General features: G+C 32.2%; 15 protein-coding genes, 2 non-coding genes and 1 pseudogene across 21 annotated transcripts in view; 8 read left to right on the forward strand and 10 right to left on the reverse strand.

Annotated features, from left to right (window-relative positions):
* Positions 1-7,190: 7,190 nt before the first annotated feature.
* On the forward strand, positions 7,191-9,048 carry LOC124938444 (SUPPRESSOR OF GAMMA RESPONSE 1). Its single transcript, XM_047478886.1, has 5 exons — positions 7,191-7,304; positions 7,677-7,812; positions 7,891-8,077; positions 8,175-8,794; positions 8,874-9,048. Exons 1-5 carry the CDS (start codon positions 7,297-7,299, stop codon positions 8,928-8,930), a joined length of 1,008 nt encoding a protein of 335 aa, XP_047334842.1. The 5' UTR covers positions 7,191-7,296; the 3' UTR covers positions 8,931-9,048.
* LOC124938443 lies at positions 9,044-10,707 on the reverse strand. The gene is made up of 2 exons (XM_047478885.1): positions 10,405-10,707; positions 9,044-10,291 (listed from the first exon to the last, which is right to left on the reverse strand). The coding sequence occupies exons 1-2, from the start codon at positions 10,465-10,467 to the stop codon at positions 9,197-9,199; spliced, it is 1,158 nt and encodes a 385-aa protein (XP_047334841.1). The 5' UTR covers positions 10,468-10,707; the 3' UTR covers positions 9,044-9,196.
* Positions 10,708-20,557: 9,850 nt separating this feature from the next.
* LOC124940479 lies at positions 20,558-21,126 on the forward strand. Its single transcript, XM_047481003.1, has one exon. The coding sequence runs from the start codon at positions 20,658-20,660 to the stop codon at positions 21,024-21,026; it is 369 nt and encodes a 122-aa protein (XP_047336959.1). The 5' UTR covers positions 20,558-20,657; the 3' UTR covers positions 21,027-21,126.
* Positions 21,127-21,877: 751 nt separating this feature from the next.
* On the forward strand, positions 21,878-27,114 carry LOC124937936 (pentatricopeptide repeat-containing protein At4g35850, mitochondrial). Its single transcript, XM_047478273.1, has 13 exons — positions 21,878-22,049; positions 22,133-22,289; positions 22,360-22,522; positions 23,086-23,151; positions 23,240-23,337; positions 23,793-23,910; positions 23,989-24,198; positions 24,457-24,533; positions 24,896-24,989; positions 25,611-25,676; positions 25,775-25,852; positions 25,995-26,096; positions 26,764-27,114. Exons 1-13 carry the CDS (start codon positions 22,019-22,021, stop codon positions 26,854-26,856), a joined length of 1,353 nt encoding a protein of 450 aa, XP_047334229.1. The 5' UTR covers positions 21,878-22,018; the 3' UTR covers positions 26,857-27,114.
* A 322-nt stretch (positions 27,115-27,436) lies between these two features.
* LOC124938411 (ras-related protein RABB1b) lies at positions 27,437-29,261 on the reverse strand. Its single transcript, XM_047478846.1, has 6 exons — positions 29,102-29,261; positions 28,884-29,023; positions 28,498-28,580; positions 27,954-28,158; positions 27,816-27,884; positions 27,437-27,731 (listed from the first exon to the last, which is right to left on the reverse strand). Exons 1-6 carry the CDS (start codon positions 29,145-29,147, stop codon positions 27,639-27,641), a joined length of 636 nt encoding a protein of 211 aa, XP_047334802.1. The 5' UTR covers positions 29,148-29,261; the 3' UTR covers positions 27,437-27,638.
* Positions 29,262-31,049: 1,788 nt separating this feature from the next.
* LOC124940083 lies at positions 31,050-35,363 on the reverse strand. The gene is made up of 9 exons (XM_047480565.1): positions 35,282-35,363; positions 34,589-34,894; positions 34,196-34,396; positions 32,597-32,728; positions 32,085-32,192; positions 31,901-31,990; positions 31,747-31,805; positions 31,505-31,664; positions 31,050-31,410 (listed from the first exon to the last, which is right to left on the reverse strand). The coding sequence occupies exons 2-9, from the start codon at positions 34,865-34,867 to the stop codon at positions 31,324-31,326; spliced, it is 1,116 nt and encodes a 371-aa protein (XP_047336521.1). The 5' UTR covers positions 34,868-34,894; positions 35,282-35,363; the 3' UTR covers positions 31,050-31,323.
* Positions 35,364-41,816: 6,453 nt separating this feature from the next.
* On the forward strand, positions 41,817-45,300 carry LOC124940216 (protein SIEVE ELEMENT OCCLUSION B-like). Of its 3 annotated transcripts, none has more exons than XM_047480706.1 (7): positions 41,817-42,532; positions 42,644-42,742; positions 42,823-43,277; positions 43,365-43,477; positions 43,545-43,687; positions 43,765-44,238; positions 44,315-45,300. In XM_047480706.1, exons 1-7 carry the CDS (start codon positions 41,894-41,896, stop codon positions 45,035-45,037), a joined length of 2,646 nt encoding a protein of 881 aa, XP_047336662.1. In that variant the 5' UTR covers positions 41,817-41,893; the 3' UTR covers positions 45,038-45,300. The 3 variants fall into 3 exon arrangements, with proteins under 3 accessions (XP_047336662.1, XP_047336663.1, XP_047336664.1); XM_047480707.1 differs by having other exon boundaries at positions 43,368-43,477; XM_047480708.1 differs by having other exon boundaries at positions 42,832-43,277.
* A 1,058-nt stretch (positions 45,301-46,358) lies between these two features.
* LOC124940056 lies at positions 46,359-47,070 on the reverse strand (annotated as a pseudogene).
* A 2,923-nt stretch (positions 47,071-49,993) lies between these two features.
* On the forward strand, positions 49,994-53,304 carry LOC124940459 (protein SIEVE ELEMENT OCCLUSION B-like). Of its 2 annotated transcripts, none has more exons than XM_047480980.1 (7): positions 49,994-50,602; positions 50,712-50,810; positions 50,890-51,344; positions 51,432-51,544; positions 51,656-51,798; positions 51,881-52,354; positions 52,431-53,304. In XM_047480980.1, exons 1-7 carry the CDS (start codon positions 50,060-50,062, stop codon positions 53,154-53,156), a joined length of 2,553 nt encoding a protein of 850 aa, XP_047336936.1. In that variant the 5' UTR covers positions 49,994-50,059; the 3' UTR covers positions 53,157-53,304. The 2 variants fall into 2 exon arrangements, with proteins under 2 accessions (XP_047336936.1, XP_047336937.1); XM_047480981.1 differs by having other exon boundaries at positions 50,899-51,344.
* A 1,404-nt stretch (positions 53,305-54,708) lies between these two features.
* LOC124939623 (pectate lyase-like) lies at positions 54,709-66,113 on the reverse strand. The gene is made up of 7 exons (XM_047480082.1): positions 66,095-66,113; positions 65,813-66,015; positions 65,128-65,191; positions 64,942-65,028; positions 55,697-56,135; positions 55,310-55,621; positions 54,709-55,215 (listed from the first exon to the last, which is right to left on the reverse strand). The coding sequence occupies exons 1-7, from the start codon at positions 66,111-66,113 to the stop codon at positions 54,855-54,857; spliced, it is 1,485 nt and encodes a 494-aa protein (XP_047336038.1). The 3' UTR covers positions 54,709-54,854.
* A 1,774-nt stretch (positions 66,114-67,887) lies between these two features.
* Positions 67,888-68,355, reverse strand: LOC124939624 (BAG family molecular chaperone regulator 4-like). The gene has a single exon (XM_047480083.1). The coding sequence runs from the start codon at positions 68,353-68,355 to the stop codon at positions 67,888-67,890; it is 468 nt and encodes a 155-aa protein (XP_047336039.1).
* A 3,679-nt stretch (positions 68,356-72,034) lies between these two features.
* LOC124939625 (zinc finger CCCH domain-containing protein 13-like) lies at positions 72,035-73,475 on the forward strand. The gene is made up of 3 exons (XM_047480084.1): positions 72,035-72,378; positions 73,012-73,263; positions 73,371-73,475. Exons 1-3 carry the CDS (start codon positions 72,277-72,279, stop codon positions 73,473-73,475), a joined length of 459 nt encoding a protein of 152 aa, XP_047336040.1. The 5' UTR covers positions 72,035-72,276.
* Positions 73,476-74,565: 1,090 nt separating this feature from the next.
* Positions 74,566-81,758, reverse strand: LOC124937906 (AUGMIN subunit 6). 2 transcript variants are annotated; one of them, XR_007099396.1, is made up of 14 exons: positions 81,450-81,758; positions 81,279-81,335; positions 81,073-81,167; positions 79,813-79,963; positions 78,653-78,778; positions 78,405-78,561; positions 78,252-78,312; positions 77,899-78,181; positions 77,295-77,420; positions 76,039-76,176; positions 75,673-75,910; positions 75,101-75,592; positions 74,833-74,973; positions 74,566-74,734 (listed from the first exon to the last, which is right to left on the reverse strand). XR_007099396.1 is itself a non-coding variant. In XM_047478239.1 (13 exons), exons 1-13 carry the CDS (start codon positions 81,663-81,665, stop codon positions 74,936-74,938), a joined length of 2,178 nt encoding a protein of 725 aa, XP_047334195.1. In that variant the 5' UTR covers positions 81,666-81,758; the 3' UTR covers positions 74,566-74,935. The 2 variants fall into 2 exon arrangements, 1 of the variants encoding a protein (XP_047334195.1); XM_047478239.1 differs by having other exon boundaries at positions 74,566-74,973.
* A 43,168-nt stretch (positions 81,759-124,926) lies between these two features.
* On the reverse strand, positions 124,927-125,155 carry LOC124940842. Its single transcript, XR_007099570.1, has one exon. It is a non-coding gene; the product is annotated as a small nucleolar RNA U3 (small nucleolar RNA).
* A 1,024-nt stretch (positions 125,156-126,179) lies between these two features.
* Positions 126,180-126,407, reverse strand: LOC124940843. Its single transcript, XR_007099571.1, has one exon. It is a non-coding gene; the product is annotated as a small nucleolar RNA U3 (small nucleolar RNA).
* Positions 126,408-130,371: 3,964 nt separating this feature from the next.
* Positions 130,372-136,714, forward strand: LOC124937960 (glucose-6-phosphate 1-dehydrogenase, cytoplasmic isoform). Its single transcript, XM_047478301.1, has 16 exons — positions 130,372-130,528; positions 130,824-131,011; positions 131,153-131,238; positions 131,359-131,422; positions 131,511-131,697; positions 132,597-132,754; positions 132,838-132,906; positions 133,378-133,436; positions 133,653-133,689; positions 133,857-133,928; positions 134,298-134,445; positions 134,653-134,748; positions 135,133-135,203; positions 135,812-135,927; positions 136,067-136,112; positions 136,198-136,714. Exons 2-16 carry the CDS (start codon positions 130,838-130,840, stop codon positions 136,363-136,365), a joined length of 1,551 nt encoding a protein of 516 aa, XP_047334257.1. The 5' UTR covers positions 130,372-130,528; positions 130,824-130,837; the 3' UTR covers positions 136,366-136,714.
* Positions 136,715-138,158: 1,444 nt separating this feature from the next.
* LOC124940178 (prohibitin-3, mitochondrial) lies at positions 138,159-139,420 on the forward strand. Its single transcript, XM_047480661.1, has 2 exons — positions 138,159-139,126; positions 139,238-139,420. Exon 1 carries the CDS (start codon positions 138,283-138,285, stop codon positions 139,120-139,122), a length of 840 nt encoding a protein of 279 aa, XP_047336617.1. The 5' UTR covers positions 138,159-138,282; the 3' UTR covers positions 139,123-139,126; positions 139,238-139,420.
* Positions 139,421-140,133: 713 nt separating this feature from the next.
* Positions 140,134-144,179, reverse strand: part of LOC124937461 (transcription factor GTE8-like) — a 5,909-nt gene continuing 1,863 nt past the window's right edge. Inside the window, exons 1-10 of the mRNA XM_047477729.1 lie at positions 144,149-144,179; positions 144,023-144,071; positions 143,823-143,930; positions 142,673-142,725; positions 142,496-142,562; positions 141,609-141,677; positions 141,286-141,404; positions 141,091-141,157; positions 140,780-140,910; positions 140,134-140,693 (exon numbers count right to left, since the gene is read on the reverse strand). The exon at positions 144,149-144,179 is cut by the window's right edge and continues 1,863 nt beyond it. Of these exons, the coding sequence (XP_047333685.1) occupies positions 140,286-140,693; positions 140,780-140,910; positions 141,091-141,157; positions 141,286-141,404; positions 141,609-141,677; positions 142,496-142,562; positions 142,673-142,725; positions 143,823-143,930; positions 144,023-144,071; positions 144,149-144,179 (1,102 nt within the window). The 3' untranslated portion in view covers positions 140,134-140,285. The remainder of the gene's footprint in view (positions 140,694-140,779; positions 140,911-141,090; positions 141,158-141,285; positions 141,405-141,608; positions 141,678-142,495; positions 142,563-142,672; positions 142,726-143,822; positions 143,931-144,022; positions 144,072-144,148) is intronic.

Genomic DNA, 144,179 nt, shown 5'->3' on the forward strand with positions numbered 1-144,179 from the left:
CTTAGGGTTTCTGCAATTACTTTATTTCGGTCATTATGGGGAAAAAGAAGAACATAAGTAATAAATCTAAGAAGTTAGGAATTTTGTGCTGGAAAGAATTAAGGAAGCAACAGTCAAAGAAATTGAAAAAAATTCTGAAAAAGTTATCAAAGAACAGCACGATACCAACACAAGTAATCAATCTGTTCCAACTACTACTAGGAAAATTCTTGTTGAAAATAATGTAGTATTTCAGAGGGATAATGAAGGAGTTTGAAAGATACGCTATAATGAAAGAGCTAATATGTTTGGGCTCAAAAATCAGATTACAAAGCTCTTTATGTATGCCAAAAGGGGAGAAATTGTCATCAATAAGGAGAAAGCACAACAAATTATAATTCAACTCAACATTCACTATCTTCAAAATTGGAATCTACTAAAAAAATAAGAACATGAAAAAATTGTTCAATGATCAGTTGTTACAATGAAGGAGCTGATTAAGACTCCCAAATCTAAGTACTATTAGGAGCAACTCGACATGGAAAACTAATGAAGTCTAGAAGAACAAGAATGCAAAAAAGACAAAAGATCATGCATATAAAGGGAAAATCTACTTGGGCAATACATAGACAAAAGTGGAGGTACTGAATTCTCCATTTGAATTTAAATTGCCTATTGAAGTAAAGGAAAACTGTATAAAGGAATGAAAAAATGTAGTTGTGGGAAACTACATAGGGAAACAGAGTATCCTTCTCAATTACTAAAGATGCACTGTTGAAGCAATGAAAAGAAAAATGGCTGGAGAAGATTTCAGCAAATGTTCATGATTTATATTTCTTTAAATTCAAGAAGGGATATAATCTAGAGGAAATTCTAAAAAATGGGCATATATTTATAGGATCCAGCTGTATGAAGTTGAAAAAATGGTCCAAAAATTTGAACCTATTGAGTAAGCCAAAATAAATTGTACATATATGGTTCAAACTTTGGATTATACTTGCACATATGTACAATTCTGAAGTTCTTAGTTATTTTGCAGGTTTATTGGGTAGATCATTATATATGGATTCAATTACTGAAGGAGGATAGCACCTATCATTTGCTAAAATTAGCATTGAGGTGCATCATAGAAGCACACTACCAAAAAGTATGACATTAGTAGACAGAAAAAGAAAACCTACTGTCATGGAAATCACTTATGAGTGGAGGTCAGACAGATGCTCTTTCTGCAATACCTTCCAACATGAAAACACAAAATGTGATTTGGCTAAGGAAGAAGATAAAAAAATTCATAAAGATCAGAAATTAAAGATGTAGGAAAACAAAACAGATGTGTCTATTTTCAAAGAGCAAAATGTGGTTAAAGAACAGGAAACATAAGATAAAAAAATTATGTACAAGAAGAAGTGGAACATCAACCAAATCATGTTGAAGAAATAGTTGAGGATTCTCAATTAAATCAAGTTGAAGTGGTTGCTGATGAAAACAGAGAGGAAGATACTCAGGCTAATCAAGAAGAAGAAGAGAATTACAAGGTTGATACAGAGAAATCTAAAGTTGCTAAGGAATCCAAAATTGAAGTTGAAGGAAATAAAGGCAATGATCTCAAAATTCAAGTTCAGAACAATAAGGTGGAGAGCCCGGAAATCCTGAACAATAATTCTTTCTATCAAATCAGAACAAGTTCATATAAAGAAAAAGATCTAAATAAGAATATACATTATTCATCAACCTCTTCAGTTCATCCCCTTTTCATTGCAAGAGGAAGGGGAAGAGGAGGGACAAGGGGAAGAGGAAGACAATTTGTTAAAACATCAGGTTGGTATGGAAATAAAAATCATGATTGGGATAATTAGAAATAGTTTGTTTAGGGTCGTTTGATTCTTGTATGTTTGATTATTACTAATCAGGTTTATCCATTTCTTGTATGTTTGATTATTACTAATCAGGTTCTTTAGGGCCGTTTGATTGTAATTTTTTAATCATATCTAAGATTTGTCTAGCTTTGATTCTTGACTCTCCCATTTTTGAGATTTTAATGAAATGGTTTTAACCGTTTTCCCAAAAAAAATATACAACCTAAATTTTTTATCCTCACTTCGTATAACTAACCATCTCATTCCACATTTATCCACACCATAATCAACCTCTCATATTGTGTGACCTTACACAATTTTATTTTGGTCAAATCAACCATCTCATAGCGTTACCTTACTTAATTCGATAAACTAAAACCATCTCATTCCACATTTTTATCCCACTAATATCTCAATCGACCTTTATATTTCGGTCAAACAATTCATCTCCTCACATATTTCACAATAAACAACCCGCAATTTACTGATCCTCACTTCAACTGACCAACCCATCTCATTTCACATTTATCCACCCTAAACTCTATCTCCAATCATCTCCTCACTTTGATAAACCAACGTTTTTATGTCACATATTAACCATCAATATTTTTTAATAGTTTAAAAATTATGCTTAATGAGATTTGAACTATGGTCTTAATTATGTAGCATTAACATTTCAACCACTAAACCACTTAATTGTTGATTTATATTTATAATTTTGTGTATCCATATATAATTTATATGATTAATAATTAAAAATATAATATTTGTATTTTTAAAATTTAATAAATATTTATTATTTTAATATATTTAAATTAAATATTTAATTTAAAAATTTATTAATTTTTTCACTTAGGTTTATTATATATATGAATAATTATTATTATACTATTATTGTTGATTTTTTATTATTGTTTTAAATAAATTCTGAATTATTAATTTTATTTATTTAGATTTATTATTAAAATAAAAAATAAAAAATGTATAAATTTCTTTCATAATTAACTAAACTCTTTTTTCACTATTAAGTTTATTATATATATAAACCAATCACCAATCTTAATCACAGTTTCAAACGTTTCGTATCCTCTAGTAAATCAACCATCAATCACAATCGACCTCTAATCTCGTGACTTCACGATTCTTTGTTACTGACCTCTTATTTCTCAACAAACCACATCTCAATTATACTTTAACAAATCTTTTATCCCTAAGAAAATAAATCATTAATCTCAATTGACATTTAACATCGTGACCTCACACTTTGGTTAAACAAATATTTGATTAATACTTTTTAACCACTTTCAATTGTTACCCGTATATTATCCATCGACAAACCACATTCTAATCACACTTGGTTAAAGGGTTGTACTTGTTTTGTTAGGTTGCATGTTCGAAACATAATATAACATTTTTTATTTTATTTTTAACCGTTTTAAATTTTTGGACAGATCAACCCATAATCCGACCTAAATATTCATTACTCTCATATATATATATCCAAATTAACCACAATTCTCGACCCGACAATCTGGACACTTTGAAATTAAACTTTATTATATATATATATATATATATATATATATTAGTTAGTTAAAAAATTGAACTTATATGATTAAGAATGTCTCACTTTCATCAAATTTGGTTTTAAATTTAAAAATATAAAGTCTTATTAGCCTAGTTGGTTAAATGGTTGTACTTATTTTATTGTGTTGCAAATTCGAAACATACGTACAACATTTTGAATTTCATTTTTATCTGTTTTAAGTTTATGGACGGATCAACCTATAATTCAACCCAAATATTCATTTATCTCATATATATATATATATATATATATATATCCAAATTAATCACAACTCTTTATCCGACAATCCGGACACTTTGAAATTAAATATTAATAAATAAATATATATATATAATTATATATATATATATAATTATATATATATATATAATTATATATATATATATATATATATAATTATATATATTATGTCATATAAATTAAAATTTAATAAGATAATTGATTAACATTTTTTTTATCAAAGATAAAACTTCAAAAGGAATTCTAAATAGTACAATTGAATTGGGTAGAGGAAGCATTATTGACATTATAAAACATGTTTTGTTCTTTTTTTATATATAGAAAGGCTTTTACCTTTTAAATAAACTTTTTTTTTAAAATTTGTAAAACAATCATTTAATTTTATTGCTTTTTTTACAAAAAAAAAAATCTATGTTTAATGCCTTTTCTTAAATATTGTTCTCATAAGACTTTTATTTTTACTCTATTATTTAGTTTAACTGATTAAATTATTATAAAATGACATAATAATCCAATTATTTAATCTAGGTTGATTTTTATTCTTTTTATTTTAATATATTCAATTTATCCAAGTGTGTAAATTACTCATGTAACCTTGAAAAGTGAACCAGAAGAAGATGCTGGCAATTCTCACACGTGGTGTAAATTAAAGAGAGAATAATCCAACGTTTTATCCCATATATAATGACAAAAGTTTGATGTAACCATTAATTAATTATTTGTCACGAATTACTTTGTATTATTGTGAAAATAAAATAAAAAACATTTTCAAAACAACGTATACTAGGCACTCCAAATTATATGTATATAATTGGGTAATTATTATTATTGATACAATAATTGTTTCTTCAGATTCAACCTATCAAATGTTGACAAAATGTTTATATATATATATATATATATATATATATATATATATATATATATATATATAATTATTTTTATCATAATTTTATTTGATATATACAAAAAGAGGTTTAATTCTTTCCTTTCAAAAAAAAAAATGTTTAATTTTACAACTACACTATATTTAGGATAGATCAAGAATTTAGAGTTAGAGTGAACTTGAAAAAAAATTAAAATGACTTAAAAAATAATGAGAAAATTTTGGATAAAACGAGTGAATAAATATAAATTTTATTATTTTTTTTTAATAATTTAATAAATAAATAGTGAATTATATTGACTTTTTTTAATAAATTAGAAGTGATGTCACATTTTTATCGTAAAAAAAAAATCAGAAATGGGCTTCAGCCCACCCGAGCCCTACATAGATCCGTTTGTGACTATATTCTATATCTATCCAATAACAATTTATTTTCTTTCCCATTCCGGAGTACAAAAACCACATACTTAGATTACACACCATATGCGGGCTAAGGCAACTCGATGGAAATAAACCCTAAGCTAAGCCCATTATATCTCATAATGGACTAAAACAACCCCATCAACTCAAGTAGCTTAAGGGGTACTCAAGTAGCTTAAGGGTGTACCGTTATACTTAGTGCTTTCTCCATAGTCACTAAGGGATATTATTACCTATTTGTTCGTTTGACAGGTTTAACACGAAAGAATAAATAAGCTCTACCAAGAATTGCCAAGCATTTGGTACTGAGTTTTCTCTTCCGTTTTTAATAACAAAATGAACCAGAAGTAGGACCAAACTGAGAGTTAGCAGCATAAATAACGATGGATTTGTGAATGAGAAAATAATACTTTAAGAATAATACTAATCATTGATCTCAATAACTATAAGATTTGTTTTTGCATGAATCTTATCTTTTGTCGGGCCAATTTTACATATTTGTCCATATTTCAAGTGAATTATTAGAACATAATATCAACTATGAGTAGCTCAAATAACCAACCTCGATTTCGTGTGATTTATACTCAAAATATCTTGATTGAGTTGGATATATTATAGTGTATCGTTATGTTTAGTTTTCTTCATTAATTAATCATGATACATGTAAATTAACTTCATTATCTGGTCAATTAAAGTCAACAATACCTACAACTATAAATGACACATTCACATAACAATTAGATCTACATTGGAATCATTGTGTCTTTTATAATCATAACTTCATCATGTGAGATTATTTAGAAATAATCAGATTATTTTAAATTATGATCAAGATACATTTTCATTTGCTAAAAATAAAGTTTTAGTGATCTAATTACACAATAATATATTTATAATAAAATCAGAAAAAGCTAACACCATTATATATTTCATTATATAAAGACATACTTAATTGGATGATAGAGCCTAAAAAATCATATCACAATGTTATTAGTTTGAATTTTTATTACTTAATTAGATCATTTATATAAAAAAAACATAGGACATTGATTGTTACATGAAACAAACCCTCAAATGAATTATTTAATATATATAAAGAGCACCAGCTCGATAATTTCATTGGTATCCAATGCTTCTCTGATCATATTTTTATAATATTTTAATTATTTGCAAGTGAAGCTCGTTAATTGGAGTAAATCATTTGTTAATTACGAACCATAATATGGTTATTGATAATTGTTATTATTATTTTGCTATTTTTAGACAATATCAATATCGCGCTTCAATTAAATCTAAATCTGGCTAAGAAGTTTTTAAGTGATAATTTGTCTCTCATATTATATGTTTTTATTTGTACATGATTTTTGTTTTCCCAACATATAAATAATTATATATATATATATATATATATATATATATATATATATATATTAGGTTAATAGGGGAATAATTTGTGAATATTTAATTAATTATTATTTTAACAAAATCTAAACCACTTAAAAAAAAAAACAGTAGTTATCTTGGGGACCAAGTAAGTTTTAAGACACTAGCCCCGAAGTTTACAAATCTCCGAACCTCAAGTTCGGGAGTAGGTCCCATGCCTACATAAATATATGTGCAGTAATTTTAGTGTTTTTGTTGTTGTTTTTAGCTATATATGGCTTGTTTGATGTTGATTATGTAAGTTTATTTTTATTATTATTTAAAAAAAAATAGATTGTTTAAATTTAATTAGTTAAATTATTATAATATCATTTTTATATTTAAATTTTATATAAAAAAATTTAAAAATATTTTATTCATTTAATGATATATATTAGTTTTGAATAAAAAAAATCAAATAAACCCATATCAAAGTAACTCTTACCTGAATTAAATTCAGGTAGGTAGGTGTGCTCATTTGATGAAGTTTGTCTGTTCAAGAAAAACATAAGTGATTTGAATAAGTGCATATTGAGATAAAATTATCCAACATTCGTTTTAAGTTAAATAAATGTTATAAAATGTTATATCATTTGGTTCTTCCAACATTAATAAAAAGGAAATAATACAATTTTGTTTTTTTAAAAAAAGGGTTAAAAGTCATTTGAAACAAGACTTTCCAAGCTTAGTCTCTACGGAAACCAGTCTGTATTGGCCCACACCAAAGCTAAGGCTCGGTAACCGAACCTAACCATAATATATGGTTTCCCGCTGTAAGTGTGGACACTGGACAGGCTGAAGAAGTGTCGGAAACACACTACTCTTTCTACTACTACTACTAGAGCTTCTCTCTCTATCTATTCTTTCATGTCTTGTGAGAATCGTCGTCTCAACCTAACCCTAGAATGTCAAGGTAAACAAGAAGAAGAACAAGAACAAGAAGATGATCGATCATCATGATCATGTCTTTATGTTTGTTTTTATATTAAATCGATCGTTAATTTGAAGAACGTACAAATAAACAACATCCATCAAGAATCCTTTGGACTTTTTCTTGTTTCCTTTCTACTCCACCACCGGTGAAAATATTGAAATCTATTTGGATCAAATGATATATATATATATATATCGATCGGTTCTAACAAATTAATGAAATACCCGGAGGAGGATTTGATTAAATGTCAGACATTTATGTTTGTCTATCTATAATAGGAAATCAAACTTTCCATTTCAGGATTGTCTCTCTGTCTTTGTCTCTGTCTCATTACTACTCTGGTTTTTGCAGGAATTGGATTGTAGATGGGAAAGGAATCGCAAGCAAAGTTAAAAATGCAGGTCTTCCAATGGCTAAACAAATTAAAGATTGTGGAGCTAATCTTGAATGCCCAAACTGTCATTACCTTATCTGCAACACTACTGATGTAAGTAGTCTAGTACTAAACACATTCCCTTTTGTCTTTTGATATTAATAGTACTGAAATCATCATACCCAATCGCAGGTTTGTCATGAATGGCCAGGATTTCCAGCAGGAGTAAAGTTCGACCCATCAGACACAGAACTATTAGACCACTTAGCAGCCAAATGTAGACCAGAAAACTCAACTGCCCATGTCTTCATCGACGAATTCATCTCCACCGTCGAAAGAGAAGAAGGAATCTGCTATTCCCACCCAGAAGATCTTCCCGGTAACATAAAAACTGTTTCTTTTTTCCTCTATTATTACGTACGTGTGAATGTGAATGAATGAATGAATTAATGAATTCATTTTCAAATAATCATTAGGAGTGAAGAAAGATGGAAGCAGCGTTCATTTCTTTCACAGAACAATAAATGCTTACTCAACCGGTCAGAGGAAACGACGTAAAGTCAGCAATGAGGATCAAGCCAGTAATTCGATCGTACGTTGGCATAAGACGGGAAAGACAAAACCCATTTTGGAAAACGGAATACAAAAGGGATGTAAGAAGATTATGGTTCTCTATGGAAGCTGCAAGAAAGGTTTCAAACCTGATAAATGTAATTGGGTTATGCATCAATACCATTTAGGAACTGATGAAGATGAAATTGAAGGCCAATATGTTGTTTCCAAAATTTTCTATCAACAATCCAAAATTCCTCATCAATTGGTTCAAACCGCTGTTGATCCTTCTACCCCCGTTGCAACTGCTCCCAGCCCCCCTAGACCCCGCAAGCCCGATCAAACTGCTCCCATTCCAAAGGAGGAAATTGATGAGAACTCGAGTAATACCAATACTTGTCTAGCAGGAGAGTCTCAAGCAGATGATTCGATATACGATGCATTGATGTTTGATGATAATAGGATTCTCGATCATTTGGCGCTAGATAAGTTTGGAGATTTGGATAATCTACAACTCGAGACCCCTCCCGATTTCCAGCTTGGTGTAAGTCTTAAACTTAAGAGGTTCAAAATGTCTATAGTTTTCAACTTAATCTCATTAATGGTTTGGTTTGTGGTTGCAGGATTTACAATTATTCGGGTCACAGGACAGCATTTTCGGATGGTTGGACAATTTGTAGAACTAGATTTCGAATCTTTGTGGTGTAATTTTTAGCGATAAACTACTCGAATCTCTTTATTTATATGTTAAATGAATTTTTTTGCTGTTCGTAATCTAGAAAAGAATACAAAATTGAGCGCAAAACTCGTTTACCATATTCAAATAATACAAACTTTGAGAATAATCAAACTTACTTGAAACCTGCCCTGTTCTTGAGAATGAATACACATCTAATCTATATAGTAAACTAAACTAACACAATCATATATATATAATGGATCGTGGTTAACCGCTCTCTCGTCTGCAATTACCGGGGAGAAGATATTTATACTGATCGGCATTCTCCAACAAGTAAGCAGGCAAATGAACAGCTGAATAAGAACGAGGAATTGGACCCATCTTTCCGATTATCTCCTTAAACGTGTATTCCTCAGGCAACATATCGTAAAGATCAGCTCCTTTACAGATTATGTCCTGAATCCTATCAGGGTTAAGATAATGACTGAACCTCACTCGATCAGAATGGCTGTAGGCCTTCATCTTGAATACGAAATCGCTTATATGGCGGAAACAGAAGCTGCAATGCCAACCCGAATCCGCCAATAGGATATCTGATTGTCTGAAATGAGCATATCTCGTCTGCCCTTTCTGATACCTATGAACGGATCCCCTCCAGCTTTCGTCGTCCCAAAGAAATTCAAAAGAGTACAAGTAATTCTTCAATTGAAGATGAAGGACTGGAGGGATGTCGTCGCACCATCTCAGCAGGTTTATGGTGTGCGCACTGGGGATTTCGTCTACGTCCGACATTATTAACAGATCATCGTCTTCAATTCCTGCTAATCTCAGAAGCTGTTCTACAGCTAGTCTCTGATAACCTTCTTCAACGAAGGGATTTTCGCCTTTCTTGAATCTACCTCCGATTGTAGCGTAGGTCAATCGAGGTTCTATGAACTCGAACTTATCTCGATGAATAGAGAAATGATAGGGTTTGGGTAAGCCAGTGAAAGTTGCATTGGCTTCTAGAAGGATGAACTGTGTGATGTAAGGGTAAAGTTCTTTCCATCTGATTTTGAGAATATCAATTTCATTATTGAATAGAACTGCATCAAATACTCTTCTTGGATATTCTCGAATACCCCATCCATGGAGTTTACATAGAGATTCCATGGATACATTTGGATTGTAATAATGAGGTATTTTCACGAATGGCTTGGGTGGTTTTTGCCATATGGGACGTAGAAACGAAGTGATTTGACCATGATACATGTATATTGTAATCGTCGTCAATGGCACGATTAAGAACAAGAACACAATCATTTTATATTCGATTCCTCTCATTACGCCGCGGAATCTGGAGAAAGTAAAAATTCCTCGTGCCTGTAAACGAATTAGTAATTGATTTTTAGACCTAAAAAAGACCAATTTCAACTTCTTTTTTTGAATATAAAACCTAAAACTTATAAACGCAATGAAGAAGAAGAAGAACTTACCTTGTCACAAACACTGCTGCAGGAATCGTCTCTCTTCTTTGAGTTTGAGTATTCATCTGCCATTTCTTAAGAATGTGGAATTTGAAAAGACGCCGGCGGCAGGGAGATTGGTCGCCGGAGCTTTAAAAGCTATAAAAAAAACAATAATAATAATGTAAAAGAATGGTTGCTTTTATGAAACCCTTTCTTCTTCTTCTTCAGCGTTATTAAGAAGAGAGAGAAGATGAAAATGGGTGGATTATAGAAGAGGGAGAGAGATAGAAAGGCTTGGAATAATTGGAGAATAATTTTTGTAAACAAATAAGATACCAACTTAACAGATCATGCACACATTTATATATACACTTAATTAACATACAATATAATATAATATATATATATTACCATTTATGATTTAAATGGGCACTATTTATTTGAAGATAGGACGAAGACCATTTCAACTGTCAGAAGAGGACCATGAACTTGTTTGATGGGGTCTTTGTTTTGGGATTTTATATTACACTATTATTAATTTCTTATTTTACTGTTCCATATTAGTATAATTTGATAGTGTTTTTTGAATTAAAGGAGAACTAGCATGACACTCTACAACCATGGTTTCCGCTTAAACATAAAACATTTTCAGATAAAATCGAACTCGTGACATTTTGGTCTCTTAAGCCGACTTTTACCACTGAGTTATTTTAGTGAGGATAGTATAACCCTATAATAATGATATATAATTCAACTTAAGGTTTTTTTTTTAGAACGTTAGGTTTGTTTCTTTTACATATTACATATAATTCTCGCGAGTTAAACACTATCCCACCAACACAATTAACCAAGTGTGCTGCATGACAGGCTAAAACCTGAGTTTGGGATATCCAAAATTTGTTGGAAAAGAGATAACTTAAACTTTATTATGAAAATTGTAACATTTGAGCTTATATTATTATACTTAAATTATTAAATCAATAATTTCGTTAACTAGGACTTTTTTAGAAATTTTTTTTTTAATTTGGAGAGAAAAAGAAAGTAATGATTAGATATGACTTTTAGATTTTTAGAAAGTTGTAATTTTTTTTTAATTTATAAAATAAATCAGATGTAAATAACTTAAATCTAAATTATTCTTATTTTAATTTTATTAAATTTAAATATAAATAAGTATTTTAATAATAAACTAATTAAAACCTTAAATAATTTTTTTTTTATCAAATATAATATTTATGGACAAAATTCCAAAAAGAAAAAACAAGATCAAACAAGTTCTTAAGAATAATCAACTAAACGCTGGCAGTGAACACGTGTCATCCGACCGAGCCTGAACCAACCACGTCTTTTCCACGGTCCAACTTGTGTCAACTTGAATATTTCATCTTAAATAAAGTTGGTAATTTTCCAATTTAAAACTCAAAAGATCATGTTAAATTTATCTTTAAATATATTTATTTTCCATTTTTTACTTGATTAATTATATATTATATTTTATGATATCATACATAATATTTTCGTCCAAGTAGGGAGGAATCATTCTATTTTGGTAGGTTTTAGGAAATAAGATCATTCTTATTTTCAATTATTTTTATGAGAGAATATTTTTAATTACTTTTAAATAATTAAAGTTATTTCAAGAAAAGTGATCTTATAACTTCTGATATTTGGACACAATCAATTATAATGTTATAATTTATTTTTTATATTGTTTCGGTAGAGGATTATTAAAAAAAATCATAATTGGGGTTTGTGAGGTGGAGGATTATTTTAAAAAAATTGTGTTAATTTTGAGAAAAATATTTTTTTTATAATGAATTTAAAAAGTATCAATATATAATGATAATATATTTTTTTTATTTAAATAAAGATATTAGAGTATTTTGGTTAATTAATTCGTGATTAATACAAAAATTAATAGAATGATATAAATTAAATTTGAATTTAAAAAAAAAAAATCAACACATCAAAATCTTAAAAGTAATTATACTTTCAACTTTGAAGGTAAATGTCACAAATATAGTAAAAAACCAAAACTTAAATTATATAGTATAAAAGTATAATATATATATATATATATATATATATATATATATATATATATATATTACTATATATATATATATTACTAATAATATTTTTTTAATATTTTGGTTGAAAACACATTTGAGTTGGAAAAATAAATTATGTTTTTTAATATTTTATTTGAAAATATTAAGATGATATAATATTATACTTTTTTAATTATAAATATTAAAAATATTCATTTAGTTTGAAAAAAAATACATTGTTGTTGTATATATATTAGGCTCTCGATAAAATAATATTCGATAAAGTAATAAATTTTTATAGTCTCGAATCGGGCCGAATAGCTAAAGTAATAATTTCGATAAATTTAATAAGTAATATAATTTTTTGGAGTATATAGATCCCATTTGATATATAAAGTAATAATATACTATTTTTTAATAATTCAGAGTGTTTTAATAAAATATGAGTTCACCGTTGTTTGATTTGTATGAAAATTTATATCCATTTAAATCTCATCTCTCACTTCTTGCAAAATTTTATAAAATTGTGGAGTATTTCTATCATATTGTAGGAAAAAATTACTAAGTTTTATTGTTGCTCTAATTGCTTCTTTGCAAGAAACATGCTCAAAAACACGTCTATCATCATCATTGTCTTCATGTTGATTGTTTTCTCTCTTATTGTTGGCAAGTTCCATTCAACATATCTCATATAAACAGACCCGCTTTCGCCAAAACGCCTAAAGGACTTGATATCATCCCATGATTTAAACCTCTCCACCAAACCAAGAGAGTAATCAAACTCTGGACCATTATCACCATACAATATTTTCAAAAAATATTTTGCATTCTCTTGAATTAAATCTCCTGATATATTTACCCGCTCTTGATGTTGAAGAATCCATTCATACAAAGTCTTTTCTAGATTTGGAAACTTTGCGGATTTGTGTTGTTTGGCATCAGGTTTCGTCAAATCAACCGAGAGATATTTTGATGACCACTTAATTGTATTTGATATTGTCGACTAATCTTGTTATTAAATTTTTAAGAAAACTCATTTTTGTAGCTCTTTTTGAGACAAAGCTGGAATATTCTCGCTTTTATACTCGCGCAATGCTTTACGCATTTCACATGTCACGGTTATATGCTTCACCCCTTTGAGATGTGAAGCCATTAGAGATTAATTTAATAAGAAATAAGAGAGTAATATAAGATTGATTAGAGAATAAAATAGAAGAATAGTAAAAATTGTGTACGGTATGTATGTACTTAAAGATGAATATTTTGAGATGAAAATAATCTTATAACATATGATATTATATTATTTACCGTACATATTAAATGACTTTGAAAATAAAAAATGTTTTATAATTGATTATATTTTAACAACTTATACAATAAATGAACCTGGTATAAAATTTGTATTTTGAAATTCAATAACATTTAATAAAATTATATTTTATTATTATATATGTAAAATAATAAATTACTATTTTATCGATTAAATAATATTTCGATAATATAATATTTTTAGATGGACAACATTATTATTTTATAGATAATCTATTATTATTATTATTATTATTATATATATATATATATATATATATATATATATATATATATATATATATAACACCCTTATACACCACATTTGCATATCTTCTACCTCATTTAAAAAGAAAGAGAAAATATTAAATAAAATATAAGAGAGAAAAATATTTTCTCTTTTTTTCCAAATGAGATAGGTGTTATGCGAATGTGCTGAATAAAAGGTGTTGTATATATCATTACTCTATATATATATATATTAAATTTTCTTCTAATAACTTAAGGATATATAAATATACATTTTTTATTCAATATATGTATAAATACTAAAATGATAAATATATATATATATATATATATATATATATATATATAAATATATATATATATATAGGTTATTTGAGAAGACAAAATATAATTTATCAGATTTTTTTATTTATAAAATATAGACAACATGAATAGTTGGATTTATTTAATAAATGATTGAGTTTCCAAGAGTCAGTCAATGAGTTACTTTTAGAAGTCTTTTTTTTTTTTCTTTTTAATTAGTAGCAATAACTAATTTCAATTATTTATTCGTCAACTCTTAAGATCAACTCATATTTAACCTAACCTACAAAAATCATTTATTTTTATAAATAATTTTAGATGCACGCCCATTTAAATCAAGAAAAAATATAATTCATAAAAACTATTTTGCATCCGATCCGATGCATGTAGTGTATTTTTGAAATAATATTTGAAAAAAGAAAAGAAAAATGAATTTGCAGAAAAATCCAAATCCAAATGGTTGAGTCACACTGACCACTACTTAATTATCATTATATTGTATAAATTGACATTATCAATGTAACGTGACATTATTTTGTTTTTGTGGTAACCAATATTTCGTTAGAAAATTCAAAGTTATCACTTAGTTAAACAAGTAACAAATTTAATATCTAAAATAAGAAAACAAAAGACATTTCAAATTTCAGCATCTCTTGTTTAATTGGGTAAACAATTGAATTTCAAAATTCACATATAATCATTATTGATTAGATCAAGTTAGGCTCAAAGCTCAAGCTAGCTCACCCAAAAATAATAATTTGAAAATAAAAAATAAAATATTTTTTTTAAACTAATAAAAAATTTGTTTAATTTTTCTCCTTTATTTCTTCAAGTCTATCAATAATTTGGTTCAAACCAACCCTAACTTCAAATCTTAGATCCGTTTCGAATTAAATAATTAACGATAATAGTTATGTACAATTATAAAAACCAACTAATTAGAGATATATGTAAATGGTAAATGGTTAATGTACATCTCCATCACATGCATTAATGGATATACCCCACTAGAAGGAGGAAGATTCCTTGAAGCCCCCTTACAAGGCCATAAAATGGTAGAAACGTCACTATACTAATATTGCCCTAGACAAAGATATTGAGGAAAATATTATCCATATATTTCCCATTTTAAGTATTTGCAATAAATTTCTTATCCTTTTCTCTATTGATTTATTTTGACAGAGTTTCAAAATAGCTAAATAATTGAATTTAATCAAATACGACGTTGAAACGGATGGATAAGATGTTAGACTATTCAAACTAATATCTATTTTAATTAAGACGATTGTGATATTTTGCGAATCTTTTAAAATTTAGAAAATTAACAATATAAAAGGTTTGTTCATGAGTAACCCATCAAACTTGTTTGAAAATATTTAAATTATTATAATGAACACTATTTAATTGTAATTTTCCAATGATTTTGATGTTTTTCTTATATCATTAGAAGACTTTTGAGTAATAGATACAATAACTTATAACAACAATATTTGTCATAACTTAAATTTTATTGTTTTTGACGAGTTGTATCATATTTTTTTTTTGCTGTCTTTGCCAACGCATGAAAAACAAAAACAAAAAATGCCCAAGTTTTTTATTCATGAAAGATCATGAATAATGGTTGAGATTGATGCACAAATGTTGGATTATTTAATCAATAATATATATGTTGAGAAACTTTCATCATGTTTGTTAATAAATAATTATTCAATCGATCAGACGACCTTGGATATATTATATTTGCAATATTATTGTTACACGAGATGAGATGGACGAATATTCGTGGCATTATATATAATACAAAAATGATCTTTTATTTCAATGGGCGGGCGGCCATTTACATGAAGTTAGCGTCGAACAAAAACGAAGGGGATGGTACAACGCGTAGACGGTTTGGAACATGGGATGAAGTTAAGGTACGTACGTAGTTTGCAACTTGCAATGGTCAACTATGAATTAATCTTAAAATATTATTTATATTTAATAATAACTACTTTGCCAACTGTTGTTTTTTCCAGACAACTCCAATTAATATTATTAATGTCTCCCAACCATATTTTAAAATATACATATACATTTTAGGATGAGTTTACATTTTCTTATATCGTATCTCAATATAATTAATTACTTGAATAATGAAATTATAATATATAAATTTTAGACTTGTAGATTTTTTCGGCTTCAACTATTTGAATGAGTTATAATATATGTTAACTGTTTATTTATAGATAAATGATTGAGAGAAGAAATTTGCGAGATTAAATTTGAAAGGGGATGATGTGGTGGCACACAATCTCTAATTCGGTGAAAATATAATAAATTTTATCTCCTCGTTCTTTATCATATTTTCAGTCAGTGATGTGATGACACGCATGCCAACAGTAAGTCTACCCAGGACAACCCATTTAATGAAATAAATAAGACATTTTTAGTACTTTTAAACATAAATACATCTAGCCTAATGGTTTGTTGAAATCATAGGATTATTATGGTCATTAGTTTTAACCTCACTAAAAATTTCTTTTTTTAATCTCGTTTTTTTAGGATGGGGCAGTCCAAAACTCGAGGCTCGCACTAGTAACACGTTATTTCTTCCCTCATTCCCTCCCCTGTCACTTCTCTTATTTGTATAAGTAAGGTTAAATAACTTTTGTAATTTATCAATTTAATACTATTGTTTTTAAATTGCTATACTATTCTTATGCAAAAATGATCATAAATAACCTATAACTTAACTACAATTTTATTTGAGTTGGTATATTATATTCTAACTCAAAACTCTTAACAATTCAATAAAAGACAAAATAAGCATAGATAAATCATTTAGTTTATGTTTTTTGTAATTTAAATATTTTCATCGTTTTAAATAAGATATTAAACTAGGAGTTGTAAAAAAAATAAAGCATAATAAATTATATCATCATGATTCATGAGAAGATGTTTATAAGAAATTAAATTATTTTAAATTCAAGTCATAATTTTAATATTTAGAGTAGTTAGAGGGTTAATTTATTTTTTTTGTTAAGTCAATGACTTTGAAAGAACAAGTCAGTCTTACCAATCAAATATATATATAATATAATATGATATAATTTTTTATTTTATTTTTTGAAGTCTAACAATAAAAACTATAAAATTAGCAATGACCCAAAATGTAAAAAAATACATGCAAAATAAATTATAGTTAACTATTTTAAGAAATAACAATGAAAACATTAAATTATAAAATGTTTCATAACAAATAACATAAAAATAAAATAAAATTAAGAAGCTAAAAAATTATTAAAAAAAATCAAGGAATCTTTATTGCTTTTATGAAAGAGTCTTCTATTATTGTCATAATGATACGGTATACTCTGAATAGAGTAAGAGTATTGGACGACCGCGATTACTGAAATTGTTCTAAAAAAATATAACATGTACAGAGATTTATCGGCTAAATCTAACTAAGCTCTCAATTTCACGTAGGGTTATGAATTTTATTGTTAAATCATGGATCTTTGAACTGAATGGGGAAGGAGACCAAGGGATTCTTCATGAGGAAAGAGAAGGTAGATTTAGAAGTGAATCAGAAGCTATTGTTTTATGTTAATTAAGTATTGTTCTTGCATGACCTTAATAGTGGGAGTACTAGAAGAAGAAGAAGCTTGACTAACTGTGTAGAAATTAATTGCAATTGTGTTTCTTTTTCAGCATATATATGAAAGGTAGTCAAGTCACCCATTGAATTCTGTCTTAATTAATTGTATTATTAATTAGTTCATCCTGTTTTGAAATTTTGATGTAACTCTCACGTTAATGACTTTTTTCATTCAACAGTTATGATTACTTAGGTGCTAAACACCTTAGAAAATAAATTGTAACTTCAAGAAGAAAATAAACTATATTATGCTTTGATTTGATTCATTTGAATGTTTCGGAACTATATATTAAGTTTTAATTTAAAATATCTTGTTACTAAGAGAGTCATAATTAATTATAAGTAATATATAAATAACAGTAATTTGAGTGAAAATAAAAGTTACGAGGAAATCCATAATGATAAACAATGTATCTCAGGAATTTATTAGAAATAAGGGTATTTTTTATTAAAAGAAGCATAATGGAATTATCAAAAGATATCTTATATCGAGAGCCACAAATAAATGTTAGAAATGGCTAGTGCAATTATTGAGGAAACTAGTCCGAGGATGATCCAAGTTGATATGATGAAAGTAGCTAAATGTATTGGATGGTTTCAAGCAAAATAGTAGTAATGACATTCGATGTTGTTTTATATAAAATTATTTTCATCACTTGAGTTATTTAGTAAGTTGAAATAATTAACTATGATAAATTAAAAATATCATTTGTTTGAGAATCACTTATCAAATTTAAGTATACAATTGGTCTGGTTAATTCACAAAAATGTCTAATTATTCAGCGGGGTGTAACATTTATAGAGAAATTTATTTGAAGTGAATTTTTTTTGTGAGCAAACTAGATTCATTGCGGTGATGGTTTTTCGATTAGTTTTTGGGACGACATTTAATGTAGTGTCAAAAGTCTAGCTACAACGTATATTGAGTTTGTTTTCATTGATATAGGTATAAATGTCACAATTAATGACATGTTTGATTTGGTTTCATTAGCCGAATTAGATATAGAAGGAGATTAAACATTATGGAGAGTTCGTTTCATTAATAAGTTGTACTTTTGGTATGACGCAAACAAGTGTCCCAGTCTAAACAAGACGTTATGCGTTGACAATACATGAATAATTTCCATGTGGGGCATTGCTACAAGTTGTTCGCTAATTAAGATGAGTTCATATAATTTTGTAAGGAGAAACTTTGGGAGTCAAATGAAGAATCGTTATTCACAGTAAAATTCGTACGAATGATATGTGCATGAAAAAAAATTGTATTATGATTAGTCGTATGTATCACAAGGAGGTTGAATCGACAACTCACTTACTTTTGTATTATCGAGGGTACTTTTGTAATATCTAAAATCTTTTGTGGAGTATCACTAAAATTCATTGGGTGATGTCCGAGTGTTTGTGTAGTTATTAGGAAATTTAGATTGATGCAGCTAATATGGAAGATCTATATAATTTGGTTATCATTCCAATTATTTTTTGGTGAACTATCTGGTTTGAGAGAAATTGTTTAAATTTTCATTAATCGTAGTCGTCCGATTCGTATCATTCATAATGCTATTATTATTGATGTTTTCTGAGATTCATTCCAACAAGCGATAACGTATGTCGGGGAATTCATCGTTCTTCTCGAGAACTTACGAGCTCCATAACCTATTGAGTGACGTTTTTTAATTTTATTTTTTGTTTTATATTTTATATTTTTATTTGTTTTCTCTTAACATATGTTATGTTTTTGTCGTTGATTGTTTAAACAATTTTTATTTTTATTTTTAATATACATGTAATTTAAAAAAAATAAAAAATAAAATCAAATATAGGTTTTATAAACTTCATGTGAAGAACAAAGACGAGTGATTATAAATGTAAAATTTTAAAATAATTTAATTTATGGATTATTAAAAATTTAATTAGTGGTGATTTTAATAATATTTTTTTTAATAAATATTATTATATAATGATAAAACATATTTTTAAAATAAATATAAAATATTTTAATAAATTAAATGATTTTATTTATTAGAATGATAAAAGTATATTTTATTTTTATAAATATATAAAGAGGCTTATAACATTATATATATATATATATATATTTGTAAACTAGTACCCTAAAAATAGCAACTTCTCACCAACTACAAAAACAATTACATTAACTCTATTAATTGTACTTAAGAAAACAAAAATAGAAAATTTAATCGTAAATTAATTAAAGTAAGATTTATGAATATCGAGTTTAGTGAGCCCATCAAGCCCATGTTATGACACCCACACCACATGTGACATGACAGCCCAATGCAATAGATATTAATTTGTTTACCCTTTCTTTCACTAGTCAATCTTTTCTGTTTAGTAATTTATGGTCTTAAACAATATTTTAATTATTTTATTTAAATAAATAATTTATATGAAATAAAATAAGTTGGCGATTATTAAATAAAATAAAAAGCAATGGTTGTGATGGAAAGAGAGATAGTAGAGTGACAGCTGCACTAAACGGGTCCACTATTCTTCACATGAGCCTTAATTATTATTATTATTTATTATAAATATGAATTAATTAATAGCATATCTCCCCAACCAACAGCTTCTGCAAACCTAACCCTCATTTTCGGCAATTACTCCATTTATTATTACTACTACCATCATCCATGATCTTATTATACAGATCCATCAATGGAGAACTACTGATCTCTCTCTACTCAACTCAGGTCAGGTGAACAAGAAGAATGGCGAGCGCGACCTGCATTCCAAGGTTTTCTTATCAGAGGCTGAGATATGAAGAAGAAGACGATGGTGATGAATTAGGAGCGAAGAAGAGAGAAATTGGCGTAGAGAAGAAGGAGAAGAAGAAGAATCGGAGGAAGATGAGGTTGAGGAGATGGAAGAGAAAGATAATTGTTAGGATTAGAATTGGAAGGTTGAAGAGATGGTTGATGCGACGGAAGGCGAGTAAGGTGGTTGCGGCGTCGCTGGCTAAGGTCGCGACGAGATTGAAGGAGAGTCAGTCTCATTTTGGGGATTTATTTGCAGGAAATTACCTCTTTTTGCAGATCAATCCTCCTCCTCCTCCTGTTGTTTATCACCATGCATTTTAAGCTTTTATCAACCCTAATTAACTCAATTAATATATTATTCTCTTTTCTTCTTTTAATACTTAATTATTAGATTAATGTATGAAGAATTATAAGACTGAAAATGATGTCAATTAATATATTATTCTCTTTTCTTCTTTTAATACTTAATTATTAGATTAATGTATGAAGAATTATAAGACTGAAAATGATGGTGTATATTTCATTTAATGATGTAGCTAAATTGTATGAATTGTCATGTCAGTTTTAACTTCTTTTTTTCATATTTTATTTCATTTCACATATTATTTAGTAATTCAACAATTATAAAAAATAACTTATGTTTTTATTATACATTTTAAAAAATAAAAAATAAATAGCCAGGTTTGTTAGAAAAACTTCATTTCTTAGCTTGAATTCCAAATTAAAAAAATAAATGATAATTTTTATTTGAAAATATTTCATCTAATTTAATTGCATATTTTATATCAAATAAAAACAAAATCATTATCACTTTTTATTTTGAACAATTTTTAAAAATAATAGTTTTTAAACCGTCTTAATAAATGACAGATTTTATTTATTTATTTTTTATTTTGAGAGGAAAATAATATATATATATATATTTTTTTTTGTTAGGTTACAAACATATTATTGTGGCACTAACTATATATTTATATCCAAATAATTAGAATCAACATAAAACATTTTAGAAACAACCAATCACAATTCAGTATATGCAAAATGACTTTAATCGATTCTAAATCTAAATTTTATTTATAATTGTTTGACACTTTTAAATTCCATAAATGAATATCATTTTACTTTTAAAAATATTAATAATATTATTATTATTATAGGTCTAAGGTTGTAACCTAAAAGACGAAGCTTGAGAGTTGAGATTCACACCGCCTTAGTCACCGGCCGTCATCTCTCTCGGCCCTCCTTCTTCAAGTTCAATCGGAGATTCTCTGATCTTGAATTTCAGAGAAAAGTAAGAAAGAAAGAAAGAAGTTATGCAAATGAAGTTACTCAAGACTCTATATGGTCAGTTTTCTTCACTCCTCTCTTCTTCCTTTCACATACAACACTGAAATCTTCGACTCATTTCTTTATCATTTCTTCTCCAGGTCGTCATGATTCACTTCTTCGAGCCATCGGTGCTGGTGCTGGTGCTGGTCGCCGCAATTTTGCAGCCGCCTCCACGGAAGAGTACTTGAAGAGGAATTATGCTAAAAATATTTCAGAGTATAACAGTGTCATTGGCTCTATTAGTGCCCAACGAAGGTTTTGCATCTTTCATTCTCCATCTAATTTCGTTTATTGCGAAATTCCTCACTGAATTTGTTGTCCCCAGGCATTACCTGTTGAGGGATGTGTATGATGACTTGGTGCTGGATGGGGTTAAACCTGAGAGAGATACTTTCCATGGATTGATAATTGGAACAATGAGAGGTTCTCGATTGCAGGACGCCATCTTTTTCAGAGACGAAATGAAAGCCATGGGTTTGGTTCTAGATGTAAGTTTCACCATTTTTTTTTTTCTCTTTTTCTCTAACTGTCTGGATTAGCCATTGACATGTAAACCACTATGCAACTGTCTATTTGAACTCGTTATCAATCAATGTTTATACCGAATATCTAGGAATGTGAAGATTTTCCTGGATTGTGATTACTATTTCTTTTGAAAAAGGTCAACTAATGCTTCAAAGTGGATGCAACCGACCTTGTTGTTATTATGACTATGAATCACTTTTACATAGTTTCAGAAAAGACATGAATGCAAATGGATGCTTCCATTGCTGCTTCGCAAAATGTGTCATATATTGCAGATTATGCAAATTTAATTTCCTAATCCAATAATGTGCAATAGTTAATGTAACCATTGATGGTTATCCTAGTAGACCTAACTAACATGTTGATGCTTGAATTCTAGTGTCCTTTAGTTGTATATGTCAATACAAATCAAGTTTTTTCACCTTCTCATGAACCCTGTGTGATTTATTATTTCTGCTAGTGCAATTATTGGAGCAGATGCATATTATATATCTATATCTTCTGATCATAGCCCTAAAACTCATAGGTTTCTTTGTACAACTTTTTGATCTCGACCTGTGGAAAATGCAATAATTCTGAGCTGGCGATTCGGGTATGTATCCTACTATATTAGATAGTCTTGTTGCGTTTCCATTTTTCCACTTGTGAATAGGGCTGTACCTGAAGTTACTGTCTTGAAGATTTTGGAGGAAATGAAGAGATATGAAGTCAAACCTAATGGGCAAACTTATATTTGTCTACTAAGCACATGTGCTGCCTCGGGTCGACTAGATCGTGTGTACGTATGTGCATTTTATCTACATTCATTAAATTTTGGCATTTTTATTGTTTGCTTTCTTTGATTTAGGTGCTAGATGGTTAGGGGTTAAATAGTTGGTTAGGTCATATTTAGGTGTTTTTCATGTCTACTGTTGTTAATTTCTTACATTATTGCACCTATGGTGATATCGTTACTGTATCAAACAGCTGTTTAGGTCTTAAGTGGTACATATTTATATTTTAACATTATCGCACCAATGATGATAATGGTCTTTAGTTAACGAGAGTTCCATTGGATCTCATGGAGTAATCCATGGGCTTCTTACATGTCTCTCATTGTTATTTCATCTTTTCATGCAATGTTGGACAGTTAATAATATGTTCATGTCTCTTTTGGCTTATAACTTAATAATCTTCCTTTATCGTTAGTCTAAGCGTGTCATTTATTGAATACCTTTGCATTTGCTGGTACAGGCGTGCAATTGTTCGGGATATGACAGCAGCTGGACTTGGTTTGAATAAGTTCTGCTATGCAGGCCTCATAACTGCACATAAGAACAATATTCCCACGAATGATGATGCGGCTTCAAAAGTACATATTATTTTTCTAATGATGTTAACTTTGCCAATTTCATGTGAAGTGTAAACTAATCCACTTTCTCATGAACAGATAATTGAACTTGTGGAGCAGTCCAAGGGCTGGTCCTCTGTCGAAGCATCAAAAGACGCTGCTGAAAATCTTATGATGGGCATATCTGAGGAAGAGTTGTACAATCTTCCAACGGCAGAATATGTCTACAAGCGTGGTGGCTTCTTAAATAGGCAGTTAACTGTGTATCATGCTGCTTTTGTTGCTTGTGCGGACCTTAGGAACATAGAGGTTTGATCTTATACTGTTTCGTTCATACTTCATACTTGTGGACAATCTTTTGTTTTTTCCCTTGAAGTATTTATTTTGGCATCATCATCATCGTTGTTTGCTTTCAGATTTTGTAGTCCATTTTAGAATAAATATGCGCCCTGCAAAATCATATTCTAGGCAATGGAAACACTCCTATTTTTAGAATAAATATGATCCCATTGTTGTTTGCTTTCAATTTTTTTTATTTTAAAAGTTCTCATTTAATTTGATTGCCAGGCAATGGAAACACTCCTAGATATGCTTCAGAAGGATGGAAAAGCTCCTGACAACTTTATTCTGATGCAAATTATGAGGTAATGTTTCTAGCTTTGATTATCTTAGTGATGCAATCAAACAAACATATTTGATGTGGATACATATCACTGTAGCCATATGTATATCTCTCCATTATTTCTTATTTTGATAGAGGTAGTTGATGGGGGATGATATATGCATACTGGACTAGAATTCAAAAACACAAATGTTGTCGATGGGATGGGGGGGATATTTCCCGTCCTTGTTGACTTGGAGTGTTTATATTATTTTTGTCTTTCAGCACTTCATACTTTGATCAATTTCTTGTTTCTAGGAGATGATATTAGAGATAACACTCTGACAGCTTCTTGCCAAAAAAACATTATGTAGTGTGAATGAATTTTTAAATAAATGAGTACAGGTGCTATCTTCGGTGTGGAGACCTTGATCGTGGAAAGAAGACTTTTGATGACTACATGAATTCGGGTAAACCAGTTGCGGTGGAGCTATATGTGGTTAGTTCTGATATCTTTACTAATGATGTTTTTGAAGTATAATTATTCCCAAATCTACATTGTGCATGTATTAATAATGTCTTGCCATTTGACAACTAAATTGCTACGTGAAGTTACAATTAGATTCCAATTTCTTAATTAACTGTAATAGAATAATACTTTGTATATTTCTTGCATATCATGTATGAGTAAGGCCTTTGTTTGATGAAGGGTTATTTCGATTTACCCTTATCCCATCATCATTCAAATCATCAATTAAAATGTCATTCACTTTGAATTTTTGTAACATTTTAAATATTAAACACAAAAGATATTTTAGTCATTTAACCCAAATAATCCACTTTTTCAACAAAAAAAAAGTTTCAGTTTATTTTTTTTATAAAGAAAACCTACGTCATATAAGTTAGCTCTAAGATTTAGAATCACGTCATCTTTTCAATTCATGATCATGAAACTAATATTACCGAATATGAACAATTTTTTTTTCTTACCTATTCATTTTCATTTGTTTAGATTTTATACATATTTTCCAAATTTACTTTATACAATTGAAAATGTGTTATCAATATAAAAACTCTATATCAACAACTTGATGGTTTATTATGTACTTCGATGGTATAGTCACTTGCAGAGGGAGCTATGCTGGGCCACACTCCAAATGGAATGAAACTTGCTCTTGAAACTTTGGTATGCTTTTAAGGTTTTTAATGGTTTTATTTATAAATTGTTGTTCTGTTTATGGTTTATAAATGATATATGATTTTATTTTCATGTTCTTTTCAAAGGAAAACATGACTGCCAGGAACTTCTATTTGAGTCCCAAAATGGGAACTGATCTTCTTCTTCTAGCGGCTGGCGAAAAGGTTAAGTTACACATGCACATAGATTTACAGAGTTATCTTTTATCGAGATTTGGATGCTTTTCCGACTGCTCTACTTAAATGGGAACTTTGTTTTATGAGTCTTTTCTATAATCATCCCTGTAAGCATTGTTATTTATTTCAGGATGGTTATTATACCACCGCCAATTATATATGGGACCTGTTGCGATCTCGTAATGCCGTTCCTTCGTTTCCAGCTGTTGAAGCATATTACAAAGGCTTAAAAGTGAGTATCCTGTTCCCTACCTAAATTAGGGCTTGAAGTGTGAATAATATTATGTGATTTTCTATACAGATTTATTTTAATTAATAGAAATAATATTATTTCATAAAATGTGGCCAATATCATTAAAACAATAGAAATGGATATAGAGTAAGACTTAGAAGGAGGGAACATACATTGTTGTAGAGGTTTAAACATCCAATAATATAGAGGACCAAGAGCATTAGATTTTTCAACAATTGTAAATGAAAAAAAAGTTTCAAATACATAAATCAAACTTGACCTAAACACATATTGAATTGGTAACTACTTAGAATGATATTATCTAAATGTTAATTGTATGTTTACTTTTATTAATACATTATATGAAAAAGTGAGATTATTTTCGGTTGATATGTTTTCTACATTCAAATAACTAATATAAGCAAGTAAAGTAACATAAAAATGACCATTTTCACTGACTAATTTGTTTGTACTTTATTTATTTATTTGTTTAAGATCCAATATTAACAAATTGATAACTTTTTACATTTTGAGCCTATTTACCATTCAACCAACAACAGCATTGCGAATGAAGATATGAAAATTATCTAATGTTGTCTCTGTTTATGTGTATCTAATGAAGAGATAAATCCATTTGATTGTTTTGGGATATGAATTGTTTCTCCAGGAACGTGATATACCTGCTGAAGACGAAAGAATAATACATGTTACTAAAACATGGGAGGATTTACGCAGAAGATTTGGTCCAGGACGATTTTAGCTTTCTGAAGACAGATTGCTCAGCCTCAGCTTTAGCCTTATTGATTGACCAATCATGTCTCTTTTGATAAACAGATTTAATTCATCCGGTTCCATGTCACACAATCAAATGTTTTATATTTTTCTACAAAAATAATAGTTTCTAGACACAGTCAAATGTTGACAGACTGTCCTGAGAATTGAGTAGAAGTTGCTCCACTTATTGTGTTTCCTGAGAATGGTATTTTATTTAAACTAAATTGTTTCCAAATAGTGCATAAAATGCTTAGAAATTTATTATATTTATGTTATCGTTGCTTAAGACGTCAAAGATCTTGGATTCGATTTTCAGGACCATTTAATCCGAGATGGGGGTATTCCAAAATTCAGAAATGGCAAACAATAACCAAGAGATGTTTTGTTCTGTTAAAGATACTATATTATAACATTGCACAAGTTAGTGATAGACAACATACATAGAAATACAATCTGGAAAAAAAGAAGAAAGAATATGGAGTGAGATTTCATGGAATCCAAGTTTAATGCAAAGTCATATTTGTCATCAAGATATGAAACAAATTACAATGTTCCCCCAGCTCAAATTATAAACAACCAGTAAGTAGTAGTAGTAGATCAACTAGAAGACATCAAATATTCAGTCAGACAGTTAATCAAGTCACAACAAATATCCCAATCTGTTTTCAAGACAGATTCCACAATTGAACAACTTAATAATAATACACAAGATTATCCACAACAATCAATGGAAAATGTCACCTTCAGTTTTCATATACATCATATTCTTCATCCACAACATCCACCTCCCTGTGTGATCACTCCTTCTCTTGTCCCCGAAGGACCTTGAGGCCTTCCATATCCAACCTTAATCCCAGATGACTGCAATAATTTACCCATAATAATCATCAAGATTCATATCATTCAAACAACTTCAAACGCTCTCAATGATTCATCATTATTTACCTCATTCGACACATCAAATACTCCTTCCTGAATCTTTTGGAGGATCTTCGCAGCAGTTTTTATAAAGGCCTGTGAAAGACACAACATATAATTCGTTAAACCTTCCTTTCAAGTTTCGGTTGGATTTGCATTTCTCACCTCCTCCACATTTTGCGCAGTTCTGGCGGATGCTTCCAAGAATAAGAGACCGTTCTCTTTTGCAAATTGTTCCCCTTCCTCCTTGCTAACAGCCCTTCGATGTGCAAGATCGCTTTTGTTCCCTACTAGCATTATTGTCATGTTGGGGTTCGCATGTTGCCGGGCATCTTCAAGCCAACTTGCAAGATGATTAAACGTCTCTCTCCTGCATTGAAAAGAGAACATTTTATCAAATTTGAGCCTTTTTTTTATGTAATCTACATTTAGTAACAAATTTTTCAAAGGTCTTAGATTCGATTCCCACTAAAAAGCGCTTCAAGTAGAAGTGGGGCTAGCTAAATTCCCAAACTCAATCTAATATCTAATAGCTTGAAAATGTGATTTACAAAAATAAAATCTGAAACACAATCTAAATCTTTTACAACTTTTTCAATCATTTTACACTACTAAAATTTATAACAAAATGCAAACAGAACTAGGTTTCACATTGTTAATTATCGAAAGTGATTATGATTGTTGAACATGTACAAATAAATATACATACCTGGTAATGTCATAAACTAAAAGTGCCCCAGCCGCCCCTCTGTAATATGATCTTGTAATGGATCTAAAAGATTCTTGTCCAGCCTGGTAAATAAATATTAGAGCAGCAAATGTAAGTTAGGTTAAAACTAAGAAAGGAGGACTATTATAATTAACATGAATAATGAAAAATCATCATGTTGATAACTGTGGTAAACTAAAACCTAAATTAGGTTAGGCATATGAAGAACAATCATAAAATTAACAATGATCTCAGGATTAATTGATCAAAAGCATGTTTGATTTGATATGATTTGATTTGAATTGGGTTTGTTTATGATGAAATAAATAAACAGTAGCATGGTGTTAGTTAAGAGTAGAAGGAAATGAAAGAGGTGATTTATTTACAGTATCCCAAATCTGAAGCTTGATAGGTCTTGCATCAATAGTGAGCATACGAGCACCAAATTCGACTCCAATAGTAAGATCGTGGACAGGTTGGAACCTCTTGTCGGTAAATTGCAAGAGAAGACATGATTTTCCGACGCCTGAAATGGAAAGTTTTATTTTTAGTCGTGAGGCAGGTGGTAACAGAAGAAGAAGAAGAAGAAAGAAGTGTAATTAACCTGTATCGCCGATGATTATGTACTTGAAAAGGTAGTCGTAAGACATGCCGGCGACAGCGTCCTCTGTATGTAACGACGGCGACGGAGACGGCGGTAAAATGATTGAAAACGATGAGAGAGAGAATATGGAAGAATGAAGAAGAAGTATGAAGAGATTTAAAAGACGTGATGAAGACCCACGAATATAGATAGAGCCAAGCTTAAGGCTTAGTTTGATTCTATCTTAAGTTTTATATATTATTACTTTATATGCGTCATACTCATCCTCTCTAACCTCTATTTTTTATTTGTTTTCTTTCTCCAAATATTATTAATAATATATGACCCAATTTGAAAATGCCATTTACATAGATAGATATATATATATTTAATTAATATTTTGTTAAGATAAACATATTTATTCATTATATATTAACAAATTTGATAATATTTATCAATCCAAATTTAATTTCACTCAACTTTAAATAATTCTAAACAAATCTATATAATAAAACAAAATAGGTTTACAATAATAATAATAGATTAAACATTATATAAAACTAAGATAATAGGTCTTTAAATTCTAAAATTTGAAAAATGAGGTGAAGATAATAAAGTTGAGTTGTATATTATAAAATATGGTAGGAGAAGTGTCGTTTGACGAAGTGAAAGTAAGTCTCGAGATGAGAGGTTGATTGTGAATTGGTAGATAAATGTGGAATGAGATGTATATTTAGCAAAATGATGATAAAAATGTAGATTTGTATATCATAAAATATGTGAGAAAATGGTTGTTTGACAAAATAAAAGTAAAATTTCAAGATGAGAGGTCGACTGTGATTAATGGATAAATATGGAATGAGATCATTTTTTATTAGTCGAAGTGAAATTAAGTAAAGAAATGAGAGGTCGATTGAAAAAAAAAATGATATTGGTGGTTAAAATATACGAAAAAATTAGTTGTTTGACCGAAGTGAAAGTTGAAGTTACGAGATGAAAAGTTCGATTAACTTGATAGATAAATGTGGAATAAGATAGTTGATCAATCGAAGTGCTTTAAGATCACGAGAGAGCATTGGTGGGATAAAGTGAGGGTAAAAAACAGATTGGTAATGTTTAAAATTTTTATTCAAAGAGAAAGTGTAAGATCACGAGATGAGAAGTCAATTAAAAAAAAATATGTGAGAAAATGAGTTGTTTGACTGAAGTGAATAAAATATAAAATAAGAATGTTATATTATTTATTCTAATATATCATTAGTGATTTATTAAAAATTCTAAACATTAAAATTATTTTGTTTATATTTAATCTGTGTGCATCCAACAAATTTGTAATCTTTTGTTAGTTAAAGTATCATTTTAATAATTTTCCTAAAAGACTAGAGATATAATCTATTTTTATTTTAGACTTGTTTGTTACCAACTAGCAATATCTTGTTTTTTAATTAATAAAAAACAATTTGAATATTGACTATTCAATTCTTCAGGTTCCTTGTTCTACTATATCACCAATAGAAAATCTGATTTAGTTCTATCTTATTATTTACTTCAATATAATATTTAATATTTGAGTATAATATTAGTAAAAAATAAAGTTATTATCACACAACTCTAACCCATGTCTATTTAACTGCTTTCACTTTGACACAACCACCACCACCGTAATTACATAAAAGAAAGGGTTAAAATATAAAGTAAAAAAAAAACTCTGCAAATTATTTTGTTTCAAATACTTTTGTTAATATTCATGTTTTATTATAACTATTGTTATGTCATTATATAATTATAGCTCAAACATAGTCCACTTATATACAACTCAATCATTTATTTATATATAATTTAACACAAAAAAATATTAATGAATAAATTAATTGACTACTTTTTGTCCAAAGCCAGAAGACTCAAGAAACAGTTTCCAAATGGGGGATAATATAATCAAATTAGAAGATGAATAAAAAAACAGGCAAAATTAACAAATATTCTTCGCTTTCTATAATATTTCTTTTGCTAAAAGGCAAGTATGTTACAAAAGAATAAATTTCAAGAATGCATGCATGAAGATAGTAACTAGGGACATACAGTTTTCCAGAAGAAAAAAAAAAGACAAACATGTTTTACATTCTACAAACAAAATTATTATTCACCTTTATGCCTGTGATTTAGATGCTATGAAACCTCAAAAAAAGAATAAAAAAATCCTTTTCATCTGAGTCAATGTTTAATAGAGAGTTAGTTCGAAGCTCTCATCTGGCTGTTGGCTGCAATGAAAGCTTCTTCGCATTTTCCACAGCTTGAACATAGTAATACAATCTCCACAGTGTCGCATCATCCTGTAAAAAACCCACATCCAATATCATATATTAATTAAGGTGTTCTTTTTGAGAATCGAGAATAAGAACTACTTAGTTAGGTTATCGACATTGCCTGTTCCTCCAAATCAACATCGATCTCATCATCAATTTGATATTTTCTGGAAGTTGGCTGCTTTCTGTATTCGATTATTTCCACAACGTGATCCAAATTTCTCGAAGGTAGATTTTGAATGAGATTTCGAAGTTCTTGTTTCTCAGTAATTGTCACTTTTCTGCACATATCAAACCAAATTTAAGAAATATTTTTTTTACCAAAACTTGAACGAACAAATTAGAGAGAACGCATGCACGCACCTGCAACAGGAGAGCACCATATCGAGAAGACCTTCCAGCTTCTTCCCCATGCTCCCAAGCTAGGAAAGAAATGACAATTTGACATAATCAAAATACAATAATGTTCATTTCAAAGTTCACTAAACAAAATAAAACATGTCAAGAATGTGTTTACTGTTTCGGATAGTTCATCAGAATAAAACGACACCGTATCCTCAACTTTTGCCGGATATTTCTCAATTAAATACATCAAATCATCATCAACCTGCATTTTTACTCATAATGTAAGGCGCATCAAGTAAGTCAGCAAATTGGAATATATATATATATATATATTTTTTAATTCTTTTTATTTTTACCTCTCCCAATTCATTGCCAGTCCTCCTTACATCTTGCTCCAACAACAGGTCCTTGCTATTCCCTTCTTTTGTAGCTACTTCCTTCTGCTCACATGTATTACATAATGACTGAAAAAGAATCATAAAACTATCAGAATGGTTTGTTTCATTTGGAAAACCTTCTTGATGAGCCTATTTGGTTTATATTTTTGTCAATACAAAAAATCTAAAATCTTTGATCCATACAAAATTACTGAAGCACAATCAAAAGATTTGGTAACTTTTCATACACTTTTCACCAAATGAAGTTTGGTCTAATTCAATAAGAGGATGTGACTCTACTAGTTTCCAAATAGGCTCAAATTATGTCGGATCATCCATGTGTATCCATCCAAATGGGATCACATTTCGTAAGAGGATGTAATCTAAAACAAATTAAAAATTCATTGGATCCACGTTAGGAAACAAAGGTGTTACCAAATAGGGGCAAACATCAACAGTTAAAGCAAATGTGAATGAGAGCAGTAGCCCACCTTAAGACTCCTCTCCGGATCACTACTCACTTTAGAGGTTACCATAGTGTGGCAACGAGAACATCTCTTCCCCAAATCCTCTGATTTTTCAGTTTCTGAGGAATCCACATTCTTTCCATCACGAACAGAGCCCTGCATACAAATTGTTTTCATTATATTTTAAATTTACTATTGCTTGCCAGAACCATTCATTGTCTGCACAGAAGTCAATAAAATGGAAGATGGAGAAGAGGAACCACCACAAAAGTTATTCAATTCCTCACTGTGGATGATTTCCCTCCCCCCACCCCCCAAAAGATGTTAAAGAAGCCTGAGCGATTTTAAGGGGTGAGTAGTACACTAGTACTTAGGGATTAAATTACTAATGATAAACCTTTAGTGGGTGAACCTAAGTAACACGGATACTCTGAAAAAAAATAAAAATTGGAGTATCCTATACAGATAGGATTCGGCAAAACGGGTATCAGATACGGCAAAATAGGTATCGTTTACTTTGTGTAGGGTTGACCAATCAGATACATTTTGGACACGTTTTGGTGAATTTTTCATAAAAATAAAAATGTTTTAAAATCAAACTGAAATTATTAGAATTTTGAGGGACTAAACTAAAATTACTAAAATAAAACAAATTAACCCCAAGACCTAATACTTCATAATTTCTCTTACCCGTTCCTATTTGCCTTATTTTTTTAACTGCCTTCATCCCCAAATGTCCAAGCTCGACAGCCGCCGCCCAAACTCGACAGCCGCCGGATACGGTATGAATGATGAATATGAGTTTCTATATCTATTTATGTTAATACTAAATTTATTTAAATGTTATACATATATTATTTTATAGTTTTTAATAATTTGCGTATCCTAAACGTATCGTATTCTATATTTTCAGAATTTTCAGTATCGCCGTATCCATATTGTATTGGATAAGATACCCATATCAGCATCCGTGCAACATAGGTGAACACATTAGAGATGGAATTTCATATATAAAGATTAGCTAACAAAGAAGATCCTGGAAGAAGAACAAAGCAATATGTTGTTTTTCATCAAACATTGCACACATCTTCAGCACAAGGTTGGTTATTCAGGGAAGCATTAATTACAGGGTTTTTTTTGGGCAAGGCTGTTGATTTATTTATTTATTTATTAGACTTGCGGCCTGCTAAAGAGGGAAACATTGTAATTCATTGTGTGTTTCAGGATTTGTTTTAGTCAAGTTGATGATTTTCCTTCATTGAGGACAATGGTATTTTTATGGGGGAGAATCAATAGAAGGTTATGGTATTTTTAATGGACTGAAAATTGTAATTGGGTTAGTTATGGACCTAGTCCAAGAAAGTTAAGATGATTAGTAAGATAGATACTATTAGTATAAATAGTAGAAGGTTAGTATTGCAAAGGTGAGGAATAAATGTGGAGTCTCCTTTTGTCATCTACTTCTGGAGTCCTCCTATACATTTTTCTATCTCAATTCGAGTAACTATTTGTATCAGATTCATGAACATCATAATTATTTACAAATTAACTATTCATTTGATTATACTAGATAATCATACTCTGTTTCAAATTTCAAATAATTTGAGGATAATAAGTACTAACCTCTCTACTAACATCACATTTTTTTGCAGTGCCATTGCTAGTTATGCTTACAGAAGAAGACAAAGATGATTGCTTAAGCTTTTTGTTTGGAGAATTCCTTGCATCATCTTGGGAAGCTTCTGCAACAAAGTTACTTGGTATGTCTTTACGAGATTGCATGTGCTTCCTTATCCTGTGTATAGAATGAACAGGGTCTAGCATCTGCAGTAGAAATGTAGAATACAAAGTAAGGGTTGGTAATAAAATCAGCCTGCCAGAAACAAAGAAGTATTTTCTTCAAAAATAGCTGTGACAAACCATTGTATTGACATATCAAAGAGAACTCAGATGCTGATTTATCATAAGAAACATAATATATAGTCTTAACAAAAAAGAGCTCTATGAACAACAAACCTGATCAACCTCTTTTGATAGTCTAAGCACAGTTTGTCTTAGTAATGGCTGCAATCTGGATTTCTTGAAATCGGTAAGCCCATTTCCAAAAGGATTACCAAATAAAGGGTTTGGAGCAGTATTTGAACTATTTGATTCAGAGGGTTGAGGTGCAATGGGAAGTAAGATATCTTTGGATAAAAGTTCTGTTATTTGACTAGTATAGAATGAAACATAATCTGGCCCTTCTTCGTTGTCCTCAGATGATGTGCTCAAATCCTTGGATGTTCCTTGTGACATTATGGAGGAAATCAATCACACGAATTCCTGCAGGTTAAAAATTAAAAATTGATCTAATCAGCGGATAATCTCATCAAACCATGATTCCTAAGTGTTTTTTGAGTTGAGAATCAAAATAAAAGGCTTCTGCTAGTGTCGTTTCTTTCTCGTGTTTCAACATGCAAACATAATCTCACTTAACCTACATTGATATCATCGTCTTTGTCTTTTTCAATTAAACTAAATGAACACACATAATTTATAGCAAACAAAAACTTCAATAGCGCGTTGTTAAAGCTCGGAAGAAGTAAAAAAAAGGGTTGGAATGCGAGTGATCTATCGATCGATCGATCGATTGATGAATTGAAATGGAGATGAACATAAGTAACAGTAATGGTGACAAAGTAACAATTCTAGGGTTTATATTTTTTTTACCTTGTCTCTGCCGCAGCAGCTGAAGTTACAGACAGACCTTTGCAAGTAGGTTTTACCCAATGTCTACAACAGAGAAAATATTATTATTGGGGTTTAGAAATTTCCAGAGACCGACATTAAATTATTTATTACAAATTTTAATAATATAATATATATATATATATATATATATATATATATATATATATATATATATATATATATATATATATATATATATATATATATATATATATATATATATATATATAGCATAAGTAAATGGAACGAAATTAACCCTAAAATAAGACAATTTTTTTTAATTAATACAAAATTATTTTAACCAAACAATTTAATCATCTTCTTAATATTAAAATTAAATTTACACTAACTAAATAAGTTAAAATATCAATAATATTGGATATCACTACTACTATTAAATTAAAACCGTATTAAATATTTCAAGTAAGAGTTTATGTTTAAAAATTAAAAATCACTTCATCAATTTGTACTAAACATGATTATAGAGTAATTTTGTGTGACTTGTATACTTTTATAAATAAAAACTTGAATTTATGTGATCAATCTAGCAAAAATTTAGGTCATTATTAAATAAGAATGAAGTATTCTCTATGATGTAGACATTATTAAGATAAGCTCAACATATATTTGGTTACTTTATTTTAGTTAATATTTAGTAAATAATTAAATATAACTAATCTTGTTTTTACTTAATATAATTATTGATTTACCATTAATGTCAATACACCTTTTAGAGGGGTGACGGTCACGGTGAACTCGTTCTCGTTTAGAGAAATTTCTAACAATCGATTCAATTTTTCGTGGGGTAACTAATGTCTTCAAGAAAATTCTTTCACGTAGTTGTTCTAATCATCGGTCTATCTTGATTGAGCGTACGTAGGTTGGTTACAAAGACTTGTTATCATTTTAGGTTTGATAATAAATAGTTGATTAGACTAGATTTCTTTTCTATGTTGCAAACTTGATGGGAGAATCAAGTGATACTTTATGATATTAGATAAATGTTATAGATGGGCTGAAAAGGTACATGAGTTGTTGAATTATGAGATTAGCTAGATCTCGACATTTGATTAGTGATTTGCTCCTTCTTTGTAAGGAAGAGGGAGTTGGAGCGTTGTTTATGAGAGTGAGACAACTAATTTTGCAAATATTATCCAATTTTATAAGAATTTGTTTCTCGAATCGTTTATCGATAGGCCAAAGTTAGACGACATAAACTTTAGAGCTATTGCCTATTAGTTCTGAGTAGAAAGGTCTTCTTGACACACATTTTACGGTTAAGGTTGTAGGTTGCAATGGTTTCACATTTGTTTTCTTAAAAAAAGCATGGACTTTCCTTAAAAGAGATGTTATGACGGCTAATGAACACTTTTATCGTTTCTCATTTTTTTTGACAAAAGTTGGAACTACATTAATTATTTTCACCCGTAAGACTTCTAGAATTATAGACCTAAAAATTTTTAGGCCTATAAGTTTAGTCAAGTCTTTTTATAAATTTATTTCGAAATATTTTACAAACATGTTGTGTAGTGTTAGATACGATTATATTGGTCAACCAAATGACGTTTATTAAGGCGCGTTAAATCTTTGATGCGGCGTTGAGTGCCAATGAGTGAAGTGGTTGAGCTAATTCTAATGGTGTTTAATGCGCTTTCATAAGACTATATATTAAAAAAATTTATGATTATGTTAACTAAGATTTTCTCTTTGATGTTATGATTAATGTAGAAATATGTGATAAATAGATCCAGAGGATAGAGCTTTACACTCTTACGGTTAAATTTGTTATCATTGTGAATGGTAGTTATCAAGACTTTTTTTGAGAGTTTGAGGGGATTAGGTAAGAAGACCCGTTATCCCATTTTTATTTGTCATTGTCATGGAAACTCTTTCTAAGATGATGATCTTCGTTGAAAATAACAGACTTATCCATGGGGTTGATTGCGGATCGATGAGGGTTTCGTTTTCCATTTCTCACTTGTTTTTTTGTTGATCATACGTTTTGTATGATTTAGGTTACTCGTATAAATTTCAAGCATCTTCGTGATATTTTGTGGTTATTTGATATTTGCTCGGGGCTTCGTATTAATCTTGAAAAATCTGACATCTATTCTCTAATTATGTGTCGGCTAGGATAATATCTCGTTTCACAGGTATTTTGAGTTTTGACATTGGATGTTTTCCGACCACCAGGGACAGATCTATGTAGGGGCTCGGCCCGCCCCGAAAAAATAAATATTTTTTTTACGGTTAAAATTTTACATTACCTCCCAATTTTAAAAAATAATTCAATAGAATTCACTATTTTATTTATTTAATTATTAAAAAAATGGTAAAATTTACCTTTATTTACTCGTTATATACAAAATTTTATCGTTATTTATTTAAGCCCACCATATTTTTTTTAAGCACACCCCACCACCGAATCTTGGGTCCGTCCCTGCCGGCCACGTAGCTTGGTCTTTCACTAGGTGCAAAAGTTAATTCTAAAATCTCTTGGGATCCGATTATCTCTAAGAATGATAGAAAATTCCTTATATGGAAAAGTAAGTTGCTCTCTAATTAGGGTAGTATGATTCTCATCAAGAGCACGTTGTAATCTATGAATAATACTTTATGTCATTATTTGTTAATCCTAAAAGCGTGACACTGAAAATGAAGAGGTTGATGTATAATTTTTATGGGGGTCCTCTAAGTCTTTGTTTTCACATCTTATTAGTTGGGACAAAGTGAAATGCCCAAAGTTGAAGGAGGTTTGAGTTTTCGTGACCTATGTGTTTTTAATAACACTTTATTATCAAAGTGATGTGGTCGTTTTATTACGAAATAGGAAAGTCTCTGGGTTAATATGATTATAAACAAATATGGGTTGGATTGGTCTAATTAGTTCACAAAAATATTCAATTGTCATTTAGGATGTAGCATATATATCAACATATGAAGTGACATATCAATAATGTGAAAAAAGTTACCGTGAACATTCTTTGTTTACCGTGGAAGGTTCACCAATCCAATTTTGGAAGGATGCAAGGTCGACCCTTGATAAGGCAACCTAGACAGTTGCATAGGCCCCCAATTTTTCAAGTATTATTAATTATATATTATATTATTAACTTTTTTTTTCTTTTTTTTTTCTCTTTTCATATTAAATATATATTATACAATATATATATATATATATAACATTTTTATCTCATTTTTTAAGTGTTTCCGATGAACCGGGATGTAATGCAATTGAGGGATTTGAATAATTTTTATGTGGTGCAATTGAGGGATTTGAATAATTTTTATGTGGGACACTATTATTTTCTTTCTTTTATAGAGTTGTTCTAATTGAGTTATGTTGAGTGAAATTATGCGAGTTTTGGGTTCCCACTAAGATATTTTTTTTCGGGTGGAGTTCGATCCACGATAATATTATAACTGAATATATATATGCGCAAGGGCTTATCTTAGTTAGTCAATTTCATTTGTGTTTTAAGTAGGTGGAGACAACCACTCATCTTCTTTTACATTGTAAGGATGTTGCTGGTATTTGAAGTCTTCTTTGGAGCATTACTAGTATTCACTAGGTTATGTCGGGAACCATTGATGCGTGTTGAGACGTGAATTGAGGCGGCTAGGTTTGCGGGTTTGAGACAATGGAACTATATTCCTATTATTTTCTGGTGAATAATTTGGTTTGAGTGAAATCGTAAAATTTTCAACAATCTCAAACGACCGTTAAAGATCATTCACACATCTTGAGCACTCAATAATTTTTAATATATTTGATTGATTTTATCTATAAAAGTGTTATATTTTTGTCGTTGTATTTAAACGATAATATCATTGGAAGATTTTCACACACGTTAATTTTTAATATATTTGATTAATTTTTTTATCTACACAAATGTTATATTTTTTTTTTTTTTTGTGCACGTTCATATATATATATATATTCTTTACAAGATTTTAACAACCTTAATAAATATTTCTATAACATAACATAAATTATAATGAATTAAAAAAATAATAATAATAATTTTTTCAACTAGTCATGCACTCCAAACTTTTGAAATCTTTATTTACATGAATCGATATATACATGACAAGCTAATTAAGCCACAAATTAATTACTAACTATTTATAATCATTTACAGTTATACCAAATTAATGTATATATTTTATATATTTATTAAATAAATAATAATTAAACATTATAATATATAATAGATTAATAATTCAAAATATATTCATTTTTAATATTTTAAAATATTATAAAAATTAATATTTTTATGTTGATCAATTAAATAGTGTAATTACAACTTGAATAATAATTTATTTAAAATAATCCTAAATAATTAATTCACAATTAACCAAAGTTTGTTTACAAATATTAATACGTACATCATCATATTATTTATCAATTAAACTATAAAATATTGCTAGCCTTATTTTTCTTAATAAAGTTTAAATACTAAATATAAAAAAATAGTAACTTAATTCATCCAAAAACAATTTATTTTATGAAAATTAATTTTTAATTTTTTATAAATTACAGAAAATCAAACTAGTCCGAGCCTTAAAGCCACGAACTTGGATTTTCACTTTCCATAAAGTATATACATGCAATTTAATTTCGTCCTCGAACAATCTACTTTTGCCCGATTTGTTAATTTACTTTATTTTTTTGCCAGGTATAATATATATATATATATATATATATATATATATATATATATATATTAAATTGAAATAAATCACCTCAAACAATCCTTATAGTTTTTGTTTTTTTTAAAGGTAACATATTATGGAAATGATGTAACATATAAATTTCACACTGTTCAGTAGGTGTATTGTATGTTATAAGAGGCGATCTATGCAGGGCCACCCTCGGGTGGGATGGAATTTTTTTTAATAATAAATAAATTTTTTTTACAATACAAATCTGAAATTACACCCTAATTTCTTAATTTTCTTAATTTAATATACTATTTTTTTTTATCTAATTTTAAAAAATATATTAAACTTACTTTTATAGACTCTTGTTTTATCCATAATTTTCTCGTTATTTTTAAAATTTCATCCCAATTTGAATTTATGGATCCGTCTCTACACGTCATTAACGACCACACGATGAGATGAATCTCTTCGGACTTAAACAATTTTTTTATTATTGCACGATAATTGCAAAAATTGCATTTATGGTCGAAAAATCTAACAATTACAAAATAATATCTATAATTGAGGGCAATCGAAAACCACAAAATAAAGCGTCAAATATAATGTGGTAGGCTGCATATGAAGGAATATTTAGAGAATAATGTTGAAAGAAAGGAAGATTTGAATGAAATGGTGTGTGGATTCTCGTAGGTTGTGAAGGTGGTCGGTCGGTCGGCCGGTCACTTGTTGGGATGAAGTATACGTTGCTGCTGCTTTAATTTTGATGAATAAAAAAATATATATATCATGCATGAGATTTCTTGTCGCTGCAAACCTTAAAAAGCAGTCACTCATCATTTAAAAGCAAATTCTCCAATAGAGGAATGTTTTACCTTAAAAAGAGGACCACCACCAACACTCATGTTTTTTTTTTCAATCATAAACCATTTAATTAGAGAGTGTTTAGTAAGAATTCAATCTGAAAATTTTAATTTTAACTCCATTGATTGCAATTGATCATCCCAAAAAAATGCTTTGAGATATTGATTATGGGAACATTCACTTGATAAGGGAAATTAAAAGAGCAATGTTTTTTATTGTCTACATGCTACTTATTATATAGGTTTTACACATTTTTTGGGGGAAAAAAGAGACCAGGATGATCCCATCAGAGAGTCCCGTTTTTTTATTTGTAACAGGATAATCATATCGGTGAGAATCTTGATTTCGACTTTTGATCGTTGTCAGAAAAAAAATATTTAAATGAGAATGATTTTATAAGTTAGAACTTAATTATATATGTATTCATAAATTAGATCCAAACTCATTTCCATTTTCAATACTAACTTTCTAAGTATTTTTAAATAGTATTTTTATATGACACGAGTGATCACTTCAAAAAATGTCTTCCTTACCAAAATTAAATTGGGTATCTTTTATTTCCAAAATCAATATTTCTATTATCTTTTGAAGAAAGTTAGGGCTATAACATGAATCATAACCGTTTTTAATATAAAAAAAATGAATATGAGACATTTGATATTGAAAATATTTCCAATTAATGCATTGAACTATTTCTCAAAGTTTACAATATATAGAAATCTCTAAAAAGATGAGAGATGACATGAGCAAATCCAAATCCAAATCGAAAACCAATCATCCAAGGCTAGCTGGAAAGTGAATGGGAATAACGAATAAATAAAGAAAAGTGACCAAGTAGGACCAAACCTGACCGGACAAAATGTAACATTTATAAGACACAAACATAAAACACTAAACAGACAATTAATACTATAGAGAAAAGTATCTCCCATTCTTAACTCCTCTCAACAAGCAAGGAATTCCACCCACTATATAAAACCCCCCATCTATACCATCTTATCTCACACCAACATCAACATTTCTGATCAATACCTTATAAGTGTTCCATTTCATCAAACAATCAACATGTCCGGCGGCGTTGGAAGGATGTCTCTAGCACCCATCGAGCCCGGAACCACCACTCCCACCACTCTCCAGCCACCGCTTTCCCAACCCGCATCCGTAACCGCCCCAACCACCGCCCAAACCCAAACCAATCTCACCACCGGCACCAGGCCAAACCCTCTAATCCCCTCCACCACCACCAACACCACCACTCCGTCTTGGACCAAACCATCTGCCACCACTAATTCATCATGGACCACACCTTCTGCCACCAATAATGCATGGACCACCCCTAGTTCTGCCGCCACTCCGGCATGGACCACTCCTTCCGGTTCTTCAAACATTGTGGTTCCTCAGACTCAGACAAATCAATCTTGGAACACCAACCGCACACAGTTAACTCTTCCTACTTCCACCAACTTTGCGGTTCCTCAGAGTACTGCCACCAACTTCATCGACCCTTCTACAACCGTTCCTTGGCAGACCTCACTTCCACAAAAGTTGGCCGTGATTCCGAGGCCTATCGCAATGTCCGACGAGAATGTAATGGTGAAGGACGTCGAGGAAACTCATTCCCACGACGCCATTTCTATTGAAGTCCGACCTCTTCTTGAGGTTGTCGAGGACATCTTTAGCTTCTCCCATCTCACCAATCAACAGGTACAAATCATAATCATCATTACCTTTGCTAACAAATCCAATTGGTGATGTTAACATTTAACAACGATTGTTTTACCGTCGCTATTACTTAATGCATGTGTCTGATCACAGGGAATCCTAACTGGCAAATCGGAAGTTGAAAGAAACAGGAGAGGATTCAACAACATCCCCGACGAATTGTCGCACACAATAGAACGTATCAGCTGCGAGGTCATTATCGATATCTAGTAACGATATAATTATTTTTTATAAAAAGAAATGGAAATATTTGTAACAACAACATAGTATAGATTGCACAGATTCAATGCGGAAGAGGAGGAGATGGACATGGAGCAGCATTACCTTTGTTCAAGATGTTAGCCATGTACACATGGGACGCGAAGCTGGTGTTAACCCTAGCCGCCTTCGCCCTGAGTTATGGTGAATTCTGGCTTCTTGCTCAGACCTACCTTTCGAATCCATTGGCTAAATCGATGGCCATCTTGAAGAAGGTTCCAATCCTCATAGAACGATCATCGGGCCCTGGCCCTAAGCAACGTTACGATGCTATCGGTAGAGTCATCAAAGCCATGCTTGATGTTACCCGCCTCATTGTCGAGTTTTATGACCTTCCCACCATGTATATCTCCTCTGACCAGCCTTCAAGAGCTGCCGTCATGGCTATGATTCCTACTGCCGCTTATCGTTGTATAAGAGGAGTCATTACATGTGTTGCTCAGATTATCCATCTTTCCTCTAGTCAAGAGTAAGTGTAAATTAATTGAACAATCAAATCGAATTAATTATATATGAAAACTAATATTATGATTTGATATGTTATGATGAGTTTCAGCAGCTACGGTTACTCAAGTATGGGATGGGATCCACTCCACAACGTTGCTCAGAGCATTGAGAGCATACTCAGTTATCTCCAGAAGGAAATGGACGTTTTGCGACGAATAATAGGTGATTAACTCATTTAGGAACCCTTTAGCGACACAGTTATTTTACAACTGTTTATTATTTCTTACAGCTGACAAGTGGGAAGACAAAACATTTGAGGCAATCGTACACATTGTGTATGGAATGGTTCACGTAGACAACATGAAAGTCCTTTCCGCTCTAATTCCGGCAAAGGACCCTGAACCACTCTTGGAAGTCGCTACTAAGAGACCGGTTCGTCTTCTACACTCTTTAGTTTTTATATATCAATAAACTTAAAATAAACTAACTTGATCCATTGATGGATGCAGGCGAGTTTGGAGTATCTGAAGCACAAGAACGTGTTGCTGCTGATCTCGGATCTAGACATGTCGGTTGATGAGCTCTCGGTCCTCGAACAGATCTACCACGACTCAAAACAACACGCTTACGAGGTGGTTTGGATTCCAGTGGTTGACCCGTCTCTCCAAAACAGCGAAACAACCTTACGCAAATTCAATAATCTTCAATCTTCCATGCTTTGGTACTCTTTGCGCCACCCAACAATGATCGATCGTCCCGTCATAAGGTTCCTCAAGGAGATATGGGGATTCCATGTTAAGCCCACTATGGTGGTTCTCGACACTCAGGGGAAAGTTCTAAGCACAAATGCCATCCCCATGATGCTCATTTGGGGTAGCACCGCTTTTCCTTTCACTAGCCAAAAGGAGAAGGAGCTTTGGCGCGGGGAGACATGGAAGCTCGAGCTTTTGATCGATGGAATTGAGCCAACCGTCTTAGAATGGGTAAATATATTTGTTTTCCAGTCTTACAACGAGAATAAGTTTGAGCGTGTTGTTAATAACGCGAATTTATTTGCAGATTAGGGACAAGAAGTACATCTTCCTATACGGAGGAGAGGACATAAAATGGATCCGGGAATTCACTACCGAGGCAAGGAAGGTTTCCGCGGCGACTGGAATCCAAATAGAGATGGTTTATGCAGGTAACAGCCACGGGAGGGAGAAAATGAGGAACGTGATGAACATCATCAACCGTGATAAGCTGAGTCATTGCTGGACCGAGGCTATGGTTTGGTTTTTCTGGACCCGTCTCGAGAGCATGCTCCTTTCCCGTCTCCAGATCGACAAGGAGATATCGTCCGTCGTTCCGAGGACTAGCAACGCCGCAAATTTTATTCCTGGAATGCATGGGGAGTGGGCGTCGGCTGATGATGACTCGATGGTTCAAGAGATTAAGAAGTTGATAAGCTTTGGAAGGGGCGGAGGGTGGGCGGTTTTTGCTCAGGGGTCTCAGGTTCTGTCGCTGACTCATCTGACCACGGTTGTGCACGTGTTGCAGAGGTTTAAGGAATGGGAGATGGATGTGCCGACCAAAGGTTTTCCTACAGCGTTTTGGGGACCGCTTAAGGAGCATCATGATGAGCTGAGGCCTTGTAGCCGTTTGGAGTTTCCGAGTAGCGTTGGGATTGTCCCTGAGGGTATGAAATGCCCCGATTGTCGCCGTCTTATGGAGAAACACATCACTTTCCTCTGCTGCCACGAGGATCCTACCTCGGTCAGCCTCATGGATCAGAAAATCTAAATCGCGATATGGGCGATATCTCCGCGATCTGAATGATATGATATGATGTTATGTTGTATGTTTGATGTGAGTTTGTTGTTTAATTAATTCCATGTGATTCATTATTGAATGGATCATGGAAATTATAATTATCTTTTATGTATGTTTTGGCTTGGCTAGTTTCATATAACTAGCTGGCTAGGTCTAAAAGTTAAGTACTATATATGCATTTAATGCATAATGTTAAGTTATGTTATGAATAAAGTTCTTCTTAATTTTCATAACTTATTGTTTTTATTTATTTGTTTGATAATAATAATAGTTGCATAATCTCCTTAATTAATTGTTTAGATTTACAAAGGAAAAAGTAATGAAAAAATATGCAAATAAGAACTTATTTAATAATAATTAGATCTTATCAAAAGTTAAACTTTGAGTATTAAGTGTTTTGATTTTTTTTACTTGGTTTAAACTTCTAATGTCTTGCCTTGTTTTTCACCCTACTTTTGACTATCATGAGCAATTATAGAATAATAAGTCATCATAATAGGTCTTTAATTAACAAGTTTATATGTTAAGCAAGAATATATATATATATATATATATATATATATATATACCTAATTATACTTTAGCAAAAAAAAAAGTGTATATAATTAAACCTTTATGTCATGAGGAGGGATATTCATTCATGCTCTATTTTGTTGAATGTTTCTTTTTTCAAATTTCATTGAATTTCAATTTTTAATTAGCCTCATTACCCTTTTTGTTTGTCTTCCCAATCCCCAATATTTAAATAAAGTTGAAACGTATCTAATTTTGAAAGGAATATATTTAAAGGGGTGTAATAATTGAGATTATTTTGTCCAAAATGTATCTATTTTTCAATGAACTATAGTCAAAGAATTATAATTAAAAGAGAATAAGTATCTCAACAAAACAAAAACTTAATTAACTAAGAAACATTCAAGAATGAGACAGTCTCTACAAACTTTATCAATAAAGGAGTACTTAATTAGGATATATTTGTATTACATATTGGAGAGATCAATTAAATACATTATTTATCATCTTACAATAACCATAAAATTATGAAATTTTATCGTTTATCTACAATTTAAAATGACACAGCTTTCATCGTCCGTCCAAGAACAAGAAATGAGGTAAATTTCAGACAAATTTCACAACCAAACATACATATAATATAATAATCGCTCAAATTTCCCTCTAATTAGTTCAAATTACAGGGTAACTTAAGTTCAAATTAGTTCAAGATTTAAGTTTCTTAATTAACTAGAAACCATTATAAATAAATAGTGAACAATCTTATTCTTTAATTTGTTTAACAACGTGAGCTTTTTCTACAATTAAGAGCCCCAGCCGAGGTAGTAACTGCACCCATAAACAAAGCTGGCCTCGCACTTAAACTTGAAGCCCTGGCATAAGGTGAAGATGCCCCAGCCCCCGACTGCCTAAAATAAGCACCATTCAACATCAAGTCTCCCTCCGATCTCCAATTCCAATTCTTCCCCTCGCTCTCAGCCGCATCCTATTTCGTCACTTGTTTCCTAAACAGATCATTCGGTGCCAAAAATCGATTTCCCTGAGTACTATTAATTGTCGGCGAAGCACTCCCTCCAATCGCGTACATCTCCCAATGAGATAGTCATTATTCACCACATGAAAGTATCCATGTCTACACCTGCAGCTCCAACATGTTTCAAAAAAATCCAATTTAGCGACGGTATAAAAACAGTCGTTAAAACATTAGCGGCGAAAGTCTGAAATATACTTGCCTTGGCATTCTTTGAACAAGGCCTTCTCCAAAATGGTGAAAAGCAATTGTGACTTGCATGTTTTTATCTTGTAGATAGTTATCATTGTATCCTAACAACATCACCTTATCGTGCTGGGTCATATAATTATTCGATAAAGTTATCGCAGTCGATCCATGTATCGCATCGATCAAACCATCTCGACAGTTTGACAACGAGCAATGATCAACTCAAACATTCTTTCCACCGAATATCGATATCCCATCACCATCCGACACCTACCACCACCCTGCATGTTCCGGAGAATCTCTTATCAACGTTTGTCTTCTTGGCCTAAAACATTATAATAATATATATATCTTAGTTGCATCTAATTGGTTAAATGATATAATAATGTTTTTTCACTATTGTTGATTTAGTTAGTTAAATGATATAATAATATTTATTACGATATTACGTGCAATGGTGGATGTGAATTCCGTGTATGATAATATTGGTTTCGTAGTGAATGGGAAGAATGTCAATTTTATTTACAAAGTTGGATTGAGGTGTCAAATTTATTTATAAAGTTGCAAAATTCTATTTTTATGTATAAAGTTGTCAAATTGTGTCAAAAATAAATAAAATAACGGAAGTCATCTAACGGGGTTAAATTTGTATCCACGTGGCATCCATATTATATATATATTTTTTTAAACTATTTTTCTTTTTCATTTTTAACTAACCTAAACTTAATAAATAAATAAATAAAATTACTTTTTTTTAAGGGAGCTAACTTATCTCTTCCTCCTTCACCTCGTATCTGCCGTCGCCAACCCTTCTTCACCAGCAAAGCATCTCCGACGATTGCCTCTCTGCACGGTTTCTTCCGACAATATCTCCGACGACTGCCCCTCTGCACGGTTCAGTTTCACCGGAGATTGCTTTCTCTTCTCTTCAATCGCTGCCTCCAGATTCATCTTTAGCCTCGGCGTTTCTTCTTCCTCCTTGTTCTTCTTCTACAACCTTTAGACTTTGAGAGACAATGTCAATGTTCGAATTGTGCAACCTTTTTTTCTTTCCTCTTCACAATTGCCGCTCTAGTATTCAAGTGATTCTCTGGCCCATACAATAGACGAATTGATTCGGATATTGTCGATACAGTTGGTGAGAGTTGTGGTTCTGGAGATTTTGGCTGAACCTTAACAACTTCCCGAAGTCAATGAATAACTGTCCTCCCTTGATTTTCACCGTCACAAGAAACAACGTTCTTTCCTTTATTAACAAGTCTCACCCCCGCACTCCGTCCACTTTTTTCATATCGAGTATGTTTGATGAATTCAAAACTGTTAGATTCTATAGGGCAAAACAGGAGGAAGATGTTCCTTTTGTAACTGTACTAAATCGTCACGATCAAGTCCTAATTTGATGTCCGTGAGGTGATTTTGGAAACGAGATGACCCGGAAAATCTACGAGACAATGGTCGTTGGTGAAGAGGGCGGCGACGGCGACTACCGGTCAAGAGGAAGAGGTCGGCGACCGGAGGCTGATGTTGGTGAAGTAAAAAAAAAAGATTACTGGTTAGGTTTGTTTTAGGTTTGTTTGAAATGAAAAAAATAAAATTTAGAAAATATATATATATAAAAAATATATACGTGGATGCCACGTGGATATAAATATAACGGAGTTAAATGACTCCCGTTATCTTATTTATTTTTGATACTTTTTAACAACTTTATATACAAAAATAAAATTTTGCAACTTTATAAATAAATTTGACACCTCGCTCCAACTTTATAAATAAAATTGACATTCTTCCCCGTAGTGAATTGTAATACATGGTCCAGTACCGGAAATATGAACATTAGCTACTCTACCATCTATTGTCTTAAAGGAGTTAACAAGGAGTTCTTCTTTGAGAGTGATGACCATATCTCTTTGAAAGATGATCCATGATAATATATAAGTGATTATAAGGATGAAGTATACGCGTTGCTGCTGCTTTAATTTTGATGAATAAATATATATATATATATATATATATATATATATATATATATATATATATATATATATACCATGCATGTTCATTCAGATTTCTTGTCGCTACAAACCTGAAAAAGTTGTCACTCATCATTTATTTCCAAATAAAGCCAAAGCAAATTCTCCAATAGAGGAATGTTTTACCTAAAAAAGAGGACCACCACCGACACTCATGTTTTTTTCAATCATAAACCATTTAATTAGAGAGTGTTTAGTAAGAATTCAATCTGAATTTTTTAATTTTAACTCCATTGATTGCAATTGATCATCCCCAAAAAATGCTTTGAGATATTGATTATGGGAACATTCACTTGATAAGGGAAATTAAAAGAGCAATGTTTTTTATTGTCTACATGCTACTTATTATAGAGGTTTTACACGTTGTTTTGGGGAAAAAAAAGAGACCGTCAAGGATGATCACACCGTGTGAATCGAGTGAGAGAGTCCCATTCTTTATTTGTGACGGGAGAATCATATCGATGAGAATTTTGATTTCGAGTTTTGATCGGATACAGAAAAATTTGTTTAGATGGGATAATGATATTATAAATTAGAACTTAATTTTATTATATGTATTCAAAGATTAGATCCATTCTCACATTCAAACTCATTTCCATTTTCAATACAAGCTTTCTAAGCATTTTTAAATAATCTTTTTTATATGACATGAGTGATCACTACAAACCAATACTTCTAGATGGGTGGATCATAGAAAATGTCTTCCTTACCAAATTGGGTAAGTTTTATTTCCAAAATCAATATTTATATATCTTTTGAAGAAAGTTAGACTATAACATGAATCATAACCGTTTTTAATTAAAAAAAAAATGAATATGAGACATTTGATATTGAAAATATTTCCAATTAATGCATTGAACTATTTCGCAATGTTTACAATAGAAATAAACCTAAAAGGATGAGAGATGACATGAGCAAATCCAAATCCAAATGGAAAATTAACCAATCATCCATGGCTAGCTGGAAAGTGGATGGGTATAACGAATAAATAAAGAAAAGTGACCAAGTAGGACCAAACCGAACCGGACAAAATCTAACATCAAGACACAAACATAAAACACGAAACAGACAATACGAGAAAAGTATCTCCTATTCTTAACTCTTCTCAACAAGCAAGGAATTCCACCTACTATATAAACCCCCCCATCTATACCATCTTATCTCACACCAACAACAACAACATTAATTCTCAATACCTAATAAGTTCTATTTCATCAAACAATCAACATGTCCGGCGGCGTTGGAAGGATATCTCTAGCACCCATCGAGCCCGGAACCACCACTCTCCAGCCACCACTTTCCCAGCCCACATCCCAAACTAATCTCACCACCGGCACCAGGCCAAACCCTCTAATACCCTCCACCAACAACAACACCACCACTCCGTCTTGGACCAAACCATCTGCCACCACTAATTCATCATGGACCACACCTTCTGCCACCACTCCGGCATGGACCACTCCTTCCGGTTCTTCAAACATTGTGGTTCCTCAGACTCAGACAAATCAATCTTGGAACACCAACCACCCACAGTTAACTCTTCCTACTTCCACCAACTTCATCGACCCTTCTACAACTGTTCCTTGGCAAACCTCACTGCCACAAAAGTTGGCCATGGTTCCTAGGCCTATCGCAATGTCCGACGAGAATATAATGGTGAAGGACGTCGAGGAAACTCATTCCCACGATGCCATCTCTATTCATGAAGTCCGACCTCTTCTTGAGATTGTCGAGGACATCTTTAGCTTCTCCCATCTCACCAATCAACAGGTACATCATAATCATCATTACCGTTGCTAACAAATCCAATTGGTGACGTTAACATTTAACATTGGTTGTGTTACCGTCGCTATTACTTAATGCATGTGTCTGATCACAGGGAACCCTAACTGGCAAATCGGAAGTTGAAAAAAACAGGAGAGGATTCAACAACATCCCCGACGAATTGTCGCACACAATAGAACGTATCAGCTGCGAGGTCATTATCAATATCTAGTAATGAATTAATTATTTTTTATAAAAATAATGGAAATATTTGTAACAACAACATAGTATAGATTGCACAGATTCAATACGGAAGAGGAGGAGATGGACATGGAGCAGCATTACCTTTGTTCAAGATGTTAGCCATGTACAGATGGGACGCGAAGCTGGTGTTAACCCTAGCCGCCTTCGCCCTGAGTTATGGTGAATTCTGGCTTCTTGCTCAGACCTACCTTTCGAATCCATTGGCTAAATCGATGGCCATCTTAAAGAAGGTTCCAATCCTCATAGAACAATCATCGGGCCCTGGCCCTAAGCAACGTTACGATGCTATCAGTAGAGTCATCAAAGCCATGCTTGATGTTACCCGCCTCATTGTCGAGTTTTATGACCTTCCCACCATGTATATCTCCTCTGACCAGCCTTCAAGAGCCGCCGTCATGGCTATGATTCCTACTGCGGCTTATCGTTGTATAAGAGGAGTCATTACATGTGTTGCTCAGATTATCCATCTTTCCTCTAGTCAAGAGTAAGTGTAAATTAATTGAACAATCAAATTGAATTAATTATATATGAAACCTAATATTATGATTTGATATGTTATGATGAGTTTCAGCAGCTACGGTTACTCAAGTATGGGATGGGATCCACTCCACAACGTTGCTCATAGCATTGAGAGCATACTCAGTTATCTCCAGAAGGAAATGGACGTTTTGCGACGAATCATCGGTATTACAAAATACTAATTACACTTAGGAACCATTTAGCGACTGTGTTTTGCAACATCTTTCCATTTAGGAACTCTTTTAGCAACACGATTAACTTCATTATTTCTTGCAGCTGAAAAGTGGGAAGACAAAACATTTGAGGCGATCCTACACATTGTCTATGGAATGGTTCACGTCGACAACATGAAAGTCCTTTCGGCTCTAATTCCGGCAAAGGACCCTGAACCGCTCTTGGAGTGCGCTACTAAGAGACCGGTTCGCGCGTATTCTACACTCGTTTTTAAATATCAATAAACTAAAAATAAACTAATTTGATCGAATGGATGGATGGATGCAGGCTAGCTTGGAATATCTGAAGCACAAGAACGTGTTGCTGCTGATCTCGGACCTAGACATGTCGGTTGACGAGCTCTCAGTCCTCGAACAGATCTACCACGACTCAAAACAGCACGCTTACGAGGTGGTTTGGATTCCAGTGGTTGACCCGTCTCTCCAAAACAACGAAACAACATTACGCAAATTCAATACTCTTCAATCTACCATGCTTTGGTACTCTTTGCGCCACCCATCAATGATCGATCGCCCCGTGATAAGGTTCCTCAAGGAGATATGGGGATTCCATGTTAAGCCGACTATGGTGGTTCTCGACACTCAGGGGAAAGTTCTAAGCACAAATGCCATCCCCATGATGCTCATTTGGGGTAGCATCGCTTTTCCTTTCACTAGCCAAAAGGAGAAGGAGCTTTGGCGCGGGGAGACATGGAAGCTCGAGCTTTTGGTCGATGGAATCGAGCCAACCGTCTTAGAATGGGTAAATATATTTGTTTTCCATTCTTACAACGAGAATAAGTTAGAGAGTCTTGTTAATAATGCGAATTTATTTACAGATTAGGGACAAGAAGTACATCTTCCTATACGGAGGAGAGGACATAAAATGGATCCGGGATTTCACTACCGAGGCAAAAAAGGTTTCTGCGGCGGCGGGAATCAAAATAGAGATGGTTTATGCAGGTAACAACCACGGGAGGGAGAAAATGAGGAACGTGATGAACATCATCAACCGTGATAAGCTGAGTCATTGCTGGACCGAGGCTATGGTTTGGTTTTTCTGGACCCGTCTCGAGAGCATGCTCCTTTCCCGTCTCCAGATTGACAAGGAGATATCATCGTCCGTCGTTCCGAGGACTAGCAACGCCGCAGATTTTAATCCTGGAATGCATGGGGAGTGGGCGTCGGCTGATGATGACTCGATGGTTCAAGAGATTAAGAAGTTGATAAGCTTTGGAAGGGGCGGAGGGTGGGCGGTTTTTGCTCAGGGGTCTCAGGTTCTGTCGCTGACTCATCTGACCACGGTTGTGCACGTGTTGCAGAGGTTTAAGGAATGGGAGATGGATGTGCCGACCAAAGGTTTTCCTACAGCGTTTTGGGGACCGCTTAAGGAACATCATGATGACCAGAGGCTTTGTACTTCTTTGCATTTTCCGTGTAGCGTTGGGATTGTTCCTGAGGGTATGAAATGCCCCGATTGTCGCCGTCTTATGGAGAAATACATCACTTTCCTCTGCTGCCATGAGGATCCTACCTCGGTCAGCCTCATGGATCAGAAAATCTAAGTCGCGATATGGGCGATCTCCGCCATCTGAATAATATGATATGAACTAGTGGATGATGTTATGCTGTGTGTTTGATTTTAGTTTGTTGTTTAATTAATTCCATGTTATTCATTATTGAATGGATCATGGGAATTATTATTATATTTTATGTATGTTTTGGCTTGGCTAGTTTCATATAACTAGCTGGCTATGTCTACTATTTAAGTACTATATATGCATGTAATGTTACGTTATGTTATGAATAAACTTCTTAATTTTCATAACTTAGTGTTTTTGTTTATTTGTTTGATAATAATAATTGCATAATCTCTTTAATTAATTGTTTAGATTTACAAAAGAAAAAAAAAATGATGAAAAAACAAGCAAATAAGAACTTAATTAGATCTTATCAAAAGTTAAACGTCTTTGAGAATTAAGAGTTTTGATTTATTTTTGAGTTGGTTTACACTTTTAATTTTTGCAGTGTTTTTCACACCTTACTTTTGACTATCATGAGCAATTGTAGAATAATAAGTCATCATAATTCATAATAGGTCTTTAATTAATAAGATTATATGGTAAGTAAGAATATACCTAATTATACTTAAAGCAAAAAAAAAAAGAGTATATATAATTAAACCTTTATGTCATGAGGAGGTGTATTCATGCATGCTAGCTAGCTCTATTTTGTTGAATGTTTCTTTTTTCAAATTTCATTGAATTTCAATTTGTAATTGGCCTCATTAGTACCATTTTTGTTTGTCTTCCCAATCCCCAATATTTAAATAAAGTTGAAATCTATCTAATCTTGAAAGGAATATTTAAAGGGGTGCAATAATAGAGATTATTTTGTCCAAAATGTATCTATTTTCAATGAATTGTAGTAAATATTGAATGTTAATTAAAAGAGAATAAGTATCTCCACAAAAACAAAACTTTAAATTAACTAAGAAACATTCAAGAATGAGACCGGCACTAGCTATAAACTTTATCAATAAAGGACTTAATTAGGATATATAGCTGCAACAATAACTTCAAAATAGTGCAAGAAATTCAATATTATTAATGCAAATCACAACAAGAAGAAGAAATCATTAAATATTAAAAACATTTAATTAGTTTGGGCAATTAATTTTTTTATTATTAAATATCATATTTACTTATAAATGTAAAAATGTCATATTTATCAAAGTTAACAAAAAGTGATATAAAAACATCTTATTTTTCTTTTTAATTTCCAATTTTTGGTTATTGGCATCTCAATAAACGTCTCATTTTTTAGAAACCGTCAAGATAATAAATAAATAAATAATCAAATTCTAAGAAAACCCATATCTAATAACAAAATTAGGTGGTTGAATGAAAAAGTCATTCCCACCTAAAGCATAATATTTATAATACATATTTGCTCTTTAAAATCAAAATGTTTTCTTCAATTAAATTTGTTCTTTTATTTATAGTTTAATTGATTTCACAAAATATAGTATAGTGTTAAGAGTCGACTTAATATACGAAATAACTTTGAAGGTAAATCTTAGAGACATCTGACAACCATAAAACGCTTTATTTTAATCGCTCAAACTTTCCTCTAAGTTCAAATTACAGGGCAACTTAAGTTCAAATTAGTTTTGCCCAAAAACCTTTCAGATTTGAGTTTCTTAATTAACTAGAAACCATTATAAATAAATAGTGAACATGCAATCTTGTCCTTTAATTTGTTTAACAACGGGAGTTTTTTCTACAATTAAGAGCCCCAGCCGAGGTAGTAACCGCACCCACAAACGAAGCTGGCCTCGCACTTAAACTTGAAGCCCTAGCATAAGGTGAAGATGCCCCCGCACCTGACTGCCTAAAATAAGCACCATTCAACATCAAGTCTCCCTCCGATCTCCAATTCCAATTCTTCCACTCGCTCTCAGCCGCATCCTCATACTTCGTCACTTGTTTCCTAAACCGATCATTCGGTGCCAAAAATCGATTTCCCTGACTATTAATTGTCGGCGAAGCACTCCCTCCAATCGCGTACATCTCCCAATGAGTATAGTCATTATTCACCACATGAAAGTATCCATGTCTACACCTGCAGCTCCAAAAATTTTCAAAAAAAGTCAATTTAGCGACGGTATCTAAACAGCCGCTAAAACATAAGCGACGAAAGTCTAAAATATACTTGCCTTGGCATTCTTTGAACAAGACCTTCTCCAAAATGGTTAAAAGCAATTGTGACTTGCATGTTTTTATCCTGTAGATAGTTATCATTGTGACCTAACAACATCACCTTATCGTGATGAGTCATATAATTATTCGATAAAGTTATCGCAGTTGATCCATGGATAGCATCAATCAAACCATCTCGACAGTTCGACAACGAGCAATGATCAACCCAAATGTTCTTTCCACCAAATATCGATATCCCATCACCGTCCGACACCTGCCACCACCCTGCATGTTCCGGCGAATCTCTTATTATCGTCTGTCTTCCTGGCCTGAAACATTATAATAATGTATCTTAGTTGTATCTAATTGGTTAAATGATATAATAACATTTATTATGATCTTACGTGCAATCATGGATGTGGATTCCATGTATGATAATATTGGTTTCGTAGTGAATTGTAATACAAGGTCCACCGGAAATATGAACGTTAGCTCCTCTACCATCGATTGTCTTAAAGGAGTTAACAAGAAGTTCTTCTTTGAGAGTGATGACCATATCTCTTTGGAAGATGATCCATAGAGGTTGATCTTGTATGGCGGCGTGGCGAAGAGTTCCGGGCTTAGGGTTTACCGGGTTATCGTTAGAAGGGTCGGTTACTACATAGATTTTACCGTTACGACCACCAATGGCACCTTTTCCAAAACCTATGGCACAATCTGCTAGATGTTGGCGGTTCTTGTCCCAATTTGGGTCACATCTCCAGCAATCGTCTATGGGATTTCCGGTTGAACATGATAATGAACCTAAGTTCCTCCGAGTGGCATTTTTAATGCTCCTGCATATATATACAAAACATAGTTATTAATTAAAGTACAATTTATATAAACATATATGGGTTAATGTGGAGTGTACATTTGGACATGTTGAACGACAAGTTCAGGGTTCTGAACAGGGGAAGAAGAAACAATGTGTAGTGAGATAAATATAGGAAAAAGGAGGAGAGAGAAGAGTGGATTATTCATTTTTGGGAGAGAGAATGGTTTGTGGTTGGTTGGTAATGGTGATGGAATAATTTGGGGTTTTTAATGGCCATGGTAATGGCCGAGATGAAAGGCGTGATTTAACTAGTTTTTGGCATTTGTGGGCTCGCCATTATATGGTCTTTTTCAAACTAAATTGTCGGCTTTTTTAAGTTGTTTGACAGTTTTTACATGATTTTCTTATTTCTACATTGGCTAAGAAGGCTTGTGTAGGTATAGGGTTTAACTTTTTAGTAACTAGACGTGTTGACTTAGGACCTAGTGCAACAACCGTTTTCTTATTATAATAAGGTTTTGTTGAGAAACGATCTAATCTAAACACGCAATAAAAGAAGATATAAAGATAAAGTGGTAAAGAATAATAAAGAACACAAGATATAACGAGGTTCGGCCAACAATGCCTACATCCTCGGGGAGTCGTCCATTCTATTGATATTCCATGGAATAATGATCCAAGTAACCCTAGGTTACAATGTCTCTATTTATAGAAGTACATCAAAAGCCAAAAGACTAAACTACTACTCCTAAGCCCAATAAAGGCTTAAAGCCCAATTACAATATATAAACTCTAATTAAATATGAGCCCAAAACCCAACAATCTCCACCTTGGGCGAATACCGTGCTTATTGAGATGTGATGAATAAATTACAAATCTCCACCTTGACGAATTTCACGTCCCTTAGAAAATACACGAGCCGTACCCATCAATCTTCACCTCCACTCCACTCAAGAGCCCTTAGAAGAATAACAATCTCCACCATTAGGTATATCGCGCCATCAAAAAGTTATGAGCCACACATCAATCTTCACTATTCGAGCCCTTCACGAGATAAATCATTATACCTCCACTTCCGTTTAAATGCCCTTAGAAGATAAAATCATAGAGTTTATAACAACAAGTAAATTTGGCAACTACGCTACTTCAGCGACTAGAGACATTCAACAACTCTTCCCAATCTTTGTTCATACCCGTTGACATATGCGGAAACTAGAATTAACAATTCTTTATTATGTCAAAATAATCTTTACATTTGTTTGCCACAAACTGAGTGTCTTATTTTTCAAGTCCAACAACCGACTGAAAGCAAAATACCGAATAGACCCAAGACGAACTTTCATCGTCTACTTTTTCAAAATCAGATATCTATCGAAAACTGAGGACACCCAAAACGAACTTTTATCGTCTACTTCCTCAAAATAAGATATCGATCAAAAAACGAGAAGACCCAAGACGAACCTTTATCGTCTACTTCATAACAAATAAATTAGGCTATCACGACATCTCTTTTCTCTAGCTCAAGATCTGACAAAGTATTTGTCACCCATCTTGCCTTGAACGTTGCATACTCAACCAACTTGAACCTCATACTTCTCCTTGAACAAATTAGTTTGTAATCTGCTAGTTTCTTGAATCCAAAAACGCCTAGCAATCCAAGAATATTATTTCAATATTCAATATCTCTCTTCAATTGTCTTCACCCTTGCTTCAAATGATCATCTATAGTTTCTCTGAAAGAAATCGAATATCCTTTCATTTGAATTGATCAAACCTCTCATTTAGCCCCCTTTTCATGACTAGGAATCCCTATTCAAGGTCTAAATCATCCCATTCATCTAATATATGATCCACAATGTATAGACAATTAAGATAGAACAAAAGAAGTAACAAAATCATCACCTTCGAATTAACCGAGTCTCCCATCTAGCCCCTTTTTCATGACTAGGAATCCCACTCAAGGTTTTTTTTTTTTATCTTCTCACATTAGAAGATAATGCAATGATTTCTTCTCGGTCGTTTGAGAGTTGCTTTCAAGATGTCTCCACCTCAACTTATAAGTGTCTTTCATTAGTCTTCCTCTTCCTGGTCTTTCATTCATAATATGTGTTAGCTGGAATTGTTTCAATCTTTAATCACCCGCCAACTCAATGCAATCTTGCAATTTTGGCATGAAGGATTGCCCTGTCAACATGTCGACAATGTTATCATCGGTAAACACCATTTTGATAATAACTTCTCATATTCGATCATGTTTTTGTCAAGTGTAAAAGCACATAATCTCACCACCGTCTTCATCTTGATTAGCTTTTCCAATAAGATGAGGTCATAACCAAAAAGATACAAACTTTTTGGTCCCAAATAAGTCAAATAAAATTAAAATTAGGCAGACACTTTAAGCCCCAGAAAAACAAACTTCGAGACGTCCAAACTTTGATCCGACCGTTGAAAATGTAGAGGAATGAGTTACCAACCCTCTCGACAAAATTTCAGCACAATCAGACTCTGTTTGAATCTCCCATCGTCAGTTTGATGAACCCTGTGCGGCTGTAGGCGAAAATCTACTACTAGATTTTCTCTCTACCCCTCTTTTAATTTGACTTCTTCAATAACCGGTTTCCAAAGAAAAATCTCTCCAAACTTATTTCAGCCGAGAATTTCTTCAAGTCAAAGCCCTCGCCATAGTGAAATAATGTCACCCATGTATGCCAAGACAACAATTGGTTATAATAAAACCTCCAACTAATTTTCAATAAGCATGAAGATGTATCGTTTGTTCTCCACATTCTTCTAGCAAAATCCTGCATAGAAAGAATCTAACAAACCATATATATGATTAGTGCACCCTCAACTCATACCTTAGAAAATTAACATTCTTGGTAGAACCTTTGAGGCATCAACACCCACTTGACAACTTCGCACCAATACTTACAGGGATTGCCAATCAAAACCTACTCATAAGGTTGATGCAAATCCAAATCCGGCCCTTAAACACACATATCAAAAATACACTCTTGCAAACAAACATTAAAGCCACCTGCTTTAATCAGAAAACCCTTTACATGTTGCATCAATTGTCTTCTATAATCTGCAACATCGAATAAGTACTCCACCTTCTTTTTCAACTTCAATTTTCAATCTCCATATTGATGAATATCAAATCTCTTAGCAGATAAATCACATATCTCCATCTTTGAGAAATTCAAGTCAAACAAGTCTCAATACAAATACAAATCCAAGATCAAAGCATACAAAGCTTTGAGAGTTTGATTAAAATCAAACAAGACTTTACTTGTGAAAATTGGAACAAATAGGTCTTAAACCTATTTTATAAAATCAAACGAGACTTAAATAAAAGTCTTAGTTGAAAAAGTCTTAGTTGTTGACCGCTTCAAAGATTCTTGGCTTCTCTATATATTATATTATATCATAATATAATATCTATTTATATGGAATATATATATATAGATATATATGGAGATATATATGGAGATATATTTTTTTTTCCTTTTTATATTTTAATCGACCATATGTCCCAAATTAAAATAAGTCAAATATACCTCATCTTCTTCATTCTGGTATCGCTGCTTACATGACGACTTTTCGTCACAAGGCTGTACCCATTGGCGCCTTCAAGAAGAATAAAAGATCATTGTCTTCTTCTCTCTTCTTCTCAAAACAACATCACCCAAAAATAAGAATTACTTTAACGACCGTTGACATCTTCTTAGCAATTGAAGATTCCGACTCAAATCTTCACAGCGGCTAATTTTTCTGCAACCAATGTCGTTTCTCCAATAGCCATCTTCAACAAAAGCACAAATATCCAACAACTTCTTCAATGGTGGTTAGGGTTTCTATCATATCTTCACAAATAGATTAGGTTAAACATTCTCAAAACATGCTCTGATACCACTTGTTGAGAAACGATCTAATCTAAACACGCAATAAAAGAAGATATAAAGATAAAGTGGTAAAGAATAATAAAGAACACAAGATATAACGAGGTTCGGCCAACAATGCCTACATCCTCGGGGAGTCGTCCATTCTATTGATATTCCATGGAATAATGATCCAAGTAACCCTAGGTTACAATGTCTCTATTTATAGAAGTACATCAAAAGCCAAAAGACTAAACTACTACTCCTAAGCCCAATAAAGGCTTAAAGCCCAATTACAATATATAAACTCTAATTAAATATGAGCCCAAAACCCAACAGGTTTTGGGTTTGATTTATTTTTACATTTTCATTACTTTTTAAAGATATATAATATTAATTTAACGTTAAAATTCGATTCAATTATCACTTATAACGACTTTAAGTTAAATTGAGATAATGAATACGGGGTGATAGTGTGAAAAGAAAAAAGAATGCTATATAGAAGTGAATAATAAAGTTAGAATGTCGGGAAGAAGAGTTAAAAATGAAAATGATGGGGGCGTTGAATTAAATAGTGAATATATATGTTACCGCTGACTGCGCTACACTTTCAAATCTATACTTAGTATTATGTGGCGTGATTTATTGATTCATTGACTGCATTTTCTTCTTATTTATTTGATGAATGTCAAATTTATTTATAATTAAAAATAGATCAAATGTGATTTTATCCATTTATTAGTAACTAAAAATAAATAAAATCGAATTTGGATCTGGAGTTGGAGCTGGATCGGATTGGATCTCAGTCTAGTTGAGACATCAATCAATAATTTATAGATAGCATTTCTGATTACATAAGCAAGTGTAACTGAAAAACTAAGATTTGTTTTTTAATTTATAAGTTTGGTTAATATGTATGTTAATTTATATTATTTATATTTAAAATATATTTTTATTTATTTAATTAAAAATAATAATATTTAATTATACAAAAAAATATATTTTTTAAGATAATTTTCATTATATTGGAGATTTTTAATAGAAATTAAGTAATAACACAGTAATTATAATATTAATGTGTTTGTTTTAATACATTATGCCACAATTTGAATCTAATTTTTTTTTTTCTAAATACACTTCTTTCCTCTCTAATTATCGTCGCCATCATCGTCATGATATAAAACTAGATAATTTAAGTAAGATCTTGTACGGTTGAGTTTAATAAAAAATTATATCACAATAAAAAAAAAATTATTTCATTTAATCTATAATCAACTTATATATATCACTCAATTTATTATTCATTTATTTATTAAATTATTATTATATATTAATAATTTTTAAATTATTAATAGAAAAAAACATTTAAAAAAAATTACTATCAACCAATCTTTTTAACATAAATCTAATTTATTTAAATATCGATCCCAAACCGAATAGCCTAGTAGTGGAAACACTTCGCAGCTGAGTCAAATTAAAGTGTTTTCAAACCAGGTTTGAACTGGATACTCATTTAGATAGAGTTTATAGGTTTCCTACAAAGTCTAATTAAATTTTATGAAACTCAACAAAATAAATCAACTAAGTTTAACTTACGACCTATCATCAAACCATAAATTAGAAAAAACCAATTGAAGACATTTAATTTTTAAAATATATAAAAATATGTATATTAAACTCATTTAAAAGTTAAGAAAAAATTATATATATATATATATTAAATAGTAAATAATTAAATAAAAACTCTCAAGATTATCTTTGACGCGAAATTTAATCAATGATCGGAACAAACAAACATGTTATTCATCTCCCGCGGCCGCAATCATTCTCTGAAGCTCCACTTTTGATCAGATCAGTTAAAACAATTATCTTCTCGTCCTCGAAATCGAAATCTTTAACTCTTGTAACCATGTTCTTGTTGAATCTAACGCAAATGTAATAACTGACCTGTCGGGTACTCGAAGGAACCGAACTGAACTGGTAATTAGTTTGATTTTCGATTCCGGATAAATTCGGGTCGAAATCGATCGGTTTCAGTTGGTTAGAGGTGCCCGAAATTTTTTTTAATAATTAAAATAAAATAATTAATTCACACTGTTTTGTTCACCTACCGCTAGAGATTCGTGAATAAGAGATGAGGAAGAAGAGATGAAAGGATAGATATTGAAGGAATTTTTTAATATATATTTTTTAAAATATTATTTATTTGTATATTATAATGTTAGGACTGTCTGTTTTATTTTATTTAATATAATATTTTATAAATTTCTTTATTAAATAATTTTGTAAAGCTTAATACACATTATTTTCATAAAATAATTTAAAATATTTTAAGATATTAAAATTTTGTTGAATTTGAACTAAATTATATTTAAAATATATGTAAAAACTAAAAATATAGTAATAGGTTAAAATTAGTTAAATAATAAAAAAATCGGGTCTGGTTCGGTCCGAACCGATATTTCGGGTAATTTAAGTACCCATATTTTTTTGGACAAATTTGGATCTAGTTCGGTTCGAGTCCGGTTCGAGTCCGGTTCGGGTCCCCCAAAACCCAGAAATTTGTCATGTCTACTCTAAAACTGATATTTTTTCGATTCTCGAAGACATCTGCCTTCTTCTAATGTTCAATCCCGAATTCAAGGTTCAATTTTGTTATCGTGAAACTCATCGTCTGGATGACATGGGTGAGAGACTTTGTCTTGTTTATTTTCAAGTGACCTTGTGAGACATTGTCTTGTTTATTTTCAAGTGTATAATCAATGGATAATCAACTGACTTTGCCTTGTTAATACATAATTTTCTTTAGAATCTTTTCAATATCTCTCTCTTGAGACAGTCATAGCTTTCTTCACCCGATCACGGATGACCGGCATTTCAAGAATTTGTCTTGATGGACCCACATTTTTCATCTCAAAAGACTTGGCCAAATCCTTTCTCAAGTTGGCAATATTGAACTTTCTTCACCCGATCACGAATGATCGGCATTCCAAGAATTTGTCTTGATGGACCCACGTTTTTCATCTCAAAAGACTTTGCCAAATCCTTTCTCAAGTTGGCAATATTGAACTTGTCTCTCCCTACAATCAACATGTCATCAACGTATAAGAGAAGTATAATAAAATCATTAGAAGCAAACTTTTTCACAAAAACACAGTGTTATGTAGACGTCTTCATGTACCCATGGATGGTCATGAACGATTCAAACTTAATATATCACTGCCTTTGTGTTTGCTTCAAACCGTACAGACTTTTGACAAATTTGCACACATTATTTTTCTCACCTTTCTTATTGTAACTTTCAGGGTGCTCCATATAAACATCTTCATCCAAATCACCATGAAAAAATGCAGTCTTGACATCAAGTTGTTCAACCTCAAGATCCATACAAGCAACTAGACCTAACACCACTCGGATGGAAGTTATCTTTACTACCGGTGAGAAAATCTCATCATAATTGATTTCATGCCTCTGGTCAAAACCTTTGATATCCAATCTAGCCTTGTATCTTGGCTTTCTATCATCGCCCTCTTGCTTAATCTTTTACACCTATTTATTTTGTAATACTTTTCTGTTCTTTAGTCTTTTCATCAGTTCATATGTGTCATTTTTTAGCAATGACTTCATATCTTCATGCATGACAATTATCCATTCTTCCTTGTAAGCATCTTCAACAGCCTCCTTATAGCACACAGACTTCCCACAATTAGTTAGAAGGACATACTCTGTAGCCGGATACTTAGAACTTGATCTTTTCTCTCTATTAGAACTCTTAAGTACCTCTGTTTGCTGACTCTGTTGATTTCCATCATCTTATTGAACTTCTAAATCAGCCTCAATTTATAACAAAGATCAATTTTTGTATCATTTCCATGGCCTATAGCTTGACCTTGAGAACATCATTATTACTATCCGAGTCTGAAGTTACATGTGGTCTTGTCTCCTCAACATCATGAGACAACTCAAGACTAGGAAGATCACATATGTGCGCTTCAAATTTATCACCATCTTCAAAATTCTCAATAGTCCGATCTTCAATAAATATCACATCTTCTTGTCAACTGGGTCATAACATTTGTATCCCCACTTTTCATCACCATAACTCAAAAATATGCATTGCCTGGTTTTGCATCTAGCTTAGACCTCTCATCTTTTGGAACTTCATAAAGCCTTTACAACCAAAAACACGTAAGTAGTTATAATTGACATCTTTACCTGATCAGACGCTTTCTGCACACTTATTATTCAATGGCTTGGAGGGTGAACGGTGTGGATCACATACATTGTAGTGTTCATGGCTTCAGCCCAGAAATGCTTAGTTAACCTAACATGGGAGATAATACTCCTCATCTGTTCCAATATTGTTTTGTTCATCCTCTCTGTCACTCCATTTTATTGTGGAGTCTTGGGCATAGTCTGTTCATGTCGAATACCCTTCTCTTTGCAATAATTATCAAATGAGCCTATGTACTCTCCCACATTATCTGACCGCACCCTCATCAGTTTTCTACCTGTCTCTCTATCAACTAGCTTGTGAAAGACCTCGAACCTTGCTGCAACCTCATCCTTGGACTTTATAGCATACACTCAAACCTTCCTAGATGCATTGTCTATGAAGGTTACAAAATAAGAATCACCATTTATGGATTTAATCTTCATAGGACCATAGACATATGTATGGACCAACTCAATGACATTCTTTTTTAGTTCCACTTTTGACTTACTGAAGGAGACTATGTTCTTCTTACCCTTCAAGCAATGCTCACAACTTTCAAGATGATCACTCTCTATATTCGACAACTCATTCCTTTTGATCAAAACATTCATCGCTTTTTCACTAACGTGACCTAGTCTCTTGTGCCACAACTCACATTATGGAACCATCACGACAAAATATATTGTATCATAGACAATTTTCAAATTTGTCTTGTATAAGGAACACAATTTTTACCTCGTGCAACAACCAAAGAACCCTTACTTAGCTTCAATGCTCCACCACTGAAAACATTATGGTAGCCAACTCCATCATTGAGTTTACCTACGGAAATCAAATTCATTCTCAAATCAGGGACATGTCTTACATCTCTCAATGTCAGTAAACAACCCATGTTTTTCTCGATTCTAACATCACCAATACCAACTATCTTGAACACACTATTATTACCCATGCGAACCTCACCATTATCACCAGCTTTGTAAGACTTGAAGTAACATTTATATGGAGTAATATGGAATGAGGCACTTGTGTCAACAATCTATGTTGTTTCATTTGAAGACGTGCTAAGACAGGAGTCTTGACATTTATAAGCATATGTTAGTTCACTATCCAAAACATAAGAATGTGCATCTGCACTCTGTTCTTTCTTTTCTCTAGGCTTCACCATATCCTTTGCTTTATTATTTTTAAATTTCAAGCACTCGTTTTTCCAATGACCAATTTTGCCATAGCAATGGCAAGCACCATCCTTTTTCGGAGCTCTAGACTTGCCCCTACTTGAACCACTTTTATTATCCTTTAATTTTCCCTTATCAGTCACCAACATATTAGACTTAGAGGGTTTATCCCCCTTTCGATTCTCCTCATCAAGTAAAAGAACTTGTGACAAATTCCATGTTGATTTTATCATTTGGTGTTGAGTTGCTGAGAGTGATAATAAGTGTCTCCCAACTTGTAGACAAGAGCCAAAGACTAAAAGTGCTTGCACCTCATCATCAAAGTTTATCTTCATACTACTCAGCTGATTCAAAATATTTTGAAATTCATTCAAGTGTTCAACAACTGATTTATTATCAATGTACTTCAGGTTCATCAACCTTCGTACTAGTGTTGCTTTATTCCATGCTGACCTCCCAGCGCAGAGAGCTTCAAGTTTGCTCCACACATCATACGTCGTAGCTTCATTCTCAACATGATGCACAACATTTACACCAACCCATGAAAGAATAAAGCTACACGCTTTTCTATTTGTCTTTTTCCAATCAACTTCTTTTATACTCATAGATCTAACACCCTCATTTTCAATTGCTTCATTCAAATGATTTGAAACTAACATATCACTAATCATCAATTTCCATTGTCTATAGTTTATAACATTCAGACTCACCAGGTCTAGATTTCCCCATTATTACTGTCTTAAAAACTGACGAAAACTCCAGCAAGAAAAACCAGTTGATCTCCTCTTTGAATTCCGTCAGGTAACTAAGAGAGCACTCTACTCCAATGTTAAAACATGTAATCAATCAATACTGCTCTGATACCACTGTTGGGTTTTTCAACAGTAAAATCACGAATCTTCTTAGAAATTAAACACTACTCTCAAATGAAAGAAGTGATTACACTATGAATGATTGGAAATACTCCACAATCAAAAGCTCCTCTAATCTTTTTCTCTGGATCAGCCATAGAATAAAGAATGAATCAGAAAACCTTAGATTTATTCATTCTCTTTAAACCTTACTGTGTTAAGAGAAAAATATCAAAAAAAAATGTATTTATACGTACCCTAACCTGTTTTCATAACAGATGACTCTGACCCGTTTTTATAATAAAAAATCATGACCCGTTTATTTACCTTGAAAATAAAACTCGACTCAATGACAAGGAACACCTCAACATGTTTCGGATATAAATGTTGTAAATAATTTTGGATATTTAAAAAATTATTAATGAACCGTAATTTTGAGAAATTAATAATAATTATTGTATTTTTAAATATATATCAGTTTTTAATTTTGTATATAAGCGGTTTAGTTCTGTTATGTTTTTCTAAGTAAGCGGCTTGATTCTCTTTTTTTTTTTCAAACCATCAATTGAGTTTTATTTGATTTTAAAATTAAAATAAACATTATTATCACTTTTTTTTTCTCTTGTCTAGAGGATTTCATAAAGTTAATAACTTGTGTTAGCGTAATTTGAACAACTTCTTTGCCATGCATAAAGGAAAATTTGTGGGGCGATCCGTAAAATATGGGAAGGATTTTCAACCCTAAAAAATAGATTGAGGTCATGGGGAAAGTTTCAGACCTTAATTAAAGGTTTTTTTTTCTTTTTTTTTTCAAAAATGAATTTAATAAACTTTCTCACTAAACATTTTTTTTCATACCAGTTTTAAATATTCTCATGTTTATTAATTTATATTTATGAAACAAAAATAAGTACAAGTAGAACATGATTGCTTTAGCACGCGCATAGTACTAATTTATTTCAAGTGAAAAGAAAAAGGCTTAAATAGCTTTTAGATTTGATTAAAATATTGGAGCTTCAAGTTAATAAAAAATAAATAAAAAACACTTTTAGATATACTAATATACATAAAGAATTAGAATCCAAAGATATATTAAATTTGCTTAAAATATTATTTTATTTAAATTAATATTTGACCAAAATAATAATTTGTTGGCAGATTTGTGTATGAGCTATATTAGCTAAAAATAATAACTATCCATTAAACTTATATGTACCCAATTTTTTAAAATTTATAATAAATTAGTATTATAGTGATTTTAAAGATAAATAAGGTTTCATTTTTGTCTATTTTCATTTTTTTAAGCATCTTTGGAACTCTAAATTTGGAATCAAATGGATGTGTTTCCAAAACAAAGCATGTTGATTCTTTTGATGTACTTTTTCTTTGTTTCATATGTTTTTATTTGAAATTTTAAATAAATATGCACAAACACACAAATGGGTGCGAGTCACCACGATTTTTTCATTAAAAAAAAACACAAAAATTAACTGCAAATTAATCTCTATCAACAACAACATTATATATATTATAATTATAATGCATTAATTAATTAAAAACGATCAGTTATTGCATGAGCTAGCTAGCTAATTAACTAATATTAATGTTACAATTATCTAGAATGATGACCGGCGCCGGGGGATCGGAATGAATTAATTGATGGATGGATGATCGAGAAAGAAAACCTTGTCTTTATCCGTCATTCCAACCATATGAACATGCTCATTATCTTCTCTCTCCTTCCCTTTGTACACAATTCTCTTAATATTACTATCCATAATTAATCCCCGAGCCATACAAATCGCCATTTTTAACTCACCAAAGGTGGAAGTAGATGAAACGGTTATATCATCCTGCCAGTAATCACCCTGTGAATTAACACTCGAAACCCTAACTGTAATTTTATTATTATTCATCGATCTGATCATTTCATGATCTTCTGATCTTTTCTGGACGATCATGCCACCGGGACGCACTTCCCACTTCACTTCTCCGGTGCCGCCGGAATCCCTTAACTTCAACTCTTTGCCGCCGCTGCCGCCGACCACCGGTTGTGTCTTGCAGGGTCTGTTTCTGATCAAGGAATTAGTCCAACTCTTTGATCTCATGAATTTCTTCATATTGATTTCACTAATCTCTCTTTTTTTTTCTATAAAACATATATATGCTTAATTGTTTTGTTTAACATATATATATATAGGAAGGGGAAAGAGAATAGTGGTTGAAGACAGCTAGTTATGATATAATATTTTAGTATAACAAAAACAAACAAACATACAAACTGACAGACGGTGTATTGTTTGAAAATAACTGAATAAAAAAAAAAAAAAAGTAAGAGAGGATAATATTAAAAAATAGTTTGGAGTTTGGAATTGGCTAATGAGAATGTGACATTTGTAGATGAATTTGGAAGGAATTAACAAATTAATAAATTATTAAATAAATAAATAATGTATAAAAAGTGGTTGATTTGGTTGGTTGGTTGAATGAAGCACATGGGATGGGATTAAGATTCATTAGGTTCTCTACACGCTTTGCTTGAATAGCGGGCTGTCTAGCCTGTCCTATATTTATATCCTTTTCTTTTTCTTAAAAAAGAACATTTTTTTTAATTCATCTGAACAACAAAAATGTATACATTATAAAAATAAAATTATATTATATTATATATATATATATATATATATATATATATTTAAATATTGAAGTCTAACAATGATGTCATTCAAACCACTTAATATGTTTTAAATAGAAACTAAAATCATTATTATTATTATTGATTAATTTGTTTCATTTTTTTAAAGAAGAATAAAAGTATAAAAAAGTGAGTACATGCATATCAATAGTTTTTAAAATTGAAGTCTTTGAATTTTTTTTTATCATAGTCAAATTTTAATTTCACCCACTATCTCATCAATTAACGTCACTTTTATTTATTAAAATATTATTTTAAAAATATATTATTTTATTATTATATATTAATACTTTTATAAAAAAAATATATTTTTTAACGTCGTCATCAGTTAATATTTTTTTAAATAATTCATAAATTATTAAAAAATAAAATAAATTATAATATTTTTTTACAATTTAATTAGAATAAGTCATAAGTTAATTATATATTATTGAAAATAAATTATGTTTACTTTTAAAAATACAAATATTATATTTAAATAATATAGATGTCTACCAAATAAATATATTAATAAATAAAAAATTTAAAAAAGTATTAATAAAAAAGCACAGTGACCGACTCTGGTTTTGGTGGTTTCACGACAGTTGGATGAGGATGATGTAATGCGACTGCTGACTGCACCATTGTTCTTGTTCTTCTTCCTTCTTCTGTAATGAAATCAATAAATATAAAATTGAAGATTTGAACCCTGTTCCCTTGTCAGTAATGGTCTTTTTGTCTGTTTAACACAACCCTTTTTTTCTCTGCATGAACAAAATGGAGTCTTTTCACGACGATATCAACCAGCTTTCTGCCAACGCCGTCGTCGTCGTCGTACATTCCGACGACTCGGATGAACCGTCTCATCTAGGGTTCAGGCAACCCATTTCACAACCACCCATCGTTGACGATACAGTGGACGTTACTACTCTTGCTCAAACATTTCAGAATGTAAGACTACTGGGATCGGATGATGTCGTTCGCACTGATCTCAACACCCATCCTCTTCGACCTTACGCTGGAAATTGTTCGTATTATCTTAGAACCGGTAACTGTAAGTATGGACTCAATTGTAGATACAATCATCCTCCTGTTAACACGTCTAATCAGGTTAGTTTAAGTTCAGTGGAGGATTGAATCGTTTTTATCTGCACATTGTCTCTCATTGCGTTACCTTGCTTTGGTTGTTGTTGTTCTTCTTGTTTACCTGTTGTTTAGGTTGGTAAAGAGGAGGTGGTGGTGGTGGTGGATCAAAGGACTACTGCAGATAACAAGGGGTTTCTTCCCCAAATTCCTGAGCAAATTGAATGCAAGGTTCTATATGCTTCTTAAATCATCTTACCTACTGCTGAAAATGTATATTTTATTTTGCTGTGATATTAGCATGAAATCTCACTGAATAACCCTAGATAAGGGAGACATGGATCGATCTCTTACATTATCACAGTGATTATCTTCTTGACAAATTTATTACTACAAATGATTGAGCTAAGATATATAGATTATGGTAATGAAATATGGATTTATGTGTGAACCTTGGAGGAGGAGGATCCTTTGTCATGGTTTTTGTGTGATCAATTGCAAAATATTATATGTTATTTATGCATAATTTAGTTTAATTTATTATCTGACCAAGATAATGAGTTTGTGGTGGTGGATTGTATAATATGTTTTTACAATGGAGAAGAAGTTGTGATGTATAACTTCTCAAAAATAAACCCTATTGACCTTCCTCCATTTTGCCACTTTATTAGAACCATTTGAGAGTGCCCATTATGGACTGTTTGATTGAACTCCTTGAGTCTGGCCATGCATTTTAACTATGTAAACAGTGAGGTAAAGTTCAGCTGTTCTGACTGATCCGAAGTGTCGGTGTTACATTGTCGTATTCAATAACACTTATATAGTTCTTCTTTTCCTATTTATGAGTGAACTCCTTGAGTCTGGCCATGCATTTAACTATGTAGACAGTGAGGTAAAGTTCAGTTGTTCTGACTGATCTGGAGTGTCTTTTAGTACAAATAGCCGTTTGATTGTCGTATTCAATAACACTATAGTTCTTCTTTTCCTGTTTTAATGCCAAGTTCATCTAATTTGTCAAACTAATGTATTCTGATATAACCATTATTGTCGTATTCAATAACACTATAGTTCTTCTTTTCCTATTTATGAGTGAACTCCTTGAGTCTGGCCATGCATTTAACTATGTAAACAGATAGGTAAAGTTCAGTTGTTTTGACTGATCTGGAATGTCTTTTAGTACAAATAGGCGTTTCATTGTCGTATTCAATAACACTATAGTTCTTTTTTTCCTGTTTTAATGCCAAGTTCCTCTAATTTGTCAAACTAATGTATTCTGATATAACCATTATTGTCGTATTCAAAAACACTATAGTTATTCTTTTCCTATTTTAATGCCATGTTCATCTAATTTGTCAAATTAATGTATTCGAAATAACCAGGATTGTCGTATTCAATAACACTATAGTTCTTCTTTTCCTATTTTAATGCCAAGTTTATCTAATTTGTCAAATTAAGGTATTCGAAATAACCAGGATTGTCGTATTCAATAACACTATAGTTCTTCTTTTCCTATTTTAATGCCAAGTTTATCTAATTTGTCAAAGTAATGTATTCTGATATAACCATGGTTGTCGTATTCAATAACACTATAGTTCTTCTTTTCCTATTTTAATGCCAAGTTCATCTAATTTGTCAAATTAATGTATTCTGATATAACCACGATTGTCGTATTCAATAACACTATAGCTCTTCTATCTCCTATTTTAATGCATGTTCATCTAATTTGTCAAATTAATGTATTCTGATATAACCATGATTGCCGTATTCAATAACACTATAGTTCTTCTTTTCCTATTTTGATGCCATGTTCATCTAATTTGTCAAATCACTGTATTCTAATATAACCACGAATGTCGTTTTGCAGTTCTACTTGACTTCTGGAGGCTGTGTGTATGGAGATTCTTGTAGATACAGACACTCAAAAATTATGACAGAAGTCACACCTTTTGAGCTTAACTTTATAGGTTTGCCAATAAGACTGGTAAGTTTTAGATCTGAAATCTTTATATTCTCCATAACTACTACCTTGCAGATTTGGTATATTATATGTTTATATGTCATGCATTATTGAACATTGAAACAGGGAGCAAAAGTGTGTACTTTCTACGTGCGAAATGGTACTTGTGGATATGGACCTCGCTGCAAGTTTACCCATCCTAATCCTACTACAACTGGAGGAGGAGTTTTTGAACCACGTAATAACTCGTCTCCAGCTGGTCTATTTATTGCGCCTCCTGTAAATGGTGCATCACAACAAGCTGGACGTGCTATTTGGTCTTTGCCTATGATGACTGGTACTGATATTGCCTTACAGAGAAACAACTTGCCCTACTTGCCTGCAATGCCTACTCTTCCTCATTTTACTCCCGAATGGAATGGATTTAAGGTAACTTTTAGCTGTTTACTGTCTTATTATTAGCCTGTTTACTTACTTTTTGTGTATACGAGACTTGAATGTAGTATGTATTTGGTTATTTGATCATATGGGGATTTTTTTCCTGAAATGTCAAGTTTTATTAATAGGGTTGCGTATTTAAAATAACTTTTAGTTGTTGGCTGTCTCATTTGCCCGTTTACTTCTCTGTGTATACGGGATTTGAATGTAGTATGTATTTGGTGAAATGTTAAAAGTTTTTAGTCCTGAATTCTTGAACATGTGGCATGAATATTGTTGTTTAAACAACTCATCCGAATGGAATGGATTTAAGGTAACTTTTAGTTGTTGCTGCCTTATTATCCTGTTTACTTTTTATTTGTGTTTACTAGACTTGAATATAGTATGTATTTGGTGAATTGCACATGGGATTTTTCTTAATTTTATTTTTGGTGAAATGTGAAAGTTTTCATTAACAGAGTTGTCGTGAACACGTGGCACGAATATTGTTGTTTAAACAACACATCTGTCCTGTCATGTTGAAGTAGTTTGTATGAAACTTCTATAATCATTTCAATAAACTGAACTTGTATTAAATTATTTCTTGGCTACATTAACTTTGCTTATCCACACACCATTTTCTAGGCTCCTGAAGAATGTGCACTGACTCGTAGTTCAGCTCCCGTTGAAACAAGTCACATAACAAAACCAGATAATTCTGACGGGGTTCAAGAATATCCAGAGAGACCAGGCCAACCTGAATGTGTTTATTTTACTAAAACTGGAAGCTGCAAGTTCAAATCGGCATGTAGGTATCACCATCCCTCTACCGGAACCGTAACCCCAGTTGAAGTGGAGTGTGTTACAACAAGTGAAAATGGCCTGCCACTTAGACCTGTAAGAGTCTCTCTTCTTATTATTATGACCAATTTCGAAACACTTTCTAAAGTGTCTCCAAATGTTCTGATCCATGTTAATAATATCTTGTCTCTTCCTTTGTTCAGGGAAAAAAGGTTTGTCGGCATTATGAACAATATGGTATATGCAAGTACGGTCGAGCATGCTTGTTTGACCACCCGGTGGATCTCTGTTTCTCCGTGACCACCTAATTCGTAGGCGAGATTTTGGCTTCTCCCCTATTTATTTAACAAACTTTCATTGAATGGTTTCTGCAAATTAATACTTGGGGAATAACTGGAGTTTTTTTTTTTTTCTTCCTGTTTACTGTTGATGGATGATAAATAATACATATTCCATATGGGAGGATGTATGGAACATATTTTAAAGTTATTATAAGAGTGAAATGACTAATTGTCACACCAATTCTATGTTAATTTGGAAACAGGCTAAATAATTAGAGCAGTTGTTACAGGTTGTTTGTAATAAATGAAGATAAATAGACTCATGAAGAACTGCACTTCTATTTAAAATCTTAAACTTCAACAACTCTACTAGAAAGAGGACAAGACATTCATCTTTTTCTTCATTCAACTTCCAAACTACTAATTCTGGTAGAGAGAAGAAAGCAAAAGGATGAAATCTTTGAAGATAATGATAATAATAGTAGTAGCTTTGTGTTTGCTAGTGTCTATGATGATGGTTCATGATTATGTTCAAGCAACAGCTGATGATGTTCTTAATCAAACCAACTATACCAATGCTCCCCAATATGTCACTGTAACAGGTATTTTTTACTTATTGGAGCTGAATATCGAAGAAAAAATATGTTTTTTTAGCAAAATTCTTTTCGGGTTACATTTATCTCATCTAAATCAACCGAAACATAACAAAAAGAAGTGAAGTGTTTTTATCGATTAGAGGTGAAGCAACTTATGTCTTGTTTGGGAATAGGCTGTAGCAACGATTGTGAGATAGCTTGCTGCTACTGCGACATCAAGAAACAACCGCCGGTTTGCCTGCAATGCTGTCAGGAGGATCGCTGATCTTGCGCATATCAACTTCAAATTAATCTATAATCTAATATTCATCTGAGAAAATTACAGTACACAAAACATATCGCAAGAGTAAAAAATTCTACACAAAGTTGTCACTTTGACTTCTCCAATATTTCTTTCAATATCAATCATGTTTATTCTTCTTTATTACAAGAGTCGGGGAAATATAACTCCGTACGTAGTATTATTTATGTTTGACTTCTGTTAAACCCGCAATATAAGATCAAGACTTCAACACTCAGAAAGTATCAATAAAAACGACAATTATTATAATAACAAGAAGAAAGCCTAGAAAATGGGGGGAAAGCCGCAAATGTATATGTATTATGTCGTGATTGATTACAAATGAGTGTTAATGTTTGTATATAATAGCAACCACCACCACCCATGAGAAGATAGATAGATCATTTGTTCTACACAACACATAATAAAAATATTATCAAAGAAATTAAACCAAGATGAATCATGCACTTCTTAACAAACAAACAAACAAACAAACAAACCAACCTACCACACCTCCATCTTCTAAAACATGCCCCTTCATCAACAATCTCATGCTTCGTTTTTGTTCTTCAAATTTCTTCCCATTTTTTATTATTCAAAACACGTATCTATTACTCTATCATGGCTGCATCAGTTTCTGACAATGGTGCTACAAGAAAATGAACTTTCATGTCAGAACACTAATTAATTCACTTTTTCTTTCGATTGAAGTAAGAAACATACCCTAACTAAAAAAGCAAACAAACACCAAGAAAAATAGCAAATGTATGACATACCGAGTAAGTCTTCATAGCCATCCAATAATGATGTGTCCATTAGTAAAGGAGGTGAAAATACTTGATCCTCAAACCCCTCCATGTCATAAAAAGATCTATGTGCATCAGGTGGTAGCCGCACACGATTGTTGGACCCAAGAGCTGACAGAGATCCACCATTTGCATTATCATCAAATTCATCAACATCACTTAATAAATCTGGAAAATCTTTGTAATTGCTCATATAACCATCAGCTGGTGGTGGATTGTGGTGGCCTTTGGTTGAGTATAATAGATTGCTTTCCTCACCAAACACCAGTTTACTCTTTACAGAACCTTGTTTCCTATCTGGGGCATGTCGAGAAAACCCAGTACCAGTTAGGGGAACAAAATAGTGTTCCGAACTATCATCAGATTGGCTGTCATGTGATGAATCCAAATGGCACGATTGTAATGCTAGAGCAGCTTCTCTCACAGATCGCTTTATGTTTTGAACATAAGATTGGTCTTTATCTAGAAACATTTAAAGCAGGATTTAACTTATTTTAAGCCCAAGAGAGAAGAAAAAGAAAAAAGGGGAAAAAGTAGCGGACCTTGTAGATGACTAATAATTTGAGCTTGCGACTGATTCTGATCTACAGAATTCCGTTCTGGTATACCATCTATTAGTGTGGTGCTACGCTTTTGAACATTTCCACCTTTTCCTGAATAATTTGGTGTTAAACTGAATAATGGAGGAAGTTTTAGAGCTGGAAGGCTAGCTGAAACTTTCTCAAGCTGCACACTTGACGATCGTGAAGTAGCGTCACCAACCTCACTGTTGCCGCTCTCCTATATGATTAAATAACAAGTTGATATCAGGGCGAAAATTTAAGATGGCTGGAAAACTACTTTTGTGTTACGATTTTTTTTTTTTGCTAATTATAAGAAGAATGTGCATAAACAAAATAGCTTTGTGCCTGATTGGGTAGGGTGGATCTGCTGCAATGCCTGTTCATTGGCGGTAAATTAGAGGAAAGACTGTTCACTTCCTCAGTAAGCTCAGTTATTGAACTTTGTATAGCTGGAGCAACATCCTTTATCTGATTTATGAGCACCTGCACATCACAGGTATTAACAATGGAATAAAAAATGGTTTAAAGTTTACTAATATTGTCATATTGGTGGAGAAACTTTTAATATATTTCAGATCAAACTAAATAGAAATGAACTGATTGTCGGGAGAAGAAACTGTAAATTCTCATGTTAGTGTATTTGTTACACTTCGTGCACAGTCGGTCAAAATAATAGTACAGAGAAGTGAACAAGAAAATCATTGAAGGCAAATTCATGATTGTAGACACTAGAAATGCAGAATATGCACCCTCTATATAAAACGTTTGTGTTAATTTCTACATTGTAGAAGTTCGAGAGCTTATTTGTCCATTTTACCACAGTTCAAGGGTTTTAAATTCTTATTTCCTAATTATATTTTTCTAACATTTGACGAAAAAGTTCCACTAACTTATCTTTTGGCATTTTCTTAGAGCCTGCATGATAAAACTGAAAAATTAGTGATAACAACATAGAGCCTTGTTTGATATAGGGCTATTTGAATAACCAAGTGGTTCCAAATAACCTTGTTTGATGAAGGTTTTTAAAAATTAGGTTATTTGGGTAAAGTGACATTAGGGGTATAAATATATAATGAAAAAATATGTACTTATTTTGTAAATAAAGGATATCTTGGTTGATGATGATTTGAATGGTGTGATAGATGAGTGATTGTTGGTTGGATAATGGGTTATTTGAAATTAATCTTAAATAACCCATATCAAACAAGACATAAAATTAAATGTTGAATATAATATGTGTATAATAAATATATACATATTATATTATGAGAAATAAAATTCACATAAAATTTTATGTAGAATCCTAAAATTAACTTTACTTAAATTTAAAACCTAATTTTCATCTTATTTTAATTAAGCAGTTTACTCAACTATGTTACTAAATCAGTAAAATAATTGGATAATTATATCATCATAAAACATTTTCATCATGTATGCCAGTTATGTATGTTTCAGAGTTATATTTTCAGTTATTATGAACCATCATGTTTCAAGGAAGAAAAATGAAAAAACCAGAAACTTGTTTTGGTTTTCAAAACAAGGAAATGATACCATTAGTGTAATATAACATGAAAGAATAGTTTAGACAATAAGTCAATTACTTGTGTACTAGCTAGGTGTTGTTTGTGCTCAGCAAGAGCTGCTGCCAGTGATTCAGCATGACCCCCTGTACTGCCATCCTGGGCACTTCGAAGAAGCTCGGGACCTTCTCCATCATTGGCTTTGGCCTACAACAAAAGTAGAAGAATAGCTGAACCCAAGTGCTCATATTTCTAAAAGGTAAGGAAGCAAGAGCTTCATCCCATGTGAGTTGAACTGAACGTAACTGGAATGAAGGAAATATATTAATCCAAGTTTGCCAGATAACCTAGAAACTATTCAAGATGAACCTGTTGCATTGCCAAGATTTATTCACTAAAAGTTTATGAGAACTACACTATAGCATCCAACATCAAAGAAAGTTGGCATAAAATAGTTGAATATGGTAAATAAAATAATTTTTGGTTTGCTGGAAATTAATGGATAGTGCAGTTTTCTATGTATCAAACATCATCAAGAAACAAGAGGCGACGTGTCATGTGTCTGTAATGCAGAAACAACTGTGTATATTCATTCCATTTTGTAATATATCAGTTCACTGGTAGAGAATGAATCAAATAATTCCTTGGGAGCATAAAGTTATTTCACTATAAGAATGTTATATACCAGCTGAAGTGATTGTTTGTGAATTCGTTGCAAGGCATGAGTCCAACGTCGGAGAATTTCTGCTATGTCAACAGTGGGGTGGGACCTTGAACTTCTTTCATCAGAACGTGAAGCTACTTCATCAGGCTGAGTAAGAGGTGAATTTACATTACTGATCGGATTTTCATCAGTTAAAGTGGGACATGAACCATCTGTTCGTTCTTTATCATCCAATGCGTTATTGTAAGGTACTTGAGAACTTTCGTCCATTGCTGCTAGCAAAGATGATCCAGAGATGCGGTACCTAAATATGAAGAGCTCAAATGAGCACAAGCACCAACAATACGGGATAACTCAAGAGAAACATAGCATACCGATGCTCACGATGAGCTATTAAGTCCTCAATAGGGCCGGATGCAAGAATTTCATGTTGACCTGAGGTGAGAATGAAGATCAATATGTGAAGTGTTTTATAAGGAAAGATGGATGCTTTAACAACACTTGCACTAAACCAGCTTTTTACTCACTTTGCCGAGCTAATAAAGAGTCCCATAGTCGTGTTGCTTTTTGAACTAAATGAGAATTTTGACTTGAGCTGGACACGAGCTCATCCCAGAGCTCTCCTTCACACTTAACATCATTCCTCAAGTCATGTTGCTTTTCCAATTCTTGCTGCAGATACGCCTGATTTCAAAGAATTCCAATTTGAGTGTAAGGAACCTGTAGTATGGGTAACAAGTGCTTGAAAAATCCAGGAAAAATATATGTCCTCTACCTCTTCTGCACGATAACCACGAAATTCTGCAGTCATCTCATGAGCCAAACTTGACCACATGGCCTGCCTCTGGACAGCTATCTCTGCATTTTCCAGAAATTTCCTGCGCTCAAGTGCTATTCTAGCCTAGTAAGAAGAAAACACATTATCAACTTCTTGATGGTTAATAGTGAATTCATTTGCAGAGCTAAAGAAAACTACATTAACATGATACTTTATTCCTAGCACTAACCACAGCAATATTCTAACTTTGTATCAACAAGAAAAACCTATGTCCACGGTTACATATAGCTAATCACCAGTCCAAATTTGAAGCTGTCAACTGCACACTGTAATTCCACTTGAACATGTCCCAAGTTACTGCATACAATTTTGGAATTTTATCTAAACCACCTATGAACCTATCAATTTAGGCATTCCAGACCAGTATATAATTAAGAAACTGGAGTAACAAACTGTTTTTTCATCCTCGAAAAGTAATTACTACTATTTAAAATCTATGAAGAGATGAAAGAGGATATAATAAATTATACCTAATAAAATTTCTGCAGATTATCCTAGAAGTGTAGAAGGAAAAAGCCAGATAGGTGTAGATTCTATCAGAAACAGATATTTAGCAAGAGTAGGAATCACGCTGCAATTTATCCGTTGCATGGGACTTGGCAAATGTAGGTCTTGAAAAGCCTTGAAAAAGCTATTAAGGATTGGACTAAAAAAGAGAAATCAAGATGAGAAAAGAAAGATGATTTTCTCAGGAAAAAAAAACAAAAAAAGAGATGAAGAAATCGGAATGAGACCAGTACGCCATCTAATCTAGGGTTAATTATGACACTAGGAAATGAGCATGTACATTTTGGTTTATATACATCAGTATGGCCACCATAGTAACCACGACGAATATGAGATAAAGAGGAGGATCACACACATTGTTGTGTTAATGTTTGAGTTTTTTTAGCTTCATGGATGTTTGTTTTGAACTTCAGTTTATCCTTGAATTCTTGACTATGCATGTCCTGACTTGTATGTATTTGGTTTTATCTATACATACAAGATGCGACTTTTGTGTGGACCGTGGTTTCGATGAATATTCATTTTAAAAATATATAAATTATATTTTATATCCTCTAAGATCCATGTACAAAACAAGATATTGTAACCACCTTTGTCACAGGAAGTAAAGTGGCAGCATGAGAGACAGCTACATCTGTAAGCGAGGCAGGCAAAGGATTGGAAGCCACATCAGCAGCAAATGTTCGTCTATGAACCTCCCTCAGAGCATGCAAAGACAGTTGCCACAAGAGCTCAACAAATCTACAGAGAGAGTTTACAATCATGTTTTCAGCTTAACAAAATGAGTACATGCTACAAGAAGAAATAATTTGCAGTTCAATGAGCATCAGAGTGAGAACTACAGCATCAGTGAGCATGTACAGCTGAAATCTGTAGTTGGTGCCCTCACCGAAAGTTTATATTTATGTGTACAGGAACTAAAAACAGATTAAATTTTTAACCACTAGGAAGAAAATAACATGAATAGAAAACAATTATTAAAGGAGAGAGAGAGAGAGAGAGAAAGATGGAAACAAACAGAATTTCCTTGGATTAAAGGGGCAAGAGACAGTTCTGTGAGTTATGATAAATGACATTGTTTATACGATCCATCCACAGTGTGCTCTCTATTTTGCAAGATCAAATCAGATTGTTAGAAATCAAGTAGTGACATGTGGTTTCATTTTTCTTTGGGTTACAGTATCTTTGTTAGGTTAAAAATCATCCATAGACTGACATGGAGAACAAACGGCAAGAAAGTAACATCTTAAGATAATAAAACCAATTCATCATTGCCATACCACAACGCCTTACATGTTTTCTCAAGAGTCCCATCTGGAATGGGGACTAACAGGGGAATCTATCAATCTAATCAAAGAGAAGAAAGTGCAACAGAAGCATCAGGATCTATCATCTTTTGATTTCAAGAGTGTGGGTGAATGAATAGCACTTGGCATTCTTCACCTTCTCTCTTGAAATACCATTCAGTGATCCTTTTGGTGTGTAGTGTATATGACTTGGTGGTTTTTCTTTTACCTATTTTATTCAAAGATAAAGTGTTGTTGTAAGTGGCCATGGGATTCCCAAACAAAAAGTATTATCAGCATCATGATAAACAAATCCCAGGCCTTGTTTTTTATCACCACTAACCAAAGTTTCAACTTGATCTTTCCCATGGACAATTCGCTAATAAAATAATTGCACATTAAGCACAGCAATTAGCCTCCTTCACAGCTAAACATCTCCAAAAATAAAATAAAAATCACCCTACATCAGGTTCTTATATACAAGTACTGATGTTCCCTTATGAACAATGCGTGAAAAATGAATGTTAAATTACAGTGTCCTACAGTTGGAGACCAACAACTTACCTAGGCCCGCAACAAGTTGCAAGCGATGAAACCCTAGAATTGCTCCTCGGTAACGCCCCTTGAGACTCAAGCTCACTTATGATACTTTGCACAACCTAATGTAAAAAAAAATGGTGCAGAAACAGCATTAGAATAAATAACTTTGTGGAAGAACAGATGCGGAGCTGAAATTGAGCGAAACAATCTCTGATGTGATACGAAATTACCTTTCGGAAGTCGCGGGACTGTGCAGAATCAAAAATCGGCCAAACTTTATCGAAGTCCTGAAAGATCTCATCATTAATAGAAGAAAAAAAAGAACAAGATCAAGAAAATGATATATATATATATATATCTATATGGAAGATGTTGATGAAGGAGAGAAACGACGATGAGACCTTGGCTGATTGAACTGGACCTCTGAGAGAAGATAATATAAAATAGAGAAGTTGTTCGCCCAATTTGGGGTTTGAATGACGAAACAGGCCAACGCGAGGAGTAGAATTGTTGGCTCCAATGCCGGTTATCGATGGATCGAGCCCGAGTAACAGGCAGTTAGTATACATTGCACTCTCGAGCTCAATCTCTCTCTCCTTTTCTCTATCCATCGTCATCACCCTCTCTTCTTTAGATCTCTCTCTCTCTCTTCTGTTCTATTCTCTCTCGTTTTGCCTTTTACGCTCATCGTCCGCCCGTCCCCATCTCTTGCTGCTGGCCTCTGCCGGTTTAATTTTATTTTACATAAAATATTCAAATGCAGGTCCAGAAATGAAAGAATTGACTGCAATTTTTGTTTAAATGATATTTGGGGGGCCATTTTACGATTCTGACATTAGAGTGGGCCCCCACTCCACACCTGAATTTGAATTTTGGAGGAAATGGGTGGTGTCTCCTTCTTTGTTTCTTTTAATTAGTATTGATAATTTAGTTTATATCTTATAATTTTATTTTGATAAAAATCAAGATTTATTATAAAAAGTTGATGAAAAAATATTTTTTTTATTTTATATAAAAATTTATCAAAAATTAAATTTTTTAACAATAAAAAAAAGTTTTATCAAATTTATCTACATTTTTCATATTTGACAATATTTAAATAATTTCAATATTTGTAATGAGTTAGATTTTATTTTATTTAAATATGCTTTCAATTCTCACTAGTGTGCAAACATTTTAGTATTTGCGGGGTAATTTTTTTTTTTTCGAACTACTGCCTTGAGTGAACGTGGGGTTATAAAATCTCGATATTTCCTGAAAAATAAACTTGCATTGATTAGAAACTCAATAATTTTGGTGATTTACAGAAAATAAATTTTCCTTAATTACAAACTTAAGAATTATAAATCTAATTAATTGATAAAATGTAATCCAATATTTTTAATATTTCTAAAAAATAAGTTCGTCCAATAATTATTCTTACTCATATATGACTCAACTGAAATTTAAGATTCAAAGTCTATTTTATTGAATAAAGTGTGTTCGAAGTATCGCAATTTTAATTATATAATAGTTAACTTCAAAAAAATATATGTCATATCTTGATCACAACAATAAACTTGGTCAAAAGTACTAGCCACTTTAAAGAATTTAATTCAATCACATACAAAATTTTAAAAATATCATATTTTTATTGAATTAATAATTTTGGTATCGGTACGTACCATACCTTATATTTTTCGGTATACCTTAAAAATTGATATTTTCGATATATTACGATTCAATTTTTTCGATATACCTATAATATCAGTAATTTTGTGTACCCTAATTTCATATGAGTCTCTTGGTAATTGAGGTGTTTATAAGTTTTTAGAAACTATTATAGATAAATTCAGAAAAATTGTCAATATAAGTTGTAGAAGAAACATGACAAAACTTAAATTTTCATTTCCCTAACATGGTAAACAAAACTTGAATTTTTAGTTTCAACACTTTTATATTTGTTAAGCGTGCTTCATTTATCTGTTTATTTTTATAAGTATATAAAATGAACCATCGTCGGCCCTCGATAACAGATTTGTCATGTTATGGACCAATTGGTCCAGGAAATGGCCATGTCAGTGACCAATTTCTTAAAAAAATTAAAGAGAATTGCTACATTGTTAGAAAATGTAAATTAATATCATTTGTAACCTTATAACATTGTTTGGTTGTTACATTATATATGAAATGAATTGTAAATTAAACCATTTGTTTATATTGAAAATTACTTAGAAAGTTGATTGATACATTATATTAAAAATGAATTGAAAATAGTTCAATTGATCCCTAACAAGATCATATTATGGACCAATTTCCTTAAAAATCGAAGAGAGTTCTACATTGTTAAAAAATGTAAGGTAATACCATTTGTAACATTATAACATTGGTTGGTTGTTACATTTTATATTAAATAAATTATAAATTAATACTATTTGTTTATATTGAAATTTAATTAGAATGTTTGGTTAATGCATTATATTAGAAATGAATTGAAAATAGTCCAATTGGTCCCTAATATGGTCATATTAGAGACTAATTTTTTAAAAAATTAAAAAAATTGCTATATTGTTAGAAAATGTAAATTAATATCATTTATAACATTGACATTATTTGATTTTTACATTATATATGAATTGAATTGAAAATAATAACCACACTTTCCATTTAATCACGAGTGAATGATATTAATTAGATAAATCTGTAGGAGGTTTGCGGGGATGTTTATCCAAAGTAATTTCTCCTTAACTCTTGAGAAAAGAGCAAAACTGAGAGGCATAATAAATGTCAAACAAGCAAAGAAAAGAGAAGATAGATTGGCGGTAAAAGAAATTAACAGATTGATAGATGAAAAAATAATTCCTCCAAAGAAGATTTCTCCCCCGGCGGAAATAAAATAAAATAAACATCTCCAAAAATAAAATAAAAATCACCCTACATCAGGTTCTTATATACAAGTAGTGATGTTCCCTTATGAACAACGCGTGAAAAATGAATGTTAAATTACAGTGTCCTACAGTTGGAGACCAACGACGACTTACCTAGGCCCGCAACAAGTTGCAAGTGATGAAACCCTAGAATTGCTCCTCGGTAACGCCCCTTGAGATTCAAGCTCACTTATGATACTTTGCACAACCTAAGGTAAAAAAAAAAAATGGTGCAGAAACAGCATTAGAATAAATAACTTTGTGGAAGAACAGATGCGGAGCTGAAATTGAGCGAAACAATCTCTGATGTGATACGAAATTACCTTTCGGAAGTCGCGGGACTGGGCAGAATCAAAAATCGGCCAAACTTTATCGAAGTCCTGAAAGATCTCATCATTAATAGAAGAAAAAAAGAACAAGATCAAGAAAATGATATATATATATATATATATATATATATATATATATATATATATATATATATATATATATATAAAATATATATATATATATATGGAAGTTGATGAAGGAGAGAAATGACGATGAGACCTTGGCTGAGAGAAGATAATATGAAATAGAGAAGTTGTTCGCCCAATTTCAATTTGGTTACAGATGTAAGGGCTATATGTAGAAAGTAATATCATGTAACTAACTTGGGATCACCAAGTAACAACCGGTAACTAACTTAAAGAACTTGTTTTGTTTAGGAATATGGTTAAATTTAATTATATTCTTAATAAACTGAATTATTACACCATTATTTATCTTCAAATAATCTATACAAATATTTACCTAAATAATATTATACTAAATATAATTTTAAAAAAATGATAGAGAGAGTGACGCTGCCACCTAGGTCAACGACTCTCAACGACCTCCCACTTGGTAGCCACCTTGGAAAAAAAGTCGCACTGAATGACACATAAAAAAATTTAACAAGAATTTGTTTTTATTTATTTTTAATTCATCTCTCTTATTTTTCACTCTCTTCATTTTCGATTTCTAGGTTTTGAAGTGTTCGTCTTCCTTCACCGACTTCAGCGATTACTTGTTTCTTATTCTGCGACTTCAGACTTCGGTGATTTCTTGTTCCTTCTTTTGCAACTTCGTACTTTGCCGATTTCTTCTTCCTTCTTCCACGACTTCCGACTTCGGCGATTTCTTCTTCCTTCCAAACTTTGATAATGGTAAACCCTAAAATCAATGACGAACAACAATGTTAGCGAATAACTAAAATCCTAAAAATGTTTACCTTTAACTTTTTAGGAGAATCAGGTTTCTTCAACTACATTCAAGTCCAACACTAACATAAGATAAGTTCCCGAACACGATCATTCTGAAGTTAGGGTTTTTCCAAACATGTCTGAGAACTTGATTTAATATTTGGAAACTATTTTTATTTATGTTTCTAGTTTATGTATCTGAGTTAGGAAATTTTAGGACATGGTTTAGTAAATATTTTATGTATCTACATTTCGTTTATATATTTTGCAATTTTAGATGAGTCTCCTGGTAATTGAGTTGTTTATAAGTTTTTAGAAACTATTATGGATTAATTCAGAAAAATTATCAATAACAGTTGTAGAAGAAACATGACAAAATTTGAATTTTCATTTTAGGGACCAATTGGCTTAGAACATAATCATGTTAGGGATCAATTGGTCTCTAACATGGTAAATAAAACTTGATTTTTTAGTTTCAGCACTTTTAAATCTATTATTTGTGCTTCATTTATCTGTTTATTTTTTTTTTAAAGTATATAAAAAGAACCATCGTTGGCCCTCGACAGCAGATTTGTCATTTTATGGACCAATTGGTCCAGGACATGCCCATGTTAGGGACCAATTTCCTAAAAAATTAAAAAGAGCTGCTACATTGTTAGAAAATGTAAATTACTACCATTTATAATGTTATAACATTATTTGTTTGTTATATTATATATGAAATGAATTATAAATTAATACGATTTGTTTATGTTAGATAAATTCATACCGGTTCGAATAAACCTAACTTAAACAAACTTCCCATGCAGGGACAAGGAACCGAACCGGATAAACAGAAGAGAACCAACTGAAGAAACCGAACCGGTCAAGCTACCAAACCGATCAAGAGTATTCGGTACGTGACCGCACAGAGGAAGGATCGGCCAAAGCTCAAAACCGGAATCATCATACAGCCGATCAATCCACAAGGCAATCATAACCGGAAGAAGTCCGGTTACTTTACTATCAAAAGACATTCGGCCAAGTCAAGTGGCCAACCTAGGCCAAGTCAAGAGACCGACTAGTACAAGAAGACACTTTGGGTATCTGTTGAGAATGATACCAAAGGAACAGACTGAATACTTCCATATCCATGCAAGTCTGAGGAAAGACTGCAGGCTGCAGAAAACAGTACTACCGGATCCTTCTACTTCGGGATAAGCCAGAAAGGAAATCTTCAAAGTACAGACAACTGTCCAAGCAGACAGTGCCTACATTGAGTAAAAGACAAATCCAGCAGGTTCACTTTACAGATCGGCAGGTCTGAAACAGGATGCCAGGTCTGAGATTGACCGTCAGGTCTGAGGAGAAGACCGCAGGTCTGAGACACTGAATCACTGCATCCCTGATCAGCCAATCAGATTCAAGGCTTTGAAATATGACCGTTGGCATATTTCACCTATAAAAGGAGGCAGTTGCAGAAGAGTAAATGCGGGACATCAAGGCAGTTACTAAGTGGGACATTAAGTGAGACAAGTGAAGCGTTGAGAGCATTTACTACAAGTAATAACAGTGTGGTATTGTAAGAAAGCCTAAGTGCTAAATTCCAAGTGTGTGCTACAATTTCGGTGTGAATTGTAAGAGTGTTATCGAGCAGAGAATAAGTCTCGATCGGCTTGTATTTGTATTCCTTAGTGAATATCCTTCTCGCGGTTTCGAGAGGAAGGGGTGACGTAGGAGTTTTATCTCCGAACATCCATAAAATCTGTTGTGTTATTTACTTTCTGTTGGCTTTATTACATAACCGACTAACTTAACCATACCGCTCCAAACCAACTCCATACTGACCATACCGAATATCCAGATAGCCGAAACCGACTCACCATTCTTCAAATCTCCATCATCCGAAACCGACCGCGCCTATCATACAAGAGTACCGCTTCAACCTGAAAGCAAACCTCTTCCGCGCTTGAACCTAGTTCAAGGGTTTGTGACAGGTTGTGTAGTATTGAAACCCCGGTGTTAATCTCTAACAGGATTAACCACCACCCTACGAGTGAGAACCGCTAACCGGTCCAACCCCCGGTCCACCAGCGGCGACCTAGATCCTAACAATTGGTATCAGAGCAGTTAGTTTCAATACTCAAGCAAACATGTATCAGGATAGGCCTCCAATGCTAGAAGGTGATGACTTTGCCAACTGGAAGGCACGCATGCACCTGCACCTAGTCACCTTGGATGATGAAATGGAATTCATTCTAACCGAAGGACCGATAGTCATTGATAAAGATAGAAAAGAATGGACGGCTGAAGATAGGAGAAGAAACAATCTGGATAACCATGCAAGAAACCGAATCTCCAACAGCGTGGACAGAAATACATACTGCAAGATCAGAGATTGCAAAACCGCGAAGGAGACTTGGAACACGGTCATCCAGATCTTTGAGGGAAATGAAAGAACAAAGGAGAACAAGATAATGGTAGCTACACAGAAGTTCGAAAGCATCAAAATGAAACCAGGAGAAACGATGAAGGAATACAGTGACCGGTTTACTGGCGTATTAGATGAGTTAGCAAATCTGGGCAAGAAGTATGACAACAAAGAGGTCATTATGAAGGTTTTGAGATCTCTTCCAAGTGCCTGGGATATAAAGACAATGGTCATGAGAGAATCAAAGAGCCTACGTAAGATGAAATTATACGATGTATTCGAAGATCTTAAGGCATATGAGTTCGAAATGAAATCCAGAACCGAAGAGGAAGTCTCGGCCTCAACATCAACCAGAGCATTATTCACATCTACAGAACCGGCTGTACCTGCTTCTGTACGCACACCTGCACCGATACCGGTCCCTGCACCCGCACCTATCAGAACAGCCGAACAGTTTACTGAGGACGCCATGGCCATGCTCGCACAGAAGTTTGGGAGGTTCATGAAAAGGAGCCAACCGACAAACAACTACTATGGTGATAAATCCAATATAAGATGCTACAACTGTAACTGTATGGGACACTTTAAGTGGGAATGCAGGAAACCAAGGAGGGATACCCAGAAACCGGAATATCAAAATGACAGAAACAACTATCAACAAGCCGGTGAGGGAAGTGAGGTGCCGAAAGCACTGATAGCCGATGATGGAGGAAGCCTATGGGCTCACAGTGACAGTGACGATGACCTCACATGTCTCATGGCGAATGAGGAACAGGTATTTGACTCTCCCTGTGAAGAATTTACTAAAGATGAGTTATACAATGCATTGAATGACATGGTAGAAGAATATAAGAACCTATTGACCATGTTACCTAAGCATCTCAACATCAAAACCGATCCCATAGTACCTATCCTAGTAGAACCAGAGGTACCCATCATAACCGAACCGGAGGTCATGCAATCTGATGATACTCATACCCTAGAAACCGAATTAGACCCTAAGATCGAACAACCTAGTGAGTCGACTAGAGAATTAACCGAGGAAGAGAATGCCAGATTCCAGTATACGATGGCCGCCTATAGGAGATCTAGCGACATAGTAAAGAATCTGAATAAAGAATACAGGCATCCCCGTTGTAAGAATGGCCTAGGATACACAGAGAACAGATCTAAAAACCGAAAATCCATATGGAAAGCAAAGCTTACAAAAGGAAACCTTCCCTTTATAAAATTCCTTAAGAGCACCTGCACAGCTGAAGAAGAGGAAACCGCATATTATAGGGAAGAAAAGACAAAGTATGACTATGTTGGCCCAACCGATTCATGGCTTGACCTTGAGAAAAGGAAAGCAGAAATCCTCAAATATAAGAAAGACTTCCCTGAACCGCGTAGGTCAAACCACAGATTACCAAACCAAAGACGACCACCATTTAGGACATCTGATGGAAAACCGAAATACACCAGACCGAGTGTCAAAAGGACAGTTAAGACCCTAGCAAAGAAAACTGTCCGGTTCATCAAGGTTTGGGTACCTAAGGGACTAATCGCATGTGGACCCAAGTAAATGTGGGTACCAAACACTTGTAAATATGTACATTTTGCAGGATCCAAAGAAACGGCTAGGAAACTCCGAATGGTTCTTGGACAGCGGTTGCTCCAGGCACATGACCGGGAATAACAATTTGCTAACCGACATCAGACCTGTAACCGGTGCTCTAATTACCTTCGGTGACAACTCGAAAGGTAAAACCGTGGGCAAGGGTAAGATTGTTCATGGTAACCTAACCATTGATAATGTACTTTTAGTTGAAAACCTGAAGTTCAATCTGCTTAGCATTAGTCAGATGTGTGATGCTGGATATACTGTAGAATTCCTTAAACATGCATGCTTAGTCAAGAACTCTCAAGGCATCACACTACTAACCGGAAATAGGATAGGTAACATATATAAAGTAGACTGGAAAACCAAAGTAGAACATCCTATATGCATGATAGCTAAGACCGATCAAACATGGTTGTGGCACAAGAGATTAAACCATCTAAACATGAAAACCTTAAACTACATTCGCGGTAAAAAGCTAGTTGAAGGTATTCCTGATATGGTATTTAACCAGGATAAGGTTTGCTCGGCATGCCAAATGGGTAAACAAACTAGATCATCTTTTAAGAGTAAAGGAAATATTCAATCTAGTCGGTGTTTAGATCTTCTTCATATGGACCTATTTGGACCAATTCAGGTCGTCAGCCTAGGAGGCATGTTATATACCATGGTAGTTATAGATGATTATTCCAGATTTACATGGGTAATATTTCTACCATCTAAACGTGAAACCGCATCTAATTTGATCACACTTCTCAAACGTTTGCAAAATGAAAAATCTGTTCGCATTAATAGTATTCGTAGTGATAGAGGTACCGAATTTACTAATAGTACCTTAACTGCTTATCTTGATGAATCCGGCATTAGACACGAGTTGTCTAGTGCTAGGACTCCTCAACAGAATGGCCTGGCCGAGAGAAGAAACCGGACTCTCAAGGAAGCCGCACGGTCCATGATAGCCGACTCCGGCATTGCTCAGAAATTCTGGGCTGAGGCTATCAACACTGCATGCTATACACAAAACCGCTCTTTGATAAACAAATTTCACAACAAAACACCATATGAGGTTTATTTCAACAGAGTTCCTAAACTTAAATACCTCAGGATTTTCGGTTGTAAATGCTACATTCATATAAATGGTAAAACCCAACTCAGCGCTTTTGATGCAAAGACCGATACCGGCATCATGTTAGGTTACTCGGCAGTGAGTAAAGCGTATAGAGTGTATAATGACAGAACTGCAACCATGGAGGAAACACTTCACGTTGTTTTCGATGAATCGGTTGAAAGCAATTCTGCCTCGTGCTTTGATCTACACAACAGATTGGAAAATAATAATATCCATTCTGACAGTGAAGATGAGACTCCGGTCTTCAGGCGGTTTGTCCATGACCTAATGGGTAACATTGATACCCAGCCGGATCAAGCTGTTCCACAACAGGAAGCTGACACTTCAGTTCAATCCGAAGAAGTCGGTCGGTCTGACAATCTCGTTCAGCCTACCGACAAGTCTAGCCTTGATCAATCAAACGGCAACCTGGTAGACATCCCTGAGCTGAATCTCAGAAGAAACAGTAAACATCCTCCTGAGCAAATTATAGGTGACCCTTCAGAACCTGTTCGAACTAGGAGTCAACTTCTGGAAGGATATTTTAACTCTGCTTTTATATCCCAGATTGAACCGAAAAGAATAGATGAAGCATTGTCAGATCCGGATTGGATTTTGGGAATGCAAGAAGAGCTAAACCAGTTTGAGAGTAGTAAAGTCTGGTACTTAGTTCCCAGACCGAAAGATAAATCGGTCATAGGAACAAGATGGGTATTTAGAAATAAACTCAATGAGGACGGTCTGGTCACGAGGAACAAAGCCAGATTAGTGGCTCAAGGCTACAAACAGGAAGAAGGCATTGACTTTGAAGAGTCATTTGCTCCTGTAGCCAGAATAGAAGCTATTAGGATCTTTCTAGCTTTTGCGGCTTTCAAAAATTTCAAAGTTTTTCAAATGGATGTTAAAAGTGTATTTCTGAACGGTGATCTACGTGAAGAAGTGTACGTTGAACAACCACCCGGTTTCAAAAATGCTGCATTTCCAAATCATGTATACCGGCTGAACAAAGCTTTATACGGTCTGAAGCAAGCACCTAGAGCCTGGTATGATACATTAACCGCATTCTTATTAGAGCATGACTTCACCATCGGTTCAGTGGATAAAACCTTGTTTAAGTTTGAAAAGAAGGAACATATCCTACTTGTTCAAATCTATGTAGATGATATTATTTTCGGTTCCACCGATCCAAAGCTCTGTGACAAGTTCTCAAAAATGATGACTGACAAATTTGAAATGAGTATGATGGGAGAATTAAGTTTCTTCCTAGGTCTTCAGGTTAAACAACTCAAGGAAGGAACATTCATCAGTCAACCTAAATATACCAAGGAGCTTCTGAAGAAATTCGGTATGGATACATGCTCATCGGCGGCCACTCCAATGAGCTCATCAATCAAACTGGACAGGGACGATGAAGGCCAATCAGTAGATCAGATTGCATACCGAGGCATGATCGGTTCCCTACTGTATCTGACAGTGAGTAGACCAGACATCCTGTTTGCAGTTGGTGTGTGTGGGAGATTTCAAGCAAATCCAAAGCAATCTCACTACACAGCCGCAAAGAGGATACTGAAGTATCTAAAAGGCACTCCTGATGTCGGTCTGTGGTACCCAAAGGACTCATCCTTTAATCTAACAAGCTACTCAGACGCAGATTATGCAGGGTGCAAGATCGATAGGAAGAGCACCAGTGGAACATGTCAGTTCCTCGGTGACCGACTGGTGTCATGGCATAGCAAGAAGCAGACATCGGTGGCCACATCAACCGCGGAAGCTGAATACTTGGCGGCCGGAAGTTGCTGTTCTCAACTTCTTTGGATCCAACAACAGCTGAAGGACTTCGGTATCTTTGCCGAAGAGTCCCCAATCTTCTGTGACAACACTAGTGCCATTGCGATTACATACAACCCGGTTCTCCATTCCAGAACCAAGCACATCGACATAAGGCATCATTTCATTCGAGAGCATGTCACACTGAAGCATATCCGGCTGGAGTACGTACCGACCGACCAACAAGTAGCCGATATCTTCACAAAGCCTCTACAGGAAGCTAAGTTCTCTCAATTTAGACTTACTCTCGGATTAACCGACATCAGTCAGATCCTTCCTAAGGATACTTAAAGGAAAACCGGTTTCGACAGATAAAACAGGTAGTTTTTCTTAAGCTGTTGACTTTTGAATTCTCAAGATGCCTATGGAAGAACCGCCCAGCTCATCAGATAAAGTAAACCGACCGGCTACTTGGTGGAAACACCAACTAACCGCATCGGGATGAACAACTGATGACTGACCGGTTCGGAAGCAGGTCATCCTAGATTATTTGAATTTCACAGATGTGGAACAACTACCAATGTTTGTAGATATCTGTTCTGAAATGTTGCCTTTTCAAAGAAAACTGGTCGCGCCTAAAAAGACGTGAAGATCTTTTGATATCTTTCATGACTCAGGCCTATGACCGACACCTAGACTGCAAACATACCCATTTTGGTGAAAAACCTTTTATCCTGCAGTTAATATATGTCATTCCATTTAATGCCTGGACAATAGGTTAGCCCCAAAAACAGTATTTAAAGGACGCGCTATTTCACTTAATCACTCACAACGCAATACACTCTTTCCCTCACTAAAGCAAAGAAACTCACAAGAACATCATCTCTCTCTAAGGCATCCTAACAATGTCTATCTTCACAAACATCCTACAAGTGAACTTCGAATCATGCTCCAGTACAGATCACTATGATCTATACCGAATGATCAAACAGCTGGAGGATACCGGTCTCCAGTACTTCCTGGATGATAATCAACTCATCTATCCTTAGTCCGTCATTGAGTTTTTCAACAATGCCAGGGTGTACCGGGGGACACCCTACTTCAACACCCACATCCAATCAAAAGTTAGGGGTGCCATCTTTGACTTCACCGAGCAAGACTTTGCTCGGTGCTTCAATCTGCCCAAACAAGGGCTCACGGACCTTAATCCTCCAGCCGACACCAAGGCTGAGGTCTCTCTCTCCCTCTCTCGGTCAGATGAGCCAATCGATGATCATGGCTCCAAATATCCCTTGAGGGCTGAATACCAGCTCCTCAATGATATAATAGGGAGGAGCATCCTCGGAAAAGATGTAACCCACACATATTGCACGGTAACGTTCAATATGATGGCGGCCATCATAACAAGGACGCCGGTCAACTGGTCCAGGGTGCTGTTCGATGCCCTGATCTGGATAATCGGCACCAGGTCGGTGGCGTTCATTCCCCAGATCAGCCGGCTGTTTGAGGAGCTCGGGGTCCCAACCTGTCCAGGCGAAGGTTTGGACCGCAGCCAAGTGTTCACCAAGGAAATCATCGACTCGTTCTACGATCGGGTTGAAGAGAGGAGGAACCGTTAGATCACTCCTTCTTGCATCCGGTCATTTTGCTTCATGCACCGGATGTATCATTATTCAACTCAAATCTGACCATATCGGCTTCATCCATGTCCACTTCGGTTTTATTTCTGTTTTTCATTTCTGTATGACATATTTCGGCTTTATCTCTACCACCTTCGGTCTCTATCTAATCAATGTTGTTTGTGTGATAAATGCACTTAATGAGATAATCTTATTTAATGAGATAACTCCCAACCACCTACATCTTTACTTTCCAACTAATCTGGTTGCTTCCCAACTACCATTTACCTCGAGACTTGCAATCTGCTCCTTCCCCATGCATCATTAAAAGGGAAAGATTCTCTTCCTTAATAAGACAAAACTGAAAATCAATGCACAGATTTTCCCTCCAAAACCGATTCTATATAAGGAGCCATCCTCCCTTCATTTTCTCACATCCACAATTACTTGTATTTCTTTTAAATCTCTCTCTCTCTCTACATCATAATCATGCCAAGCCGAACTTTGGGAAATTTTCTAAGTGTTGACTTCGGCTCATGCTTGGCCGAATGGGACTATGACCATCCAAAGAAACACATGTTTGAAAGTCTCATTGTTACCGGTCTACAAGCCTTCCTTGACGAATCCGGTCCCATACTGACTGAGGATGTCAAGGAATTTTTCAGAAATGCCATCAACTGGGGAGATCGCATTGTAACCACTGTAAGGAATCATACCTTCCGGCTTGATGAAGCCGAATTTGCCACCCTCTTCAGCTTGCCCAAAGAAGGGTTCTCTGATTTTCCGGCCATGGAGGGCACTGATGAATACTACTATGGGCTCCGCTGCTTAGGAACCCTCGATACGGTGGAAACCCATGGGTTGAAAACCCGCCTCGGTCGTAGTACTCAGTTACTTCTTGAGATTGTCACTCGATCCATTCTGTGCCAATCTCCAAGTCAGCGGTATTCAAAGAATACCTACCACATGATGACCCACATCTACAATCACACGCCCATTAATTGGGCAGCGGTCCTTTTTCAAATCTTGAGAAAGATGGTGCGGACCAAGAAAGGTCTCGGCTTTGCACCCCACATCAGCAGGTTGATTCTCAAGCACCGGCCAGATTTTGGACCGGGCACACCGGCATCCCCCTCAAATATTCTCGATAGAGATGCCGTGGTGGAAAAGTATTCCAAAATGGTGCTTACCGCTTAAACATCTTTACTTAAATGTCTTTCTTTCGTCCTATCGGTTTCCATTCTAATAAAACATCGTTTCAGTTTTGATGATCGCTTCTCTTTACTCTGTGTATCTATCTAACATAACCGGCTTAATATCATTTGCATCCGGTTTCATAAAATCTGCTTAAAACTGTTAAACACCGATCAATCAAAATATCTGAAACACTATTAGAAACCGATCTGCCATTCGGTCTCAAAGAAAAGATTGCGTCACCGATGACATAGACAAACTTTTGGAGGGAAAACTCCCGCTCAAAAACACCGCCGCACACCGTTTCGCACGAAACCACGTCCTTTCATTTTGGAGGGAAAACTCCCGCCCATTCATGATGGGACGGTTTGGCTTCCAAACCGTGCCTATAAAAGGAAACCTTCGTCATATTTTTCATTCTCACACAAATTCACTTTCTCTCTCTAAACTTCTAAAATCCTTTGAAGCCGAATTCTTTCATTCTAAAACTCTTCAAACATGGGTCGTGATTCGGCGTTGTTCAAACTATACTCTCAAGTGGACTTCGAGGAGATTCGGCAGAACGGAACGGCCGAAGCAAAAGAGGTAATTGACCGACTGATTAAAACCGGTTTGGAATATCTACTAGACGGTCCCCACGTAATATACAAGGACGCGGTCGAAGAGTTCTTCAAAACCGCAACCGTTTCCTACGACAGGATCCTCGCAACGGTTTGCGGCTCCCAAATAGAAATCACCGAAGCTGTAGTGGCCGAAAGTCTGCATCTCCCAACTACCGGTATGGACGCAACATCAGAGATGGACGATGACGTTTTTAAGATGGCTTGCCGCCGTGTATCAGCAACAAACAAGCCGGTTCCCACATCCGGAAAGAAACAACTGCTGAAACCGGAGCTCATCCCGGCGTGTGACGTTTTTGCCAGGGCGATACTGGCAAGGGGAGGAAATTTCAGCAATCTGACCAAAGACAAAATCAGAATGATTTTTCGTCTAATGGAAGGCACAGAGATCAACTGGGCAAGATCGGTCTTCAGCAACCTTATGGAAATGGTGAGACCGGACTCAGACAGGTCTTGGGGGTATGCCGTACAACTCGGCAAGATCTTCTTACATCTGAAGATCAAAGTCGGTCCCGGTGTTGGAATACTAAAACGCAGCATCATCCGATCAAGGCATTTTCTTCCAAGAAAGCAATCGGCCTCAAGTTCCACAGGTGGCCGAAAGAAGAAAGCCGCAAAGAAAAATACCCCGGCAAAAGCAAGCACCGGAGGAAAGAGAAAAGAAAAGGTAATTTTCGAAGATCCACCTCAACAAACAGAGGATGAGGAGTGGGACGATGAGGAAGCCGACACAGAGGGAACCGAAAACAGAACGGACCATGAAGACGATCTTTCGGCTCGGAGTCCGACTGATGCCGAACAAAGATTCAATCCTGAGACCACCGAGGGTGAGGACGGGGTTGATGAAGGAGACAATGATGAAAGAGCCGATGATGGAAACTTCAACAGAGAGGAGGCCGACGAAGCGGAGGCCGAAAGACTAGCCCAGAACATCTTTCAGGGCATTATCAGAAGAGACGAGGATGTCATAGACTTATATCTGGAGTGGCATGAGTACCGGTTTAATACAAAGTATAAAGACATCCTATCGGACCACTCGCAAGAACACTGCATCGCCAGATTGGAGGAAGTGGAGGACAATATCCTACGTCTCACCAAATCCAATACCATTCAGGAAATACAATGCCGAACTTGCCTACTGATACCGAGAAGCCATCTTCGACAGATAAGAAGGCGTATCAGAAAGATTAAGGAAGAATATGCCGAAGGGGGATCGGTGTCTACAGTAGCACCGCTAGTATTAGAAAAGCTTGAAAAGGGCAAATTGGAAATACGCCAAGAGATAGCGCGGTTAGAAGCCATATGCAATCAGAAACAAGTTCCGGTGTATACCGCTCCGGTCATCGAAGATTTTCAAACAGACTGGACAACAGAGGACACTGTGACACCAAGGGACATTGAGACACCACTGCCAGAAAATGATGAGGTACCGACTTCAAAGACTGTTAAGGTACAAAGTTTAGAAAATGTTGAGGTACCGATCTCGGAAGTTGCGGTAACGAACTTGGAGGATGCGGTTCCAAACCCAGACGATGCGGTTCAAGATCTGGAGGCTGAGATACCGACATTGGGAGTTGAAGCTCCAAACTCAGAAATTGAGGTAATAAACTTAGAGGATTCGGCTCAATTAGAACCTCCAAATGAAGAGGAGGCACCGATAAATCTTGATGAAAGAGCCGACCCTAATCCGACCGAGCAGTCCCCTCCCACTCCACCACCTGAAGCCACCGTTTCAGTTCCTCCTAAGGAATGGATTGAAGACCGGCTCCAAGAGTTTGAAGCATCCGTTTCGGGGCGGATTGATGAACAACTCAAGAAATTTGAAGTGTCCACGTCAGGGCAAATGGAAGACCGGCTTCAGAAATTTGAGGCATCAATATCAGAGATGATTGATGACCGGATAGTTGAACACAACGTCTCTAAGCTTCAACCATTCAAGGATAGCGCCGATAAAATATTTGACTCGGCCATAAAGTTCGCCAATGCGACGAAGCTGGTTGTGGATCACACTCAAACACGCCTGGAGCAACTCAGCACCGGACTATGGGAAGAGGCCGGTGAGCGAGAAAACTGTGCTCAGCATATTGTAGCTCTGGAGGGTCTCACTTCGGAATTAAAGAAGGATTTCGAACGGGTCGACCCAACAATTGAACGAGTCTCGGTACTGGAAAAGAAGAACGAAGATCTCGTGGACGAAGTAAAGGCACTTACTGCACAGATGGCCGAAATCCTGAAAGCTAAGGAAGTCGCGGATGCCGCGGCTATAGAGGCCGATGCTCTGGTTGCTAAGAGAGTCCAGGAAAGCCTGGACGCCGAAGTTAGCAGAGACAAAGAGGCTCCGCGAGCGACTCAGCTGACCGAAGAAGAAGTAGAGGCCGAGAGAGTAAGAAGGGCTGAGATCATGTATCCAGGGTTTGCTGAACAAATAGCAAGACAAGCTGCGGAGGATGCCGAACGGCTGGAGAGACAAAAACGTGGGCTGGAAGAGTTCTCCGAAGCAAACAAGAAGAAAAAGAAAGTGGCCCCCTCTGCTTCAGCACCGGTCGCCTCCGCCTCAGCACCAAAGAAAAGAAAGAAGCCGGCTCCTAAGAAAGTTCGGATTGCGGAGATGCTCAATATAATTTCTGACCCGGTCGAGACGGGTACTTCGCAGCAAGACAACCAAGTCGAGGATGAACTCGAAGAACAGCTGCGGTACCGATCTAAAAGACCACGACACTCCACGCAACCGCAACCGCCACCGCAACCAAAGAGAAAGAAGAGTGCCTACGAATTCACGGACTCAGAATAGGGACTATCCTTCTTTTTCTTACTTACCTTAGTATTTTTGCTTAGTCTTTTTCCGGCTATCTATGAATATATAAAGTTATTTTTGAATACCGGCCTTATTTTGCATTTCTACATGATTTTGATAATTTTAAATAAAATAATCAAAAAGGGAGAAATTGTTAGATAAAAGATAGAGATTCTTCCAAAACTCCTCCTCCAAAATTTTTCGAAAAATTCTCTAAGTCTTTTTCAAAATCGGCCAAACAAAACAACCGGCCTACGGTTGCAAACTTACATGATTTTGATAATTTTAAATAAAATAATCAAAAAGGGAGAAATTGTTAGATAAATTCATACCGGTTCGAATAAACCTAACTTAAACAAACTTCCCATGCAGGGACAAGGAACCGAACCGGATAAACAGAAGAGAACCAACTGAAGAAACCGAACCGGTCAAGCTACCAAACCGATCAAGAGTATTCGGTACGTGACCGCACAGAGGAAGGATCGGCCAAAGCTCAAAACCGGAATCATCATACAGCCGATCAATCCACAAGGCAATCATAACCGGAAGAAGTCCGGTTACTTTACTATCAAAAGACATTCGGCCAAGTCAAGTGGCCAACCTAGGCCAAGTCAAGAGACCGACTAGTACAAGAAGACACTTTGGGTATCTGTTGAGAATGATACCAAAGGAACAGACTGAATACTTCCATATCCATGCAAGTCTGAGGAAAGACTGCAGGCTGCAGAAAACAGTACTACCGGATCCTTCTACTTCGGGATAAGCCAGAAAGGAAATCTTCAAAGTACAGACAACTGTCCAAGCAGACAGTGCCTACATTGAGTAAAAGACAAATCCAGCAGGTTCACTTTACAGATCGGCAGGTCTGAAACAGGATGCCAGGTCTGAGATTGACCGTCAGGTCTGAGGAGAAGACCGCAGGTCTGAGACACTGAATCACTGCATCCCTGATCAGCCAATCAGATTCAAGGCTTTGAAATATGACCGTTGGCATATTTCACCTATAAAAGGAGGCAGTTGCAGAAGAGTAAATGCGGGACATCAAGGCAGTTACTAAGTGGGACATTAAGTGAGACAAGTGAAGCGTTGAGAGCATTTACTACAAGTAATAACAGTGTGGTATTGTAAGAAAGCCTAAGTGCTAAATTCCAAGTGTGTGCTACAATTTCGGTGTGAATTGTAAGAGTGTTATCGAGCAGAGAATAAGTCTCGATCGGCTTGTATTTGTATTCCTTAGTGAATATCCTTCTCGCGGTTTCGAGAGGAGGGGTGACGTAGGAGTTTTATCTCCGAACATCCATAAAATCTGTTGTGTTATTTACTTTCTGTTGGCTTTATTACATAACCGACTAACTTAACCATACCGCTCCAAACCAACTCCATACTGACCATACCGAATATCCAGATAGCCGAAACCGACTCACCATTCTTCAAATCTCCATCATCCGAAACCGACCGCGCCTATCATACAAGAGTACCGCTTCAACCTGAAAGCAAACCTCTTCCGCGCTTGAACCTAGTTCAAGGGTTTGTGATAGGTTGTGTAGTATTGAAACCCCGGTGTTAATCTCTAACAGGATTAACCACCACCCTACGAGTGAGAACCGCTAACCGGTCCAACCCCCGGTCCACCAGCGGCGACCTAGATCCTAACAGTTTATATTGAAAATTACTTAGAATGTTTGGTTGATACATTATATTGGAAATGAATTAAAAATAGTTGAGTTGGTCCATAAAATGGCTATGTTAGGGACCAATTATCTGAAAAATTAAAGAGAGTTATAACTACATTGTTAAAAAATGTAAAGTAATATTATTTGTAACATTATAACATTGTTTGGTTGCTACATTATATATGAAATGAATTGTAAATTAATACTATTTTGTTTATATTAAAAATTATTTAAAATGTTTGGTTGATACATTATATTGGAAATAAATTAAAAATAAGTCAATTAATCCCTAATATGATAATGTTAGGGACCCATTGTTCCCTAACATGGACATATTAGAGACCAATTGGTCCCGAACATGGCTATTTAGAGACTAATATTGTGAAAAATTAAAAAAAATTGCTACATTGTTAGAAAATATAAATTAATATCATTTATAACATTGTGTTTGGTTGTTACATTATATATGAAATGAATTGAAAATTAATATCATTTGTTTATATTAAAAATTACTTAAAATATTTGTTTGATACAATATATTGGAAATGAATTGAAAATAGTCCAATTGGCTTTGAACATGCCTATGTTATGGGTCAACATGGCCATGTTAGGACCAACTTCTTAAAAAAATAAAGAGAGTTGATACATTGTTAGAAAATATAAATTAATACAATTTGTAACATTGTAACATTGTAACATTGTTTGGTTGCTACATTATACTGAAATGAATATTATTTGTTTTTATTTAAAATTATTATTTGGTTGATACATTATATTATAAATGAATTGAAAACAGTTTAATTTGTCCCTAACATGAATTGAATGATACAGAAATAGAGATCTCATCAGGTATTGGTATTAGTTAGTTGTCATGGATTGGAATTTGGAAATGAAGGATGAATTCGATGTCCAGGAGTGCAAACGCATCAGGTTCTTTGAGAATAAGGAGGATGAAGTTAAGCGCAGGACCCGCGATGCTGCCAAGCGCAATCGCTGAAGGTAGTTTCGTTCGCCTCTTTTACCCTAACTAACTAACTAAATCTACACTATCTGATAGCTTCTAGAATTCATAGACTGGTTCCATAGTTATTGTATATAAAATAACCAACATAGAGAATCAAAGATAGAAATCCTTAACTTAGTCATTCTCTAATCTTCCCTTTTTCCATATGATTAATTAGCTATTTAGTCTCTACTCTGAATTTGGATGGCCAATTGGGCAAATGCATACATAGTTGATTCCAAATTTTCTTTGTTTTGCTTGTTTGCAATTGCAATAAAAATGTCCCCCATTTTGCTTAAACCTTGGTTTATCAATTGACACCAACTGAGCAAATTGTGACTGACACCTTGAAATGGAATACAAAAAATCACTTTATAGTATGGACTTGAGTGTGTTAAAATGGGTTTGAAGAATTCAATTTAGAAAGGAATAGTCTTTATTAGAGTTGTTTAGAACACACTACTTCCTTACTTAGAAATATCATTTAAAACTATGCACGATGAATGAATGATGTTCCTTACTTAATAATTGTGCAAACGAACGATGTTTAGGGGTCCAGCAGTACAGGAAAGACAAGAAGGCAGCAACGGTACCACCCCGAAAGCCCATAAGGATGCAGGAGATGATGATAACTGAGAAGTTCTTGAAAACCTTCCCTAGACACTGTTGTTATGTATGTAAGAATGTATATATGAGCCCTAAAAGGCTTTCCATTTTATTTATGTAATTTTGGCTTTGGTTTTGGCTTGTAGATGAATTATGGAAAGAGTGATTGGAGATTAATATGTCAAATTAATTCAAGCAATGTTCCTTTTTCTTTAAATGCTGATTATTATTATTATTATTAATCGGTTTCTTTATCGCCTTAGTTGTTAATAATAGTTAAAAAATTAAACAAACTTTACTTACAAAAAAATAATTCAACTAAAAGAAAAATTAATAAGAAGAGTGTTATATTTTGCTATCTATAAGGAAGAAACTAGTAATTCAGATTGATTAGCAAAGCCAAAAGATGATATCTTCCTGCTTCCACTTTGACCATATTTTTCATTCCATTTTCGAAGCTCGTTCATGTTGGATGCCTCGTATGCAACCGAAGGCGCCACCTATATTTATTTTTGAAGGGTCAAACATAATATAAAAAAGAATTATGAAATTAATTAAACAAGATGAGTTTCATGAATATAATACTTTAGCCATGGACTGAATGAAGTCAGCCAAATTGAGTGGCCTCATTTCTTCAACATTCTCAGAATCACTTGTTAAGCCCTGAATAACGATAGATCATTAATTTAAAAAATAAAAGTCCTCATGAATATGAATATAATAGAAGTCTATATATCTATATGATTTTACCTTATTCTTCTCTTCATAATCTAATATTTCTTGCACAGGTCTATATGCAGCAGCAACACAAAGGTTCTGCAGATTTAACAAGTTATAAGAGAATGTAATTACTAACTAGTTGGTATAAGAACAAATAATAATAATAATAATTTACCTTTAAGTCGCTCCCTGAATATCCGTTGGTGGCCTTAGCAAGTTTTTCAAACTGAAATCCTGGTTCTATATTTTCTTTAGCTAGGAGAATTTTGAGTATCTTGACACGATTGCCAGCATCTGGGAGGCCTACATATATCCTGTAAAACAGTTCATTAGAAAGAAAATAAAAAGAAAAAGAAGAGCATGTAAAGAAAAAGTACCTTCTTGGAAGACGACGAACTACTGCATCATCAAGATCAAAAGGGCGGTTGGTAGCACCGATAATTATGATTCTTTGGTTTTCTTTTGACACCAATCCATCCCAAGCTGTCATAAACTCGTTCTTTACATTTCTATTTGATTCATGTGTAGAGGATCGGGCCCCAAGTAAACCATCAATCTGTATTATTAAATATAACAACAACATATAAAACCATATGAGTTGTATTATTAATCATTCAAACTGTAAGACAAACAGACCCACCACCCACCTCGTCAACAAAAATAATTACAGGTGCTAGTTTCTTCGCATAAGAGAACAGGGCATTTGTAAGTTTCTCACTTTCACCAACCCACTGCAAACATTATTCATATACACAAATGTTGTTATCTTCATATTATGGAAAATCTATAAAAAAAAAAAAAAAAATTCAACAGTTAGCTGCCTTTGATAAAATTGTTGAGGCAGTCATATTGATAAAATTGATGCGTGCTTCAGTTGCAAGTGCCTTAGCAATAAGGGTTTTCCCAGTTCCAGGAGGTCCAAAAAGTAATATCCCCTTGCAAGGCTAACAAACAAACAAAGTATAGTATTATTATGAAATAGACTAATGAAACAGTACTAGTACTAGAAGTAGTTTAATTATTTTAGTACCTTTAACAAATTTCCATGAGAGAAAAGTTTGGGTCTCCTCATTGGGAGAATGACAAGTTCATTTAATGCTCGTTTTACTTCTTCCAGGGCACCAACATCATCAAATTTAATCCCAATTTCACCTGGAGGTAAAACGGAAGAGACAAAATTCTTTTCGTACTCATCCTCAACAAGATCTTGCAAATTTGGTTGCTTCTTACTCCTGCTTTTGACTTGTCCAAACTTTTTATTCCAATTTTTAAGCTCGGTGAATTCCTCACATGCAACCGAAGGCACCACCTACCTCCCATTTATTTATTTAGATTAATTAGAACACAAACGAGTGGTAAACATCAAATTATGCATGCAATGTAATTTAATGTTAATACTTTATCCTTGGACTGAATGAAGTCATCCAAATTGAGTGGTCTAGGGACAGTTAACGACGATGCAGAATCACTTCTTAGGCCCTGATAAACAAAAATGATAATAAATGAGGAGGACACAAACTGTCAAATACAATGAAAATCATTTGACAGGAGTCCAAAAAGAAGAACAAAGGCATGATGATTTACCACCACCTTCTTCTCTTTTTCTATAATTTCTTGCACAGGTATATATGCAGCAGCAGTACAAAGGTTCTGTAAAAAAAATTAACAAAAGAATAATAAGATAAAGCCATATAATATTAGTACTCTCTAGTTGATAGTACTTAACCTTTAAGTCACTCCCTGAATATTTGTTGGTGGCCGCAGCAAGTTTTTCAAATGAAAATTCTGGCTCTATATTCTCCTTAGCTAGGAGAATTTTGAGTATCTTGACACGATTATCCTCATCTGGGAGGTCTACATATATCCTGTAAAACAGTCCAGTCCAGTTCATTAGAAAGAAAAGAAAAAAGAAGAGAATGTAAAGAAAGTACCTTCTAGGAAGACGACGAACTGCTGCATCATCAAGATCAAAAGGGCGGTTGGTGGCACCAATAACTATGATTCTTTGGTTTTCTTTTGACATCAATCCATCCCAAGCTGTAATAAACTCGTTCTTTACATTTCTAGTTGCATCCTCTTCATTGGATCGACGGGCCCCTAGTAAATAGTCAATCTATATGAAATATAAAATCATATGAGTTGTATTATAAATCATTCAAATTGTAAAAAAGTGTGATCATTGTAATTGAATTTTTTCAAACAGATCCACCACCCACCTCATCAACAAAAATAATTACAGGTGCTATTTTGTCTGCAAATGAGAACATGGCCTTTACAAGTCTCTCACTTTCACCAGACCACTGCAAGCATTATTCGTAAACACAAGTGTTCAGTAGTTGTTATCTTCCTATTATGGGAAATCCATAAAAACAAAATAAATTGAATTTAACAGTTAGTTACCTTTGATGCAATAGTTGAGGCAGTTATGTTGATAAAATTTATGTTTGCTTCAGTTGCAAGTGCCTTAGCAATAAGGGTTTTTCCAGTTCCAGGAGGTCCAAAAAGTAATATCCCCTTGCAAGGCTAAAACAAACAAACAAATGTATATTTCTTTTATCTTTTCATTTTTAAATGTGAGTATTATGTTGAAATAGACTAATGAAACAATACTAGTAGTAGTAGTTTAATTATTTTAGTACCTTTAACAAATTTCCATGAGAGAAAAGCTCTGGCCTCCTCGTTGGGAGAATGACAAGTTCATCTAAAGCTTGTTTTACTTCTTCCAGAGCACCAACATCATCAAATGTAATCCCAATTTCACCTGGACTTACAACGGCTGAGAGAAAATGCTTCTCACTCTCGAAATCATCCTGCATAAATTTATAACCTAGTATATATAATCCTGAAAAATTCAATTTAAGATTCATTTACATTACAGGTATGTGTAGTCTGTACCTTGAGATTTCGTGCAGGTTTTATCGATTTGTGACTCATAAGCCTCACTATTGCAGTCTCAATGCTACAGAAGATACCAAGTATTCTTTGTTATAAATTTAAGCAGGAATATAAGTATTAAACTTGGCAAGTTGATAAAGTGAACAAGTAATTGTCATCTCTATTATTCTTATTCTCTAATTTATTTCTCATTTATATAATAGAATAAGTTGGTTAAAAGGAAAATCATCAATAATATTTGTGTAAATTCTTGCAACTTATTATGAGAATAATATCTCAAAAGTATCTCTTTACCATTTAAGAGGCAGATTCAATCGTTCTCCTTCTACGGAAGGTTCAATGCAAGATGCTAAGTGGAGATTTTTTGCCCAACCAACTACCTTTTCAGCTTCTGAAAAAAAAAATCAATAAGTTGCATGGTTAACATGATCAAGACTTCTTGCGAGAGAAAATAAAAATTCTTACTTGGTTTGTTAAGTATCACATGACCATTATCAACTACATCTAATAGATCCATGCATGTCAAATCATGTTTTTCGAGAACCTGAATAAAGCAATCCTCCTCCCTTAGTTAATCGCGAACCTTAGCAAGAAAATGCATATTTTTGTTAATAATTGCATAGACAGTACTTTTGTTTGTACCTTTTGTAGTTCAGTTATGTTACTTCGAGTTAAAACAATTTGCATGTCCTTTACAAGTTGTTCATTAAATGTTCTCAAGACATCTTTCTCCTACAAGAAACAAAAACAGTTAAGATCGCAGAGTATGTCACTAGGCTTTACAACTATAAATTATGAAAGATGAAATAAATTGATACATACTGTTGGAGGATGTATGCTTATCACATTAGAAAATAGCTGAAGAATTTCATGACCTTCTACCTGCATCTTCGTGGAATTCAGTTCAGTAAATTGTTTGAAAAGAGGCTGAAGTAGAAATAATTCTCCATTACCAAAAAGTTTGCCAAAATCAAATGCAAGCCTTTGTAAATTTCATCAACTGGAAATTGTATCAATCTATACCTACTTATAATCCTCAAAAAGAAGGGATAATCATATACTTTGTTCTTCAAAGTTAAGCATCTGTCATGTCTAAGTTATTTGGGTAATTCTGTATAGATAATATTTATTGTTCATGTTACAAATTGAAATTCACAGTTGATGGAATATACTCTTGGTCAATATTTATTTATACTATTTTCATAATCATTCCATTTGTTCTAAGTGGAAATCGAGGTCTCTTAAGCACCACTCTTCCGACCGACTTGGCTAGCTTAGAAATTATCCACTACATAAATTTTCTAGTATGCGTGCAATTTAGAGGCAGGAAGAATTAACAATTTGGAAAGGTGTCCCAATTTTGAAAGTAACTTGGTCTGTTGGACACAATGGAAAAGAGGTTATACTGTATAAAGATAGATGAAATGCTTGGAAAAGAAAAGCAATAAAGATAATAAGAATGTGGAATCTCACAGCTTTCTTATCTGAAGAAGAATCTGTTTTTACTTTGTTTTGCCCACATATCAAGACAATAGGTCCCGATAGATCATCAAGCATCTCCTGCAGCTTGTTAAGGAACTCTTCACGTCCTGTTTTGGTAACAGCCCTTGAAAGCCACACAGATGGGTCTGGAAAATAGACAATAAGAGGCTGTACAGAACTCAGGACCTGCAGTTTAATGGAATGAAAATATTCTTAAGATGCCATTTGTGCACATTTCAATGGCTGTACAGAACTTGCATACATACATACATACATACCTCATTCAAAGCTTCAATAGCGTCGTCAACCTGACTTTCTTTATCATGCTCAATTTCCTTAACTGAGGATATTAATTAAAAAGGAGAACATCAAATTTCACTTCCTGGTTGGATAAATTATTAATTTTTGGAAACAGTCATGTTATGAATTAAGAATTGAAGATGAATATAGTGACTGGAGTTCTCTAAGGTAGAAAGAAATGAAGAATATCAATGAAATCAATATTTATACCATCTAGACAATGCAGTGAAGATTTTGTCTGGGTTGTATCATCATTATAAAAAACAACCGTAACATTATCCCCATCCACCTCAAAGACCTCCCCACATTGACCACTAGCCAAATCCCTGCAATCAAGATAAGATCTTTGAGAATTCGTTTTTTTATATATAAATGTTGCGATCAAAATTCAATGCCATAGCCACAATTGCAGAATTTGTAAAAATTAAAAGGAAACAGAGTTAATCACCTATTTTTAGTATCAACAGAAGATGAGTCAATGATGTACTTTACTCGATCACCTAATAATAAAAGTCAATTAACATGAAAGCAAATAATCGATAAAGATCCAAAATCAATTAACAAGCAAGAACTTGAGGTGTGCACACACACCTTTCTTCAAAGGTCTCTTGGATTCAGATGACTCAACAACTTTTGACTTCGGTTTCCAGAATGAGATTATCTGCTTGCAATCAAATACCAACAAGAATCAGCGTTGTTGAACTATGATATTTACTCAGCAACAAATTTGGAATTCAAATTAGACAGTTAACATTTAGAAAGAAATATATGCACATTATTTTGATCATTTTCATCTTCAGTTTCGGTGTCAGATTCTGAAGAAGATTCTTCTTCACTGTCATAATCAACTTCACTTAATTCTTCCACACCAAGGTTCTGCACATGACAACAATCAACAACAACATTGGATTTTTATGAGAAGAAGAAAGTATATACAGAATAACCAATATATAATTTAATAAATAAATATGAAAAACTCACATAAGGAGCCAAAACATTGCTATCAAGAATCAATAATGGAACTTTTAGATCATGTGCCAATGCTTTAACTAATCTTTCTTTGTAAAGATCCATACCTGGCACAGAATTAATGAGCAACAATGTGAACTAGCAATTTCGAATTGACAGATTATTAATTTTAAAACCATGGTTAAACCTGAAACACTTTGTAGAAGTATTCTCTTATTTGAACTAGAAATTTCAGCACCATAATATGCAGCAAATTTATCATTCTTTAAATGAGAAACAACACATTCCATCAGTACTTCTTTTGATTGTTTGCTGAAGCAAAATAAACAATAGATTAATATAGCAGCATATTAGCATGTATGACTAAGAATCAATAAATAAATAAATACTTACCAAATGTAATAAGGAAAAGTTGTCAATGAAACTGTTAGTTTCTCCCATGAAATAATTCTTCTCTTAAACTCATTTTTAAATATTGGAAATCCATCTCTTTTATTTTTAATAGTTAACTTTTCATTAACAAACCAATCCATCTGATCTTGTTTCTCAAGTCTAGCATGCTCATCCAAAATATTCATTCCTTTAGAACTGAATAGTCGCGAAAAATAGGCTGTCAAACACTTGTTGCCTATTGTTGTAGAACTAGGATACCTATAACCTTGGATACTTGGGCATTTCAAATGATTTGACAGCCGAAATAAGAGGTTGCTATTTTTGTTTCTACACATTAATCTCCAAGCATACATTGCAAATCTGGAAGATGAAAGATACTTAGAATAATTAGAGGCTTCAAAACTGTAAATAGATGTTATTCTCATGAAAAACATAATAACATATATGTTATGAAAAATGATAAACTAAAAAGTAAGTCCGAGCATGCCATTTAGGTAGGAGATAGAAATTTTTCAAAATGTCCCGGCTTCAAAGTGTCCCGAAACGGTCATTTCGAGTTTCGAAACGACCATTTCGAAAAGAAAAAAAAAATTGTCCCGAAATGAGCGTTTCAGGACCCAAAAGTAGCGTTTTCGAAACCCAAAATGAACGTTTTCAAAACCGGAAAAGAGCATTTTCGGGACGTGGGGCAACCTATCAGTCCAAGTTGGATTAGTTGAATTTATCATTTCTCTATAAAAGTGTTGAAAAGTATTTAAATTCAAAAATATATAAAATATAACTTAACAACTATTTATAAATTAGAATAATTAAATATTTATTAATTAAATTATTTTATTTATAAATTAGTAAATAAATAAGGAAAACAAATCATTTAATTTTATTATCAAATCTTGTAAAATATTAGTTCATATTTTAAATTCAAAATTAAATATAGAATTAACTTAACAACTATTTATAAAGCACAAAAACAAAAAGTATTTATTTAACAAAATTTGTTCAAACTTTCTAATTTATTTATTAATTAAAAATATATTTTTTATATATAAATTTTTAGAATATATATATAAATATAATTATTAATACAATTAAAAATTCTAATACATATAATAAAAGAGTTTGTATAGAATAATTTCATATGAAGGCGACTAGATTAAGATAAATTATATATCCTAATTAATTTTTATATTTTTAATTTTTATTTTTATTTATTATTTAATTTCTTATACATAATTTTTATTTAAATTTAATAAGAATTAATTTTTTATCAATATAAATATATATATATATATAATTTATCTCTTCTAATTTTAAATAATATATAAAATTATTATTTAAAAATGTTTTTATTAACTAACCATACAAATAATTTATAACTTAAATTGTGTTTTATAAATTAAATAAAATTTTAAAAAAATGAATTTATCTCTTCTCTCTTCTCTAGAGTTTAGGATTATAGGGTTTAGTTGAAGGTTTATGAGTTTAGATTTGAAAGTTTAGAATTCTCTAGAGTTTAGGATTATAGGGTTTAGTTGAAGGTTTATGAGTTTAGATTTGAAAGTTTAAAATTTTAAAGTTTAAAATTTAGGGTTTATAATTTTATAATAAGAAATTCTTATGAAAAAGACAAACAAATCAGAGTAACAGAGCAAATAGATCTCTTTCAAAAAAAAAATAGACTAAATAATATATTAGCAAAACTAAAATCGGGAAGATATAGATAAACAAAACTTACTTGAATAGATTGTTTGGAAATAGAATGGTCGAAAAACAACATATATTAACCGTACCAATGTGTTGAAGATAAAAAAAAGAATTATTTTTTCTTGTCAAGGAAGTAAAGAAAAGAAGGAGGGAAGAAGATGAGGATGATAATAGTTATTGAGATTATATATAATATATAGGAAGTAATTTTATAAATAAAATTAAGTTTTTGGTCAATATTTTTTTTTTTACAGTTTTGTATTTAGTATTTTTTTCACTTTTAAAATAAATTTTATATTTTAGTTTATTATTTTTAATATATTTTCACTTATATTTATAAAATAAATGATTAAAAATATGCGTATCAAATATATTTATTTTAAAAAAAAATAAGTTCTTATTTTATTATATTAAATTAAATAATAAGTCAACTTTTTTTAAATAAATTGATTTTAGGATTAATATATATTTTGTTTGAGGAGAAAATTTGGGGAGAAAATTTAGAAAAAAATGTATCACTTTATTTGTTAGAGAAAAATTATGAAGAAAGAGAGAAAAATTCTTTTATTTTTTCAGCCAATAAATTAAGCCAAAGTCATTTAAGGTCCCTCCTCAATTATTTCTTATTTTGTTTGGTAAATTTTTGATCGATTAAAAAAATAATAATAATAACCAGCCCACTTATTACCATAACAAATATTTATTTTTTAAAGAATTTGAAAATGCCATAACACATTCAATTTAACTCCAATTTTGAATTTATCAAGTGTTCAAAAAAAATGTTGGGTAGAATTTGAATAGATGAACAAATAACACTTCAGAATTAACTAACCGTGCAAAACTTCTATTTGGCCAAAATGAGTAAAATCGAAATTTCTTGATTTGGTATTTTAACTTTTTTATTTATTTATTATAGAACCCTATAAATACCCTTATCTAGATTCTAGCTCTCATAAAAAAATAAGACCTAGCCACCCTCTAAGAGTCTATTTTTTTTAATTATCTAAGCAAGAACGCTAGACACCAAAGGATATCCTAGGTCTCTATAATGAATCATTCCCTCTAACTCATTTGTTTGCATTTTGTTTTTAATAAAATTTGTTTGATTTGATCTCTGAAATTATTGATTGTTTGTTGTATGTTTGCATGAATTGAGTTTACATATGTTAAAAATTAATGTATGTTTGAGTAATATTGTGTTTATATATCATCTAAATTCACTCCCATTTGAAAATGCACAAATTGAGGCAAGAACATTAATTTTCTTTAAAATATGTTAATTTTGAGTAATTGATCTTGTGGTATGTAGTCAAAATGTTGTATAATGTAATATATGAGTTGTATAAAATAATTATGGACTAAAATAAAACCTTATGATTAAACTAAATAATTGAAAATAAATATTCAAGAAAATTTGACGTTTTGATTTGATTTTTCTTAATTATTTGATGTAATAATTCATGGTTTGATTATATATTGTTGTTAATTTTGACTATGTGTTGTTTGTGTGTCCGATGTTTTAGGACTTAGTTAATTTTTTGACCTTTCTGGTTGTTGTATGGTTTTCGACTTAGATATTCATGTCTAATTAGGTTTCTGACTGATGATTGGAATCTCGTTTATAACCGAATAAACCATCGAGGATCATCCATGCCCATAAACCTAGCCAGCGACCTAAAAATTATGACCATTGCATGAATTTTGACCGAGAGATTTCTTACTACACGACCGAGAAAGCATGTCAGCAACCGAGGAAATTAAGTCGTCACCCGGGGAGAAATGATGCTAGCGACCAAGTCCAACCCTGAACCCACCCATCGATCGAGTTTGTTTTCTGTTTTTGATTTATTTTGCTTATTTGGTCTATTTGCATTTTTTTTAAATCATTAAAAATACAAAAACAAATAATATAAAATGACTAACAAAATATAAAAAAAGAATTCCAAATGAGAGTCCGTGGTGAGTTTTTTCTTCTACTTCAAAATGTCATAACTTTTAAATTGTACGTCCAAAAATTATAAACTCTATATATTTGAGATCACAAAATTATTTCCTATTTGGACGTCAAATTAAAAAAAAATTCTGGGCACTTACATTTTTGAGTTCGATTTTTTTTTTCTTTCAAATTTTGGCAGGCCAGTCAATATCGTTTGGAAACCATTTTGAGTCTCTGACCCACCGTTGGGACCTAGACCTACAACACACGTGAGGTGTCCGAAATGGGCAGTCTGTGTTCATTTGAAGACTGATGGAGCTATGGTCCATAATGAATCCATTTCCAATGGTGCCAACGACGTCCATAACGTCTAATTTATCTTAAGTGAACCCGGAGAGTTCAAACAAGGTGGCTGCTCGCATCTAAACTAAACGAGGGAATTATTCAATTTGAGCCAATTTCCTTCATTTTCAAATGATTCAAATTTTTTACAACTTGAAAGTTGTGGTTCTTGATCACACCCAATGCACGGCCTAAATGGCCCAAAAAGGAGGTTCGGTTTAACCGACAAGCCATTTAATGTATTCATATCTGGCTACCTGCTGATCACATTTACTGTTTTGTCTAGATTAAATATGTAAGTGGCTCTTATTATCCGAACAAAACAATGAGTTTGGGGGTGAAAAAAAGAACCGAGAGATATCGACAATGCATGTGTATAATCAATCAATCACATAGACCAACCCATTGCTGACCTTTGCACTGCGTACAACTGTTAATAGAGCTTGTGCTTTGGCATCAGTTAAAGAAACTCATGCATGATCACTAATCTGGATACCCTATGTCAAATACTTTTGATTGAATTAATTAGTGTTGATAACATTACATTTAAAATTTGTTGTACATTCTTGAAAAAAGTTATATTAATTAAATTGTTTTATGTATAAATGTGAGAAATATTACTAAATATATTGTTCAATTTTTTTTATTTAAAAAAATATTTCGATCATTGAAGGATTTATTTAAATATATAGAAAAAGGGCCTATTTAAGTTATAATAATAAATATTTATCAATTTTAAATGGTTATATTGTTTAGTTTTTTTTTTTTTTTTGCAATTTAAAAATAAAGAATAGTCGTAATAAATAAGATTAGTCACACTACATCAGGGACGAATCTATGTAGGGGTTCGGGTGGGCTGAAACCCACTCCGAAAAAAAATATATTTTTTTTTACGGTAAATATATGACATTACCCTTAATATCTTTAAAAAAATTAATATAATTCATTGTTTTTTTATTTAATTATTAAAAAATGGTAAAACTTTATTTTTATATACTTGTTTTTTTCAAAATTTTCTAGTAATTATTTAATTTCACCCTAAATTTTTTCAAACCTTCCTCAGGTCGAAATCTTTGGTCCGTCCTTGCACTACATGATCATGAATATAATAAATAAAATAGAAACAAGATAAAATCGTATATAAAACAACTTTTCGCATCATCAGAAATATCAAAACCACCACATTCGTACGCTGACAATTTATCTGGATATGTCAAACTATTTTATAATATTTCAAGTTCGTGCTTTAAATAAAACAAAAGTACACTCGCTAAATTAGATTATAGCAACATTGTATGAGAACAAGTAACCGTTATAAACAAAATAAAATTAACCCCATCGTGTTAGAAGAAATTAAATTGTAATAACAAGACATACATTGGATGTAGTTGATTTTTAATTTTTATTTTGTCTCTTATCAAGATCATGCGTGGGCCCAACAAAATGTACAAGAATCTTCTTTGACTCTCATAAGAAAATAAGTAAATTGGGCCTGAATCTTGACAGTTTTACTGGTCCATAATTTTGAAATAATAATAGTTTGTATAAAGTCATGGGCCCGTAATTTTTGAAATAGTTGTATATAGACATAGTTATCAGATACGATACTTCTAAGTTCTAATAGTTATAAATCATTAATGGAAAACATATTCATTGGGTAACACTAAAATATGAGTAAAAATATAGAGATAATAAATGGTGTTAAAAATGATTTGACAACGCAAGATTAAACTTGAAAAATGGATTTTCTCTGTGTTAACTTATCATTTATAACATCTTAATGATACAATATTATCCAGTATCCTTACTTTTAAAATATATATACATATTCTTTTAACTTATTTTCTTATTATTTTTTAATATACATAAACTATTTAAAAAACTATTTCTTGTATCTATTGAATAACTTAATTGATAATAGATAGACCTAAGGAACTAATTATCACAATTAAAATATGTGACCGATTATAAGGACTCGTTAACCCTTTTAAACAAACTAAACATAATCATTTAAAGAGATTTTGGGCATAAATGAAAACACGAAATCAATCCATCTTGAAATATCTTAATTCTATTTGGGTTTGAATTTGTGTAAACCCTATTCTCTTTATAGTATACTTTAATCGTGTTCAGTGTCGGCCCGCAATGTTGGGCTGCCTTAGACCCACATTTTTTAACTCATAAATACAAAATTTTTGTTTTAAATAAAGAGAAGATAAAAAGTGTCTATCTCGAACATTTTCGTTTGGAAACACATCATTTTCATTTATGATCTTAATTGGACCTCGAACAACTAACATTATCTTCATTTTGTCGTTTATACTTCTTCACATTCCCGGATCGTAATTCACCTCCTTAATAACACATTTATCCTCGTTAACACCTTCTTCTTCCTCATTATTTTCTCCATCAATACATTTTTTTTCTTTCTCATTTTCTTCATTAACACCTTGATATTCATTTTTTTCTTTGATACATTGATCTCTAATATTCTCCTTTGTAGGTGGTTTAAAACCTCATATTAAAAAATATCATCTTCTTCATTATCACATTCATCTACATTATTTTCTTCATCACTTATTTCTTTATCTCTAATAGTGTCATTTTCTCTATCACTTATGTCTTCATCTATAAGACTCGAACTCGAAGGGATAGAACTTTGATTTTTTGCATTTGAATAATTTAGAAATCGAGCGCACCCAAGGGCGAATCCAGAATTTTTTTTTCCACTGGGCTAACTAAAATATTATAGGTATTACATTAATACGGGTGATAAATGAAAATATTAATCAAATCGTCCACGAGGGCTTTTCTTTTATTCATTTTCTTTTGTCTTCTCTTCTCCCATTTCTCTCGTTATCACTCAAGCTCGTTCCTAAACCTTTCAGTCGAACCTCAATTAGGATTGATCTGCAAGTGAAAGTAGTTCCTCGGGGTTGCATCTTTGTAGTTGTTGGAGAGTAGGGTTCCAAACCTTTTTTTTTTGTTTTTTTCTAATATAATGCTCTCCTTTTAATAATAATACCTTATTAAAATAAAATAAATATATGAAATTTAATCAAAGATAAGAATACTCGATTTTAAAAAAAAATATATAAATTTAAAATTATATATTTAAAGAAAAAATTGTTTTAAAAATGTGAAAAGTTAAATTAATTAGGTTTTAAATAAAGAAAAAAAAAATATGAAAGTTTATTTAGTAAAAAATATAGAAAAACGAATAAAAACATGAAAATAATAACAAAAATATAAATAATGACAAAAACAGATTATTAAGTTAATGTACACTCGAGAAAAAAATTAAATCATATTAATGTATATAATTTGTTTTGGAAGAATAAATAATATATAAATTTATATAAATTTTAAAAATATTTTTAAATTAAAAAATATAAAAAATTATTTTACTTTTATATAAATTATTATTTAATCTTATAAGTAATTTATATTATTAATTATATTAAAAATAAAATACATATATATATATATAAATATAATTTTAAAAGAATTAATAACACTATTATTATATAATTTAAATTATTTTTTATATAATTCTTTTTACTTGAGGTTATATAAATAAATTTTATATAAAACAATAGAATAGGCCAAGGGTTTGATCCCTGGACCTGTAGGATACCATTTAACTCCAAAGCCAAGTGGACTAATTATATTTATTAAATATAAACATATATATAATCTATTATAAAACTCTACCCTGGGCTAGAGCCCACCTCGGCCCGCTACGTGGCTCCGCCATTGAGCGCACCAATGACTTTGTCATTACATCATTTCGTCGTTTGATTATTCTATTATAAGATCTAGAAGTTTGTTTTTGAAATGGACGAAATCTCACCCTATTTTGATTTATATTCTTCGTCATAATTCAAAAATACATATATTAAAATAATTAATTTTTTTTATAAAAGTTAACCAATAGTAATTCAACAAACATGATATGACATTATTTATATATAACATAATTTTAAATCCTAATTTATAAATTTATAATCTAATAACTATCATATTAATTACTAGTTTTATAAGTAACGAAGATTAAGTATTTTAAAACTAAATTTCTAATTTCCTTGAATTGATACTAAATAACTAAAATCTATCATAAGCATTAAGTATTAAAAATAACATATTAATACTAATTTACTAAATATCTAATTAAAAAATTAATATAATTATAATAAAATATTTAAGTATATAAATTAAAAGATAATTAAAAAAATAACATTAAAAAATTTGAGAATTAATTCAAAAATTAGAAAAAATTTAATAAAGTTAGAGTGTATTATGTAGAATTTATAAGTAAGTATAAGAAGTTTATGTAATTTATAAGAATATATATTAATTTAAGTAGTTTATAAAATTTAAAAGAAAATATATTAAATTAAGAAATTAGGAAAGAATAGTATAAAATAATTAGATTATGATGGCCATGTTTGAAAATATAATAATAAGATTATAGAAAGAGAAAAAAAAAAGTAAAAAATAAGATTATCGTTTAAAAAGAAAATAAAAAGTAAAAATTGTACGGTAATTTTTTTTTAATAAGAATTGGGCTGCCAGGGGTGGGTCTGCCCTAGCTCATGTGCTTGCCCTTAGGTCGGCCCTGACCGTGTCAAGTAATCTTAATTCCAAGACGCCCTGACCGTGTCAAGTAATCTTAATTCCAAGACGGTTAAAATCTCAAGTTTATTTTTAAAATCTTACCGTTTTACTATTTCAGATAAAGTTAATAAGTCTCATTTTAAATAAAATGAATATGTAAACTCTTATGATTTTAAATTTATAATAATAAGATTTTACGAGTTTATAAATAATTTCGATTTTACAATTATATACGATTTTACGTTAAAAAAATAACTTATATTTATAAATTAAAAAATATATATATTATTTTTTCAAATGAAATAATTATATTAATTTTGTAAAAATAATTTTTTTATAGTTTTATTTATTATTATTTTATAATTAATTTATATTTAAATATATAATTTTTATATTAATCCAGTATAAAATATTTTATTATATATATAAATAATAATAATATTATAACTAATATTTTTCAAATTAAACTTAAGTAAACTAACATTTCTTAAAGTTTTTAATCTTCGTAACTTTCAACGAGCCCAACAAAAATAATATTTACCGCAAACCGGCCCAAAACATTCTTACAGTCTCTTTCTCTTTCGATCTCTCGAATCTCTACCCTCTTTTAACATATACCAATCTTTTAAAATTAAGTCTATTTTAGGTTAATTTATTAGGTTTATAAGTCAGTTTAGGTTAAATTATATATTTTTGATTTATTTATATGTTTCATATTTAAATTAATGTAAAATAATATATACTCTAAAATAATTGTAAAATCATTTTATTGTAGGTATTATTACAAAACCTATTTAAAAAAAAAAAAATACCGAACTTATAAAAAAAAAGTCCATCAACAATAAAAAAAAAAAAAAAGAAGTCAATACTAACATTGAAAATTTAAATTATTCAATAAACAATCAAAATTAGATTTGTTTTTTTTATTATTATTATTTTTATTTTATTTTTTGTTAGAGGCGTTTTCAGATTTTTTTTTCTCTAGGCAGAAAAGATTATAATTTTTTCTCTGTGCCGTAAAGATTATAGTTTTTTCCTGTGCCGACAAGATTATAGATATTACACTAATACGAATAATAAGTGAACATATTAATCAAAGTATTTTCACGAATACCCTTACTAAAATAAAATAAATATACCAAATCTAATAATAAATAATAATACTCAATTTAAAACAAATTTATAAATTTAAAATTATATAGTTGAAGAAATATTAGGTTAAAAAAATGCAAAAAGTTAAATCAATTAGGTTTTAAATAAGAAAAAACTAACTATATAAATAAAGAAAATATTAAAGTCTAATTTAGTGAATTTTAACTGTTTCTTTCTAATATAAGAAAATGAAAATAAAATATTAAATAAGAAAAAAATACAAAATGTAAAAACAGATTATAAAGAAAATATATACTCAAGATTATAGAATATTAATACTTATTAATTATTTTACAAAAATAAATAATATATTAATTTATTTATTTAAATACCGAACCAAATCAATATAACTATTTTAACTTATTTTTGAATATTAATTTATATTTTTTTATAAATAGTTTAAAATTAATAACTATAAAAAAATTATTTTACCTTTATATTTGTATAAATAACTATTATATAATTTACATTATTTTATATATAATTCTTTGTACTTTTCTTTATATAAATAATTCTTATTTATATATTAATTAAAATTTATATATTATTATAAAATTTTATATTATAAAATATTATTAGTATAAAATAAAATATTAATAATAATTATTTTATTAAAATCATGTTTAAAATTAAAATAATATAATTATGAATTAATTACCAGATAAATTATATTAAGTTTTTATTATATTATAAAATATTATTTGTATAAAATAAAATATTAATTATTTTATTATATCTTAAAAGCAGAGACTTCATCTCTAAAGCAGAGACTTCATCTCTAGAGCAGAGACTTATCCTCCAGGGCTGATAGATTAATCAATATAATATCTTAATTATTTTTAATAAAATATCTTAATTATTTAATTATTAAAATATTATAAAGTAAGAATTTTTTCATTATTATTTTATTATATAATTAGTCAAAAAAAATTATCTTATATAACTATTTTTAAAAATAATAAGTAATTTTGTTGTAAAAAATATTTTACATTTTTATTTTATTTTAACTTATTTACATATGAAATTTTAAAATTTTATTTATGTTTTTTAATATTATATTACAAATTTTAAAATTATATATGTTGAATATTAATTTAAAATAACTCTGTTTAGAATAATATTGTTTATATATTTTGTATATTAGTTTAAATTTATTTTATATTATACAAAATTATTTATTTTATTTTAATTCAATCAAAAATATTATATTTAAAAAATTATTTAGAATAATATATACTGCAAAATTAGTAGATTTGTTATTTTTATATAAAATGATTTATTATTTTTAAAGAAATAAACTTTTTTTAAAGTAAAAAATAATTTATCAGAGGAAATAATTAAATTATTTTATTAATATTTATTTTTAAAATATTATTTAAAAAGAGTATGTTAACAGTTAAATTATTAAGTTGTTTATTAATTAGAATATGATATATTTAATAATAACACGTAGTTAAAATTATTTTTCAGAAAATAATAAAAAAAAAAAGTTATAATAAATTTTAGCACAGATTTGGCGTAGTGGATTGCAGCCCATGATAAAATTTCAAAATAATATATATATATATATATATATAGAGGTGTTTAACAAATATAATTTTGTTCAGTTGGCTTTTGAGCTAAATGCTATAAGGGAGGTCAGGTCAGTGATTAAATCCTAGCCTCACATTTTCTTTCATAAAATTTAATACTGTTCTAATTTTAATAAAATAATTAATATTTTATTTTATATAAATAATATTTTATAATTTAATAAAAAATTAATATAATTTATCTGGTAATTAATTCATAATTATATTATTCTAATTTCAAACATGATTTTAATAAAATAATTATTATTAATATTTTATTTTATACAAATAATATTTTATAATATACAAATTTATAATAATATATAAATTTTAATTAATATATAAATAAGAATTATTTATATAAGGAAAAGTATAAAGAATTATATATAAAATAATGTAAATTATATAATAGTTATTTATACAAATAGAAGGGTATAATAGTTTTTTTTATAGTTGTTAATTTTAAATTATTTTAATCGTTTATAAAAAAAATATTTAAATTAATATTTAAAAATAAGTTAAAATAATTATATTGATTTGGTTCGGTATTTTAATAAATAAATTAATATATTATTTTTTTTGTAAAATAATTTATATGCATTAATATTCTATAATTTTGAGTGTATATTTATTTTATAATTTGTTTTTATCATGATTTTGTATTTTTTTTCTTATTTAATGTTTTATTTTCATTTTCTTATATTTCACGAAATTAGGCTAAAATTCACTAAATTAAACTTTAATATTTTCTTTATTTATATAGTTAATTTTTTCTTATTTAAAACCTAATTAATTTAATTTTTTTTTTATTTTCTTAACCTAATATTTTTTTAACTATATAGTTTTAAATTTATAAATTTATTTTAAATCGAGTATTATTATCTATTATTAGATTTAGTATATTTATTTTATTTTAGTAATTGATTCGTGGAATGCTTTGATTACCTGTATTAATGTAATACCTATAATTTTTTCAGTCTAGGGAAATTTTTTTTCTAGATACGCCCTTACTCTGCGGGCGAAGAAATTCTTGTCTCGGGCGGAGAGACTTTGAAATCTGGCTAATGCGAAACAAGTCGAAAAAATATTTCGATCATTTAAGGATGATCATTGAATGATTTATTTAAATATATAGTTTAAAGCGAATTTGAAAAAGGACTTATTTAAGTTTTAATAATAAATATTTATCAATTTTAAATTGTTATGTTGTTTAGTTTTTTTTTTGCAATTTAAAAATAGAGAGTAGCCTTAATAAATAAGATTAATCAAATGATCATGAATATAATAAATAAAATAAAAACAAGATAAAATCGTATATAAAACAATTTTTCGCATCACCGAAAATATCAAAACCACCACATTCGTGCGCTGACAATTTATCCAGATATGTCAAACTATTTTAGAATATTCCAAGTCCGTGCTCTAAAGTAAACAAATGTACACTCACTAAGTTAAATTATAACAACATTGAGAACATATTACACCAATAACGTTATAAACAAAATAAAATTAACTCCATGTTAGAAAAAATTAAATGGTAATAACAAGACATATATTGAATGTACTTGATTTTTTTTTTTTTTTTTCTCAAGATAATGCGTGGGCCCAACAAAATGTACAAGAATCTTCTTTGACTATCCCATAAGAAAATAAGTAAATTGGGCCTGAATCTTGACAGTTTTATGGGTCCATAATTTTGAAATAATAATAGTTTGTATAAAGACATAGGCCCATAATTTTTGAAATAGTAATAGATTGTATAGAGACATAGTTATCACTTATCACAGATGATACTTCTAAGTTCTAATAGTTATAAATAATTAATCTTGACAGTTTTATTGGTCCATAATTTTGAAATAATAATAGTTTGTATAAAGTCATAGGCCTGTAATTTTTGAAATAGTTGTATAGAGACATAGTTATCACAAATGATACTTCTAAGTTCTAATAGTTATAAATAATTAATGGACAATATATTTGTGGGTAACACTAAAATATGAGTAAAAATAGAGATAATAAATGGTGTTGAAAACAGATTGACAATTATAAATTTTAGATCTTCATGAAAATTGAAAAACAAGAGAATGTGCTCAAATAAAGATCCATTGTGACATAATTTCACTTAAAAATTTATAACTCAAAATGTAGTAATCCAAACCAGATTTAGCTATAATTAAAAATAATAAAAATATATATATATGGCTGCGACATCTAAAACACATCAAAAGGCACTTAAGTTTATATATATAATTAAGTTTATATATATAAATAGGTAAAAATTTCTATTTCTTTATTTTAGCAAAGAGAAAGTGAAGGATACAGAAATTAGAGAGAGTGGAAAAAGAGAAAGAAAAGTGTTGAGTAAATTAGAGAAATTTGGAAAAAAAAAAAAAAGAGCTTAGGGTTTGATGGAGTTGGTAGATCTAAGGGTTGGTTAGATTAAAGGTAAGAAATATAATTTTACTATAGTTTAGTTTTATATTAAATATATATGTATTGTTGTTTCAAGATAGAATTTGTTTATTCAAAATAGGTTTTTTTAAAAATATGAATCAAGAATGCATGTATATTTTGATGATGAATTTGATAAAATGATAGTTTAGGATAGATGATTCTGAAATTGTTTTAATAAAAGAATAGGTTTATAATAGTTTATTTTGAAATGAGTTTTGATGAAATAAGGGTTTATGATTGATGATTCTGAAATGAGTTTCAATGAAATGAGGGTTTATGATTAATGATTTTGAAAGGGTTTTGATAAAAGAATGGTTTATGAGAAATGAGTTTCAAAATAGATTGAACTTATTATTTCGACAATGAAATTGATTAAGATAGATTTGGACTTGAAAATGAAGTTTTACATAATTATGTCGATTGGACTATTTATATTACTCTGGACTTGATCTTGTACTTGTTATCTAATAATGGACTATTTGTGCTTCGAGTGCCGCTTATACCGGTTATGCGTCAACGCAAGACCTTTACGTCTTGGTTGATGGCTAATGCGTCTATGCAAGACCTTCATGTCTTGGTAGATGAGTTATTATTAAGTTATTATGATATTAAAGTCACTATCCCAGAGCTAATATAAGTATATATATATATATATATATATATATATATATATATATATATATATATATATATATATATATATATATATATATATATATAGATATACTAATTGTGATAAAGAATTTCTACATCTATTTAAGAATTGGTTTTATATCAAGTTATACATTATTTTTGATTCAGATGTAGAAAGATGTGATTCTCTTACCGGGCGTGTTTAGCTCATCCATTTAAATGGATTTCTTTCAGACAAGAACAATGATTAGTTAGAAGGACGGTTGGAAAGAAGACGGTAAATATTTAGACTAGCCGGTATAGAAGTTTAACCCTCTATTTTGTATTAGTAAAGATGTGTAGAAAGTGTGCTACGAAAAGATAGTTTTTGTAAGTATGTGATATGTCATCATCTATTTTGAATAAATGTTGAAGGTCTTAGTTTATGGCAAAAGCATTAGATAAATTTGATGAAAGTATTAGTCTATTTTGTCTATGCTTAAAGATGTTGTTAGCCTATCATGTTATGTATGGGTAATGACATGCGCCGACTGCACGCCTCATTCGTTTTGGTTCGGGACGTGACATTAGCTAACATCCATACCGTTTGAATGGAACCGGTGCCAACCTCTCAGACCCTGTTTAACAGTTCAAACCATAAAAACAAGGTGATGCATGTTAAGGTTTCCAGCCTAGGAGCTAATCTGATATAGCCTCCCTTCCAAGACAAAGCTCAACCATTCTGAGTGTCCAAAATGGGCAGTCTGTGTTCATTTGAAGACTGATGGAGTTATGGTCCATAATGAATCCCTTTCCAACGGTACCAACCACAATGTCTAATTTATCTTAAGTCGAACCGGGAAAGTTCAAACAAGGTGGCTGCCCGTCCAGATGAAACGAGGGAATTCAATTTGAGCCAATTTTCTTCATTTTCAAATGACATGGATTGTGTTAGTTGATTTAAATTTTTTACAACTTGAAAGTTGTGGGTCTGGATCACACCAAAAGCACGGCCTAAATGGCCCAAAAACAAGGTCCAATTTTGTGCATTCATACCTGGTTGGCTGGCTACCTGCTCACATTTACTGTTTTGTCTAGATTAAAAATGTCATCGCTCTTTTATCCGAACAAGACAATGAGTTTGGGGTGGATAATCTGTATATTTGTTTCTACTAGGGAGATTTACACAAAAATAAACCCTATTGAACAGGTTGTTTGTAATAAAACAAAAAATTGGAAGATAAATGGATGGACTCATGATGATGAAGAACTGCATGCACTGCTATTTAAAATCCTAAACTTCTAGAAAGAGGATAAGACATTCATCCTTTTCTTCATTCAACTTCCAAACTACTAATTCTGATAGAGAGAAAGAAGAAAGCAAAAAATGATGAATAATAATAATAGCTTTGTGTTTGCTAGTATCTATCTATGATGATGGTTCATGACAACAGGGTAAAAGCCTATAATGCTTATGTTCAAAGAACAGTTCATCAAACCAACTATACCAATTCTCTCAAATATGTCACCGTAACAGGTATTTTTTTTACTTATTGGAAGAAAATATGGTTTATTAGCAAAATTCTTTTTGTGTTACAAAATCATCTCATCTAGATCAACATATAAACATAGCAAAAGAAGTGTTAGCTTGCTGCTTCTGGACATCGAGAAACAAACAACCGCCGCTGCTTCTGCACACTTGATGATCGTGAAGTAGCGTCACCAAACTCACTGTTGTCGCTCTCCTATATGATTAGGTAACAAGTTGATATCAGGGCGAAAAGTTAAAATGGCTGGAAAACCATCTTTCTGTTGCGCAAATTTTTCTTTTGTTAATTATAAGAAGAATATGCATAAACAAAACAGCTTTGTGACTGATCGGGTAGGGTGGATCTGCCGCAATGCCTGTTAAATATGTAAACCACATATGAACCTATCTAGATTGAACAAAGTTGCCATAAATTTTAGGCATTCCAGAACAGTAAATAATTGAGCAACTAGAGTAACAAACTGTTTTTTATCCTCGAAAAGAAATTACTACTAGTTAAAGCCTATTAACACAATCTAAAACCTTATCAACAAAATAATTTATCCACAAATAATCTATATAAATATTTACCCAAACAAGATTATACTAAAAGAGCATATCTACTTTATGTTATGGTTATCACCTTAAAAATAACAAGGAATTAGGGTAAAAAAGTTAGGAGCCTGTCAGACAACCGCTAGACCAACCCAGCCAGGGCCGAAGCTCTGACTGAGAACGATCCTCTACAACAGTGTGACCGCAAGCCTAAGCAGGTGGCCAACAGCGCCGTTAATCACGCTCTGGTCTAGCGGCAAGATCTCATCAACCAGACATAGATTCCTGTCTCCTTAGAAATCAAGGATACAGATGTACGAGCCTATAGAACAGATCCTGTTCAAGTAAGGTTATCTGGGCAATGTGGGATATAAAAACATCAGGTAATTAAGGACTTATTTGGAATACAGTTAAATTTAATTAAACAAAATTATCAACACAATTATTACACCATAATTTATCCCCAAATTAATTTAATGAAAATAACCCCCAAATTATCCAAACAGGCTCTAAATAGTTGACCAGAAAAAGGGTAATACACGACAAGAAAATGAGAGATATCTTCAGATGTTTGAATTAATTCATCATGGAAGGAAGGTAGTGTAAACTTTTAAATAATTTCATTAGCAGGGGTTAACTTTTCATATTCAAATGCGTGGACAAATCAGCCTCCATTCAATTAATTTAACCAAACAAGCTCTAAAGAGATGGACTTGGACAAAACTGTAAGATGATAGAAAAATAAACTGATCATTGATAGGATCAATCAAAATGAAGGTCATGTCTATTGATGGATTTCACAGAAAGTTCTTCTCAAGAATCAAGAAACTAACATATGATTTATTCTCTACTGTGTTTTCCAAAATGTAGCGATCTTCACGATGAAGTGACTATGATTTTTTTTTTTTTTATCTTTTAAAGAAAAATAAAAATCTCAATCACTATTGTACATTCAAAATACAACATATACAATTATCTTCCTATATACCTTGTTCAACTTCCATTGCTGTCAACAAACAACTCTTTAGTATTAGGATGTCACAAACTAAAGTGGTCAAGTCTAATATTCAATAGTAATACCAAAAAAAGGTTTTGACAAGAGTAAAAAGATATGAGAGTCTGTCAGACAACCGCTAGACCAACCCAGCCAAGGCCATTGACTGAGAACAGTCCTCTACAGCAATGTGACCACAAGCCAACAGCGCCGTTAGATATAAGTATGCAGACCGACAGAACAAATCATGATGTTACCAAAATATTGAGTAAACTCACACTAATGTGATGAGACCAGTTTACTAAAAATGTATGTTCCTGTAATTTAGAAAAGCCTTTTCTAGTGATGTTTTTACAGAAAATCATAGAGACATAAAAAAAAGTGAGCCTGTCAGACAGCCGCTAGACCAACCTAGCCAGGGCCGAAGCTCTGACTAAGAACGATCCTCTACAACAGTGTGACCACAAGCCGAAGCAGGTGGCCAAAGCGCCGTTAATCACGCTCTGGTCTAGCGGGAATATCTCATCAACCAGACATAGATTCCTGCCTCCTTTGAAATCAAGGATACAGATGTACGAGCCTATAGAACAGATCCCGTTCAAGTAAGGTCGTGTTTTGTTTTCTCTAATCTGTTTAGTATATAGTGTAGAAAGTATTATCCTGTAACCAATGTGAGATCACCAAATATCAACCGGTTAAGTAACTTAAGGCCTTGTTTAGGGATATGGTTAAATTAAATTATATTCTTAATCAACAGAATTATTACACCATCAGTTATCCTCAAATAATCTATACAACTAATTACCTAAACAAGATTATGCTAAATATAATTTAATCAAGTGCAAATAACCCCAAATTAACCAAACATTGAATATGGTAAGAATACAGGACACAAAAGTTATCTCTGAATGATACAGAAATAGAGAGATCGATCTCATCAGGTATTGGAATTAGTTAGTCATCATGGATTGGAATTTGGAAATGAAGAATGAATTCGATGTATGCAAACTAAAAGTACGACACATCAAACAGTGCAGATGAATAAACAAATATAGAGTAAAACAAAACCCTAGCATATTGCATCAAGCTGAGGGAATAAATCATGTCTTACAATCGGAGAGAGCTGATGCGAAAAGTGGAATTTCCGTCGGAGAAACAAGAAGGAGCCGATCGTGGTCAGACAGCCGCTCATAGTACTCCACGCTACCTTAATCGGCCATTCAACGGAAGAGAAGGTGAAATTCGACAATTGCAGCTCAAAATTAACAACATCCGCAGAAAGCAATCATGAAGGAGATGAAGTGGTGCATTTAGACGTAGAATCTCATTCTCATGGTAGCAAAACTATAAGCTAAAGAATGTGGATTTTGAGCGTCAGAAAGATGTTCTCAACTATAAATTGGCGGTTGACGTGATAGAAACTCAGCTCTCTTCCGAGTTGACTCACTTCATATTTTGTTTTAAACAAATAATAGAAACAGTCCCCAAAATTAGTACAAAGTACAATTAAGACTTTATATTTTAAAATAAGTAAGATATAATCTAAAACTTTATCAATGTTACAAATATCCTACCATTCAACATTTATAATTATAAATCAGTCTCCATTCACAGTTATTGAGCTTTTTGGTATATATATGTTTTCACAAAAATGAATAAATAAATAATAAATAGGTAAAAGGTTTTGATATACGAAAGTTTCATCTTTCAAAAAGTGTTCATTTATTTTAACATTTTAAATTTTATATATATATAAGGTCAAAATTGTTTTAATAATTTTGTAATTTGTGTTTTATATTTATTTTTGTTGTGATCGAAATTAAAATTCAATAATATTATTTTTACTAAATGAAAGTGTATAATCTTTTTCCCACAATTTGGGATGATCTTGATCCAACTATAAATTCATTTGAATTTTATTTTGACAAACAAAATTGTAACACAATCCTATGGTCTACTAATTATTATATTGAAACTCATATTAGAGTTGTTGTTCGCACTATTTTAAACATTTTAAACAACTATGTAAAATAAGAAAATAATAATTAAAATTCACTACTCAATAGAAAAGAATGGGATGTTTAAGTTAACCGTTAATTAAAAAAAAATTGCTCTAATTAAAAAGATTTTACTTTTAAAATTATTGAATTACTTGACGCAATCTCTATAATCTGATTCCCTGAAAAAATAACAAATTTATAACAAATTTTCTCTTTTTTTAACGTCTCTTTTCTCACCATTTATTCTTTTACCAGTCATTCACCTCCTGTTACATCTCAAATTCCCTCTCATATCCTTTCTCTTCATAAATGTATATTCATTATCTTAATTTCTATAGAATAGGTACTAAAGTATCCCAACCAAACAATAATCTAATAGTTAATTGCCTTCAATAAGTGGAATAATTATTGTTCTATCATAATTTATTCCATGAAATCATAGAAAAGTAAGCACAATACTTTATTTCTCTATAATTGTCTAAATAGTAATTCATTTTTAACTATATTATCTTATATTTTTAACGAACTAAAAAAAAATTGTTTTACTAAGTTAAAGAAAATCAATACAAATCTATTTTATATAATCTTCTAATAAAATTGAAATATAACTTAAAATTTTATAACATAAAATCAAAGTGATGGATATAGGGTCCTATTTATTATTAAATAATTGTTGCACTTAATCATTCAAGATTAGTACAATGTGGCCAGGATGCCGGTTGGTGATACTAATTATTAATTATTAATATATTTGATATGGTATCGGATGGGCCATATATATGTCACATGTGTCATGCCTCTATCTACCAAATGTTCGATTTTAAATTTAACTTCCAACAACTACCGCTAACTTAATTACTAGTCAATCTATGTTGACCCATGTACTATTATTAAATAATAAGAGTTAAAAGTAAAGAAAATATGGATTATTTTAATATTTAGCATACACATAGCTGGAAATTAAATAAATTATGAGTTATTTTAAAAAAAATGGTTGAATGGTAAAAATAAGTGAATTATTCGAATAAAAAATATAAGTAATTTACTTATTTATAAAAATACTATAATTAATAATTTAAAAGATACAATTAATGAATTATTGTAAGATAATATATTTAGTTAGATTGAGATTAATCTCAATTAAGCATGACCATTTAAAAGTATAATAAATAAAATAAATATGTGAAAATCCGAGGATAATAAGATAGCTAAAATAAAATGACAATAATATTATCATAATTTATACTTTAAAAAAAATATCTGAATTAAAGAATTACATGCTAATCAAAATAAATTGAAGTTACAAATGAGATACTATTTTCTTCAATTTTAATTTGATCCAACCTTTTTACTTATTCTAATAAATTATTCATTAATCAATTTGGTTTAATACAAATAAAGTTAATTTAAGATATTTTTTATCTGTCATAGTTAATATCATAATCAAAATACCACTTTAAAATTCAACAAAAAGTAAAACTAATTTTGTTTACATTTAATATAAAATATCAAATTAAATTAGATAAAGTTATTTTTAGGTGAAAATTTAAATGTTTGATATTAAATATATATTTTTATTTTTTTTTAAAAGTAAAAATTCAAAACAAACTATCCTATAACTTTTTTACCATCTTAACATATTTAGTAAGAAACTTAAGCTTAAACAATATATAAAGAAAATATAAAATCTATATTTATATATATATATAATGATGCTTAATTTTTAAAGTGTTCGAATTGTCGGGTCAAAAGTTGTGGTTAATTTGATATATTTGTGAGAGTAAATGGATATTTGGATCGGATTGTGGATTGACCCGCCCATAAACTTAAAACGATTAAAAGTAAAAATAAAAATGTTATAGATATGGTTCAAACTTGCAACATAACAAAAACAAGTACAAATATTTAACCCACTAGGTTAATAACACTTTATATTTTAAATTCAATCACAAATTTAATAAACGCGAGACATTTTAACAATATAAGTTCAACTTTTTAATTAACTAATCTCTCTATATATATAATGCTGCTTAATTTTTAAAGAGGATTGTCGAGAACTAGAGCTGAGAGTAAATGGATACTTGAGTCGGATTGTGGGTTGATCCGCCCATAACCTTAAAACGGTTAAAAATAAAATTAAAAATGCTATTATATTTTTACCGTAATATTTTTTTACGATTTTTTATATTATTGCACGATTTTTATATTATTTATCGTGCAAATGCACGGGATGCATGCTAGTTGGTATAAGAACATTTAATTATTATTATTATTATTTTTTTTTTTTAAGAAACTAAGCTTTTAAAATTTGATTGTATACAGTAATAAATAAAATATAAGATAGGAATTGAGTATATTAAAATACATCAATATTAAAAATAAATAAAAAAAAAACTATAATTTATATATATTTGTGATAGATTTAGAATTGGAAGCATATATATGAAATGAAAATGATTGGTTTGGTTCTAGAAATGGAGAAAAATGGTGTCAAACAATTCAGATCCAGAGTATTTTGAAATTTACTTTCTCTGTTAGGAGGACGGCGGCTGTTAGTACAGTGAAATTGAGTTTATACCATCTATATAGAAGCAGGACAAATTGTAAGTGAACGGTCAAATATAGGAGGAGAGAGAAGGTTCGGGTCTGGTGGCCAACTTCTACTTGCCTTCTCACGTTAAGGCTGAAAGAAGAATCTTCACACATAGATACTGATCATCGTTTCCAATCCAGGTAACCTTCCTTGAACCGATCTCCTTTTTTCTGTAATCTATTGTTGCAATTATCACATATATTTCTAATCAAATCACCGGTAATCAGGTTCTATTCGACTATGTTGATGTAATTTCAGTAGGAAAGCTAATTGTGTGAGACATCGTGTTGGTCTTAATTTGCTGTTGAGATGTTGTAAATGAATGAATCATGGATCTCAATAGTTTGTTTACATTTTCTATTTCTGGAGAGATCTCAAGTTGTACTTGTTGAAACAAGGACAAGTCTGATTATTTTAGCTGGATTTCTTTGATAGGCACCTCTACCAATATGGGATCTGGTGCTTGGACAGTTGAGAAAAGGCTCAGTTTTAGGAGTGAATCCTTCTCGAAAGAGTTAGGGATTGTTAATGAAACTGGTTGTCTTTCCATTATTGTACTTGGTGCTTCTGGTGATCTTGCTAAGAAGAAGACTTTTCCTGCCCTCTTTAACCTCTACCGTCAGGTCCGCTTTTTATATTCCTCTTGTGATGAGATTTAGAGAATTGGTGTATCAACAGTGCACTGCTTGTGATTTTGGATCTTTGACACATAATGATTTGATGGTCGATAACTTTGAGTGTCCATTACTACTGCCTGTCTACAGGGTTTTCTGCAGTCAAATGAAGTTCACATCTTTGGCTACGCAAGGTCAAAAATTTCAGATGATGACCTGAGGAATCGCCTTAAGGGGTAAACACTCCTCACTTTTTGTTTAAGCTTTCTTCTTTTGATGGATATGGAGTTTGTTATTAAGCATTCTACAGCTGATCAATTAATCTCTAACTGATTTGGATCTTGTAAATGCAACAGATATCTTGTGGGCAAGGAAGCTTCAAGTGAGCAGTCCGAAGAAGTATCCAAGTTCTTGCAATTGGTTAGCTTATTTGCTCTGATTGCTGTGTAAATGTTCTGATTAATGTATACATACCTAGCTACCTGCTCATATTTACTGTTTTGTGTAGATTAAATATGTCAGTGGCTCGTATGATTCTGCAAGCGGCTTTGAATTACTAGATAAAGGTATATCTGAGCACGAGTTCTCCAAAAAAAGTGCAGAAGGCACATCCAGAAGGCTTTTCTACCTCGCACTACCTCCATCAGTTTATCCATCTGTCTGCAAAATGATCAAGAGCTATTGCATGAATAAATGTAAGCATTCAAGCTATTATGTTGTAGATGTTATTATTGTTATGAGTTCTGCAAACAAAATTTGTATCTATAACTACTATTTTGAGAGCTTTTCTTATATTTTGACTATTTAGTTTATGCATGTTTCAGAGCAATATAGACTTTATTGGCTTTAGATGTACTGCAACTTCATTCTTTAAAAGATTAATTTTTTTCTATATACCTACCAAGATGACTTTATTGACTTTGTTGTCCTTCTCATCAGGGTTTTGAGTAGGATGCCCCAATCCCTCATAGATATCTGCATAATAGATTTTGTATTCCTGATGTTATATGCTTGCCTTATTGCTGAGCTCAAAAAATGAAGACATCCTTCCTATGTCGAATGAAAATAGGGGACAAACCCAATTTAGGACTTGGACATGGTATTTTAATCAGGACTTACTGTTTATTTTTGTTCAAAATAGGACTCAAAGTTTGAGAAAAGTTCAAATGAAGACTTGAAGTCATGAGCAATTTCAAATTAGGATAGAACTAATGGGAAGAATAATGGAGTTTAAATGTGATGAGGTGTTTGTAATCTAAACTTCTATAATATTTAAATTGCATTTTAGAAATGGGTCAGGGTGAGTAATGACTTAATTTTGATTTTTTATTTCATCAAACTTTAGGTCCTATTTGAACAAAACTTTTGAACTCTCACCAAACATCAGGTGTGAGTATGACTGTAGAGTTGTGGGCAAAAACAAATGTCATTAATTTACCAGTTTCCAGGAAGTATGTAAAGAAACGAGGTCATCCTTAGTGTTGGAATACTTGATTCTAGGATTTCATGTTACTACTGTTTGTAATGTGCTTGTTCTGTGAAGTTGCAAGCAATATTATATATTCCTACGTTCTTTTTCTTATTTTTTTTCCAGCGGATCTTGGAGGATGGACACGAATTGTTGTTGAGAAGCCTTTTGGCAGAGATTTGGAGTCAGCTGAGAAACTGAGTACAGAAATTGGAGAACTGTTTGATGAACCACAAATATATCGTATAGATCACTACTTGGGAAAGGAATTGGTGCAGAACCTGGTAATATATTAGTATGTGTGTTTTGAATTTTTTGTTTTCACATTTTTTCCCACCTTCTTACTTCTCATTTCCAAATCTTGTAGCTGGTGCTTCGTTTTGCAAACCGTTTATTTCTGCCACTTTGGAACCATGATAACATTGCAAATGTGCAGGTAAGCAAGTGTCTCTGTTGAAAATGTCCTCATCTTCTCATTATTTATTGTATTTTTGGTTTTCTCATTCTTCACCCTTTTTTTCTGCAAACTGCTTAGGAACGTTTCTTGCGTTCCACTCTCGATTTCAATAAAAAGTTGACATTTAAAAAAAAAGTATTATTTAATTTGGTGTGTAAAGCTAACATTGTGATTATTCATAATCATTATGAGTGATTTTATGGAAACGAATTACAACAAGTCTTTATTGGCTCATTTTATCCAGATAGCTAGTTTTATTGACTTGAAATTGTGATCATGATTGTAAATGTTTGAAATATAGCATAAATTTGTCTTCAAGATTTTTTTTTTGGGAAAACTGTCTTCAAGATTTATGTCAACGCAAAATGACATTTATCTGCTGCAACCCTTAGATATTCATACTTATCTTCCTCTTTGGTTCTTATACTTGTTTCAACGTTTCTTTCACAGATTGTCTTCAGGGAGGATTTTGGAACTGATGGCCGTGGTGGATATTTTGATGAATATGGGTATGCAACTTACAATCAGTGCTTATCACAGAAGAGTTTCATCAGTTGATGTATAGTTTTTTAACAAATTCATCCAGCTAGTCGTGTCAGATATCCAACAATAGATTGTGATTAGTTTTCTTGTACTATAACGGATTTTCTAGTGCAATGTATTTTCTTTCTTTTTTTCATTAGAATTGTTGGGATGAAATAACATTATGTCTTTTCTTTGTGCAGAATTATTCGTGATATTATCCAAAATCATCTATTGCAGGTAGAATCTGGCAACATTACACAAAAAATATTTGAGTGTGCTTCAGTTATAGCAATATGAAATGTAGAATACATATTCATCTAGTTCTAGTCTCTCTGTTTTTATTTTTGTAATTGTTGGTCTATTTTGTAAGCATAGCTTGATCTATATGTTCATTAACCTTGCAGGTTCTTTGCCTTGTTGCTATGGAGAAACCTGTTTCCCTAAAACCTGAACACATTCGTGATGAGAAGGTGAAGGTGGGTAACTTTATGCTTTCTGCAAACCTTGTTGCACACTAAATTTCTGTATTTGTTACCAAGACATTGAAGTAACCAATTCGTAGTTTCTTGTCCATCTGTCATTGAGTACAATTGTTTTGCGAAAGATCTTTTAGTTGTAGTTGTTTGCTTAACTAGTTTGTTTTTAGTGCTGCTTTTTGTTTGGGAAATGGAAGATGACCGAGCATAAAATAGTAATGAGTATGTTAACTATACCTTTCATCATATTTATTGCCGAAAATATTTTGATGCAACTTAAAGTTGTCTTGAGATATCCTACACTTCTCTTAACATTGCATGAGATATATGCTCTCTTATTTTACCTGAAAATTCTCACCTAATCTTTAGGTTCTCCAATCAGTGCTCCCTATTAAAGATGAAGAGATTATTCTCGGTCAGTATGAAGGTTATACAGACGACCCAACTGTTCCTGACCACTCAAATACACCAACTTTTGCAACCATGGTACTGCGTATTCACAATGAAAGATGGGAAGGTATGAAGTACTTTTAGTTGAAATTATGAGATATTCCGAGTTACATTTTTGTAGAAATGAGTAGTTAATTTCGAGATACAAATACCAAATGTACTTGGTCCTGTTGTTTTGTTCGTTGCTTTAGGATTAGAATCAATTACTAGATGCCATTCCTGGCAGCAGATTTTTTATATTTTATTTACAGTCTTTGTGGTTATTTCTTTGTAGGTGTACCATTTATACTTAAAGCGGGAAAAGCCTTAAATTCAAGGAAGGCAGAAATACGTGTCCAATTTAAAGATGTTCCTGGTGATATCTTTAAATGTAAGTTCATGCTAAAAGCTGGATTGGAGACATTTTTATAGCCTTGAAGCTACTTCATATGCATTTCCACATCATATGAGTTTTGGAACAAAAGGAAGTCTCGTGTTATTGAGTGTCATATATTGCCATAAAACTCTTTTCCTGGCTATTTTCTTTTAAATGGTAGTTTTTTAAAAACAAAAAAGACTACGAAATAGTAGTTCTCACTAAGTTGAGTGTAGGGCATTTCTCCCGTGATGTTGCCACCTGTTATAGTTTTTCAAAACAGAGTTCCATCACACTATTATCACATTTTTATTAATTGTACAATGCATGGATAATAGTCTTCGTTAAACAAACTGTTAGTAGTTGATTGGTTAGGAATATTTGTGAATTGTTTTGTAGGTAAAAAGCAAGGAAGAAATGAATTTGTAATAAGACTTCAACCTTCAGAGGCCATGTACATGAAGCTTACAGTAAGTACTCTGTTCTGTTCATCTAGGCCTTGTTTGATCCAAATAATCCATCATCCAATCAAATTATCAACTAAATTACTAAAGTACCTGTACTTTAATTTTTTTATAACATTTTAAATATTAAATATAAAGGATATTTAATATCCATTTTTCTTCAAACAATATTTTATTTATTTATTTAAATTGGGATTATTTCAAAAAAAAAAAACTACATCAAATAAGCTCCTAGTGAGGTAGTTTGGTCATCACTTAAATTTACAGTGTGAACTCATACTTGTTGATTTTATATTTAGTATCATAGATGCCATGAACATGAGAAGTAAGTTTTCCAATTTCAATCTTTCCAAGCTTTAGGATTCCAAATATGTTATCCCAGACTGCAAAGATTTACATTTTTTCTTTTTTTTTTTTTTTTTTTTTTGACAAAACTATCATAGCTTTTCACATATACCTGTTATGAATTCAACTTGTTGATAAGTAATCATCATGAAGAAGCTCAAATTATATATTAATTTTGCTTATTGACTAAATTTCTTATGCTGGAAATGAGCTTTGAGAAGAAAGCATGGGCAAGTGTGTAGAGACTGATAGGTTTTGTATGTGTGCAGGTGAAGCAACCTGGGCTAGAGATGCTGACAGTTCAAAGCGAACTTGACTTGTCATATGGACAACGCTACCAAGATGTCATCATTCCAGAGGCTTATGAGCGTCTAATTCTCGACACGTATGATTTCTTACGACACACTATTTTCCCTCTAAAATAAAGACTAATGAAGTGTTATAATGAGATCAGATTTGAAAACACGATGTATTGCCAAATAGTAGGGCCTGATGAAATATATGTCTGATGATGATATTTGCAGAATTAAGGGAGATCAGCAGCACTTTGTTCGCAGGGATGAACTCAAGGTATGATTTTGCCAGTATCTATAATAAAATTATTGTTGAATGTCAATAAAAAGACGATGATGATGAGTTTGTTGTGAAATATCAGGCTGCTTGGGAGATCTTCACGCCACTCCTCCACAGGATCGATAATGGTGAAGTTAAACCAATCTCATATAAACCAGGAAGCAGGGGGCCTGCTGAAGCAGATGAGCTGCTGGAAAAGGCCGGTTATGTTCAAACTCATGGCTATATTTGGATTCCTCCAACCTTGTAGATTCTGCTGGCATGGAATTAATCCTCCATTTACATCCAGTCCAGTCCAGTTAGAGAAGAAGGGTAGTATTATTACTGCTTTTGGCTTTTCAATTGAGCCATTTAAGTAGTGTTTAGTGTTTACCCTATTTTCTTTATTACTGCTGCTCCTGCTGCCTAATATTTTGCTTCAATTTGGTAATAAGTATGCAACTGTTTATCATAAACTTATCTCTTCAAAATAAAATGAGAGTATGGTAATAATAGCCTTTTTTTTAGTATGGACAGGACTTGCTAGTTTCTTATATGATAATAATATGGTAAGCTGAAAACAGTTTTTGTTTTTTAAACTAAAGATCTTAGTTTCGATTCCACTTAGTTTCGATTCCACTCTATACGGTTGAAGTGGATAATATAATTGTGGAAATGTGTTAATTTTTTCAACTGGTAGAAACACGATACAATTACATATTGCTAGAAACACAATATATAATTTAGAAAAAATAAATATTTATAAAAGTTTGGTTGTTTTAGAGGATAAACAAAAATATTTTTTTTTATATATAAGTGAGTAAACAGACAGGATGACAATACACAACACATGTATTTCCAGAAAAATCAGAAATTTGAAGGCATGTCATAAGTAAAAACAAAACTAGCATAAAATTTTCAAATTAGTGGAGATGAGATTATTAATTAATTACTTAATGACTATTACAAATTATCTTGTTATACAAATCAGGTAATACAAACAACGATCCATGAATTAGGTCGGACCGGGCACAATACAAACCATGTATCCACTGTCCATGAATTAGGTCAGGCCAACACAACACCATGCACAAGTTTAGAAACAACTAGCATTTGTTTCAACTGTAGAACAAGTTACAATCACGGTTTTCAAAATAAATTAATGATTTTTCATTTTGACATTAATTCTGTTACATTGAAATTAAAATTTATTTTATATATATACTTTTTGTCAAATTAAACTTTTTTCAGAAAATATCCATGTCTATATTCAGTTTACAATGCCAATTTCACTTAATACAACTTGTTTGTGTGTTGTTTAGTTATTGTTTTCTTTTACAAAATAAATTTTAAATTTTGCCCCCAAATTAAGCACATATATCATATTTTTTATGTGCTAATGCTTCTGCTTCAACTGGACTTGCTACATTAATAATTTTTTTTGTTCCACATACGCTTCGTCTGTTGTGTCAAAGGAGTATCTTCTATATAAAAATAAAAACAATTTATTTATTAATAATATAAATTATAAGTTGAGAGAATTACAAACATAACATAATTATATTATCAAGGCGGTTAAAATTTTCGAGTAACTCTTAAATTTTAAGATTTTACGATTTTTAAAAAAAGATAAATGAGTCTAATTTTAAATAAACTCTTATAATTTTAAATTTAAGATAATAAGATTTTACAATACTATATTATTTTATATTAAAAAAATATATTTATGTTTATAAATTAAAATTTTATATTTAAATATATAAATGTTTGAAATCGGTTAATATAAAATAATTAATTATATATAATTAATATTTTTTAAATTAAAATATTAAGTATTTCAATTTTATCTAAAATTTGTAATTCACCAACTATTTTAGATAAAGATTTAAAGTAACTTATTGGATTCGATATTTACTTATTGATTTTCCTTAGTTAGCCGATGGTCCAATTAAGGAAAACAAAAAAAAACTCAAAATGTGTGTTTTTGTTACGGGCCAGGCCCAACACAACAACCCAATAGAGAATAAGTCTCCTGCCCTAACGCCTTCTATTCTCTCTCTCTTCTCTCTTCTACACCGATTCATTTCTTGTGGGAGGGGTTAAGCTAGGGTTTTACTAATTGCAAAACCTCCATCTTATTTCTGTATCGTCTTCTTCTTCCCTCTTCTTCCTTCAATTTTTCTTCAAGATGGGAGGAAATCAGGCAGCTATGTCATTTCTAGGTAACATAGCCAAGGTCGCGTTTTCCTTCGGCCTCGGCGGATCACTTCTCAGTTCCTCCCTCTACACCGTTGACGGTGGACAGCGAGCCGTCATATTCGATCGTATTCGAGGTGTTCTCGGTGAAACTGTCGGAGAAGGAACTCATTTCCTCATTCCCGGTCTTCAGAAACCCTTCATCTTCGACATCCGTACTCGTCCTCACACCTTCTCTTCCGTTTCTGGTACCAAGGATCTTCAAATGGTACATCTCACTCTTCGAGTTCTATCTCGTCCTAACGTTGAAAATCTCCCCTGGCTGTTCGTTAATTTGGGTACTGAGTACGACGAGAAGGTCCTTCCTTCAATCGGAAACGAGATCCTAAAGGCTGTTGTAGCTCAGTTCAACGCCGATCAACTTCTTACCGAACGTCCACAAGTCTCCGCCATGGCTCGTGAGAGCTTGATTAAGCGAGCGAGTGAGTTCAATATTGTGCTAGACGATGTGGCGATCACCCATCTGTCTTACGGAGCTGAGTTCTCTAAGGCTGTGGAACAGAAACAAGTTGCGCAGCAGGAGGCAGAGCGTTCTAAATTTGTGGTGGCTAAAGCTGAACAAGAGAGGCGTGCTGCGATTATTAGAGCTGAAGGAGAGAGTGAATCCGCTAAGCTTATTTCAGATGCAACTTCTGCTGCAGGTATGGGTTTGATTGAACTTAGGAAAATTGAGGCTTCTAGAGAAATTGCTGCTACTCTGGCTAAGAGTCCGAATGTTGCATATGTTCCTCCTGGTATGAACATGCTATTGGGAATGAATCCTGGACGTTGAATTGGTATGCCCTTGTTTTACACATTTGATTTTGCTTCTTCTGTTCTATCATTTGATTGTAATTTGAGACAGTCCATTGTTTGAGAAATGGGTTATGTTGTTTGTTGGGTTGCAGGGATTTGATGGCCCTGAAAGAGGAGAGACTTCCATTTGTGGCTGATCCAACTCCTTTTTTCTACTGTCTTTTTCATCTTGGATTGACATTTATTTTCATATGTATTTTGTTCATCAGATTAATAACCCAGCTTTCTTGCTACTTATTTTTACAAGGAATATGAGCACACTCTTCTATTTTGTTCTAGTTTCTTCAACAGTTACTTAATGAATATGATGCTACTATGGCTATGAAGAAATTTCCTCATTTTGTTATTTTATGTATACAGAGAAGACTTAGAAAATTTATGATGTCTTCAGTATTACAATTCATTTTGTTAATGACCCAACAAAATGCCTAAATTTTAACATTTCTTTTTTGAAAGGCTTGTTATGAGTTTCTTCTTGCTCACTTGTACTTTAAAATGACTAGGGCTATCGACCAAAAAAGTAAGATTCACTTGAGTTTGACCAAATTCATTGAAATTCGGGACGAGCCTATAGATTGAATTGAGCTCGATCTCAAATTTATAAATTCGATTTAGAGTTAAAAAAATATTTAATCAAGTTGAATTCGACTTCACTAATTTGCATTGAGCTCGATCTCAAATTTATAAATTCGATTTAGAGTTAAAAAAATATTTAATCAAGTTGAATTCGACTTCACTAATTTGCAGTCCTACTTCCATCTAATCTGAGTCAGAAACCGATTAGATTAAACAGATTGGAGCAAAGAAAGAAGTTGAGCAGCAAGAATGTAATTAGAGGAAGATATTATGTCTCGATGAAAATGGTTCTGCTAAAGGTAATAGGTTTGTAAAAGTGCAGAGATAATTAGTAGATTGAACTTATAAAACATATAGCATTACCTGAAGCATGTAATTATGTAACTACTATAAAGTACAACAACAACACAAGTAGAGTGCAAAATGTAAAGTAATAATGTTTTTTTGCTTTCATCTCTGAAAAGGGAAGAGAAAAGGAAGGTATTGTAGTACTTACTTACTAGTAGGAGGTACACAAAAGCCATTATATAAAATTTAGGTATTTTAAATTATGGTTTAAGCATATTAATCAATCTCTCCTTCCTCTACATCACCCCCACCCCCACCGGTTGTGGTAGTAGTAGTAGCAGCAGCAGTCTCCAGTTGTGGCGGTGACGGCAGAAAAGGAGGAGGAGGTGGATGATCGGGTTCTTCTTCGTCGTCATCTTGTTTCATATACAATCCCAGTTGCTCCAAAGGATTAATGTTACTGCCAAACTTGAAACTTCCAAGGCGGCAGCAATCAACCCCAGACTGATCATCCAGGCACATCTCCTCCACATCATCGTTGTCATTATCATCAACAACTACAGAGCTAGTAGGCATCTGCTGCAGTTCTCCTCCTCCTGCTGCTTCACCACCACTGTCATCTCTCAGCATTGCCAAGTCTTCAAGAAAACCAGAATTCTCGTTTATCTCTACTGTTTTCTCCATCTACAAACGACCATCACCCCAACAACAATTCAATCATTTCATTTCATTTACAAAAACTATTACTACTACTACTACTACTACTTCACCTTCAGCAATGCTTGCCTAGCTGCTTCTCTTTCAACCTCTCTCTTGCGCTTCGCTTCTGCTGCTACTTCAGCTTCTGCCCTTTTCCTACCATCTTCTGCCGCTTTTGCTTCCGCCTGCAGTCGTGCTTTCTCTGCAAACCCAACATTCCATAAGCAACCAAAAACTTCGACATCCATTCATATTATACTCTGATTTTTGGATAATAAAGACTATCTATTTATTTATTTATTTATTTATGCATTAACATCAAAAATCTTCTCCAAGCTAGCTAGCTAAAGAGTTCTTCTACAAAGCATAATGTTGTTGTTACCTTTTCTTTTTTGCATTTCCAGTTCCTCCCTCTCGCGTTTTAGTTTCTCGGGATCACCTTTTTCAACCTACCTTGGCACAAAAGGTTAGATCTTGTCATTATACCATGCGGAACAACAAGCCTCCTCCAATCATCTGCCAACACTTAATAAATATTCTGTTTTAGAATAAGTAAAACCCTACAACTATCCCCAACCTGATTAAATGTCTTCTCTCGCGCTTTTAGTATTGTATCAACAAAACGATTTTTTAAAAGAGCTGCTCTGTACCGTTTGTCCGGTGAAACTTGCCTCTCAATATTATGAGCAATTTCTCCTGATATAATTTACACAAATGTATGAGATATCACCAAACTAAGCTTGTTTGGAAATAATCTGTTTTTTTTTTTAAATAAAATATTTGAACTGATGAAGTGATTAATGATTGGATAAGGGGTTATTTTGGATTAAATCCAAATAACCCTTCACCAATAGAGGCCTAAATGTTAACAAGTAACTCCATCAAAGCCCTGTTGATTACCATCCTGATGACCGTCAGACTCAACTGAGTTCAGCTTCTGAGAGAATTGATCAAGCTCACTGATAGATTCTGAGTACAAACAAACAAGAGAAGACGTTCAATGTAAGGAAGCTAACAATTCTTTTATACAACAATCAGATCCATTTGGCTATTAAGGAGAATTCAAGTACAACATTGGTCATCTCATCTGTTGACTCTTTGATTTAGTTTAGTTTGCAGAAGAATTAGAGATTAGGTTTCATTTTAACTTGGAAATATTTTTGTAAGCTGCAAAAAGGTCATAGTTTTTTGTTTATTAGCTTTTTCCATTGGATATATATACATGATAATTTACTAAAAAATGGAAAATATATACATACATTTGAACGCCTAAAAGAGCAAATATAGTGAACTCTAAATGTTTAACTAGTGCAACAATATAGGTCCCTAAAAGTGACCTTTTGTCAACAATACCCATCCTTTTCTTTATATTATTCAAAATTATTAACTTAAACAGCACTTCGCATTTAACCCCAAATAAACATGAAATCTAGCTTCTACGACTCTCCAACCTAGCAGGCTTGGAAGGATGGGGTGTTAAGATTTTTTAATAACAAAAGAAGAGGATGGGTAATGTTTCAACAATTATAGGAGTTTGAGGGTATATTTTACATTTTAGCACTTCATGTATATATATATATATATATATATATATATATATATATATCATGGGTTATTTTCAGGCTAACACATCCTATGACCTTCCACTTTATTAAAGGTATTACAACTTGGTAGTAGCTTAAACTATATATTTGAGAGTTAGTAGTAGTAATTGTAGGATGCATTATCGAAGTCTACAACAAAATGTTTCGAAGGTAATAAAAAGAAGAATTTCAGAGGTGACTCACGGTTCCCATGAAGCAAGTCACCATCTTCTAACTTGTCATCCAAGTTATTTTGAGAAACTGAGTTGCCCTGTAAGCAAGTATAGTCACTTTAGTCAACTACTGTATGAAAAAAAATATCAAAATCTTGTAAAGACAGACTACAACTAGAAAATGATTGACTGAACTCGTCCTGCATACCATTGATGATGTATTTGGTTGGTGGGACTTCTCACAAACAGTAGACTTTGAATCTGCAAAATATATGTAACCAACAAATTAAATGGCACGCTAGTATGACAGACATCTTTAGTGTTAATACAAATAAAGGCCTATCCAAATACATGGAGATATTTTCAAATACTAAAGAAAACACTAGTTTATTCTCAGAGACGAATGATGAAGACAAGGTCAAATCTAGAGTTTAGCTCCAGCAGAAGATCCTTAAATGCTATACTGATTGACTTTATAAGATACACATGTTAGAATAACAAATACAAAAAATTACATGATAGAAAAAGCCACTCAAACAATTCTGCAGACACTGCTACAAGGTGAGTCAATCAAGTTATAAATTATAATGTGGCTATTGCTAAGTTTCCTCTGTACAACAAAATCATCAAGGATGAGAAGTTGAAGGTAAGATGAGAGCAATGGACCTCCAATAAAAAGAACAATAGTAAGGTGGAATGGGCATCCCTAGATTGATGGGAAAAGCTATAATAATTAACAAAAAAATTGTTCCCTAAAACTGATAAGATGTGCAGTTTAATAGTCACAAAAAATGAAATAACAGCAAGGCCTAGTTTAAACACAAAGTGTTCCACTAAAAAAAAACAGGGCTAAACCCAAACCAAATGCTACAGCAAAAATATCTGCACTAGAAGAAACCACCCTTGAGTCATATTTCATTACAAACTCCCTCTGTTATGATAATGTAGAAATAGCTTGTTATAATTAACATATTATCTAGTAAAACTACCTTTTAGTTAATGCATTTATTTGTAGATGAGAAGTTGTTTATATTAGATAAAGATGTTCCTAATTTATAGTTACAACTAACACTAGACATCTAGTTGTATAAAAGCTGCCTTTGTTACAATAATATATAAAGTAGTAAGAGAAAATATGGTGGCTAAATTATAAATATATAATGGATGATCTATGAGTTCAAAGAAGATTAAGAAATTATTCTATAATAAGATATGCATACATGACGAACAGATTATCCGTGAACAATTGGAGAAAGTAACATATTCCCAACAAACAACACAAAAAAGAAATGCAAATATATAAAGTAAAAGTATAATAACCAAGAAGAGATGAATATGGAAAATTTATGATCTCGTACACTTGTGAGTTCTCTGGGCTGTTTCATTCTCAATATCCATGGAAGGGTGGCTAGTCACAGGAGGTTCATTCTTTCCTGTATCAATATCCTCGTCAACAAGGTCATTCCCTGAAAAGATAATATGTGAGGCAAAATAAAAATAAGCTGCAATTCCAGAAAACATCATATATATATCCACCAATTTTATCTGCTATAGTGACCTTTGGACAACTGCATGGATGAGTTACTAAATCCAGATTCATTCAGCAACTGCAAGTATGGTACAAATATTCAGTTAATTTGACACAATGTCCACATTTGCATGAGGAAGTTGAAAAGTGAGGTACCTCAATCTCACATGGTTCAGACTTTGCATGA

Source organism: Impatiens glandulifera, chromosome 5, assembly GCF_907164915.1.
Source record: "Impatiens glandulifera chromosome 5, dImpGla2.1, whole genome shotgun sequence".
Lineage (NCBI taxonomy): Eukaryota > Viridiplantae > Streptophyta > Magnoliopsida > Ericales > Balsaminaceae > Impatiens > Impatiens glandulifera.

Bases quoted from the DNA above. Each gene is read 5' to 3' on its own strand.
- LOC124938444 (XM_047478886.1), top strand. The intron at 8,078-8,174 runs GTAACATAAAAA...AATAATCATTAG, and splicing joins CCACCCAGAAGATCTTCCCG to GAGTGAAGAAAGATGGAAGC. The intron at 8,795-8,873 runs GTAAGTCTTAAA...TTGTGGTTGCAG, and splicing joins CTCCCGATTTCCAGCTTGGT to GATTTACAATTATTCGGGTC.
- LOC124938443 (XM_047478885.1), bottom strand. From the start codon at position 10,467: ATGGCAGATGAATACTCAAACTCAAAGAAGAGAGACGATTCCTGCAGC. The intron at 10,292-10,404 runs GTAAGTTCTTCT...ATTCGTTTACAG, and splicing joins GCAGCAGTGTTTGTGACAAG to GCACGAGGAATTTTTACTTT.
- LOC124940479 (XM_047481003.1), top strand. From the start codon at position 20,658: ATGGCGAGCGCGACCTGCATTCCAAGGTTTTCTTATCAGAGGCTGAGA.
- LOC124937936 (XM_047478273.1), top strand. From the start codon at position 22,019: ATGCAAATGAAGTTACTCAAGACTCTATATG. The intron at 23,338-23,792 runs GTACGTATGTGC...TTGCTGGTACAG, and splicing joins TCGGGTCGACTAGATCGTGT to GCGTGCAATTGTTCGGGATA. The intron at 25,853-25,994 runs GTTAAGTTACAC...TATTTATTTCAG, and splicing joins TTCTAGCGGCTGGCGAAAAG to GATGGTTATTATACCACCGC.
- LOC124938411 (XM_047478846.1), bottom strand. From the start codon at position 29,147: ATGTCTTACGACTACCTTTTCAAGTACATAATCATCGGCGATACAG. The intron at 28,581-28,883 runs GTAAATAAATCA...TTTATTTACCAG, and splicing joins AGCTTCAGATTTGGGATACT to GCTGGACAAGAATCTTTTAG. The intron at 27,885-27,953 runs GTGAGAAATGCA...TGTCTTTCACAG, and splicing joins CTGCGCAAAATGTGGAGGAG to GCCTTTATAAAAACTGCTGC.
- LOC124940083 (XM_047480565.1), bottom strand. From the start codon at position 34,867: ATGTCACAAGGAACATCCAAGGATTTGAGCACATCATCTGAGGACAAC. The intron at 32,729-34,195 runs GTTAGTACTTAT...ATTTGTATGCAG, and splicing joins AATGTGATGTTAGTAGAGAG to GGCTCTGTTCGTGATGGAAA. The intron at 31,991-32,084 runs GTAAAAATAAAA...GTAAAAATGCAG, and splicing joins CTGGCAATGAATTGGGAGAG to GTTGATGATGATTTGATGTA.
- LOC124940216 (XM_047480706.1), top strand. From the start codon at position 41,894: ATGTCCGGCGGCGTTGGAAGGATGTCTCTAGCACCCATCGAGCCCGGA. The intron at 43,278-43,364 runs GTAAGTGTAAAT...GATGAGTTTCAG, and splicing joins CATCTTTCCTCTAGTCAAGA to CAGCTACGGTTACTCAAGTA. The intron at 43,688-43,764 runs GTTCGTCTTCTA...TGATGGATGCAG, and splicing joins AAGTCGCTACTAAGAGACCG to GCGAGTTTGGAGTATCTGAA.
- LOC124940459 (XM_047480980.1), top strand. From the start codon at position 50,060: ATGTCCGGCGGCGTTGGAAGGATATCTCTAGCACCCATCGAGCCCGGA. The intron at 51,545-51,655 runs GTATTACAAAAT...TATTTCTTGCAG, and splicing joins CGTTTTGCGACGAATCATCG to CTGAAAAGTGGGAAGACAAA. The intron at 52,355-52,430 runs GTAAATATATTT...ATTTATTTACAG, and splicing joins AGCCAACCGTCTTAGAATGG to ATTAGGGACAAGAAGTACAT.
- LOC124939623 (XM_047480082.1), bottom strand. The intron at 65,029-65,127 runs GTATTGGTGATG...TGATTTCCGTAG, and splicing joins TAGTGTGTTCAAGATAGTTG to GTAAACTCAATGATGGAGTT. The intron at 56,136-64,941 runs GTAAAAATTGTG...GTTTTGTATATA, and splicing joins TTCTTTGGTTGTTGCACGAG to TATGCAGGAGCATTAAAAAT.
- LOC124939624 (XM_047480083.1), bottom strand. From the start codon at position 68,355: ATGAAGAAATTCATGAGATCAAAGAGTTGGACTAATTCCTTGATCAGA.
- LOC124939625 (XM_047480084.1), top strand. From the start codon at position 72,277: ATGATGACTGGTACTGATATTGCCTTACAGAGAAACAACTTGCCCTAC. The intron at 72,379-73,011 runs GTAACTTTTAGC...ACCATTTTCTAG, and splicing joins CCGAATGGAATGGATTTAAG to GCTCCTGAAGAATGTGCACT. The intron at 73,264-73,370 runs GTAAGAGTCTCT...TCCTTTGTTCAG, and splicing joins ATGGCCTGCCACTTAGACCT to GGAAAAAAGGTTTGTCGGCA.
- LOC124937906 (XM_047478239.1), bottom strand. From the start codon at position 81,665: ATGACGATGGATAGAGAAAAGGAGAGAGAGATTGAGCTCGAGAGTGCA. The intron at 78,779-79,812 runs GTGGTTACAATA...TCTTCTTACTAG, and splicing joins CTTTACTTCCTGTGACAAAG to GCTAGAATAGCACTTGAGCG. The intron at 78,313-78,404 runs GTGAGTAAAAAG...TTCTCACCTCAG, and splicing joins CTCTTTATTAGCTCGGCAAA to GTCAACATGAAATTCTTGCA.
- LOC124937960 (XM_047478301.1), top strand. From the start codon at position 130,838: ATGGGATCTGGTGCTTGGACAGTTGAGAAAAGGCTCAGTTTTAGGAGT. The intron at 132,907-133,377 runs GTAAGCAAGTGT...TTTCTTTCACAG, and splicing joins ATAACATTGCAAATGTGCAG to ATTGTCTTCAGGGAGGATTT. The intron at 135,928-136,066 runs GTATGATTTCTT...TGATATTTGCAG, and splicing joins GAGCGTCTAATTCTCGACAC to AATTAAGGGAGATCAGCAGC.
- LOC124940178 (XM_047480661.1), top strand. From the start codon at position 138,283: ATGGGAGGAAATCAGGCAGCTATGTCATTTCTAGGTAACATAGCCAAG.